Genomic DNA, 116,239 nt, shown 5'->3' on the forward strand with positions numbered 1-116,239 from the left:
GCCTTGCATCATCAATAGACTTAATAGTGGAGATGAGCAAAAGCAAATTGAACCGCTTGATAGTCTATCCTCAAAAATTTGCACAATATTGCTTATTCAACATTTAAAAGGATGCGAGGATATAATATTAGCTTTCCCTTTTCTTGTGCAGGCTGAGAGGAATGAGCTTCGTGATGAGAAGCAGAGGCTCAAGGAGGGCAAAGAGAAGTTGGAGGAGCAAGTGAAAGTAATGAGTGCTCAACCAGGCTCCCTGCCTCATCCCTCTGCAATGTTGGGTACATTTTCTGCTCAAGCTGATGCCTTTCATTGGTTGTCCCAACATGGCAATTCATGACATCTGCTGTAGTTGATACATCACAGGATCATGTATTACGCCCTCCAGTTGCTTAAAATTGAACACACCCAGGATTTTGGTTCATGTTACTTGTAAGGCAAGGGTGTTTCTTTTGTTATGTTTTTTATGTGTTTGTTTTCAACTATTTCTATGTTGGTATCTTAGGGTCAGAGATGTAAATAGGTGCAACATCTATGTATAGACAGTAGAGTGACTAGAACTTCTTGTGGATTTCTGCTCATCTTGTGTACAATTAAATAAGCAAATGCTTTGAAATTTAAGTTGTTGAACGGAAGTGGGTACATGTCTTTAACAGAATTAGTGGCAACCTTTGCTGTGGTTGAGCTTTTCGAGCGTCAGGTTATTTTCCCTAACTTCCAGTAATTTGTTTTTTGAATATCCTAAATGCCCACCCTCAACTACTCATCAGAAGCATGAGGGCATCGACATTACCTGCATCAGTAAGTAAGTAGCAAATGATTCTCAAACTTTCAAAATTTCAGTTTTACTGTTTCAGATTGTTTCAAAAATTATATCAGTCACGAAGAAGACAATACACAATTACAAACGATGCCGTTTAAACAAGTCTTTTATTATATATACAAAACACTCCGTTTCAATTAAACCCCATGAGTTGCGTTTTATTTTTTAATGACAAATTGCTTTGTAATCCGTACCTAAGAGTTGAGTTGTGTCAAATCATTTCCAGCACGAATAGCTAAAATGACTAGTGAAAAATTACAAATTTTCATTTTAACCTTTGCTTTTTCTATACTCAATCCAACAAATTCTCTGTTCTACTTTTATTTTAATTAAATATTAGAGAAATACTAGAGATACTAAGTCTTTTATTAACAGAAGATTACTAAACTGATGTGTAGCTTATTAATTGATACTCGTTACATTTCTATTGAAGATTGAATCAAAGAGATTTGAGTGGATTTGGTTGAAGGAATAATAGATGGTGATGGAGGGAGCATTATATTGGATTTGTAGGAGTGGATTTCTGAGCTTGTGTTGGTGAGTTGGATTTCGCAAGTGAAAACGACATTGAACATTGGTAATTGGAAACCTTACAAGTGCTTTTCTTTCAAGTGAATGCTCACTTGAAATGTTTTATTGTTTGGTCTGTGGAGTTGGTTTTAGTATAATGAAGGTATGGCAAATGACAGACTTATGATAAACTAGGAAGTCAACCCAATCCTTAATTTTCATTAAAAAAAAAAAAAAAAAATCAATACGAATTTTGCATTACTTTGTTTGAATTTTCTAGTGTCAAATGTAGATCGTGTTAAACGTTTTGGACGAACTATTTTCATTATTATTGCTATTGGGGCCTAAGTGGTAGCAAGTTTGTTCAAGGATGGAACTTACACTTTTAGTATTTAATTTCATTGGTAATTTTGAGTTATTGTTCAGTTTATTATTTGATTTTCTTGATGGATGCATGCTTAGGATCGAAGTAGCAATTCATGAAATGGGTTGTGGGAATCATGTCGGGATTTCTGCAATCTGTTTGGATAAGACAGCCTTAATTCTTTGAAGAGACCGAGTATGGTCAATAGTATATGCCAATGCTATTCCTTCTTCCTCATTCACTTCGGAGGGTTTTGATATTTGGAAGAGCTTCTGATTTCATATGCAGAACCCATTGAAGCACTATTAAGATTTGGAGCTAATTCTAAACTTCTTCACTCTGCAACAATGCAATAAGTTGAGAAGCTAGCCAGAATTAGATATCGTTACTTTCATCAGTACAATTGCTCAGATACACCTCCAAAATTCAACTACCCTTTTTTAGGATGACCTTGTTTTAGTGTAAATCACCATAATTTTTATTGATGTCTTGATCGAGCTGAATCCGGATAGAACTCAATTTAACTCTACCAGATTTTAGTATGATAGAAATTAATTGCTTCTTCTTTGGCTCTTCTCTGAACTTGGACGTGAATAAACAAAAAGTATTTGAATACCTTTGGATGTTACCAAGGCCTCTGCTGCTACCCATGACCAAACAGAGTAACTCAAATCAAAAGGTGAAAAGGTTACCTGTTTTTGCTTAGAAACTGTGTCAAGAAAGCCCAAAAATTCAGGATCATGGTTAACCTCTTACTTTCTCTATAAAGCTTATTTAACTTATTTGATGTGAATAAATTATATAAATTAATTTTCAAAAAAAAGATATACCTTTATTTCTACAAGTAATCATGGTAAAACTAACTTTATTCTTTTCATAATTCCTCCTTCTCCTCTTTTCATTTACAACTCCTACGTACTCTTTATAATCTGTTGATGTCTCATCTCATTCTTTGCTCTACTGCCACTCTATTACATAATTAAATGATTATTAGTTTAAGTTTTTAATATCACACAAAAAATTAAATGCATCATCATATTATTTGTTAGAGATGATATATATGCAAAAGTTGAATACGTAAAATTGTTTAATTAGTAAGGGTTTTGTCAAAATCTTATAAAAAATACTTATTTCATATAAAGATTAAACAAAACTAAATCCTGATTTAGAATAAGTTTGGTAGTTTATAATATTATGAAAATTTGTTTGGTTGATGAAATACTATCTTATTTCAACTAGGTGACCATGTCTCGTGAATCCGGTGGATATTTGAAAACTATTGGTTAAGGGTTTTTTGAGCTAAAAAGGCCCGAAACTGCCTCATCTCAAGATATGGTGAAATGTATGATGGTTTACACTAATTAGATATAGAAATTCTTATTGTGAAAGTTAAACACATATGCTCTAGCGTGTACAACTAGGACACTTTGAGAATTTCTTTAGAGAAAATAAAGCACACCCTAGACAACCATAGATTGATAGAAACCAAATGAATATTGTAAGTGGGTGGGTGAAGGCCGGCGAGGGAAATAAAAAGAAAGTAAATTGGGTGGATGAAGGAAGCATCTCCCCGACACTTGACGTTACACCAACTTTAATTTGGATTCTTATGCATCACGACGCCTACATCTTGTCTATATTCTTATAAATTGATGAGGACACCATATTTAATTTGCATTCGCACAATAATTCAAACTTTATAATACATTAATCATCTTGTATTCAAAATAGGTAGCTCTCTCCACTCCATACCATTATTACTAAATTTAAGGCTGTTAATTAAGTGAGCGAAACCCTCGCGAGCGAGCTCGGACTCGGCTCGTATAAGCTCGGTTCATGCTCAATTTGATTATTAAATGAGGCGTTTCGTGAACAGAAATACTAGCTCGAATATTAAACGAAGCAAGCTCGGCTTGACTCGGTTAAGCTCGTGAGCAGGTCGTATAAGGCTCAAATTGGCAGTTGTTCACATAACCAATTTCCTTCCCCTCACTTAATTTATTAATTAACTACCAAAAATAAAAAATGTTCATAAGATCATTTTGAACCATATTACATTACTCAATAGCATGAACCCACACATCAAATAAATTTAGAAATTCATAAAGTTTAATCTTTATAAATTGGAACTTGTTAAATATTTGTTCCCATAGATGTAGTTTAAAACAAAATGAACTATAAAGGGAAAAAAAATTATCAAAATGAAAGTCTAGATTAAATTATCATAAATTTAATCCTTTAGCGACTACTTTTGGTCGCTGTTAAAGACCATATTTCTTGTAGTCAGTAGAGATAAAAATTAATAACATATGAACACTTCAAATATGGGATAAAATTAAGGGATAATGTATCATAAATCCTTGAAAAAAGGCACGATTTGAAGTAATCCTCACTTTTTATAATTCTAACATCCGTTGCTTCACTTTGTGTTAATTCGAGAAAGATTCCTCTTTGAGTTTGTTATCCAAATTTTCTGTAGACGGTTAGTACTTAGTGCCACATCACCTTGAATTAATACTTTTTAGAAATTAAAATTTTAAAATTAAATTTTCTAGATAAAATCTTTTTTTAAAAAAAAGTCACAAAGGGGCATTCCTTTCGTTGGCCACCTCAGCAGTGGACCAGTGGTGGTGCTCCCTTGGGAGTTGGGGGTGGCTCAGCAGGCAGCACCCCCAAACGTTTCACGGTGAGAAGACTAACAAACACGTTCTGAAGGTGGAAAAAGTTGGGAAAGGGAGTGGTTTGAGTAGAAGAAATTATTTGATTTTCTGATTCCTGCTAATTTTTTTTTTTGTTGAAATATAATAGAGGTGTAAAAAATTAAATGAAAGTCGTTTGTGTAATATTGGATGATGAGGATTGAGGGCCAAAACTCATTCGTCGACCGACAAAATCCACATACTCATTTTCACACTCAACCCACAATATTTAATTAATACTACTCACCCATATATTATTATTTTAACTTAATTACCTATTATTAGTTTGATCTAAATAAATTCTTTGGGTATCTAATCTATCTAATTAAATTACTTCATTTCTTAAATCACCCAATTATCTTATCATCAAATTAATATCTCTAAAATAATGGTTTTAAAATCTATGGCGCTACATCCTACCCACCTTATTGGAATTTCATTATTGAAATTAAAGCCAATAAATTATCATCTAACTTCTAATTGAGCGACTCAGATTTTAATGTAGCGTCCAACTATTAATTCTCAAGTATAGATTTTGCTCTAATTCTCCAAAGTTAATTCGATATATATATTAAAAACCTCAATATTCAATCTCTTAATTCTAAAGTTGATCCCAAGATGAGAAATCAAAAATGTAGGAAAATCCTCTATTTTATAAGCACAAGACCTATTAATTTGTGCTTCGCATCCCAATTAAATGTTTGAGCTGGATGCACTCTACACTAGAGTTTCACCGTGAAAAGACTAATAAACGTGTTCTGAAGGTGGAAAAAGTTGGACAAGGGGGTGGTTTGAGTTGAAGAAGTTATTTAATTTTCTTATTCCTACTAATTTTCAGTTGAAATATAATAGAGGTGTAAGAAATTAAATGAAAAATCTTGTGTGTAATATTAGATGATGAGGGCCAAAACTAATGACACATGTTGACCCTTGAACGCAGTCACCATGTGATCGCATCTGGTCAATTCAATGGATATTTGAAAGGATTAAATGTCTTTTCCGTATTTGTAGTTTAGGCTAAAATCAATCCGCTATTTAGATTTCAGAAAGTGTCATAAGTAGTACTTCTAATAAACCGAAATATCCGTTCCAAATATCATCTAATTTTTTAACAGAGCTTCACATTACCGCCAGTAATAGACGCTTCTTCAGACCGTGAGGAAAATAAACCTTGCACAAAGCTCCCACATGTCGAGTATGTTTCCTACCTTTCACTTCATATAGTATCTACACTCCTCTAATAAATTGTTTTTTTTTTTTTAATAAAAAACAAAAAATCCCTATGTTTCCATATTAAATTTATATTCCACGATTGGTAACAGTAGGTAATAGACTTATGATAGACCAGGAGGCAGGAAGTCAATCCAATCCTTAATTTTCATAAAAAAAAAAAAAATTCAATACGAATTTTGCATTACTCTGTTAGGATTTTCTAGTGTCAAATGCAGATCATGTTAAACGATTTGGACGAACTATTTTCATTATTATTGCTATTGGGGCCTAATTGCTAGCTGGTTCGTTCAAGAAAGGAACTTACACTTTTAGTATTTAATTTCATTGGTAATTTTGAGTTATTGTTGAGTTTATTGTTTGATTTTTTTGATGGACGCGTGCTTAGGAAGCAGCAATTCATGAAATGGGTTATGGGAATCATGTGGGGATTCTGAACCAAATTTGGCAACTATGGACCTATGGTACTCTTGGAGTAGCATCTTAAGCATTGAGCTTGTAATGATCTTCTCAAAGATCATAAGGATCTGAAAGTTGAAGTGGTAGGATGCTTGACAGGAGGAGGATCTTGACGTTCTTGTGAAGAGGGTGCTCATGATCATCATGTTATTTTCTGTTATTTTCCATGCCAACAGTCACTCTAAATTAAGTGAATTTTTTTTTTCCCCTCTTAAAGGAAACCGTGGGGTCCGGTGGGGAAGAGGTAGAATATAAGCTGAAAGTGGAGCCCCCTCAAGAGTCGTTTGGGTATTGGAATTTCTATATGTTTTTTAAAATGTGTTTGATATGTTTGTTTGGATTAGAAGCACGAGCTTGATATTTAAATCTGGAGATGCACACATTAATAGTGAAACTGGCCACAATACAAGCAAAAGTCAAGACATGAATCATTTTAATTAAGCCATACAAACATGTAAAATAACAGATGTGAACACCCTGAAATTTTTGAAATTGCTCAAACACCCCTCTAAATTCAACAACCCCTTTTTAGGATGAGCTTGTTTTAGTGTAAATCACCTTGATTTTTATTAATACATTGATGGAGTTGGATGAGGTTATAGCTCAGTTTAACTCTACCGGATCTTAGTTTGATAGAAATTAATTGCTTCTTCTTTGGCTGTTCTCTTAACTTGGACGTGAAGAAACAAAAAAATATTTGAATATATACCTTTGGATGTTACCAAGGCCCCTGCTGCTATCCATGACCAAACAGAGTTACTCAAATCAAAAGGTGAAAAGGGTACCTGTTTTTGCTTAGAAACTGTGTCAAGCAAGCCCAAAAATCCAGGATCATGGTCAACCTCTAACTTTCTTTATAAAGAGTATTTAACTTATTTGATGTGAATAAATTATATAAATTAATTTTAAAAAAATATATATATACCTTTATTTCTACAAGTAAACATAGTAAAACTAATTTTATTCTTTTCATAATTCCTTCTTCTCCTCTTTTCCTTCACAACTCCTACTCGTTATAATCTATTGATCTCTCATCTCACTCTTTGCTCTACTACAACTCTATTACATTTTCTTTTTATACCTACTCTTAAAGTATTAATTAAATGATTATTAGTTTAAGTTTTTTATATCACACAAAAAATTAAATTCATCATCATATTATTTTGTTAGAGATGATATATAAGCAAAAGTTGAATACGTAAAATTGTTTTGTCAAAATCTTATAAAAAATACTTATTTCATATACAAATTAAAAAAAAAAAAAAAAAAAAAAAAACTAAATCTTGATTTAGAATAAGTTTGGTAGTTTATAATATTATGAAAATTTTTACTGTCTTATTTCAACGAGGTGACCAAGTCCCATGAATCCAGTGGATATTTCAAAATTATTGGTTAGAGTTTTTTTGTTAGCCAAAAAGGCTTGACACGGCCTAATCAAGATATGGGTGAGATTCATTGTGGTTTACACTAATTAGACATAAAAATTCTTATTGTGAAAGTCAAACACATATGCTCTAGCGTGTACTAGCTAGGAATGGTACAAAAATGGTTAGATGATGATAAGATTTAAGATGTAAAATATGAGAGAAACGTGCATGGCCAAGTTAGATGTGATGGACTCTTTTCAAATATAATTTCAAGTTAACGATGCAGGATGCAGCCAGTGAATATCACCCCTATGAATATCAATCACTAATCACTATAACCAACCATATATAGATTGATAGAAACCAAATGAATATTGTAAGTGGGTGGGTGAAGACCAGCAAGGGAAATAAAAAAGAAAGTAAATTGGGTGAAGAAATGAAGCAACTCCCCGACACTTGACGTTACACCAACTTTTGCTGTGGACAACGCCTACATCTTGTCTATATTCTTAGAAATTGATCAGGACACTATATATATTTAATTTGCATTCGCACAATAATTCAAACTTTATAATATAGTAATACATTAATAATCTTGTATTCAAACTCGATGGCTCTCTCCGTATATAATAATATTTTTTGTTATGATTTTTTCTTTCTGGATTTTTTATGGGCATGTTGGTTCTTTTTATGGCAATTGACCATGTCCATCCCTTCACAGCAAGCACATCTTCCTTAATTCTACGCTCCAAGTTCAACACCTCTAAACAGCCGCTTTTAGCATTCACTCAATTTACCAACAATAAATGGCCGAACCAGCTCTGTTCCACATTTATGCGAGTATCATTAGGAGTTTGGGATCTCTTGCTCTTCAAGAGATTGGACTTCTATGGAGTTTCAAAGATGAGCTTCAAAAGCTCAGAGACACCGTTTCCACTATCCAAGCTGTGCTTTTGGATGCAGAGGAGAAGCAGGCCCAGAACCTTGCGATCAAAGATTGGCTTCAAAAGCTGAAGGATGCCATGTACGACGCCGACGACTTGTTGGATGACTTCTCCACTCAACTTCTACGAAGACAAGTGATGACACGGGACAAGAAGATGGCAAAAGAGGTAAATTCATATATAAATGTGCATAATTTATATGATGATGTTCTCTGTGACTAAAGCATTCCCAGACCAAGATAAAAATATTTATCACAACACAAGCCAAAGAAAATATATATCATTTTACGTAGTTTAAAATTTCTCAACAACAATTCAAAAGAATAAATCCACAACAACAATTTGTTCTTTATAATGTTAAACCCAACTATCCAACGGTACAAAAATTCTAAAAGATCACAATATGACCGGATTCAAATGGATTGTTTACAGGTATGCATCTTCTTTTCCAAATCGAACCAGCTTGTATATGGCCTTAAAATAGGTCATAGGATCAAGGCAGTTAGGGCGAGACTGGATGAAATTGCAGATGATAAGATCAAATTTGGCTTTATTGAACGCCTTATAGTGACACATGAGTTTGAGCATAGGAAAAGAGAAGACACACACTCTTTTGTTCTTGAGGAACAAGTCATTGGGCGAGATGATGAAAAGAAGGCAATTAAAGAGTTGTTATTGGATTCCAATGTAGAAGAGAATGTTTCTGTCATTCCCATAGTTGGGATTGGTGGACTAGGTAAGACCACACTTGCTCAATATGTGTTCAATGACGAGGAAGTCAAAAGACATTTTGAGCTAAGACTCTGGGTGTGCGTCTCTGATCCATTTGATGTGAAAACTATTGTTACAAAGCTCATAGAATCTGCAACTAAAAAGAGACCTGAAAGTCTCGAGATGGATTTGTTACAAAGTCAGCTTCGAGCAGAAATTGATGGGAAGCTATATTTACTTGTTTTAGATGATGTATGGAGCGAGAATCGCGGTACATGGTTGAACTTGGAAACACTTTTATCGGGTGGCCTGAAGGGAAGCAAAGTTTTGATTACTACACGTAGCAAAAGAGTTGTAGAGATTACAGGCGCAATGTCGCCATTTCTCTTGGGAGGTCTATCTGAAAGCAATTCTTGGAATTTATTTAAGAAAATGGCATTTAAAGACGGGGAAGAGCCAAAGAATCCAAAGCTAGTAGAAATAGGAAGGGATATCGTACAAAAGTGTGCACAAGTTCCTCTTGCTATAAGGAGCATTGGGAGTCTATTATACTTCAAAAATTCTGAAGCTGATTGGTTCTACTTTAAAAACCATGAACTTTACAAAATAACTCAACAAGAACATGATATTTTTCCAATACTTAAGTTGAGTTATGATCATCTCCCCTCACACTTGAAGCAATGTTTTGCTTTTTGTTCGTTGTTTCCAAAAGATTATGAAATTGAAGTGGAGGTGTTGATTCATCTATGAGCGGCTCATGGCTTTCTTCATTCATCATATGGAAACAGACATCTTGAAGATATTGGTTGCGAGTATTTTATGGATTTGCTTTGGAGGTCATTTTTCCAAGACGTACAAAGAGATGGACTTGGTGTAAAAAAGTGCAAAATGCATGACCTTATTTATGATCTTGCACAATTAATAGCAGGTGAGGAGTACACAATTTTATATCCAGATGGAGAAAACATAGTTGGAAGAACTCGTCATGTTGCATTTCATTCTTCAAATTCATTACCGGATATTCCCGCTCTTTTGCTCAAGGCTAACAAAATGAGAACAGTTCTTCTACGAATTCCAATACTTCCAAGACTTGATGATGAGCTCAACGTGAACAATGACATACTTGAGTCGAATAAGCCAGTCTCTGATACACTTATTTCAAGTTTTAAATACTTGCGTCAGTTGCGTGCTTTGAATTTGAGTCGATCGAATATTCAAAAAGTGCCAAATTTCATTGGCAAGTTAGAGCATTTAAGATTTCTAGATTTGTCTAGGAATGAAGATATCAAACTACTCCCTGCTTCGATAACTAAATTGCAGAATTTGCAAACACTAAGACTTGATTATTGTCGTGGGCTTAAAGAACTGCCAGGAGACACTAGAAACTTAATCAGCCTTAGGCATCTTCGGCTAGATGGGTGTAAAAGCTTGACTCATATGCCTCATGGATTGGGAAAGTTGACCGCTCTCCAAACACTGTCGCTATACATTTTAGGGAAGAAAAAGAGTTCTCTCTCCAAGCCAATGGGTGGACTAGGGGATCTGGATGGTTTAAATCAGTTGAGAGGAGTGTTACGGATCAAGGGTTTAAAGCACTCGAGATCTTCTCCATCAGAAGCAAAGGCTGCCAACTTGGAGAGGAAGCAACATCTTCAATGGGTGATATTAGAGTGGGACCTAGAATCTGGTGATGAAAGTGATAAGGCAATTGCAAATGATGAACAATTGTTGCAAAACCTTCGGCCACACCTAAATTTGAAAATATAAAATATAGTTGGGTATGCAGGTGTGATGTTATGTAGTTGGGTGTCCTCACTCTCAAATTTGACTACTATTCGAATATGGGATTGTAAATGGCTTCAACATATCCCACCAATGGACCGATTCCCTTTTCTGAAGCATCTTTCTCTTCAAAACTTGAGTAAGTTGGAGTACATAAGCAATGATGGTAGTGACGTGTCCTCTTCTCCCCTCAAATTTCTCACACTATTTAATTTGCCAAAGTTGAGGGGATGGTGAAAGACGAGGGAAACAAATCATCTTCCATTATTCCCTTCATTTCCTTCCCTTTCTCATTTATTTATCAGGAATTGCCCTATGATGTCCCTAACAACACCCACCTCTTCCTCTCCCCTTTCCGATCTCTCCAAATTGAAGTATCTTTATCTTGTGGAATTAGAGGAACTTGAATATCTGCCACAAGAGTGGCTGCAAAACCTCACTTCTCTTGAGACCCTGGGGATTTGGAATTGTCGTAAAATGCGAATATCTATGTCTGCACTCTTTCAGCATCTCACCTCCCTTGAAAATCGGTCTATTCTTGGTTGCAAAGAACTTATCAGCAATGAGAATGAAGATGGCACACATGGCCTTGGACCTACAAGATTTGGTCATCTATCTATAGTAGACATTCCAAATTTGGTTTCTCTCCCAAGAGAGCTTAGCGATGTTACCACTCTGCAAGGGCTTCAAATTATGGTTTGCCCTAGTTTGGTGTCTTTACCAGAGTGGATAGGCAATTTCACTTCACTTCAGGAGCTTGGAGTCGTAAATTGTCCAAATTTAATGTCACTGCCTGAAGGTATGCACCGCCTCACCTCTTTACGTCGTTTGACAATTGCGGAGTGTCCTTGCTTGGAGGAGAGATGTGAACAAGGAATGGGAGAGGATTGGCCAAAGATTGCTCATGCCCCAAACTTTCGTAAAGGCGGCGATGGTAATCTCAAAGAATGGATAGCAAGCCGAGCTCGCCAATATCTTGAGGTTTTTAAGTCACCAATTAGACAATCATTTTTCTTCTTCTTGTTGTTCCTCTTTATTTTACTATGTCAGGCTTTTGATATATATCTTATTTGATTTCATATGCAGGAAGCATTTAAGGTTTCACGTATGGACGCTTCTTCAGACCTTGCCGACAATTAGATTTGTGCAAAGCTCTAACATTTACAGTATTTTTTCCTATCTTTCACTTCAATGGCATTTCCAGTATTGTTTTCTTCTTTTAGTTTTTCAACATTTCTTTCGTTTCCATTTGAAATTTCAATTCTACAAACGGTGGCATCATGTATTAGGTAGAAGACTTATAATTAATAGATGAGGGAAGTCAATCCCATCCCAAAATTTCACAAAAATTTAATACAAATTTGCATTACTATGTTAGGATTTTGTCAGTGTCAAATGTAGATTCTGTTGAACGAACGGATAAAATTTACATTTTTATTATTTTCATTGAAAATTTTTGGGTTATTGTTGAATTTATTATTTTGTTTTTTGATTGAAAGCAGCAATTCATGAAATGGGTTGTGGGAATCATGTGGATATTTCTAAAATCTGCTTGGATAAGACAAATTCATTTCTTCAAAGAGACTTGGTATAATTGTGTTTCCCTCTTTTTTCTTGATGGTGGAATTGTATTAGTGATACATATACTGATGTTAAAATGTCAAATGTTATTCCTTCTTCCTTATTTCACTTGCAGAAACAATTGAAGCAATTGAAGCATTTCTGATTTATGATTTTAGAGAATTTCTAATTTATCGGATTTCATATACAGAAACAATTGAAGCACTGACATACATGGATTTAAGATTTGGAGCCAACTCGAAACTTTTTCACTTTGCAGCTAAGCATTAAGTTGAGAAGTCGGGAATTTGAGATGGAAAAATTAAGAAAAATCTATATGATTCTTGGAATATCATCTTAAGGCTTGGTCTTTTAATTATCTTCTCAAAGATCATAAGATGCTGAAAGCTGAAGCAGTAGATATTAGACTTGGAGTGAATCAGGAGGCGTTTGTGAAAACGGTGCTCCATGTCAATTGCCGAAAAAAGAGACAATTCCTCTTATACGTGTTGGCCTGTAACTTTTATTTGTCTTTGCTCCTGGTCCCATGTTCCATTTCCTTTTGCCTTGGAATTGTGTCCTTTTCACTTAACTCACTCCTTCCTTGATCGAAAAAGTATCATTTCACAACAGAGGCCGAAGGGAGCTTTAAAATGAAGCTCTTCTTTTTTAACCTTTTGAAGGAAACCCTGGGAAAGAGGTGGGGAGCTGGGAGTTGCGCTCAAGAGTTGTTTGGGTATTTTCCAGGATTTCTATATGATTTTTAAAATGTGTTTGATGGCTTTGTTTGGATTAGAAGCACGATCTTGATATTTAAATCTAGGCATGCACAACTAGTGTTTGAATATTTGAGGTTAATGTAGAATATTTGGGTATCTTATGATTATGGGGTAGATTTAAGATTTATTCTTATACTCTGAATGCATGATACCTTATGTCCCTTGATGAGATAATATGTATTGAAAATCCATTTATATTTTTATGCCTTCTTCTGTTATTTGATGAACAAGAAAAATGGGAACAGCTTTGTGGTTTTGAATGGAGTATGTGATAGTTACATAATTTTGATAAAAACTGACATAAATTGCAGGTCTGTCAGCTTGAGCAGCAACTGTTTGATCATGTTTTCCCATCCTCTTCAGAGGATGTTTCAAGTTTGGCTCCATTGATTAGTCTTCTGTTTATTAATCAAATATTCTCCTCTTTTTCCATGTGGTGCCATGGTTGAGGCTTATTCAATAGAAAGTATAATTTGTAATACAGTGGGGATCAATCAAAGTTTTCATGGCTATGATCTAGTTAGCTTAACCAACTTCAATTTCATGTGCTTTTTTGTAACTTTTCAAAGTTGAACTGAAGTTTGTGACTTTGTTCTGCAGCTTGATGTGATATTGCAACCCAGATACAAGTGAAGGAAGATGGATCTAAGAGGAGGTTTGCTACTTGTGATTCAGTTGTCTTTTAGCATTATAATTTGTTCTTCATTTTTATGTTTCTCTTGTGGACCAAAGAGTTTGAATAAAGTTTAATAATTGTTTGCAAGGAATAGGTGCATTGATCTATCATCTTATTATGCATTTTTCTCTCCAATTTACAACTTACTTTATATAGAGACAGCTGATAGACCTGGATTACTGGTAGAAATCATCAAAATTATTGCTAATCCCATCATTGATGTGGAATCAATAGAGTGTGACGCAAAAGTATGCTCTCTCTCTCTCTCTCTCTCTCTCTCTCCGTGTTTAAAAATCCTATATTTAAATGCTAGTGATTGAATAAAAGAATTATGATAGACCAGGAAGTCAATCCCATCCCAAATTTTCATAGAAACTCAAAAAAAAAATTTGCATAACTTTGAGTATTCTCATAATCAAATGCATATTCAAAGAGATTCTTTTTATTATTATTGTTACTAGAGTCATTGTTGGTGGATTGATTTTACCTTTTTACTGTTCTCGTTGGAAAATTTTAGTTATTGTTGAGTTTATTATTTGGTTTTTTGATGGTCAGCAGAGACGTGCATAAAAAATCATCAATTCATGAAGTGGATGTGAGAATCATTGAGGGATTTCTACAATATTCTCGGATATGTCAGCCTCACTTGTACACAAAACAATGGAAACTATACAGAGCACTGTCATGATGAGGAAGATCGGGTGAGTAAATGGTGCAAGCATGCTGAGCCTGTGAAAGGGGACATTAAATTCAATTAACCATATTAATTTGAATTTTTAAATACTAATCTGCCTACAATTTGTTGAGCAACTTTTGTCCGCATTTAGAACTTAAAAGACATGCTCAAAAATCCCAGCTGTCCTTAAAAGCCACCAAACAAGTATTTTGCATTTGCAGGTTTCTTCCACTTGCTTGAAAGCGTTTTAATTCCAAAAGACAATGAGAATGCTTGCTTGTCTTCAAGTGAAATCGGTTGCTGTGCTCCAAGGGTATTGACTGGAATTGAAGATCATGTTAGCCAACCACTTTGTTTATGTGTCTCTTGTTAGCGCAATGCTTCAATTAGTACTGCCTTTGCATATATTTTTTGCAATTTATATTCATGGTTCTGTTATATCTAAATAGGCTTTTATAAAATCCAGTGTTGAAAATTGTGTATGTAGTGCTTGAAAATTCAGCCTATTGCGCCAGGTTGCTCAGTTTCTTTCTGTGGTGGACTATGGATAGCAAAGTAATATTGCAGTATTTGCAAATTTTAAAATGATAAAAGGTAATATTGCAGAGTGCTATATATGGCTGCCATTCTTCTTATCTTTTCTTACTAATCTCTATAATCTAAACTTAGTGATTATTTCTACCGTGGTTTTATTAGGAAAAGTGAATTCCTACCTTCTCCTTTAATCAATTTTCTCCCTAAATCTTGTAACTGATGCAATTCAGAAGGTTGCTGCTGCTTATGACTGCAAAAATGTTGAATGCGTTTTTCTCCATCAGCTGAAGCAGTTTGACAGGAACTACCACTTGAAGATGAAAGCATCTAGGTTTATTTTCAGTGAAATAAATCAGATATTTCTTCCCATGCCATTCACAGCTAGGTGTGTTGTGCCTTCACCGCTTTTTTTAGAACATCGTCTTTTGGTGAATGTGTTAATCATGAACTCTGGCAGCCATATCCTGTTCTTCATGAGAAGCCTGCCGGTAGGAAACTTGTATCTGGGTTAAATGCAGAACCCTGGCCAGATTCACACAAACGCACACAGTTGATGTTAGTTTTGCTAATTTTGCAACAATGGGTTCTTGGTTTTGCATGAGATTATGTTGCTCACATCAAATTCACAGTTTTGCTAATGCTAGATGGTTCGAATGGAGTCGCATCTCATCCTCTGCAGGAGCTGCAGCCCACAAAGACAACAGATGATCCCGAAATCAAGGCCTTGTTAGCCTTGGGCGCAAAGAACAAGAAGAAAGGTAAGCTGGAAGATGATAATTGGTAAACTAGAACTATATTAACCTCAGTTATGTAATGGAATTGTTATTTGTTGGGATTATTTGTGTGTTGCAGGTAAAAATGGTGACAAAGGTGAGGAGTCAACAGAGGCCTAGCCTATGGATGCAACAACAAATGGTGCTACTTCCTATTCCAAGATTGGGATTATTTGTGTGTTCTAGGCTGGGTCGTGCTTCTTAGTGGCCTGTCTGATGGAAGAGGATTGTTAAGGATATAAATCTTGTATTTAAAATTATTCAAATCATATGTAAAAGTCAATAAGTAAAGACTTGTACTCAATTCAAATATTAAGGAAACTCAATTCAAATATTAAGGAAAGAGGTAGCGTCTAAGGCTTTAAGGTTTGGATGTAGGTCATCGGTCAACTACCTTAATCTCTATCTCTTTCATTTCTTTTCTCAATCTCTTTGTATCAGAGTTTTTTGGCTAACACCAAGATTGATTCCAAATGGTGAAGTCCAAATTTTGGTCATAGTAGCCGTTAGGACCGTTACAATTCAACCTACAGTAGCCATTCTTCAGCCACTGGATATTCAAGATGAACAATCGGTAACAGAGCGTTCATGTTGCAGGGCATGTTAAAGATATAAATCATTTGTGATAAATGTTAATTTGTACTTTCTAAATCAAGGAATTTGGATAATATTTATTAACCATAATTTAAGGGATATGTTTGTATTTAAAATTATTCAAATCACATTGTACTCAAATCAAATATTAAGGAAAAAGGTATCCTATAAAGCTTTAGCTGTAGAGATAGTCCATAGGACAAATCACCTTAACCTCTATTTTCTGTCTCTTTCATCTCTTTCCTCAATCTCTTTAGATTAGTATTAGTTTCTATAAGGATAATAGATCATGATGTCAAGTATATTGCCTTCATGAGCAGCACTGTTTCTATGGAACCAAGGATGCTCACAAGCCACAGCTCATATTTTAGAACCTTCAATACTTGAAGGACACGCCCAAAAAGAAAAAGTAAAAAGGTAGGTTAAAGTAACAATTATGGGATCACCGATCACACTCCATCAACTGTATGTGATCCCATGCTTGATACTTTAACATTCCTTTTACTTTTTCCTTTCGGGGCTTAACCTGTCTATTGAAGCTAGGTTCTAAAGTATGAGATAAATGCAAATGGCCACACCTAGGCTATCAAATATACACCAAACACATCTTCCTAATACACCCGTACACGTCAACAGCGGCTTTGAAATGGCCGAGGCAATTCTATTCGACACTACTGTGAGTATCAGTAAGAGTTTGGGCCCTCTGGCTCTCCAAGAGGTTGGGCTGCTATGGGCATTCAAAGACGAGCTTCAAAAGCTCGGAAATATGGTTTCCACTATCCAAGCTGTGCTTTTGGATGTAGAGGAGCAGCAGTCCCAAACACTGAAATTATAATTGTGGCCGCCTTTCCATCGTGTGTGTGTGTCTATATATATATATATATATATATATATATACATGCAAAATCTCCACAATAGGGGAGTTCTAAAACTAGCACAGTGATTATATTTGAATTGGTGATTATAAATACTAGCTTAGAGTCTGCGCTAGGCACTGGGTTTTTTTTTTTTCTTTTTCTTATATAATTAAGTCAAAAAGTCTTTAAAAGATTATCGACAACAAATTTTATTTTCTTCTCTTAATTAACAAATTAGCTACCAAAAATGACAAATGTTCATAAGATCATTTTAAACCATAATTTTATTTAATAGCATAAACCTACATATCCAATAAATTTAAAAATTCATAAATTTTAGTTCTTATAAATTGAAATGTGTTAAATATTTGTTTCCATATATGTAGTTTAAAATGAAATATAAAGGAAAAAAAAAAACTCAAAATAAAAACCTAGATTAATCAATTATAGAAAATGATTGATTAATCATTATATTCCAACAAGGATACCACTTCTCAAAAACATTGTTTTTTTTAGGAGAAAGTTCAACTCCTGAAAGTTTATTATATTCCAACAATGATACCATTGACAAAAATAAAAAGTGCTCTAAAATAAATAAGCATGTTGATATATGATTACAATTATGTTTACTAATTTTGTAAACAAAAGAATGTTGGTAGTTTAATTTTTCTTTTAAAAAAGAAAGAGGTAAAAAACAATGGCGGGAATATTGGAACACCCAAAAACAAAAATGAACAACAAAAATCAATTAAACTTACAAAAGAAAATTTGTAACTTGTATTAAATAAATTAATAAAATTTGAATGAAACATAATACATAAATTAGAATAAAAATTAAGGACAAAAAAAAATGTAAACAAATGCAAAATACTAATATAATAAAAAAGAACTCCTTTTTCTATATTTTTCTCCATTCCAATGAAATCCACAAATATTTAAAAAGGTTTTGTCAAATAGATTTTTTTTTTTTTTCAACCATCCTTCACTTATATAAAAGTAAATGAAACTCATTTTAAGACAGAAAAACAAAGACAAAAAAAAATCTACGATCGGAAAATTGAGTGTGAAATATATTGGAAAAATTGAGTTTCTACGAAAAGAAACCCTCTCACTATTATTTCCTAAATTCAATGTAAACTTTACAAAAGAAAAGTAATCATTTGAATAAAAAATAATATATAAATTAGAAAAAAAAAATAAGGGTAAAAAAAAAAGAAGGAAGAACATAAGCACCAGAAATAAAGATAAAAAAAGGAAAAAAAAAATGAAAATATTAATATAATTGAAAATAACTATTCTAGCAAAAAAAAAAAAAAAACTATCATATAATTTTTCATTGAGAAACAACGATTGGAAAATTGAAAAGAACTGTTATAGGAAAAAAAATATAAAGAAAGAAAATTACAGTAGTATAATTTTTCATTGAAAAACAACGAATAAAAACTCTCATAGAATCTCTCTCTCTCTCTCTCTCTCTCTTCTTTTTCTAGAATTGATTAATATAAATAGAAAGTAAAGGAAGAAAAAAATAGAAAAAAAAAATATAAGGCACAAAAACAAAAATGGAAGAACATAAGCATGAAAATAAAGATAAAAAAAATATATAAAATGACAATACTAATATAATGAAAAATATATATAATTTTTTTCAACCATCCTTCTCAAAAAAAAAAAAAAAAAAAAATCTACGATTAAAAAATTGAGAGTGAAATATATTGCAAAAATTGAGTTTCTACGAAAAGAAACTATCTCACTATTAATATTTCCTGAATTCAATGTAAAATTTACAAAAGAAAAATAATCATTTGACTAAAAAATAATATATAAATTATAAAAAAAAATAGGGTTAAAAAACAAAAAATGGAAGAACATAAGCATCGGAAATAGAGATAAAAAAAACGAAAATATGAAAATATTAATATAATTGTAACTATTCTAGCAAAACAAAACAAAAAAACAAAGAAAAAAAAATTGTAGTATAATTTTATTTTCTTCATTAAGATATCAATTAAATGCATTCCAAATAATATAAAGAGAAAGCAAGAGAAGATAAAAGGAAAAATAGAGAGAGAGAGAGAGAGAGAGAATTTATGAACATTTTGTTTTCTTCATTAAGACAATTAAATATATTGCAAATAAAACCTATACATTTTAATTGTCTCACATTGAGATATAAACATAAAGTAATAGAAGATGAAAAGAGAGAATTTGAAAAGCTTTTGTTTCCTTCATTTAGACAATTCAATACATTACAAATAAAGGCTAATATCTAAAATACCACGTGTCGCAATTCTAGGCAAGAGAATTTGTGAACCTTTTATTTTCTTCATTAAGACAATTATGTCTCATATTGAGATATTAACATAAAGCAAGAGAAAATGAAAATAAAATCAAATAAAGAGAGAATTTGAAAACCTTTTATTTTCTTCATTTAGACAATTCAATGCATTACAAATAAAACCCCTATGTTTTAATTGTCTCACTAAAAGGCTAACATCTAAAACGCCACGTGTCGCAATTTTAGGTACTTTCTAATAGGACCAGTTGAGGACACGTGTTGCAATTCTACGCACTCTCTAAGCCAAAACTTGGCTTTCATATATATATATATATATATATAGATGGTAACAACAACAACTATAACATGACCTTCATCTTTTCCTTAATTACATAGCCAAAAAATTGTTTCAACTTTTCAGAATGGACCATACTAAATATTTGGGGGTGCTATAAGTTTGCATATTTTTTTCTGAATCAAACCAACTTGCATATCACTTTAAAATGGGTCACATGATAAAGCAAGTTAGAAACAGACTGGATGAAGTCGCAGCTGATAGGATCAAATTTGGCTTTACTGAGCGCCTCATAGGGACACAATTTTTGCGTAGGAAAAGAGAAGATACACACTCTTTTGTACGTGAGGAAGAAGTCATTGGAAGAGAGGGTGAAAAGAAGGCTATTAAAGAGCTGTTATTCCATTCCAATGTAAAAGATAATGTTTCCATCATTCCCATAGTTGGAATTGGTGGACAAGGCAAGACCACACTTGCTCAGTATGTGTACAATGACGAGGAGGTCCGAAGGCATTTTGATTTAAGAATGTGGGTGTGTCTCTGATCCTTTTGACGTGAAAACTATAATTCAAAAGATCATAGAATGTGCAACTAAAAGGAGACCCGAAAGCCTTGAGATGGATTTGTTGCAAAGTCAGCTTCGAGCGGAACTTGATCGGATTAGATATTTACTTGTTTTAGACGATGTATGGAATGAGAATCCTAATAGATGGTTCAATTTGAAAAATCTATTGGTGGGTGGCTTGAGGGGAGGCAAAGTTTTGATTACTACACATAGCAAAAAAGTTGTAGAGATTACAGGCACGGTGTCACCATATCTTTAAGAAGGTCTTTTCCAAATCGAACCAACTTGTATATGGCCTTAAAATGGGTCATAGGATCAAGGCAGTCAGGGTAAGACTGGATGAAATTGCAGATGATAAGATCAAATTTGGCTTCACTAAGCACCTTATAGTGAAACATGAGTTTGAGCATAGGAAAAGAGAAGACAAACACTCTTTTGTACATGAGGAACAAGTCATCGGGAGAGAGAGTGAAAAGATGGCTGTTAAAAGCTTGTTATTTGATTCTGATGTAGGAGAGAATGTTTCCATCATTCCCATAGTTGGGATTGGTGGAGTAGGCAAGACCACACTTGCTCAATATGTGTTTAATGACGAGGACGTCAAAAGATATTTTAAGTTAAGACTTTGGGTATGCGTCTCTGATCCTTTTGACATGAAGACCATTGTTGCAAAGCTCATAGAATCTGCAACTAAGAAGAGACCTGAAAGCCTCGAGATGGATTTGTTACAAAGATAGCTCCAAACAGAAATTGATAGGAAGCTATATTTACTTGTTTTAGATGATGTATGGAATGAGAATCGCATTACATGGTTGAACCTGGAAACATTGTTATTGGGTGGATTGAAGGGAAGCAAAGTTTTGATTACTACACGTAGCAAAAGAGTTGCAAAGATTACAATCGTAAAGTCGCTGTATCTTTTGGGAGGTCTATCTGAAAGCAATTCTTGGAATTTATTTAAGAAAATTGCATTTAAAGACGGGAAAGAGCCAAAGAATCAAAAGCTAGTAGAAATTGGAAAGGATATCGTACAATAGATTGCACAAGTTCCTCTTGCTATAAAAAGCATTGGGAGTCTATTATACTTCGAAAATTCGGAGAATGAATGGTTGTACTTTAAAAACAATGAACTTTACAAAATTAATAAAAAAGACAATGATATTTTCCCAATACTTAGGTTGAGTTATCATCATCTCCCGCCAGAGTTGAAGCAATGTTTGCCTTTTGCTCATTATTTTCAAAAGATTCTGAAATTAAAGTGGAGGTGTTGATTCAACTATGGATAGCTCAAGGCTTTATTCATTCATCAGATATAAACAAATGTCTTGAAGATGTTGGTCACGAGTATTTTATGCATTTGCTTTGTAGGTCATTTTTCCAAGACATAAAGAAAGATATATATGGGGATATTGTCGGATGCAAAATGCATGACCTTATTCATGATCTTGCGGAGTCAATAGTAAGAGCCGAGTGCATAATTTCAACTCCATATGCAAAAAATGTAGTTGAAAAAACTCGGCATGTGGTATTTGATCCTCCATGTGAATTAAGGGATATTATTCCAACTCCCTTGCTCAAGGCAGACATAATGAGAACCCTTCTTCTGCGACTTCCTATATATTATGGATATAGTCAATCAGTACTTGATGGGAATAAGGGAGTTTATGAAACACTTATTTCAAAGTTTAAATGCTTGCGTGCCTTGAATTTGAGTAACTTGAATATTCATGAAGTATCAAACTTCATTGGAAAGTTAAAGCATCTAAGATTTCTTGATCTTTCCTCAAATGAAGATATAAAACTACTCCCCACTTCTATGACTAAATTGCAGAATTTGCAAACATTAAGACTTGACTATTGTCGTGGGCTTAAAGAATTGCCCAAAGATACTAGAAACTTGTGACAAGTGCTAAAATATTCATATTTCCAGCCCTTAACTTGTATGTTTTAATCCTTTAGTTTTGGTTAATTAGGCCATTTTACTTCCTTTTTGTATTTTCTTTGTTTTATAGGCTTTTGGAAGAAAAGAAAGCGTTTATGGAAAAAATTCCAAGCTTAAAGGACAAATTGGGAAGACCTAGAAGATATGGTTAAGCTTAACCAATCATGGTTAAAGTTTAATCAAATAAAGGAAAGGATTAACTCGGAATTTTTCAATTTGAAGTCAAATCGGATTGGATGCAAAATTGGATTCTTAATACGTCTCAGTATTTTGACCATAACTTTCAGTTCAGATATCCGATTGAGGTGATTCAAGCGGCATTGGAAATCCAACTCCAAATTATACAATTCATTGTGACATATCATTTTCCCAATTCGGAGCTCCGCAAGGCCAAAATCATTCCACAAGATAGGACCGCAATTCTGGGCGAATCCTATTCCGATTTGGACTTAGGTTTTCTTTATTCTAATTGGACTTGGACTTAAATCTTAGAAATTCCTAGGATTACTAGGGCTTCTAGGACTCTCACAAGCCCGATAAATAGACCTCTAAGCCTCAAAATTGAATAGACAATTAGACGGAGACGCGTCGGGGGCGCTGTACTTTGTCAAAAATTCATGTTTTCTGGGTTTTTGCAGCTTTGAACTCCAATTCTTTTGTAAGTATTTGATTTTTAATGAAGTTAATTAGTTTCTATATGATTCCTTTTGTCATGAGAGGCTAATTCTTCAACTAAGGTTGAAGATGAAGCCTGACCATTGATTTGTTTTATGTTTTCATGTTTTGTTCGTACAATTCCGACCTTAATGTCGTATGTTCGTTTCAAATTCAATTATGTAACAAAATTGTGTTTGATTGTGCCGAAGTTTGATATTCATTGTGTTTCATCCAACAGATAAACTACATCTTTTAATTTACTTTGGATATCCATTGTCTTTTGTGCAAAGCATGGATACATTGGATCTTTTGAACTAAATTAGATATGCATTGTCATTTGTCAAATGGATGGATTCATTGAATCTTTCAATAAGAACAATAGAACATGCATAGGTTTTAATTGTTTGTCAGATGTATGAACTAGCACATGAGAATGTATGCTTTAATTTGGTGAGGTGGATTCTAAAAACCTTAGTGCCATTTTTATCTTTTAACAAACTTCGGAACTAGGTTAAAATAGGATTAGTTTAGATAAGAATTAGTTTTCACGACACAATTCCCTGTGGATCGACCTCACACTTTCACACGCTGTACTGCACACAACTCGTGCGCTTGCGAGTACAATTAAATTTGTACATCAAATTTTGGCGCCGTTGCCGGGGAATTTGTTTGTTTGTGAAAATTGATTTTTGTTTAAATTGATTTTATTTTTCTACTAGTTATTTTCTTTTTACAATTTGTTTCTTTTTTTCTTTTCCTTTTTTTTTCTTTCTTTTTTTTTTTTAATTTTTTTTTATCTTTTTTACTTGTTTCTGTTTATAGTTACTAATAAAAAATAAATAAAAATAAATAAAAAAAAAAAAGAGAAAAAGTTGTTTGTTTTTGTTGTTTCTGTTGCAGTTCTGCCGAAGGAACTAGTCCCTACCAAAGCGCTCGATCGCACATCACCTACGCTTGAGCGTATTCGAGCCTAACGCAGCAAGCATCCCGCGTGCTTGCGCTCGACGCTTTCACAGGTGCGAGCGAGCGCACACCCTGCGCCCATCTACGCTTGATTGCACATCACCTGCGCTCGAGCGCACCTTCGCAGACTGCACCAAAACGGGCCAGCACCTTGAATTTTGCCAAACTTATGTTTGGTTCGTTTTGTGAGTTTTTGTTTTGAGTTTTTATTTTTAATTTTTGGTATTTTTGTTTATTTTATTTTCAAAAAAAAAAAAAAAAAAAAAAAAAACCCAACCCAACAAAAAACAAAAAAAAATTTAGTTAATGTTTCATATGGAAATGTTTTTTGTTTAAAGAGTGAGGATAAGCATGAATTTTCCTTTAGGTAATTTTAATGATACCCCTAGTTTTAGGATACCCACTCCTACCAACTATCCTCACCATTTTCACTCATATGGACCATGTTCATACAACTCTAACCCTTATCATAGTTCAGGTAATTGCCCATCCTGGGGACAATTTTCCAATTTTTCACAAGAGCAGATGAACACCAACTTCTCTAGTCTGGGGTCTAAATCAAATTTCAATTGCTACACCCCAGACTGGAGCAACCATTCTAATTTCTCGTGGCAAGCTAATGCTACTGGAAATTATGCTCCCAAATTTGATGAACTGCACCATCCTGAATATCCGGAGTTCGACAACCAATCATCTACCCTTTCACCCTGCAATTATCCTCTACAAGATTTATCATTGGAAAACACCCTCAAAGCGTTCATACAGTCTAATGGCCAAACCTTGCAAGAGCTTAAAAATGCCACCATGGTCAACTCCCGAGCCATAAATGAAGTGGAGAATGCAGTCATGGCCAACACTCAAGCAATTGAAAACTTGGAAGGACAGCTTGGTCATTTAGTTGCTGAACTCACCAAAAGAGAGGAAGAAGAGCTTCAAAGTCAGTTGATAGCTGAAAGGCACTACATGATTGATGAGTATGATTCCAGCAATCCTTATCATGAGCATGTTCAAACCACCACCATACTTGGGAGTGAGGAAAAAGATGAGGAGATTGTTGATGAGCCAAATCTGGAGGACCCATTGGAAAAGTGCTTTGCTCAATTTGGATGTAACATAGACATTGACAAGTTACTTGAGCAAGCTGATGCCTTATTGGACTCCACTCCTAAGATGCGAACTGAAAATGGGAAAACCACTGAGATAGCATCATCTAAATCATCTTCATCAATGGCTAAACCTTTCATTATGGATAACAATGAAGAGGAAGAGAAAGAGGAGCACTTGGAGCAAGTTGAGCAATAGGAACAAATTAAGCCTCCAAGTCTGTCCAATGACAAGGAAGCGAGTACTGAAGCTCATTCCTTCATCACAACCCCTCTTGAGACACTCCATGAACCCCAAGCTCCACTTATTCAATGTCAAAGAGCCATTTTATGCCAAGACTCTCAAGGATCTTTGCAAACCAGCGAGCAAACCTAGGAACCATTGTCCCAAAAAGATCCTTCGGAGCAAGCAAGTTGGCTACATAAGATGGCGAAACATCCTTTCAGATGGATATCAAATTCTTAAGAAGAAATGATGGAAGGGATTGGTCGGACACCCAAATGATCGGGGAAAGTGTGGTCTTCTTTCTTCCTGTTTATTTTATGCACTTTATTTTGGATTTCTTTTCCTTTTTGTCATTTCATTTCTTGTCATTTCATTTTTTGTCTCCAACAGCAATTAATCTTTTGATGTTTGTTTCTATGAGGAAATATTGCTGTTAGATTTTGACAAGTGTCTGCCATTCAAGTTTGGGGGAGCATTCTCCTACGTTACACCCGACTTGCGCCGCTCACCTGGTATTGTATCTTTGGACCCATTGGAGACAATGTGTCATTTTAGTTTGGGGGTGGGGTAGACATTTCTCTGTCTTTTTCCTTGATTATTCGTGTTGTTTTGTTAAAAATAAATAAAAAATCTGCTATGTTATTGATTAAGCAAGGGTAACACCTATTCTGTGGTTTGCATGTCATTGGTCTGTTTAGCATTTTGAACACAGTATGTTAGTAGGAATTTGAGTCTTTTGACTCATTGTTGAATTAGAGAGATTTCACATGTTCGAGTTTATCACCACGAGCACACTAGCACAGAATCGGTAAGGTATAAGAATTGACTTGATTAGGGTGTATTTTGAGATAGGTTGGATGAAGTATGATGAAACCTTGGGTTGAAAATAAAAAATTTTTTTTTAAAAAAAAAATCAAATCAGTTTGAGCTTCTCATTGAGTAACCGGACCTCATGCGTCACAAAGCATTGAGTGTTCGCGTAAAAAGATGAGAAACCTAACCTGGTTGGTTGTATGGCTAGTTTGGCTTCATAGTCTAGTTGACTTGAGTAATTAAGCCCTTAGGGATGTTTCTACATCTAATGCCCTAAAACCATTTGGTTTGGGAGTCTCTGGCCCAACACTTGTTACTTGGGTTAATTAGAAAGCTTAAGGAAGCTAAGCATTGCATAACCTACACCAAAAAAAAAAACAAAAAACAAAAAAATTAAGCCTTGGTTGTTTCATCTGAGCAAATTTCTATCACTTCTAAAGTACACCCAAGTTTGAGAATAAATTGAAGCCTCCGGATTTTATGTTAGTCTCACATTGCACTTATTGGACATGTGTTGTCTCAAATTTCCATCTTTGAGTTGAATGATTTGTGCTTGTCTTGATGATGTGATTGTAGTGTTCACTATGATAAACCTGCTCATGATGTTAAAAACCATATGTTTGTGTGGAAGTCCTTGTTTATCAAATAACATAGTGCATAAATGTTTGTGGGTATCATTCCTGTTAAACCCTCACGAGACTTCACTCGTCCTCTAGGGATGCCTAGGGGTTTAATAGGCATGTTGCATACGCTAAATGCAATTGTACATCCCACGAAAGATGGATTTATCTTTTGTATTCTGTTTTTCCATTCTTGTTTTTAGTTTTGTATTGCTAAGGGACTAGCAATATGTAAGTTTGGGGGTGTGATAAGTGCTAAAATATTCATATTTTCAGCCCTTAACTTGCATGTTTTAATCATTTGGTTTTGGTTAATTAGGCCATTTTACTTCATTTTTGTATTTTCTATGTTTTCTAGGCTTTTGGAAGAAAAGAAAGCGTTTCTGGAAAAATTCCAAGCTTAAAGGGCAAATTGGGAAGACCTAGAAGATATGGTTAAGCTTAACCAATCATGGTTAAAGTTTAATCAAATAAAGGAAATGATTAATTCGGAATTTCTCAATTTGAAGTCAAATCGGATTGGATGCAAAATTGGATTCTGAATACGTCTCGGTATTTTGCCCATAACTTTTAGCTCAGATATCCGATTCTGGTGATTCAAGCAGTATTGGAAAGCCAACTCCAAATTATACAATTCATTGTGAAATAGTATTTTCCCAATTCGGAGCACCGCAAGGCCCAAATCATGCCGCAAGATAGGACTGCAATTCTAGGCGAATCCTATTCCGATTTGTACTTAGGTTTTCTTTATCCTAATTGGACTTGGACTTAAATCTCCGAAATTCCTAGGATTACTAAGGCTTATAGGACTCTCCTAAGCCCTATAAATAGACCTCTAAGCCTCACAATTGAATAGACAATTAGACAAAGACACGCCGGGGGCGCCGTCCTTTGTCAAAAATTCGTGTTTTCTGGGTTTTTGGAGCTTTGAACTCCAATTCTTTTGTAAGTATTTGATTTTTAATGAAGTTAATTAGTTTCTATATGATTCCTTTTCTCATGAGAGGCTAATTCTTCAACTAAGGTTGAATATAAAGCTTCACCATTGATTAGTTTTATGTTTTCATGTTTTGTTCGTACAATTCCAACCTTAATGTAACGAATGTTCGTTTCAAATTCAATTATGTGACAAAATTGTGTTTGATTGTGCCAAAGTTGGATATTCATTGTGTTTCATCCGACAGATACACTGCATCTTTTAATTTACTTTGGATATCCATTGTTTTTTGTGCAAAGCATGGATACATTGGATCTTTTGAACTAAATTAGATATGCATTGTCATTTGTCAAATGGATGGATTCATTGAATCTTTCAATAGGAACAATAGAACATGCATAGGTTTTAATTGTTTGTCGGATGTATGAACTAGCACATGAGAATGTATGCTTTAATTTGGTGAGGTGGATTTTGAAAACCTTAGTGCCCTTTTTATCTTTTAACTATTGCATTTTGTTTCAGTCTTTGTTTTCAATTTCAAATGTACGACAAACTTCAGAACTAGGTTAAAATAGGATTAGTTTAGATAAGAATTAGTTTTCAAGACACAATTCCCTATGGATCAACCTCGCACTTGCACACGCTGTACTGCACACGACTCGTGCGCTTGCGAGTACAATTAAATTTGTACATCATAGACACATTTTTCAGACCTTGCCGACAATCAGATTTGAGCCAACCTCTCAAATTTTCAGTATTTTTTCCTATCTTTCTTTTGCTTCAATGGTATTCCCACATGCCTAATATCTTGTTTTTTTTAAAATGTTTCTTGCATTTCCATTTGAAATTTATATTCTACAAATGGTAGCATCACATATTGGGTAAAACACTTATGATAGACCAGGAAAGTCTTTCCCATCCCAACTTTTCATAAAAACTCGATAAAAGTTTTACGAAACTCTGGGTTTTCTCATAATCAAATGCAGATTTAGACAAAAAAAAATTTTATTATTGTTACTGGAGTCTAATTGCAACTCACTCTGTTATGTGGTTTTTTTTGAGTTATTGTTGAGTTAATTATGTGGTTTTTTGATGGTCAACAAAGACATGCATTAAAAAAGCAGCAGTTCATGAAATGTGTATGAGATTCATTGGGGGGATTTATGCAATTTGCTTAGATATGTCAAGCTCACTTGTAGACAAAACAATGGACAATATACAGGGGACTTCCGTGATGAGGAAGATCGGGTGAGTAAATGTTGTAAGAATGAGAATGAGCTGAGCGTGTTAAAAGGAGATGTTCAATTAAACATATTTCTCATTTTTAAATAGTATTATTCCTACAATTTGTTGAACACCTTTTTCAGCATTTAGAACTTGAAAGACATGATCAAGAATCATAGCTGTGCATTTTGCATTCACAGGTTCTTTCACTTGCTTGAAAGCATTTTTAACCCAAAAGACAGTGAGAACTTCTGTATCGAAGCTTATATGTGATGCCCTTGAAATTGGTTGAATGCTTATTACCATGGTTGGTAGTGCAGATCATTTAGTGATGAAGACGCAAGGTGTTTCTTCTGAATATGTATATGCCAGGTTCAATATCAGTTATTACTAATCAGAATCAGGACAGCATTTACAGAAAGTTCAACCTGTTTTCTTCAAAGACGTGTCCGGATAGCATTTATAGAAAGTTCATTCTACTTGACCTATACGGACAACCAGAAGCAATGTCCAGACAGAATTTACAGAAAGTTCATTATACTTGGCATGTCCGAACATTGAGGGTTTACGCATATGTAACCCTAACCGTGTCTGGACACGTACTTATCCCTGTCCAGACACGTCTGCTTAATTGTTGTGCAAATTTCTTTTTAAACGATCCTTATGCACATTCTTATGTATGTATTCAGAGAGCGAATACTGTGAATTAAGAGAGAGATAAAGATATCAATTCGGAGCGTTTGGATCTCTTAGAGTAAAGGTGAGAAATCTCATTCTTGTTTCTATGATTAAGCACTTGAAGTCAATCGGAGTTCTAGTAAAGGAGATCATATAGAAGAATTGTGCCACATGTTCTGGAAATGGCTACTGCGGTAAAAGTCAAGTGGGTCGCTTGTCTTATGCAAGGGAGTGTCAATTGCAAAGGTTTAGTAAGTGTGAACTTCTTGTAATCCTTATTCTTTTATAGTGGAGTGATTTCCTGGGTTTGGATGCCTCGGCGAGATTTTATGTTTAGAGAGTTCTTTAAATAGTTTCCTCTTCGTAACCAAATATCTGTGTTCTTTATTAATATTCATGGTATATCTGTATTTGGTTGATTATTATCTGTTACGTCAGATCTATTTCCGCATACTATTTTATGAAACACCTATACAATCACAATAAGTGTTAATTGGAGTCAATTAGGTTTTCACAATGTTTTAGTATTTTTTTAGCCCATGTTTGCCTATATGTAAGCATTTTTTTGTGTAGGCCCCTTTAGCTTTTAGGCCATCTTGTTTTTTAGCAGTTGCTTATGAATATTTGCAGAGGATCTAACAGAAAAGTAGATTTGTTGGAGGTTTTTTTTTTTTTTTTTCTTATCTTCCTAATAAAAGAAAAGAAAGTCCAACTGGGGTTCATTTATCAATTATCATATGCCTTTTCGGTGGTCGTCCGTTCTATTTTTAACTTGTTTCCCAAATGCATCAGGTAAAATAAAAACTTGGTCACATAAATCACTCAACAACATTCCCCACGAAGTAGAAAACCATATCTTATTCAAGACCTTATGAATGGTTCAGTTTATGGTGTTAAACTTTCATTAATCTGATTCCAACTATTTAGATTGTTAGTTCTTATAGTTTATTGGCTGGATTCGTTTGATCAAAATACTTGTGCTTAACATGTTAGTTTTATATGTGCAGTGCGCAATATAGTAAAAGTAAGTGAAACCGAAGAATCATAGAGTGCTTCGTCTGAAGCCTCGGCTGCGCCACGTTCGGACGAGAAGATTGAAATTGATTTCCAGATAGCCCTGTCTGCAACTTCATCTACAAATCGTCTGGACGAGATAGCTGAACAAGAAAACCCGAGATCCTCATCTGCAATCCCGTCTGTAAGCCGTTCGGACACGCCGCCAAAAGAACTAGGATTTAACTCATTTAACCTAGTTTCGTCCGGACGAGCTTACTTACCGTCCGGATGCCCTGTGTATTTTAAAACTAATTTCAAAAGAGTTTGTATCGCACTAGAATAGGGGTCTTTAGTCTATTTACATGGATCTCTACTGATATGTACAACTACGAATTTTGCATCTAGAGTTCGGCAATTTTGTGCTAAGAGATCCTTTGGTTATAAAGCGTTAATTCACTATCTTAGAGTAAGGATCATTTGATCATCATCATTGATAAAGCAATTGAAGTCAACCGGAGTTCCGGTGAATGGTTTAGATGAGTTGAGAGGAGGCTTATGGATCAAGGGTTTAGAGCACTCGAGATCTTCTCCATTAGAAGCAACGATTGCAAACTTGGAGAGGAAGCAACAACTTCGATATCTGATATTAGAGTGGGACCCAGAATCTTGTGATGAAAGTGATAAGGCAATTGCAAACGATGAACAACTGTTGCAAAACCTTTGGCCACACCTAAATTTGGAATTATTATCTATTACTAGATACGCAGGTGTGAGATTATCTAGTTGGGTGTTCTTGCTCTCAAATTTGACTTCTATTCAAATATTGGATTGTAAATGGCTTTAACATATCCCACCATTGGACTGATTCCCTTTTTTGAAGAGTCTTTCGCTTAAAAACTTAAGTGAGGTGGAGTACATAAGCAATGATGGTAGTGACGTGTCCTCTTCTCAACTCAAAATTCTCACACTCGTTAATTTGCCAAAGTTGAGGGGATGACGAAAGACAAGGGAAACAGATCATCTTCCATTATTCCCTTCATTTCCTTCCCTTTCTCATTTATGTATCAAGAATTGCCCTATGATGTTCCTAGCAGCAGGGAGCAAAACAACACCCTCCTCTTCCTCTCCCCTTTCCGATCTCTCCAAATTGAAGTATCTTTATCTTATGGAATTAGAGCAACTTGAATATCTGCCACTAGAGTGGCTGCAAAAACCTCACTTCTCTTGAGACCCTGAAGATTTGGAATTGTTGTAAAATGCGAATATCCATGTCTCTGCTCTTTCAGCATCTTACCGCACTTCAAGATCTATGTATTGTTGGCTGTAAGGCACTTATCAGCAATGAGAATGAAGATGGCGCACATGGCCTTGGACCTACAAGATTTGGTCATCTATCTATTGTAGGCGTTCCAAATTTGGTTTCTCTCCCATGAGAGCTAATAGATGTTACCACTCTGCAAGGGCTTCAAATTGTGGATTGCCCTAGTTTGGTGTCTTTTCCAGAGTGGATAGGCGATCTCACTTCACTTCAGGAGCTTGGAGTCGTAAATTGTCCCAATTTAATATCACTGCCTGAAGGTATGTGCCGCCTCGCCTCTTTACGTCGTTTGACAATTGTGGAGTGTCCTTGGTTGGAGGAAAGATGTGAACAAGGAAGGGGAGAGGATTGGCGCCAAAGATTGCTCACGTCCTAAACTTTCGAATTGGTGGAGATGGTCATCATAAAGAATGGACAACAAACCAAAGTCACCAAATCAATCAAGTTTTTAAGTCACCAGTGAGACTGTAATTTTCTTCTTCGTTTTAATCTGTCAGGCTTTTGATAAATATCATATTTGATTACATATGCAGGACAAATTTATGGCTTTTCATAGAGACGCTTCTTCAGACCATACCAACAATTAGATTTGTGCAAAGCTCTAACATTTGCAGTATTGTTTCCTAACTTTCACTTCAATGGCATTTCCAGTATTATCTTCTTTTTCTTTTTCAAATATTTCTTACGTTTCCAATTAAAATTTAAATTCTACAAATGGTAGCATCACGTACTAGGAAAAAGACTTATAATATATCAGGAAATTAATCCCATCCCAAATTTTGAGATTTAATACAAATTTTGCATTACTGTGTTAGGATTTTCTGGGTGTTAAATGTAGATTCGGTAGAACGATTTGGTCACTCTTTTCATTATTATTGCTATTGAAGCCTAAATGCAATTAGCTCCGTTCATGGATGAAATGTACATTTTTATTATTTTCATTGGAAATTTTTGGGTTATTGTTGAATTTATTATTTGGTTTTTTGATCGAAAGCAGCAATTCATGAAATGAGTTGTGGGAATCAAGTGGAGATTTCCACGTTCTGTTTGGATATGGCAATCTCGCTTCTATAAAGAGATTGAGCTTGACTGGTAATACCCACTTATTTCGAAGAAAGTAGAGATAGACAAGAGACTTGACACACGTTTCTCTCTTTTTTCTGATTGCGGAATTGTATTAGTGACGACAGTTCTCAGAATTTGCTGCATCTTTGACTTCTTTAGGTATAGAATAGAAATTCGTATACTGATGTTAAAATGTCAATTCTATTCCTTCTTCCTTATTCATTGTTTTGATATGTTAAAATGTCAACACATACGCAGAAACAATTGAAGCACTGACATACAAGGATTTAATGTTTGGAGCCAACTCGAAAGTTATTCACTCTGCAATAAGTTGACAAGCTGGGAATTAGATCTTACAATTGCTTTGTTGATCTCTTCGAAGGCATGTCGATGTTGTGGTTGGAAAACCAAACCAGGAAACCACAATACTCCTGGAATGGCATCTTAAGGATTGGGCTTGTAATTATCTTCTCAAAGACCACAAGGTGCTGAAAGTGGATCATACATATCACTTGCTGAAAACGACTGGGTTTGATCCTTTTCATCTTGCTTTTTAAGTTCTGGCTTGTGACTTCTATTTCTCTTTGCCCCTGGTTTCCATACTTCTGTTAGGGATGGCCACACCCTTGACTCAATGGTTGTGCAAACTCCACAGAATAATAATGGAATGATAAATGCAAGAGATCAACACACAGCATTTACGTGGTTCGGCAGTGGGCCTACATCCACGGAAGTAACTCCAATCAATCCACTATAAACAACTTGTTACAGTGGTGTTTACTCAAGTTATGCAAAACTTGAGTTAATACAGGAGTAAAACAATACAGAGAGAAACAACTTCTGTTGAAACTAATATACACTCTCAGTGGTGTATTAAAACACTCTTTTCTTAACTCTCTCTCTGGAGTATAACTGAGGCTCTCTTGACTTCTCTTCTTGTGTGTGTTGTGCTTGATCTTCCTCAAGCATCAATCATCTTAGGCATAAGACCCCTTGGCTATTTATAGCCAAAGTTAGAATCATCTAGATGATGAATTTAGCCCCAAAGTTAGAACCTTCTAGATGAATGAACTTGGCCCCCAAGGTAGAACCATCTAGATGATGAAGACAAATTGAGAACCTTCTAGATGAATAGAGAATCATCTAGATACATCTTGAAGAGAACCTTCTAGATGGATGGAGAACCATCTAGAATAAATCTTTGAAGAGAACCTAGATGGATGGAGAACCATCTAGAATGGAGAACCTTCTAGATGGATGGAGAACCATCTAGAATAATCTTTGTAAAGAACTTTCTAGATGGATGGAGAACCATCTAGATAAATCTTTGTATGACTTGCTCCATTTTGTTTGATCAAAATCTTATCTTAAGTAGGGAAAAACCTTGTCGGCAGCCAACAAATCTCCCCCTCCCTACTTAGAGGAGCAAGCCACAACTAACTTCACTCACAGGAAGGTTAAACCGGATAACTGAGAACATAGCTCATGCTTCCCAGTCAGAACCACCTTAGTCAACATATCAGAGGGATTCTTTTCTGTATGGATCTTTTCAAGCTTCATTTGCTTCTTGTCTATCGCCTCACGTAGCCAATGATACCTCACATCAATATGCTTCAGTCCTTGAGCATAAATTGGAAGTACCCTTCAGATATCTTAAGATCCATTTCATAGCTTCCCAATAGTCTTTGCCCAGATTTGGGAGAAATCTACTGATAGTACCTACAGCATGTGCAATGTCTGGTCGTGTGCACACCATGGCATACATAAGACTCCCAACAACTAAGGAGTAAGGAATGACCTCCATTGCTTTCTTCTGTGCAAAGCTTTTATCTACTAACCGTGCTTTGTGCTTTGCTAGCTTTCCACTGCTATCCCTCTTCAGCTTGAACACCCACTTGTTTTTCAATGCTTTTCTGTCTTTAGGAAGCTCTACCAACTCATAGGTATCATTTTTCTGCAGAGAATTCATCTCTTCTTGCATGGCGTTTACCAGGCAGATTTTATCCTTATGAGATTGTACTTCTTGGAAACTCTCTGGCTCCCCCTCTTCAGTAAGCAGAATATATTCTGAAGTAGGATATTTGGATGACGGTCTATGCTCTCTAGTAGATCTTCTAACTTGAGATCTTGAATCTTCCTGATCATGAGGATGCTCCCTCTGCTCAGTATCTTCATCATTATCAAGCAACTCCGGCTCATCACTGGGAGTCAATTTTGGTGTAGCATCATGCAGAACTTCCTCATCTAGAGTATGCTGAGAAGGACTGGAAGATAAATCAACTATATCTTCAATCGCAGCTTTAGACTTCTCAGGTTTATCTGCATCACCATAGAATTGATCTTCATAGAAAACCACATCTAGACTTCTGACAATCTTCCTCTTGATTGGATCCCATAGCCTGAATCCAAATTCTTCATTTCCATAACCCAGAAAAATACAGGGAAGTGCCTTGTCATCAAGCTTCAACCTGTTCTCCTTTGGAACATGTGCAAAAACCTTGCACCCAAATACCTTCAGATGAGAATATGAGACATCTCTTCCACTCCATACTCTTTCCGGTATTTCGAAACCCAAAGGAACTGAAGGTGAACGGTTGATTAAATAGCAGGCCATCAGAGTGGCCTCTCCCCAAAATGACTTGTCTAATCCAGCCATTTTGAGCATGCATCTAACTCTTTCTACAATGGTGCGGTTCATCCTCTCCGCAATACCATTGTGTTGTGGGGTGCCTGGCACAGTCCTTTCATGCCTTATTCCATGCTCTGAGCAAAAGCTTCTGAATTTCTTCATAGTATATTCTCCTCCGTTGTCAGTACGGAGACACTTCAATTGCTTTCCAGTCTCTCTTTCAACCATGGCATGGAATTGTTGAAAGATATCAAAGACTTGATCTTTTGTCTTTAATAGATAGACCCACACTTTCCTTGATGCATCATCAATGAATGTGACAAAATATCTATTGCCACCCAAGGTTGGAACTTCGATAGGTCCACAAACATCTGAGTAGACCCTCTCCAGAATAGTAGATTTCTTTTGTGAAGACGTTGCAAAAGAAACTCTATGCTGCTTCCCGAATAAACAATGTTCACATGGATTAAGAGCTTTACCTTTGTCAATAGGAATGAGCGACTTCTTTGCCAAAATCTGCAGCCCTTTCTCACTCATGTGACCCAGCCTTTTGTGCCATAAATTTGGAGATGAACTATCTTCCACAGCGAACAGCTCATCACGACACACCTTCATATGTGTCTTGTATAATGAACAAGACTTGCCTTTAGCCACCACCAAAGATCCCTTGGTGAGCTTCCAAACTCCTTTGCCAAAGTAACTTTCATACCCTTCTTTATCAAGGATATTCCCAGATATGAGATTGAGACGCAGGTCGGGAATATGTCGAACATCCTTCAAAATCAATGTACACCCGACATTGGTTTGAACACGGATGTTACCAACCCCAACTATCTTCGAGTTGCTAGTGTTACCCATTCTTACCATACCAAAGTCTCCTGCTTTGTATGATGTGAAGATCTCCTTGTTAGGAGTAGCATGGTAAGAGGCAGCGGTGTCTACAACCCACTCCTCATCATTACCCGCAACATGCAAACAATCCCCAGCGCCATAAGATAGAACTACCACATCTTGCCCCGAGCAAGTGGCAGTTGTATTCTTTTCATCATCTTTCCTTTGGCTGAAGTCAGCTTGGTTTTGTTCTCGCTTCCAAGCATAGCAATTTCTCTTCATATGACCCTCCTTGCCGCAATGATAACATTTTCTTCTTTCAATGGACCTCCCTCTTGACTTTGACCTTCCTTTGGATTTATCACGACTCTTGAAACCTCTGTTTTTGCTTCTGCCACTGTTCTCTGTGACAAGAGCTTGTGCACTGTCTGTCCCAGCAGCCTGTCTTCTGGTTTCTTCATTGAACATGCTGCTTGTGACTTGCTCCATGGTCATCGTGCCATCGGGAGTTGAGTTACTCAAGGACACCACCAAGGTTTCCCAGCTATCTGGTAGAGAGCTCAAGAGCATCAAAGCTTGTAGCTCCTCATCAAGAGTCATCTTCATAGTGTTCAGTTGATTTACGATACTCTGAAAATCATTCAGATGGTCGGAAACTAAAGCACCCTCCTTAAACTTCAAGTTAACAAGTTGTCGAATCAAGAAGGCTTTCTTTACGGCTGTCTTTCGCTCATATCTTGCTGTCAGCTTCTTCCATAATTCACAAGCATTGGTTTCATCGGAAATATGATGGTATACTTTGTCATCCACCCATTGCCGAATGAGACCAACTACTTGTAAATTTAATTTCTTCCACTCTGCATCTGAAGTCTCCTTTGGCTTGGCTGTGTCACCTTCAATTGGAGCATACATATCTTTATAGTAAAGTATGTCCAACATCTTGCCTTTCCAAAGCAGCCAATTACTACCATTTAGGCTTATCATTCTGCTGCTTGTACCGTCCATTAAAATTGCACAACAATCTTCAAATGAAAGACGTCGGTGAATAGTACCGTATCACCGTCAGCCTGGCTCTGATACCACTTGTTAGGGATGGCCACACCCTTGACTCAATGGTTGTGCAAACTCCACAGAATAATAATGGAATGATAAATGCAAGAGATCAACACACAGCATTTACGTGGTTCGGCAGTGGGCCTACATCCATGGAAGTAACTCCAATCAATCCACTATAAACAACTTGTTACAGTGGTGTTTACTCAAGTTATGCAAAACTTGAGTTAATACAGGAGTAAAACAATACAGAGAGAAACAACCTCTGTTGAAACTAATATACACTCTCAGTGGTGTATTAAAACACTCTTTTCTTAACTTTCTCTCTGGAGAATAACTGAGGCTCTCTTGACTTCTCTTCTTGTGTGTGTTGTTCTTGATCTTCCTCAAGCATCAATCATCTTAGGCATAAGACCCCTTGGCTATTTATAGCCAAAGTTAGAATCATCTAGATGATGAACTTAGCCCCCAAGTTAGAACCTTCTAGATGAATGAACTTGGCCCCCAAGGTAGAACCATCTAGATGATGAAGACAAATTGAGAACCTTCTAGATGAATAGAGAATCATCTAGATACATCTTGAAGAGAACCTTCTAGATGGATGGAGAACCATCTAGAATAAATCTTTGAAGAGAACCTTCTAGATGGATGGAGAACCATCTAGAATAATCTTTGTAAAGAACTTTCTAGATGGATGGAGAACCATCTAGATAAATCTTTGTATGACTTGCTCCATTTTGTTTGATCAAAATCTTATCTTAAGTAGGGAAAAACCTTGTCGGCAGCCAACAACTTCCACTTCCTCTTGACTTGGAATTGTGCTGTTTTCACTCAACTCACTTCTTACTCAAAAAGTCTCATTTCACAACAGAGGCCAAGAAGGGAGATCTAAAGGGAAGCTTTTTTTCCTCTTAAGGGAAACCCTGGGAAAGAGGTAGAGCTGGAAGTGGTGCCCCCTCAAGAATCATTTGGGTATTTATTCAGATTTCTATTTTTTTTAAAAAAAAAAATGTGTTTGATAGCTTTGTTTGGATTAGAAGCACGATGTTGATATTTAAATCTGGACATGCACAATTAGTGATTGAATATTTGGATTTATTATCCATTTGGTTAGTGAGAAAAGCTAGGAGGGGGAAAAGAAAATATTTTATAATTAAAAAGTCTTGAAATTTCTAGCATTTGGAGCCAACAACTACAGTGAATGCTTACTTGAAATGATGAGTCAAATTTTTGCAAGTGAAAACAACATTGAACATTAGTAATTGGAAACCTTATTGTGCTTTTCTTTCTCACTCATCAGAAAAATGCCAAGCAGCAACAGTTGAGATTCATTCATCAAAGCTTGAATGCGCGCATGTGATTGGTTACATCGTAGAGATAGAAATTAATATCATAAGAACACTCCAAATATGGGAGAAAACTAATATCATAAGAAAGCGCATACCCTTTTAACCTCAGTCTCTAAATTAGTCAAATACCATCAAACCATTATTCGTTGTTGTCTTTTGTACCAAGTATGTTGATTTTATTTTATCTGATTATGCAGGAAGCAACAGGAGCTTTGAATATATTAAAACAGAGCTTTGAATACTAACATAGAGCTACTTTCAGATATGCATCTCACCTACCAATTTCATTTTCTGTAAGTTGTTGCCTTGTTGACCTCATTATATCATCTTCTCCATATATGTGAATTCTGAGCTTTTCAATTTAGCAAAAGGAAACCTATAAAATTACATGCAATTACTTTTTATCTTTATAAATAATTGGTATATACCTTGAACATTATGACAGTATGTCAACTTCTTTTTTTCTAAAATTTTCCATGATATTAACACTTGACCAAAGAGTCAAAAGACAATGCTTGTACAGTTGTACTTTCAGCATTACTCTGTACCCCTTCAATTGTTCTGTGAACACATGGCTTTAGTTGTTGCATTTCCTGGTTGATGCAACACTTTCCCTCACGTGTAAACTTAAATTTCCCCTTAAAATTGAACACACCCAGGGTTTGGTTCATGCTACTTGTGTAAGGCTATGGTGTTTCTTTTATTATGTTTTTTATGTAATTGTTTTCAACTACTTCTGTGTTGGTATCTTAGAGTCAGAGAGGTAAATAGGTGCAACATCTATGTATAGACAGTATAGTGACTACAACTTGTTTTGGATTTCTGCTCATCTTGTGTACAATAAAATCAGCAAATGCTTTGAAATTTAAGTTGCTGAACGGAAGTGGGTACATGTCTTTAACAAATGCTTTTGATCATCATCTCTGAATTAGTGGCAACCTTTGCTGTAGTTGAGCTTTTTGAGCGTCAGGTTATTAGTCAAATATAGGAGGTAGAGCTAGAGATGAAGGCAAATATATATATATATATATATATATATTTTTTTTTTTTTTCTCTATTATGGTTAAATTATGATGGCTACTATGATGCCGAAAAATGCCAATGCTATTACTTCTTCCTCATTCACTTCTGAGGGTTTTAATATTTGGAAGAACTTCTGAGTTCATGTGCAGAACCAATTGAAGCACTATTTAAGATTTGGAGACAAGTCAAAACTTCTTCACTCTGCAACAATGCATTAAGTTGAGAAGCTGGGAATTAGATATTGTTACTTTCGTCAGTACGATTGTTCATTCCACATTTGATTTCTTAGTCAAAACTACTCCAAGAATACGATGTCTTTGCTGCTTTGTTGATCTTTCCAAAGGTATATGGATATTGTGGTTGGAACACCAAATTTGGCAACTATGTTGCTCTTGGAATAGCATCTTAAGCATTGGGCTTGTAATGTCTTCTCAAAGATCGTAAGGATTTGAAAGTTGAAGTGGTAGGATGCTTGACAGAGGGAGGATCTTGAGGTTCTTGGGAAGAGGATCTTGAGGCTTCTCATTCTGTATTCTTCATCTTTCTTTCAAGTTTTGTTCTATGGTTTCCATTCCTCTCTGCCATATGCCCCCATGGTTCTACTTCCTCTTGGAACTTGGCTCGAGATTGTTCCTTTTCTACTCAACTTGCTCCCTGGTTGAAAATGTCTCAATTTGGCAACAGAGGCCCAGAGAGCTCTAAAGGGAAGCGATTTTTTCCCACTAAAGGAAACCATGGGGAAGAGCCAGAGCTTGAAGGGGTGCCCCCTCAAGAGTCGTTTGGGTAATCATCCTGATTTCTGTATTTTAAGCCCAGAAAAGTTTGGAGAAGAAAATAAAAGATTTTATAATGCAAAATGTCTTAAACACGTGCAGCATGTTGATTTAAAATAATCGACATGCTTATTACAGTATTATTATTTAAAATAATACTACTCTATATTGTTACCTTTTGTCTCACGTATGTTGATTTAATGATATCTGATTATGCATGTGAAGCGAAAGGAGCTTTGAATGCTAAAACAGAAAATGATTTTTAGATATGTGAATTCTAAACTTTTCACTTAACAAATAGAAACCTATAGTTGCATGTAATGATTTTTATTATCCTTATAAATAATTGGTCTATATCCTGGATGTTTAACTAGGGTCCTAGTTATTGCATTACGTTTTTAATTTTAAGATCCCAGAACTCTCACCCCGTTGTGAGAGGCAGGGTATTACATGTTACTTAAAAACGTATGTCCACTTGTCTGGTTCACACTCAGAAATGCTAAAGGATCTAGGTGGGACATACTTCGAGCTTATATGCTTGCAAGAATTATGGAGTTAAAACAGGTTGCAGACTGATGGATACTCAAGGTTGGGTTGAGACGGGAATGGGATTTGTGTAGGAGAGACCACAATAACTACTTTCGGGTAAGAGAGGCCACAAAACTCCAAAGAGGATGGGATGATAGCACAAAATTCACAAATAAGTTTTCTGCTTTTCATTAATCACAACTAGTTTTTATATAGGTACAATAAGATGACTCATGAATTGACAAGACTCCTAATTTTAAATGACATAATCCTAATTTGAAATGATGGAATCCTAATGACTCTAATTCAACTCTTAAACCTTAAACCTATCTAATACTAATCTTATCTCTATCATAGACTGAACCTAATCACAGATTACTAATCTTGAAAGTGAGTTATGTCATATTAAGTGTATTATCATAATTTGGGAATCAAATCACAAAGAATTGATACGCAATTGCAATGATTTGATTGTAATCACAAGACCCGACTAAGCCATTGCCAAGACTTCGCCGGCATATCGCCGAGACCTGGTTAGGACTCGGCTAAGACCCCGACATTGTCAAAGAAAAAATAATTGGTAGAACAAAAAGCAATTAAAGTAGAATCAAATTTGCAAGAAATTGTGAAAGAAAAATTTAATTATACACATGCACTCCTTTTTATTCATTCCCATCTTTTAAGAATTATCAATAAAAAGAAGCAAATTTAAAAAAATTGGTTGTTGTTTCTACCCCCCACAATTATTTCACCTACTCATGAATTATGTTAACCGATTTCAAAAAATAATGAATTAGAGAAAATTGAGGAGAGTAAGCAAATAGAGGAATTAAGTAATTACAGGGAAACTAGTAAGCCATTGGAAAAAATAAAAAATAAAAGAGTAAAGTTCACGTACCCCCTTAAACTACCACTCAATTGACAATATCTTCTCCAATTTTGATAATGTGCCTCCAAACTACTAAAACATTATCAATGTCATCCCAAAGCTAGCAAAAAGATAAAAATGTGCTTATAAATTTCTCAATAAGACAAAAATACCCCTATAAATTCAAGAAAAAAAATAAAAAATGAATTTTTAATTTTTTTAAAAATAAAAAATTTTAATTAAAAAAAAACAAATTTTTTTAAACAAAAATTTTTATTTTTTTTAAAACAGAAATTTTTTATTTAAAAAAAAAAAGTTTTTTTTAGAAGTTTTAGTATTTTTTGTTTTTATTTTACTAATTAAGGATTGTTTCATCATTGTCATTGAGGGGAATATTAACAATATTTTGATAATTTTGAAAAATATTGTCTTTGATGAGACTTGGTTTTCTTTTTATTTCCACTCAACTCTTCTGGCCCACTCCCGCATTTTTTTCAACATTTCCCATTCAACTAATAGTGATGTCCCACCTACTCACGCGGGTTCCGTTTTCCAACTAAATATCTCTACATTATCTTTAACACGGCACTCCTTGAACCATTCACACCAATTTCAGTGGCGTGGCTTAAACGTCAAGCAAAGTAGAAATGGGATTTACTTGGAAGACCCAACTGGAATTTCTGAAAATGCATGTCTGATTGAATTCAGTCTTCAAATAATACGAAATTCTACTTCACAAAGAACGAACCAATTTTAGAAAGTGTTGACTTTTTTTTGTTAGAAGATTTATAAGATACCCAGTTCACAGTCCATATTAAACACCTTTGGATCCGACACGGCCACACGGCTTTAACCGTGTTGATCTCACGTACAGCTTCTTATTTTCCAAGAAAGTGAGAAATTATAATAATAAAATGCACTCAATTGAAAGAACAATAATTTCTTTCTTGCCAAGAAAACCAAAAAAAAAAAAAAGGAAGAATTACATTTGACACGCATAGCATAGGTGTCGGTGAATAAATTTTGCAAAAACTTTAATTTGGATAATGAAAAAACATAAAGATACCTAAGTTCACCGTCCTTATAAATAGAAACCCATCGATAATCGTTGAAATACTTATACGTCAATACCAATACGGCCTGGCTGATTTGATGAGCAATGACCTACCCAATGCCTACTACTATTAGTGGGGATCTTTTAAATATTAGGTGGCGTAAACAAATTAAAATATATATATATTGCGAAAAATGGCCCAACGCAAAACCCAACAAACAAACCCCACCTTCATTTATCAACCTAATATAGCATAGATTGGAATTTCTTAACTATTGTGCTTAAATTTCAAGACATTCGGACAAAATTTTGGAGAATTCTCGTTTCATGTAAGAATTGATGAGTTTAGAGTAGGGGTGACAATTCATATTTGCACGTCAGGTTTAAATCGTAACGAAGTATGTATATAAGACTATGTAAGTTAATTTTAACCCGATCCATTTAATTAAACGGATTAGATTAATTCCTCAATCCTAACATTAACTTCTTAATTTTGTATTATATTTGTGTTGAATTCATGAGTCATGTCAATTAGAGTGTCACTTGGACATTTGATCCTTTAAAACACTTAATCATGATGTCCCTTAGACGAGAGATCCCTATTATTCTTAACATAGGAAGGTAATTAATTAGATAATAACTTGAAGATTAGTGGCTGCTTTTGGTATGCAGTAAAACTTTTTATAATATTGGTGGTCAATAACCGAAAGTGCCTAATATGTAATATATAATTCGTTGTTTAGGAGGTGAAGAAGAAATTAAGAGACGAAGCAACACGTTTTAAGAGACAAACGAACATGGCAACCCCACTCAACTCGAGCTTTACTATTATCCTTCTCTATGCTTTGCCAAATCTTATCCACCAAGGCACAAATTTCCCCTGCATTTATTGTACCAAGTCCAATTTGTCAAATGGCAAATATTGGATATTTATTCGACTGGCTTACTGTCTCATCACATAAATGCACCTATTTACGTCCAATTTACAAAAAAAAAAAAAAAGTCTATATACCCCCCTCAAACTACCACCCAATTGACAATGTTCCCTCAAACTTTAAATTGCGACAATATACCCCCCAAACTACCAAAACATTGTCAACGTACCCCTCATTGACGAAACTACCCTTAGTAAAATTTAAAAAAAAAATACTAAAATTTCTGGAAAAACCTAAAATAAAATTAAAAAAAATCTTTTTATTAGAAAAAAAAATTAAAAAATTTCGATTTTTTTTTTTTTTTTTATAAAAATTGAAAATTTTTCGTTTGTTTTTTTGTTTTTTTTTTTAAAAAAAAAAGTTTTCTTTTATAATTTTTAAATAAAAATTTCCGTTTTAAAAAAAATTAAAATATTTTCGTTTAAAAAAAATAAAATTTTCGTTTTTTAAAACATATTTAAAAAAAAAAATCTAAAAAAATAAAAATTGATTTTTTTTTTAAATAAAAATTTCGGTTTAAAAAAAAAATCGTTTAAAAATTAAAAAAATTAAAATTTTCGTTTTATTTATTTTATTTTTTTAATTTTAGGGGTATTTTTGTCATATTGATAAATATATAGGGACATTTTGATCTTTTTGCTAGCTTTGGGGGGATATTGACAATATTTTGGTAGTTTAGGGGGTACATTGTCGTAATTGAAAGTTTGGGGGGGACATTATCAATTGGGAGGTAGTTTGAGGGGGTATATGGACTTTACCAAAAAAAAAAAAAACTCAATGAATAACGAATAATGATGCACCAACGACTCCCATGATTTCCAAATCTTTTCCTGTACGTTCAACTGATATTGATATGGAATGATGGACCAATCTCTAACACGGTTTCAATGATAATGATGCAATATGGGTTGATGAAGATCCTTCCCATAAAGAATATCTTCAATCCATACCTTTCAATACCCAAAATTTTTGCCGTTAAATTTTTCGATTCCTATCTTTCGTTCTTCTACTGCCATCACTCCCACTCGAACCAAAAACTTTGATACCAGTTGTTAGGAAATTAAGCCTATTTCCCAAGACCCGTGAGATGCGAAAAATAAGAAGTATGCGGAATAACAAAGATAAGCAATCAAATCACACAGGACACCAACATTTAAGTGGTTCGGCTTAACAAGCCTACATCCACTGGAGGAGACTACCTGGGGGAAATCACTATCAAAAGATGAAGTACAAAAATAGTAGATAGAAAATCACTTAGATCCCAAAGCCCCAATACACACAAATCTCACTATTACACAAGAAAGATTATTGTCAAAATAGAATACAAAACACTGATGTACAAACTCTTCTTTTGCTAGAGCAGATGACGACTGATCTCTATTTTCTTCTCTCACTCTGCAGCACTTTTTTCTTCTAATCACTTGTTTTTGGCTCCTCCAAAAACCACCAAGAAGAAAACACAGTGACAGTCCTTGTACCTCCTTCTCTTAAATTCTCTCGGTCTTTTTATCCTCCCTTTGGTGCTCACATATATTCACGTTTGGCACACACAAATTCACCTTGTGCTTTGTTCCTTATATAAAAGCTTAACTCTCCTTTTACATGTTGGTATAGGATTCCTACTATAAGTCAAACAAGGAGTCCAAGTACACATAGGAGAAGAACTCCAAAACCCACATGTAAAGGAGCAAATCGGTTGAACCAAGAACCTCTCATACTTGAAGAAGGAGACAAACCACTGGGTCTCAACATTACTTTTAATTCAAGTCATACTTAACATGGGATTGGGATTCTAGTTATTTGTAATTTAATAAAAGTGGTTTAAATTTTCACTGTTTAGACTCATTATTTTAACCAAAATAAAATGGTGAGTGAATAGTGAGTACCATTCACTCATCTATTGATTAAACAAAATAATTTCTCTCTTTTTTTTTTAATTTTTAATTTTTTCTCTTTTCTTCTCTTCTCTGCAGGCCTTTCTCCTTTCTCTTTTTCTTTTCTCTCACCCATTTAGCATTTAGCGCCATTTCTCTCCACAAACCCACTTCCTCCTTCACAATCTGGGTGGTTTTCTCCCGAAGAAAACCAACCAAGAATATTACCGTTCGATAAAGAATATTATCGGAAAATTACAAATTTTTAAAAATATTAAATAAGACAAATATTCTTAAAATAGATCATTAGGAAAATGCAAATATTCAAAAATACAAAAGTTAGAGAAAAAATAAACAAATCTTTGAAAAATAATATTTAAATAGAATAGTAAAAATGGATTATTAAAATAGTTAGGCTGCTGTGGGTGTTCGAAAAAGGTGAGTTGTTAAAATAAAGAAAAATTTACTTTTAATTATTTTAGTGAGTAATTTTTTGTGAAGCTGCTAGGAATGCTCTAAGGTGCAATTGGATGGTTTATTATGGTGTTTACACATTGATCATAATCATGTTTCCTGCATATACGCCCTTTTATGTATCTTTTAAGCGCTCTTGATTTCTTTGAAAATGAATTTATAGCAAAAGAAATTGATGAAAAAAGGGAATGGATTTTTAGATGTTTTCGAAATTAAAAAGAAATAAAATTAGAAATGATTATTATAAATATATGAATGAAATTAAAGAGTATGTTAAATTTTTTGAATGGTTAGAGAAAGTTGAAATTTATAATAGAATAAAATTAGACAAATTGAAGTCTGATAAGAAAAAAATCATTGGTAGAACAAAAAGCAATTAAAGTAGAATCAAATTTGCAAGAAATTGTCAAAGAAAAATTTATTTAATTTCCGTAAAATAATTTTTCTTTTTAAAACTGTAAACTATTATTTGAGTTTGAGCTTCTTATTCTGAAATTAGCTAAAAGAAATGATAATCAAATAGAAAAATAAAGACAAAACGGAATAAAAAAAATAAACAAGATTTTAAATAATTCGGTTTATGATCTACTTCTACATAATAAAGCCTCATAGGCTGCATTTTGCTCTTATTTCACTTGATTAATTTACAAAGATCAATCAATATCCCTACTTACAGGAAAAATAGGATAGTTGAATACACTACAAATAAGGTAATCAAATCACAAAGAATTGATATGCAATTGCAATGATTTGATTGTAATCACAAGACCCGACTGAGCCATTGCCAAGACTTTGCCGGAATATCGCCGAGACCCGGTTAGGACTCGGCTAAGACCTCGACATTGTCAAAGAAAAAATAATTAGTAGAACAAAAAGCAATTAAAGTAGAATCAAATTTGCAAGAAATTGTGAAAGAAAAATTTAATTATACACACTCCTTTTTATTCATTCCCATCTTTTAAGAATTATCAATAAAAAGAAGCAAATTTTAAAAAAATTGGTTGCTGTTTCTACCCCCCACAATTATTTCACCTATTCATGAATTATGTTAACCGATTTCAAAAAATAATGAATTAGAGAAAATTGAGGAGAGTAAGCAAATAGAGGAATTAAGTAATTAAGTAATTACAGGGAAACTAGTAAGCCATTGGAAAAAAATAAAAAATAAAATGGTAAAGTTCACGTACCTCCTCAAACTACCACTCAATTGACAATGTTTTCTTAAACTTTGATAATGTCCCTCCAAAGTACTAAAACATTGTCAATGTCTCCCAAAGCTAGCAAAAAGATAAAAATGTGCTTATAAATTTCTCAATAAGACAAAAATACACCTATAAATTCGCTAAAAAAAAAAAAAAAAGAGTTTTTAATTTTTTTTTAAATGAAAAATTTTAATTAAAAAATAAAAAGAATTTTTTTAAAACAAATTTTTTTAAACGAATTTTTTTTTTTTTTAAACAGAAATTTTTTATTTTCAAAAATTAAGTTTTTTTTTTTAGAAATTTTAGTATTTTTTGTTTTTATTTTATTAAGGATTGTTTCATCATTGTCATTGTCGTTGAGGAGAATATTAACAATATTTTGATAATTTTAAAAAATATTTTCACAATTAAAAGTTTTTTTTCTTTTTATTTCCATTCAACTCTTCCTGCCCACTCCCGCATTTTTTCAACATTTCCCATTCAACTAATAGTGATGTCCCACCTACTCCCGCGGGTTCCATTTTCCAACTAAATATCTCTACATTATCTTCGAACATAATTGGCACTCCTTGAACTATTCACGCGGGTAATTACATTCAACTATTTTGATTCAACTGACAATTATGTCCAATTTACAAAAAAAAAAAAAAAAAAACTCAATGAATAAGGAATAATGATGCACCAACGACTCCCACGATTTCCAAATCTTTTCCTGTTCAACTGATAATGATATGGAATGGACCAACCTCTAACACGGTTTCAATGAAAAAAACGTCAAGTCAATGATGCACCTCTGAATCATCAATAATATATCCTATACACCTCTGCATCATCAATAATTTCCTCAAGATCGGTTTACCTGACTCACCACCCACAACCCACAAATGGCTGAAATAGTTCTCTACGACACTGCTGGGAGCATCATTAGGAGTTTGAGTTCTCTTGCTCTCCAAGAGATTGGAGTGTTATGGGGTTTCAAAAATGAGCTTCGAAAGCTCGGGGATACTGTTTCCACCATCCAAGCTGTGCTTTTGGACTCGGAGGAGAAGCAGGCCCATAACCATATGATCAAAGATTGGCTTCGAAAGCTCAAGGAGGCCATGTATGACGCCGACGACTTGCTGGATGACTACTCCACTCAACTTCTACGCCGACAACTGATGACACGGGATAAGAAGATGGCAAAACAGGTAAATTCTTCATTAATGTGCACATGATGTTGTCTGTCACTAAAGCATTCCCATACATACATACAAATATTTATCACAACACAAGCCAAAGCAAATATATATCAGTTTACGTAGTTTAAAATTTCTCAACAACAACAACAATTTGTTCATTATAATGTTAAACCCAACTATTGAACGGTATGGAAATTCTAATCTCAAGATAATTTCATCATAAACCCAATTATTGCTTATATATATATATATATATAAGCAATAATCACTTAAATTGACATGCATTTAGAAGTGGAAAAGAGTACAAGTTACCTCGATAGTCAATACCGTACTAAAAGTTAGGCGACAACTATTAAAACCTGAACAGTAAGGTTTAACTAAATTATCCCTATACTAGGCATGTAAATCGTAATTTAAATTCGTTCCTAAGTTACTTGACTTTTCAAACCTTCCCTCTATTATTAGAGATGTTTTTTTCTTAGAAATAAGTTAAAAGCTTAACCCTAAAGTTTCTTTTCTTTTCTTTTCTCTTTAATAAAAAATATTTTTAATGTTTATTTCTTTTTTGTACCTTGGTCCGAACATAAAGTTTTCTTTTTCCTTAAAATGTATCATATTCTAGGAGCTCATTCTATTAATATTTTCATAACTTTTGAATAAATAAACGAAAGTAGGGTTAATCTTGAAATTTCACGAAAAAAGTGGTTTAGTTTTCTTCCAAAAATCTCAAAATTGTTTTTATGGGGGCTTGGGTAAGAAATGGCCCATTTGAACCTCCTCCTAACTAGGTAAACCAGATAAGGCCCACAACTCACTAAATGGACCTAAATTAGAGCACTACACTCTGGTCACTTGGCCCATTGGCCCACAACACATATATCTAAGGTTTTTAACTTGACGAAATTTGGATCAAATACCCACCTAAACATGCCATTGACTGAAAGTTTAATTTCCAGATTTAACCCAAAGCTCTTCTTGATGCCATATATGAGTAATTACTTATTTTCTTGATATAGGCTTAACACCGCTTGAGGGTTATGTTTAGAAGGTTTTTACCACTCAAATGAGCCATTGAAAAGAGGTTTTTGGCTATAAAAGTTTCTGGTTTTTGGCTTTTGGTATTAGATCCTATGTCTATTTCATGAATGAACATCATTATAAACGTCATTTTTAAAGGACAATATTTTCTTCCAAAAAGATCAACACATCTTGTACACATAGACTTAAATTGCTTTCTGGTTATAAACTATCATCTTACAAAATTATGAATGAAACATTAAATTATGCCCATCATTAGGGATAAGACTATGCCATGGATTAGTCCATTAGGTTAAGAAATTAATTATCTCTTATAATCTCTTTTAGGGTCTTTGATCCAATTTTTATTAAGTTCACTAGGGCCAATAACATTGGTTCATATATCTAAAGCCCAAGACATTGGGCTAAAACTCATACTAACTTATATCAAATATGGGACGTTACAGTAACAATGTCTTCATGTATCATTTTGACATATATAGATGCTTTTATATTCCATTGTTTTGTTTGTTTTCTTTATCCTTACAACTGCTATAAATAGAGTCTTACAAAAAACAGTCTCATTTGTAAGAGTACTAACCATATGCAAAAAATGTACGGCTAATTAAGTTGCGACATCTTTCCAAGGAGCAAATGGCGTCTAGAAAAAGTCACATAAATTATCGGCCCCCATTATAAACCCAACTATTCAATGGTAAGGGAATTCTAAAACTATCACCGTGAACGGATTGGAATGGATGGTTGTAAATAAAACAACCAAAAAAAAAAAACTCTAACTTAAACTTACAACAATTACAAACATGACCTTCATATTTTCCTTAATTACACATATAGCCCAAAAAATGTTTAACTTTTCGCAATGGACCGTACTAAATATTTGGGAGTATTACAGGTACGCATCTTCTTTTCCAAATCGAACCAGCTTGTATATGGCTTTAAAATGGGTCATAGGATCAAGGCAGTTAGGGCAAGACTGGATGAAATTGCAATTGATAGGATCAAATTTGGCTTCAATGAGCACACCACAGCGACACAGTTTGAGCATGTGAAAAGACAAGATACACACTCATTTGTACATGGGGAAGATGTCATTGGGAGAGAGGATGATAAGGAGTCTATTAAAAAGCTGTTATTCGATCCCAATGTGAATGAGAAGAATGTTTCCATAATTCCCATAGTTGGGATTGGTGGACAAGGAAAGACCACGCTTGCGCAGTATGTGTACAACGACGAGGAGGTTCGAAGACATTTTGACCTGAGGATGTGGGCATGTGTCTCTGATCCTTTTGACGTGAAAACTATCATTGTAAAGCTTATAGAATCTGCGACTAAGGAGAGACCTAAAAGCCTTGAGATGGATCCATTGCAAAGTGAGCTTCGAGCAAAAATTGATGGGAAGCGATATTTACTTGTTTTAGACGATGTGTGGAATGAGAATCATGGTACATGGTCCAACTTGGAAAAGTTGTTAGTGGGTGGCCTAAGAGGAAGCAAAGTTTTGATTACTACACGTAGCGAAAAGATTGCAGAGATTACAGGTACAATTTCACCATATCCTTTGAGAGGTTTATCTGAAAGCAGTTCTTGGAATTTATTTAAGAAAATGGCATTTAAAAACGGGGAAGAGCCAAATAATCCAAAGCTAGTAGAAATTGGAAGGGAGATCATACAAAAGTGTGCACAAGTTCCTCTTGCTATAAGGAGCATTGGGGGTCTATTATATTTCAAAAATTCGGAAGATGATTGGTTGTACTTTAAAAACCATGATCTTTACAAAATAACTCAACAAGAAAATGATATTTTTCCAATACTTAAGTTGAGTTATGATCATCTCCCATCACACTTAAAGCAATGTTTTGCCTTTTGTTCATTGTTTCCAAAAGATTATGAAATTGAAATGAAGGTGTTGATTCAGTTATGGATAGCTCAAGGCTTTCTTCATTCATCATATGGAAATAGACATCTTGAAGATATTGGTCGTGAATATTTTATGGATTTGCTTTGGAGGTCGTTTTTCCAAGACGTACAAAGAGATATAGTTGGTGAAATAGGAAAGTGCAAAATGCATGACCTTATTCACGATCTTGCACAGTCAGGAGCAGGTGAGGAGTGCACAATTTTATATCCAGATAGAGAAAAAGTAGTTGGAAGAACTCGTCATGTGGCATTTCATTCTTCAGATTCATTACCAGATATTCCTGCTCTTTTGCCCAAGCCTAACAAAATGAGAACACTTCTTCTACGCATTCCAATACTTCCAGGACATGATGATGTATTTAACTGGAACAATTCAGTACTTGAAATGAATAAGCCAGTCTTTAATACACTTATTTCAAGTTTTAAATGCTTGCGTGCTTTGAATTTGAGTCGGTCGAATATTCAAAAAGTGCCGAATTCCATTGGAAAGTTAGAGCATTTAAGATTTCTAGATCTGTCTAGGAATGAAGATATCAAACTACTCCCTGCTTCTATAACTAAATTGCAGAATTTGCAAACACTAAGACTTGAGTTTTGTCGTGGGCTTAAAGAATTGCCAGAAGAGACTAGAAACTTAATCAGCCTTAGGCATCTTGGGCTAGATGGGTGTGATAGCTTGACTCATATGCCTCATGGACTAGGAAAATTGATTGCTCTCCAAACATTGTCGCTATACATTTTAGGGAAGAAAAAAAGTTTTCTTTCCAAGCCAAAGGGTGGGCTAGGGGAGCTAGATGGTTTAGATGAGTTGAGAGGAGACTTACGGATCAAGGGTTTAGAGCACTCCAGATATTCTCCATCAAAAGCTAAGGCTGCAAACTTGGAGAGGAAGCGACATCTTCAGCGTCTGATGTTAGAGTGGGACCCAGAACCTAGTGATGAAAGTGATAAGGCAATTGCAAATGATGAACAACTGTTGCAAAACCTTCGGCCACACCTAAATTTGAAATTATTATATATAGTTGGGTATGCAGGTGTGAGGTTATCTAGTTGGGTGTCCTCGCTCTCAAATTTGACTTGTATTCGAATATCGGATTGTAAATGGCTTCAACATATCCCACCATTGGACCGATTCCCTTTTCTCAAGCGTCTTTGTCTTAGTCACTTAAGTGAGCTGGAGTACATAAGCAATGATGGTAATGACGTGTCCTCTTCTCCCCTCAAATTTCTAGTACTTGCTAATTTGCCAAAGTTGAGGGGATGGCGAAAGACGAGGGAAACAGATCATCTTCCGTTATTCCCTTCATTTCCTTCCCTTTCTTTTTTATGTATACAAAATTGCCCTATGATGTCGCTAACAACACCCTCCTCTCCCTCTCCCCTTTTTGATCTCTCCAAATTGAAGTATCTTTATCTTATAGAATTAGAGCAACTTGAATATCTGCCACTAGAGTGGCTGCAGAACCTCACTTCTCTTGAGACCCTGGGGATTTTGGATTGTCGTAAAATGAGAATATCAATTTCTCCACTCTTTCAACATCTCACCTCACTTGAAAATCTGACTATTCTTCACTGCAAAGAACTTACCAGCAATGAGAATGAAGATGGCGCACATGGCCTTGGAGCTACAAGATTTGGTCATCTATCTATCATTGGCGTTCCAAATTTGGTTTCTCTCCCAAGAGTGCTTAGAGATGTTACCACTCTGCAAGGGCTTCAAATTATGGTTTGCCCTAGTTTGGTGTCTTTACCGGAGTGGATAGGCGATCTCCCTTCACTTCAGGAGCTTGAAGTCGTAAATTGTCCGAAGCTAATATCATTGCCCGAAGGTATGCGCCGCCTCACCTCTTTACGTCGTTTGACAATTGCGGGGTGTCCTTGCTTGGAGGAAAGATGTGAGCAAGGAACGGGAGAGGATTGGCCAAAGATTGCTCACGTCCCAAACTTTCGTAAAGGCGGCGATGGTCATGTTGAAGAATGGGTAGCAAGTCGAATTCGCCAATATCTTGAGGTTTTTAAGGCACCAATTAGACAATAATTTTTCTTCTTCTTGTTGTTCCTCTTTATTTTACTCTGTCAGGCTTTTGATATATATCTTATTTGATTTCATATGCAGGAGGCATTTAGTTTCACGTATGAACGCTTCTTGAGACAATCAGATTTCTGCAAAGCTCGAACATTTACAGTACTTTTTCCTATCTTTCACTTCAATGGCATTTCCAGTATTGTTTTCTTCCTTTAGTTTTTCAACATTTCTTTCGTTTCCATTTGAAATTTAAATTCTACAAACGGTAGCATCACGTATTGGGTAAAAGACTTATAATTAATAGATGAGGGAAGTCAATCCTATCCCAAATTTTCACAAAAATTTAATACAAATTTGCATTACTGTGTTAGGATTTTCTCAGTGTCAAATGCAGATTATGTTGAATGAACGGATAAAATTTACATTTTTATTATTTTCATTGAAAATTTTTGGGTTATTGTTGAATTTATTATTTTGTTTTTTGATTGCAAGCAGTAATTCATGAAATGGGTTGTGGGAAACATGTGGATATTTCTACAATCTGTTCGGATAAGACAAATTCATTTCTTCAAAGAGACTTGGCATAATTGAGTTTCTCTCTTTTATCTAATGGTGGAATTGTATTAGTGATACGTATACCAATGTTAAAATGTCAAATGCTATTCCTTCTTCCTTATTTCACTTGCAGAAACAATTGAAGCAATTGAAGCATTTCTGATTTATGATTTTAGAGAATTTTTTATTTATCGGATTTCATATGCAGAAACAATTGAAGCACTGACATACATGGATTTAAGATTTGGAGCCAACTCGAAACTTTTTCACTCTGCAGCTAAGCATTAAGTTGAGAAGTCGGGAATTTGAGATGGAAAAATTAAGAAAATCTATATGATTCCTGGAATATCATCTTAAGGCTTGGTCTTTTAATTATCTTCTCAAAGATCATAAGGTGTTGAAAGCTGAAGCAGTAGATATTAGCCTTGGAGTGGATGAGGAGGCATTTGTGAAAAGGGTGCTCCATGTCAATTGCCGAAAAAGAGACAATTCCTCTTATACGTGCTGGCCTGTAACTTTTATTTGTCTTTGCCCCTGGTCCCATGTTCCATTTCCTCTTGCCTTGGAATTGTGTCCTTTTCACTTAACTCACTCCTTCCTTGATCGAAAAAATATCTTTTCACAACAGAGGCCAAGAAGGGAGCTTTAAAATGAAGGTCTTCTTTTTTTCTCTTTTGAAGGAAACCCTGGGAAAGAGGTGGGGAGCTGGGAGTTGGGTTCAAGAGTTGGTTGGGTATTTTCCCGGATTTCTATATGATTTTTAAAATGTGTTTGATGGCTTTGTTTGGATTAGAAGCACGATCTTGATATTTAAATCTGGACATGCGCAACTAGTGTTTGAATATTAGGAGTTATTGTCCATTTTGTTAATGAAGAATATTTGGGTATCTTATGATTATGGGGTAGATTTAAGATTTATTCTTATACTCTGAATGCATGATACCTCATGTCCCTTGATGAGATAATATGTATTGGAAATCCATTTATATTTTTATGCCTTCCTCTGTTATTTGATGAACAAGAAAAATGGGAATAACTTTGTGATTTTGAATGGAGTATGTGATAGTTACATAATTTTGATAAAAACTTACATAAATTGCAGGTCTGTCAGCTTGAGCAGCAACTGTTTGATCATGTTTTCCCATCTTCTTCAGAGGATGTTTCAAGTTTGGCTTCATTGATTAGTCCTCTGTTTATTCATCAAATATTCTCCTCTTTTTCCATGTGGTGCCATCGTTGAGGCTTATTCAATAGAAAGTATAATTTGTAATACAGTGGGGATCAATCAGAGTTTTCATGGCTATGATCTACTTAGCTTAACCAACTTCAATTTCATGTGCTTTTTGTAACTTTACAAAGTTGAACCGAAGTTTGTGACTTTGTTCTGTAGCTTGATGTGATATTGCAACTCAGATACAAGTGAAGGAAGATGGATCTAAGAGGAGGTTTGCTACTTATGATTAAGTTGTCCTTTAGCTTATAATTTGTTCTTCATTTTTACGTTTCTCTTGTGGACCGAAGAGGAGGTCATACTTTGAATGAAGTTCGATAATTGTTTGCAAAGAATGGGTGCATTGATCTATCGTTTTATTATGCATTTTTCTCTCCAATTTACAGCTTACTTTATATAGAGACAGCTGATAGACCTGGATTACTGGTAGAAATCATCAATATTATTGCTGATTTCAACATTGATGTGGAATCAGTGGAGAGTGACACAGAAGTATGCTCTCTCTCTCTCTCTCTCTCTTGCTCTCTCTATGTGTTTAAAAATCCTATGTTTAAATGCCAGTGATCGGTATTGGATAAAAGACTTATGATAGACTAGGGAAGACCCATCCCAAATTTTCATAGAAACTCAAAATTTTTTTTGCATAACTCTTAGTATTCTCATAATCAAATGCATATTTAGAGAGATTCTTTTTATTATTATTGTTACTGGAGTCATTGTTGATGGATTGATTTTACCTTTTTACTATTTTCATTGGAACATTGAGTTATTGTTGAGTTTATTATTTGGTTTTTTGATGGTCAGCAGAGACTTGCATAAAAAATTATCAATTGATGAAGTGGATGTGAGAATCATTGGGGGATTTCTACAATATACTGGGATATGCAGCCTCACTTGTACTCAAAACAAGGGACACTATACAGAGCACTTTCATGATGAGGATGATCGGGTGAGTAAATGGTGCTAGCATGCTGAGCCTGTGAAAGTGGACATTCAATTAACCATATTATTTTGAATTTTTAAATACTGTTCTGCCTACAATTTGTTGAGCAGCTTTTATTAGCATTTATAACTTAAAAGAAATGATCAAAAATCCTAGCTGTCATTAAATGCCACCTAACAAGTATTTTGCATTTTCAGGTTTCTTCCACTTGCTTGAAAGCATTTTAATCCCAAAAGGCAGTGAGAATGCTTGCTTGTCTTCAAGTGAAATCAGTTGTTTTGCTGACTGGAATTGAAGATCATGTTAGCCATCCACTCTGTTTATGTGTCTCTTGTTAGTGCAGTGCTCGTATTGATCTCAATTGTTGTAAAATGCGAATATCCATGTCTCCCCTCTTTCAGCATCTCACCTCACTTGAAAATCTGTCTATTCTTCGCTGCAAGGAACTTATCAGCAATGAGAATGAAGATGGCGCAGGATGCCTTGGACCTACAAGATTTGGTCATCTATCCATAATAGATGTTCCAAATTGGTTTCTCTCCCAAGAGAGCTTAGAGATGTTACCACTCTCCAAGGGCTTCAAATTATGGACTATCCTAGTTTGGCATCTTTGCCAGAGTGGATAGGCGATCTCACTTCACTTTAGGAGCTTGGAATCGTAAATTGTCCGAATTTAATATCACTGCCCGAAGGTATGCACCGCCTCACCTCTTTACGTCGTTTGATAATTGCGAAGTGTCCTTGCTTGGAGGAAAGATGTGAACAAAGAATGGGAGAGGATTGGCCAAAGATTGCTCACGTTCCAAACTTTCAAAATGGGGGAGAGGTAATGGTATAGAGTGGAACGCAAGCCAAACTTGCCAAATTTATTAGGTTTTTAATTCTTCAATTAGACAGTAATTTTCTTCTTCGTTTTACTCTATGAGGCTTTTGATATATATCATATTTGATTTCATATGCAGGAACAATTGAAGGTTTTACGTATAGACGCTTCTTCGAACCTTGCCGAGAATCAGATTTGTACAAAGCTCTAACTTTTACATTTTGTTTCCTAACTTTCACTTCAATGGCATTTCCAGTATTGTTTTCTTTTCCTTTTTTAAATATTTCTTGTGTTTCCATTTGCAATTTAATTTCTACGAACGGTAGCATCATGTATTAGGTAAAAGACTTATAATAGATCACGGAAGTCAACCCCATCCCAAATTTTGACAAAAATTTAATACAAATTTTGCATTACTGTGTTAGGATTTTCTCAATGTCAAATGTAGATTTTGTTGAATGAATGGATGAAATTTACATTTCAGATGAAAAAAAATAAAATAAATAACGCAAAATCTACTGGAACTTGATTTTTCTCTCCAAACTGCGTTGAGGATCGATGTGACGCCTCTTCTGCTTTGTTGATCTCTTAAAAGGCATCTCGATATTGTGGTTGGATAACCAAACCTGGAAACTACAATACTCCTGGAATAGCATCTTCAGGATTGGGCTTGTAGTGATCAATCAAATTGTTCCATCCTCTTCATCTTGGTTTCCATGCTTCCACTTCCACTTGCCTTGATATCGTGCTGTTTTCACTCAACTCACTCCTTACTCAAAAAGTCTCATTTTACAACTGAGGCCAGGAAAGGAGGAGTCTAAAGTGAAGGCTTTTTTTTTTTTTTTTTTTTCACTCTTAAAGGAAACCCTGGGAAAGAGGGAGAGCTGGAAGTGGTGCCCCTTCAATAATCATTTGGGCATTTATCCAGATTTCTATATTTGTTTTTTAAAATGTGTTTGATAGCTTTGTTTGGATTAGAAGCATAATGTTGATTTTATTTTATCTGATTATGCAGGAAGCAACAGGAGCTTTGAATATATTAAAACAGAGCTTTGAATACTAACATAGAGATACTTTCAGATCTGCATATCACCCACTAATTTCATTTTTCTGTAAGTTGTCTTGTTTTCCTCATTATATCATCTTCTCCATATATGTGAATTCTGAACTTTTCAATTCAGCAAAAAAAAACCTATAAAATTGCATGCAATTACTTTTTATCTTTCTAAATATATAATTGGTATATATCTTGAACTTTATGATTTATGACAGTATGTCAACTTCTTTTTTCTAAAATTTTCATGATATTAATTAACACTTGACCAAAGAGTCAAAAGACAACGGTTGTACAGTTGAACTTTCAGCATTACTTTGTACCCCTTCAATTGTTCTGTTAACACATGGCCTTAGTTGTTGCATTTCCTGATTGATGTAACACTTCCCTTTCACGAGTAGACTTAAAATTTTCCTTAAATGCTGAGACTTGACACTTGGCCTTGCATCATCAATAGGCTTAATAGTGGAGATGAGCAAAAGCAAATTGAACCGCTTGATAGTCTATCCTCAAAAATTTGCACAATATTGCTTATTCAACATTTAAAAGGATGCGAAGATATAATATTAGCTTTCCTTTTTCTTGTGCAAGCTGAGAAGAATGAGCTTCGTGATGAGAAGCAGAGGCTCAAGGTGGGCAAAGAGAAGTTGGAGGAGCATGTGAAAGCAATGAGTGCTCAACCAGGCTCCTGCCTCATCCCTCTGCAATGTTGGGTACATTTTCTGCTCAAGCTGATGCCTTTCATTGGTTGTCCCAACATGGCAATTCATGGCACCTGCTGTTGTTGACACATCACAGGATCATGTATTACGCCCTTCAGTTGCTTAAAATTGAACACACCCAGGGTTTGGTTCATGCTACTTGCAAGGCAATGGTGTTTCTTTTATTATGTTTTTTATGTAATTGTTTTCAACTACTTCTGTGTTGGTATCTTAGGGTCAGAGATGTAAATAGGTGCAACATCTATGTATAGACAGCATAGTGACTAGAACTTGTTGTGGATTTCTGCTCATCTTGTGTACAATAAAATATGCAAATGCTTTGAAATTTAAGTTGTTGAAAGGAAGTGGGTACATGTCTTTAACAAATGCTTTTGATCATCATCTCCGAAGTAGTGGCAACCTTTGCTGGGGTTGAGCTTTTTGAGCGTCAGGTTATTTTCCCTTACTTCCAGTAATTTGTTTTTTGAATAGCCTAAATACCCACCTTCAACTACTCATCAGAGGCATGAGGGCATCGACATTACCTGCATTTGTAAGTGGCAAATGATTCTCAAACTTTCAAAATTTCAGTTTCACCGTTTCAAATTGTTTAAAAAATTAGGCCAGTCACGAAGAAGACAATACACAGTTGCAAGCGATGCTGTTTAAACAAGTCTTGAATTATATATACAAAACGCTCTGTTTCAATTAAACCCCATGAGTTGCGTTTTGTTTTTTAATGAAAAAATGCTTCGTAATCCGTACCTAAGAGTTGAGTTGCGTGAGAGCCTCTCTAGCAACAATAGCTAAAATGACTAGTAAAAAAGTATAAATTTTCATTTTACCCATTGCTTTTTGTATAGTCACTCTAACAAATTCTCTATTCTACTATCTATTTTAATTAAATATTAGAGAAATAATAGGTATACTAACTCTTTTACTAACAGAGGCTTATTAAATTAATGTGTAACTCATTCAATGGTAGTTGTTACATTTCTGTTGAAGATCTAGTTGAAGAGGTTCGAGTGGATTCGGTTGAAGGAATAATAGAGGATGATGCAGGACAATCCAAAGGCGAGTCAGATGGCGATGGAGGGTGCATTGTATTTGTAGGAGTGGATTCTTGCGCTTGCGTTGGTGAGTTAGATTTTGCAAGTAGGGGCGGAACTACATGCAAGCCCCATGTTTCCCCAAATTTTTTAAAAAATTCCCTTAGAATTTAAAAAGAAAAAATAGAATATGCCCCCCCAAATATTTTTATTTTGTACTTTTGCCCTCAAACTATAATTGCTAGCTCCGCCCCTATTTGCTAGTGAAAACAACATTGAACATTGCAAGTGAAACCTTACATGTTGCTTTTCTTTCAAGTGAATGCTCACTTCAAATGTTTTATTGTTTGGTCTTTGGAGTTGGTTTTAGTATAGTGAAGATATGGCGAATGACAGACGTATGATAGACCAGGAAGTCAATCCAATCCGTAATTTTGATAAAAAATAAAAAATAAAAAAAAATAAATAAATAAATAAAAAAAAATCAATATGAATTTTGCATTACCTTGTTTGAATTTTCTAGTGTCAAATGTAGATCAGATCGTGTTAAACGATTTGGACGAACTATATATTTTCATTATTATTGCTATTGGGGCCTAATTGCTAGCTGGTTCGTTCAAGGATGGAACTTATACTTATACTATTTAATTTCATTGGTAATTTTGAGTTATTGTTGAGTTTATTATTTGATTTTTTTGATGGACGCATGCTTAGGAGACAGCAATTCATGAAATGGGTTGTGGGAATCATGTGCGGATTTCTGGAATCTGTTTGGATAAGACAGCCTTAATTCTTCAAAGAGACCAAGTATGGCCGGTTAAGAAGGCAGACGCAAACAAGGGACTTGGTATATGTTTCTCTCTTTTATCTGATGTGTATACCGATAGTATATGCCAATGCTATTCCTTCTTCCTCAGTCACTTCTGAGGGTTTTCATATTTAGAAGAGCTTCTGATTTCATGTGCAGAACCAATTAAAGCACTATTTAAGATTTGGAGCCAATTCTAAATTAACTTCTTCACTCTACAACAATGCAATAAATTGAGAAGCTGGGAATTAGATATTGTTACTTTCATCAGTACAATTTTTCATTCCACATTTGATTTCTTCACAACAGTGCTTGATTTCTTAGTCCAATTAACTACTCCAAGAATACGACATCTCTGCTGCTTTGTTGATCTTTCCAAAGGTATATCGATATTGTGGTTAGAAAATCAAATTTGATGCCTTGATGGAGCTAGATGAGGCTATAGCTCAGTTTAAGTAGTCTACCGGATTTTAGTTTGATAGAAATTAATTGCGTCTTCTTTGGCTGTTCTCTTAACTTGGACGTGAAGAAACAAAAAATATTTGAATACCTTTGGATGTTACCAAGGCCTCTGCTGCTATCCATGACCAAACAGAGCTTACTCAAATCAAAAGGTAAAAAGGGTACCTGTTTTTGCTTAGAAACTGTGTCAAGCAAGCCCAAAAATCCAGGATCATGGTCAACCTCTTACTTTCTTTATAAAGAGTATTTAACTTAATTGATGTGAATAAATTATACAAATTAATTTTCAAAAAAAAATATATACCTTTATTTCTACAAGTAAACATAGTAAAACTAATTTTATTCTTTTCATAATTCCTCCTTCTCCTCTTTTCCTTCACAACTCCTACTCTTTATAATCTATTGATCTCTCATCTCACTCTTTGCTCTACTACCACTCTATTACATTTTCTTTCTATACCTACTCTTAAAGTATTAATTAAATAATTATTAGTTTAAGTTTTTTATATCACACAAAAAATTAAATGCATCATCATATTATTTGTTAGAGATGATATATAAGCAAACGTTGAATACGTAAAATTGTTTAATTAGTAAGGGTTTTGTCAAAATCTTATAAAAAATACTTATTTCATATACAAATTAAAAATAAATAAATAAATAAATCTTGATTTAGAATAAGTTTGCTAGTTTATAATATTATGAAAATTTTACTGTCATATTTCAACGAGGTGACCAAGTCCCATGAATCCAGTGGATATTTGAAAATTATTAGTTAGAGTTTTTTTTGTTTTTTTTTTTAGCAAAAAAAGCCTGACACAGCCTCATCAAGATATGGGTGAGATTCATTGTGGTTTACACTAATTAGACATAAAAATTCTTATTGTGAAAGTCGAACACATGTGCTCTAGCGTGTACTAGCTAGGAATGGTACAAAAATGGTTAGATGATGATAAGATTTAAGAAGTAAAATATGAGAGAAACGCGCATGGCCACGTTATATGTGATGGACTCTTTTCAAATATAATTTCAATTAAGTTAATGACGCAGTATGCAGCCAATGAATATCACCCCTATGAATATCAATCACTAATCACTATAGACAACCATATATAGATTGATAGAAACCAAATGAATATTGTAAGTGGGTGGGTGAAGACCAGCGAGGGAAATAAAAAAGAAAGTAAATTGGGTGAAGAAAGCAACTCCCCGACACTTGACGTTACACCAACTTTTGCTGTGGACAACGCCTAGATCTTGTTTGTATTCTTAGAAATTGATCAGGACACCATATATATTTAATTTGCATTCGCACAATAATTCAAACTTTATAATATAGTAATACAATAATAATCTTGTATTCAAACTAGATGGCTCTCTCCGTATATAATAATATTTTTGGTTATGATTTTTTCTTTCTGGATTTTTTATGGGCATGTTGGTTCTTTTTATGGCCATTGACCATGTCCATCCCTTCACAGCAAACGCATCTTCCTTAATTCTACGCTCCAAGTTCAACACCTCTAAACAGCAGCTTTTAGCATTCTCTTTGAAAATTCTAAAATGACTCCAAACAACACCTATTCAAATGTCTAGGTGATTCACAAATATTCAGCGGAATAAGATCTGACCTAACAATCAATAATCAACCAAATGCAGATATGTAATGAAAATTAAGAACACAGATATTTGGTTACGAAGAGGAAACCATTTAGAGAACTCTCTAAATGTAAAACCTCTCCGGGGCAGCCAAACCCAGGAAATCAATTCACTATATAGAAGAATAAGGAATACAAGAAGAATAACAAAACCTTTGACTCTTCCTTGCACACGACAAGTGACCTACTTGACTTCTACCTCAGTAGCCCTTTCCAGAACATCTGGCACGATTCTTCTAAAAGATTTCCTTTCACCGGAACTCCGATTGGCTTCACGTATTTTCTCTTCAACAATAATCTAGAACAAATTCTCTCTCTCTAAGCACCCTGATTTTGCTCAATAAAATACGTACGTATAACTGTAGCAAAATCGTGTAAATAGAAAATAACCCTAATAAATCACCCAGGTCCGGACCCTACAAATCTGAGGTCCGGACAGGCCTCATAAAATGAACTTTCGGCAAATGGGGTCCGGACCCGGGGAATTGCGGTCCGGACCCGGCCTGTCCAGTCTTCATCAACAACTCCGATCGATGGGCGTTTGTGGTCCGATTGAGCTGAAATTTTGCAGGGACGTTCATAACACATGAATCTACATTATGAACGGTGGAGATTGGATTCTGAGCATTCTATATCAGTGTTTGAGCCGTGAACAGTAGCATCTGCATTTTGGAACTGAATTAAGCCAACACAAGAACTAACAAACTCCCCCTTTGGCAATTCAGTGACAAAACCAAAATGTCGAGCCAATCCCATCATCTCCCCATATTTACTCCCCCTTTTTGTCACAGAATGACAAAAGGTCTTCATGTTTCCTGAAACACTTCACAAAATACATCAAGGCATATGTGAAACAAGAAGACATAAATAAAACTCATGATAAAAAAAATGACGTAGAATGCGTGATTATAAAGAAACATCAGCAAAACTCCCCCTCAATGTATGACTCAATTAACAACAGGAAACTGGAAATGCAAAGCATGTTTCTCCCCCTTTAAAAGTTAAATGAACACACATGATAACACATCAATGACTCATGTATTGCACAATGAATATCCAAAAGCTTTCCTTGATGGACTTCACATCTTTCATCCCGAGGAGGATGCAGCTGGAGAATCTTGAGCAAGTGGAGGCGCCTACTTAGCTGGAGCGTGAAGTCGAAGTTGGGCATTTGACTTCATCATAGTTGCTTTTCCAAAGTAACCTTCAGGAGCTTCCATATGTTCATTTGCAGCAATTTTTGGCAAAGTGGCGTGCAAAATCTTCGTAATGAGAGCGCCAATGGAACACAATTGCAAAACTGAGTCTTTGAGGCAATTTATCAAACACGTGAGAGGCAAAGAAAATTCATCCGTGAACAGTCCATGGCAAACTAAGGAACCCATCCCCAAATACATGATAGATGATGTATTGTGCAATAGCCATGTGAGATAGAAAGAATGACCAATAAGAATCAAACAGATAAGCAATTCGGAATCGCACAATTAAACCCAAACATTCACATATTGCAATTTGAAATCAAATCGAAAAGGAATAATGGAAGAAGCATACCTTGGATGATACCAAAGTGTTGAGCCTTTAAGAAACGAAATCACCGAGAAAGAAAGAAAAAAAAATGAAAATTTTTTTTTTTAAAAAAAAAAAAAAACACCAAAAAAAGCACAACTTGTATAGATAAGCAATAAATCATGCATGCCCGTATGAATATCTGAACAATTCAGAGTGATCAACAAGCTACACTTACACCGTAAATGTACCATATGCATGACACAACCTTGGTCTGTGAATGCAGTCAAGTAGGCAAACACAAGAACTAACACTCTTGATTTACCAATAACAAATGGCCGAACCAGCTCTGTTCCACACTGCTGCAAGTATCATTAGGAGTTTGGGATCTCTTGCTCTTCAAGAGATTGGACTTCTATGGAGTTTCAAAGATGAGCTTCAAAAGCTCGAAGACACCGTTTCCACTATCCAAGCTGTGCTTTTGGATGCAGAGGAGAAGCAGGCCCAGAACCTTGCGGTCAAAGATTGGCTTTGGAAGCTGAAGGATGCCATGTACGACGCCGACGACTTGTTGGATGACTTCTCAACTCAACTTCTACAAAGACAAGTGATGACACGGGACAAGAAGATGGCAAAAGAGGTAAATTCATATATAAGTGTGCATTTAGAAGTGGCAAAGAGTACAAGTTACCTCGATTGTCAATACTGCTCTAAAAGTTAGGTGACAACTACTAAAACCTGAACAGTAAGATTCAACTAAATTATCATGATTAAAAGTTGTTCCTAAGTTACTTGACCTTTCTAACCTCCCCTCTATTATTAAAGATGTTTTAATGTTTATTTATTTTTTGTACCTTGGTCCGAACATAAAGTTTTTTTTTTTTTTTTTCCCGTAAAATGTATCAAATTCTAGGAGCTCATTCTATTAATATTTTCATAACTTTTGAATAAATAAACGAAAGTAGGGTTAATCTTGAAATTTCACTAAAAGAGTGGTTTAGTTTTCTTCCAAAAATCTCGAAATTGTTTTTATGGGGGTTTGGGTAAGAAATGGCCCATTTGAAGCTCATCCTAACTAGGTAAACCAAATAAGGTTCACAACTCACTAAATGGACCTAAATTAGAGCACTACACTTGGTCACTTGGCCCATTGGCCCACAACACATATATGTAAGGTTCTGAACTTGATGAAATTTGGATCAAATACCCGCCTAAACATGCCATGGACTGAAGGTTTAATTTCCAGATTTAACCCAAAGCTCTTCTTGATGCCATATATGAGAAATTACTTATTTTCTTGATATAGTCTTAACACCGCTTGAGGGTTATGTTTAGAAGTTTTTTACCACTCAAATGAGCCATTGAGGTTTTTGTTTATAAAAGTTTCTGGTTTTTGGCTGTAGGTATTAGATCCTATGTCTATTTCATGAATGAACATCATTATAAACATCATTTTTAAAGGATAATATTTTCTTCCAAAAAGATCAACACATCTTGTACACATAGACTTAAATAGCTTTCTGGTTATAAACTATCATCTTACAAAATTATGAATGAAACATTAAATTATGCCCATCATTAGGGATAAGACTATGCCATGGATTAGTCCATTAGGTTAAGAAATTAATTATCTCTTATAATCTCTTTTAGGGTCTTTAATCCAATTTTTATTAAGTTCACTAGGGCCAATAACATTGGTTCATATATCTCTACAGCCCAAGACATTGGGCCAAAACTCGTACTAACTTATATCAAATATGGGATGTTACAGTAACAATGTTTTTATGTATCATTTTGACATATATAGATGCTTTTATATTCCATTCTTTTGTCCGTTTTCTTTATCCTTAGAACTACTATAAATAGAGTCTTACCTAAAACAGTCTCATTTGTAAGAGTACTAACCATATGCAAAAAATGTACGGTTAATTAAGTTGCGACATTTTTCCAAGGAGCAAATGGCGTCTAGAAAAAGTCACATAAATTATCAACACCCATTATAAACCCAACTATTCAATGGTAGGGGTCCTAGGGGAATTCTAAAACTATTACAGTGAACGGATTGGAATGGGTGGTTGTAAATAAAACAACCAAAAAAAAAAAAACCTCTGACTTAAACTTACAACAATTACAAACATGACCTTCATATTTTCCTTAGTTACACATGTAGCCCAAAAAATGTTTAACTTTTCGAAATGGACCATACTAAATATTTGGGAGTATTACAGGTACGCATCTTCTTTTCCAAATCGAACCAGCTTTTATATGGCTTTAAAATGGGTCATAGGATCAAGGCAGTTAGGGCGAGATTGGATGAAATTGCAACTGATAGGATTAAATTTGACTTCAATGAGCACACCACAGCGACACAGTTTGAGCATATGAAAAGACAAGATACACACTCATTTGTACATGGGGAAGATGTCATTGGGAGAGAGGATGATAAGGAGTCTGTTAAAAATCTGTTATTCGATCCCAATATGAATGAGAAGAATGTTTCCATAATTCCCATAGTTGGGATTGGTGGACAAGGAAGGACCACGCTTGCGCAGTATGTGTACAACGACGAGGAGGTTCAAAGACATTTTGACCTGAGTATGTGGGCATGTGTCTCTGATCCTTTTGACGTGAAAACTATCGTTGTAAAGCTCATAGAATCTGTGACTAAGGAGAGACCTAAAAGCCTTGAGATGGATCCATTGCAAAGTGAGCTTCGAGCAAAAATTGATGGGAAGCGATATTTACTTGTTTTAGACGATGTGTGGAATGAGAATCGTGGTACATGGTCCAACTTGGAAAAGTTGTTAGGGGGTGGCCTGAGAGGAAGCAAAGTTTTGATTACTACACGTAACGAAAAGGTTGCAGAGATTACAGGTACAGTTTCACCATATCCTTCGAGAGGTTTATCTAAAAACAATTCTTGGAATTTATTTAAGAAAATAGCATTTAAAGACGGGGAAGAGCCAAATAATCCAAAGCTAGTAGAAATTGGAAGGGAGATCATACAAAAGTGTGCACAAGTTCCTCTTGCTATAAGGAGCATTGGGAGTCTATTATATTGCAAAAATTCAGAAGATGATTGGTTGTACTTCAAAAACCCTGAACTTTACAAAATAACTCAACAAGAAAATGATATTTTTCCAATACTTAAGTTGAGTTATGATCATCTCTCATCACACTTGAACCAATGTTTTGCCTTTTGTTCGTTGTTTCCAAAAGATTATGAAATTGAAATGGAGGTGTTGATTCAGTTATGGATAGCTCAAGGCTTTCTTCATTCATCGTATGCAAATAGACATCTTGAAGATATTGGTCGCGAATATTTTATGGATTTGCTTTGGAGGTCGTTTTTCCAAGACGTACAAAGAGATATAGTTGGTGAAATAGAAAAGTGCAAAATGCATGACCTTATTCACGATCTTGCACAGTCAGTAGCAGGTGAGGAGTGCACAATTTTATATCCAGATAGAGAAAAAGTAGTTGGAAGAACTCGTCATGTGGCATTTCATTCTTAAGATTCATTACTGGATATTCCTGCTCTTTTGCCCAAGCCTAACAAAATGAGAACACTTCTTCTACGCATTCCAATACTTCCAGGATTTGACGATGCGTTTAACTTGAACAACGCGGTACTTCAATTGAATAAGCCAGTCTCTAATACACTTATTTCAAGTTTTAAATGCTTGTGTGCTTTGAATTTGAGTCGGTCGAGTATTCAAAAAGTGCCGAATTCCATTGGCAAGTTAGAGCATTTAAGATTTCTAGATCTGTCTAGGAATGCAGATATCAAACTACTCCCTGGTTCTATAACTAAATTGCAGAATTTGCAAACACTAATACTTTACTATTGTAGTGGGCTCAAAGAATTGCCAAAAGACACTATAAACTTAATCACCCTTAGGCATCTTGGGCTAAATGGGTGTAATAGCTTGACAGATATGCCTCATGGACTGGGAAAGTTGACCGCTCTCCAAGCACTGTCGCTATATATTTTAGGAAAGAAAAAAAGTTCTCTCTCCAAGCACAAGGGTGGGCTAGGGGATCTAGATGGTTTAGATGAGTTGAGAGGAGACTTATGGATCAAGGGTTTAGAGCAATCAAGATCTTCTCCATCAGAAGCAAGGGCTGCAAACTTGGAGAGGAAGCAACACCTTCGACATCTGATATTAGGGTGGGACCTAAAACCTAGTGATGAAAGTGATAAGGCAATTGCAAATGATGAACAACTGTTGCAAAACCTTCGGCCACACCTAAATTTAAAAATATTAGTTATAATTGGGTATGCAGGTGTGACGTTATGTAGTTGGGTGTCCTTGCTCTCAAATTTGACTTGTATTCGAATAGCAAATTGTAAGTGGCTTCAACATATCCCACCAATGGACCGATTCTCTTTTCTGAAGCGTCTTTATCTTGAAAACTTAAGTGAGCTTGAGTACATAAGCAATGATGGTAGTGACGTGTCCTCTTTTCCCCTCAAAATTCTCTCACTTATTAATTTGCCAAAGTTGAGGGGATGGCGAAAGACGAGGGAAACAGATCATCTTCCATTATTCCCTCCATTTCCTTCCCTTTCTCATTTATTTATCAGTAATTGCCCTATGATGTCCCTAACAACATCCTCCTCTTCCTCTCCCCTTTCCGATCTCTCCAAATTGAAGTATCTTTATCTTGAGGAATTAGAGGAACTTGAATATCTGCCACTAGAGTGGCTGCAAAACCTCACTTCTCTTGAGACCCTGGGTTTTTGGAATTGTTGTAAAATGAGAATATCCATGTCTCCACTCTTTCAACATCTCACCTCACTTGAAAATCTGTGTATTTGTTGCTGCAAAGAACTTATCAGCAATGAGAATGAAGATGGCACACATTGCCTTGGACCTACAACATTTGGTCATCTAGCTATCATAGGCGTTCCAAATTTGGTTTCTCTCCCAAGAGAGCTTAGAGATGTTACCACTCTGCAAGGGATTCAAATTATGGATTGCCCTAGTTTGGTGTCTTTACCGGAGTGGATAGGCGATCTCACTTCACTTCAGGAGCTTGGAGTCGTAAATTGTCCGAATTTAATGTCACTGCCCGAAGGTATGCGCCGCCTCACCTCTTTACGTCGTTTGACAATTGCGGAGTGTCCTTGCTTGGAGGAAAGATGTGAACAAGGAACGGGAGAGGATTGGCCAAAGATTGCTCATGTCCCAAACTTTCAAAATGGCGGCGATGGTTATCGTAAAGAATGGGGAGCAAGCCTAATTCGCCAAACTTTTGAGGTTTTTAAGTCACCAATTAGACAATAATTTTTTTCTTCTTATTGTTCCTCTTTATTTTACTCTGTTCGGCTTTTGATATATATCTTATTTGATTTCACATGCAGGAAGAATTAAAGGCTTTTGGTATATATCTAATGTTGTATGAATAGATGCTTCTTGAGACCTTGCCGACAATCAAATTTGTGCAAATCTCTAACATTTACAGTATTTTTTTTTCCTATCTTTCACTTCAATGGCATTTCCAGTATTGTTTTCTTCTTTTAGTTTTTAAGCCAAGCTCGCCAATATGTTCAGGTTTTTAAGTCACCAATAAGACAATAATTTTTTTCTTCTTGTTGTTCCTCTTTATTTTAATCTGTCAGAATTTTGATATATATCTTATTTGATTTTATATGCAGGAACAAAGTATGGTTATATAGACGCTTCTTCAGACCTTGCCGACAATCAGATTTGTGCAAAGCTCTAATATTTATAGTATTTTTTCCTATCTTTCACTTCAATGGCATTTCTAGTATTGTTTTCTCTTTTATTTTATTTTTTAAATATTTCTTTTGTTTCCCTTTGAAAATTAAATTCTACAAACGGTAGCATCACGTATTAAGTAGAAGACTTAAAATAGATGAGGGAAGTCAATCCCATCCCAAAATTCACAAAAATTTAATACAAATTTGCATTATCGTGTTAGGACTTTCTCAATGTCAAATGTAGATTCCGTGGAAAGAACGGATAGAATTTACATTTTTATTATTTTCATTGGAAATTTTTGGGTTATTGTTGAATTTATTATTTGGTTTTTTTTATTGAAAGCGGCAATTCATGAAATGGGTTGTGGGAATCATGTGGATATTCCTACAATCTGTTTGGATAAGGCAAACTCATTTCTTCAAAGAGACTTGATTTGACTGGTTATACCCACTTATTTCTCAGTGGAATTGTATTAGTGATACGTATACCAATGTTAAAATGTCAATGCTATTCCTTCTTCCTTATTTCTCATGCAGAAACAATTGAAGCAATTGAAGCATTTCTGATTTATGATTTTGGAGAATTTTTTATTTATTGGATTTCATATGCAGAAAATTGAAGCGCTTACATACATGGATTTAAGATTTGGAACCAATTCGAAACTTCTTCCCTCTGCAACTATGCATTAAGTTGAGAAGTCGGGAATTTGAGATGGAAAAAATAAGTAAAATTTATATGATCCCTAGAATATCATCTTAAGGTGCTGAAAGTGGAAGGAGTAGATACGAGACTTGGAGTGAATCAGGAGGTGTTTGTGAAAAGGGTGCTCCATGTCACTTGCCGAAAAAGAGATAATTCCTCTTATAAGTGCTGGCTTGTGACTTTTATTTGTCTTTGCCCCTGGTCCCATGTTCCATTTCCTCTTGCCTTGGAATTGTGTCCTTTTCACTTAACTCGCTTCTTCCTCGATCGAAAAGGTCTCATTAGAGGCCAAGAAGGGAGCTTTAAAATGAAGCTCTTCTTTTTTCTTTTTTTTTTCTTTTTTTTTTTTTCCCTTTTGAAGGAAACCCTGGGAAAGAGGTAGAGCTGGAAGTGGTGCCCCCTCAAGAGTCGTTTGGGTATTTTTCCGGATTTCTATAAGATTTTCAAAATTTGGTTGGTAGCTTTGTTTGAATTAGAAGCACGATCTTGATATTTAAATCTGGACATGCACAACTAGTGTTTGAATATTAGGAGTTCCCATATTCAAACACATTTTCAGTTACTATATTAAGAATAGACACATTTTCAGACCTTGCCGACAATCAGATTTGCACAAAGATCTCAAATTTTCAGTATTGTTTCCTATCTTTCACTTCAATGGCATTCCTGCGAGCTTAATATCTTGTTTCTTTTTTGTTTTTTAAACGTTTCTTGCATTTCCATTTGAAATTTATATTCTACGAATGGTAGCATCACATATTGAGTAAAAGATTACTGATAGACCAGGAAAGTCTTTCCCATCCTAAATTTTCATAAAAACTCAAAAAAAAAAAAAATTGCATAACTCTGGGTTTCTCAAAATCAAATGCAGATTTAGACAAATTATTTTTATTATTATTGTTGTCTAACTGCAACTCTCTCTATTCATTGAATGATTTTACCTTTTTACTAGTTTTCATTGGAAAATTTTTAGTTATTGTTGAGTTTATTATTTGGTTTTTTTATGGTCAGAGAGATATGCATAGAAAAGCATCAATTCATGAAATGGATGTTCATTGGGGGATTTATGCAATTTGCTCACATATGTCAGCCTCACTTGTACACAAAACAATGGACAATATACAGAGGACTTCCATGATGAGGAAGATTGGGTGAGTAAATGTTGTAAGCATGACAATGAGCTGAGTCTGTGAAAAGGGGACATTCAATTAACCATATTTTGAATTTTTAAATAGTATTTTGCCTACAATTTGTTTAGCAGCTTTTATCAGCATTTGGAACTTGAAAGACATGATCAAGAATCCTAGCTGTCCTTAAAAGCCATCTAACATGTATTTTGCATCCACAGGTTCTTTCACTTGCTTGACAGCATTTTTACCCCAAAAGACAGTGAAAACTTCTGTATTGAAGCTTATTTATGATGCCCTTGAAATTGATTGAATACTTCTTACATGGTTGGTAAGATCATTTAGTGACGAAGAAGCAAGGTGTTTTCTTCAGAATATGTATATGCCAAGTTCATTATGAGTTATTAATAATTTAAGCTAATGGTTGTTCGAAAAGCGTGTGATTTGCTTGTTATCTGTTTTAACTTGTAGAGCTCTCTGATGCAGCTCTTGATTCCGATTCTACACTGGTCACACTCTTTTTCTGGCCAGGTCTACATGGAATGCTTACTTTTCTTCAAGTGTAATTGGTTGCTTGACTGGAATTGAATATCATGTTAGCCAACTACTCTGTTTATGTATTTATTGTTAGTGCTGCCTTTCCATATATTCTTTGGAATTTATTTTCATGGTTTTGTTATATCGAAATAGGCTTTTCAGTGTGTTGAAGATTCAGATTTTTTTTTTTTTTTTTTTTTTTAATGTGCTAGAAATTTAAAATATTAGGCACTGATGCCTATGAAAGCCTGGATCATAGTAATCTCACTTTCAAGGCTGGATGGAATGAGATACTTGAATGTTGGAGCAACAACTGGTGAAATTTCAAATTATGAAGATTTACTTGAATGTTCTCTGCTGATTGCTCTGGCAAGTTATTTACATGCAGATTCTGCCATGATAAAGTCAGTGAAATTTAATGGATATGTAAGTTCGCCCTTGTATTGTTTGCTTGATTGTACATAGATAATATCTTTAGCATCAATATTTATTTGCAGGGAAGCTACGGCTGAAATATTGTGTATGCAGTGCTTGAAAATTCAGCCAGTTGGACCAGTTTGCTCAATTCCTTCCTGTGGTAGACTATTGATAGCAGAGTACTATTGGTTCTCTCTTTTGCCTGTTGCCTAGAACTGGCTAAGCTATTGAGTCTTGTTACTGACTTGTTTGAAATAGGCACAAGAAGAAGAAGAAGATGGCAGAAAGATGGGCCTCCCTTTTGGTATTCCAGAATGTACTGTGAAATGGGTGAAGCTATCATAAGTGTGGGTTATGTGGATCCTTTGATAGCAGCCTACTTAAGGTTGATTCCTGTTCCTACATAGTAGCAAATAACTATTTCTTAAGGAAAGATAGCATGGACGATACAAATATTTTCCTAAAGTTTCTTGATTATAAAAGTAAACTAATTCAATTGAGCAACAATTAAGTAAAATAGCATTACTCTTTAGACAGCTATTTGTGTGTAACAAGAAAAAAAAAAAGGGAAATGCAAGTATGCTTACTTTATTTTCCTTCTTGCAACGATTGGTATATGCGTGGGTGTTTGGACTGTATTGCTTTCTCTTGTATTGTGTTTTTAACGAAGATTTTAACTTCAGAAAATGAAGATGCAGGGTTATCATGCATACCATAGTAAGAGAAGGAGGATTCTATCCTGGAGCCTGGAAGGCCTGCCAAAACTGACAAGGCTGCCATTTTAAGTGATGCTATGTGAGTGGTGACCCAGTTACAAAGTGAAGCCCAGAAGCTAAATGAATCAAACGAGGATTTGAAAATGAAGATTAAAGAATTGAAGGTGGGATTTTTTCAGAGTAACAACTTTCTTTGATATGTTTGGAGGACGTACTTCATTTAGAAACTGCTACTTCATCTGCATTTCCCTTTTCTTGTGCAGGCTGAGAAGAATATGCTTCATGATGAGAAGCAGAGGCTCAAGGCGGACAAAGAGAAGTTGGATTTGAAGTATAGATGCTTCTACAGACATTTCTGACAATCAGATTTGTGCAAAGCTCTACCATTTCCAGTATTGTTTCCAATCTTTCACTTCATTGGGATCTCCAGTATTGTTTTCTTTTTTAATTTTTTCTTGCGTTTCTGTTTGAAATATAAATTCTGCAAATGGTAGCAGTACGTAAAAGACTTATAATAAATCAGGGAAGTCAATACCATCCCAAATTTTTACAAAACTTCAATATAAATTTTGAACTACTTTCTTACGATTTTCTCAATATCAAATGTAGATCATATTGCACAATTTGGGAACACTCTTTTCATTATTACTGCTGTTGGAGCCTAACTACAAGTAGTTCCATCAATGGATGAAATTTACACTTTTACTATTTTCATTGGAAATTTTTGAGTTATTGTTGAATTTATTATTTGGTTTTTTGATTGAAAGCAGCAATTCATGAAATTGGTTATGGGAATCAGGTGGAGATTTCTACAATCTGTTTGGATATGACAATCTCACTTTTTCCAAGTGACAAATTTGGACTGGTTATACCCACTTATTTCTAAGGTAGAGACAAACAAGAGACTTGGTATAACTTTCTCTCTTTTTTCTGATAGTGGAATTTATTTCAGAATTTAGAAACACCTATACCAATGTTAAAATGTCAATGAAATTTTGGAGAATTTCTGATTTTCACTCTCAAGGGTTTTGATATTTTGGAGAATGTATGATTTTCAATCATATGCTGAAACAATTAAAGCACTGACATACATGGATTTAAGATTTAAAACACACTGCAATAAGTTGGCAAGTCGGGAAATAGATCTTATATTGTCCTGTGTTCCTCTTCATCTTGCTTTTTAAGAATTGAAAGTAAATATTGATTTCACATTAATATGCAAGTTTAGTAGTTCAATTATTGCACAACTGGATTCTTTGAGGGCACTAAATGCAACATGTGTTTATTGGATTTTGTTGAGTTTAAACACATGGGTGGAAAAGAATTTACGTTTCATATTAAAAAGATTAGACAAGTATGAATGGCTAATGCAACACAATTAAACCCAATTACAATATATATATATATATATTTTTTTTTTAATTACAACCTGAAAGGAATTCCAATTGCATAATGATGTGCTCATCTACACAGCAGACTTTCCATTGAAAGATTTTTCTTGCATGCAAACTAATTGGCAGTCTTACTCAATTATTCTACCGTATGCCTCTCTCATTTTCCTTCTTGTGCTATGGCTGAGGCTTACTCAGTAGAAAGTATAATTTGTAATATATTGGGAATTAGAGTTTTCATGGCTATGATCTAGTTAGCTCAACCAACTTCAATTTCATGTGTTTTCTGCAACTTTACAGGTTTGAACTGAAGTTTGTGATTTTGTTATGCAGCTTGATGTTGATATTGCAACTCAGGTACAAGTGAAGGAAGATGGACATAAGAGGAGGTTCGCTACTTGTGATTAAGTTGTCTTTTAGCATTGTTATTTGTTGTTCATTTTTATGTTTCTCTTGTAGTTCTACCTTCGCAGGATCCAACCTGTTGGGTGGTCATATTCTGAATGAAGTTTGATACTTGTTTGCAAAGAATGGTTGCATTGATCTATCATCTTATTATGTATTTTTCTCTCCAATTTACAGCTTACTTTGTATAGAGACAGTAGATGGACTTGGATTACAAGTAGAAATCATCAAAATCATTGCTGATATCAACATTGATGTGGAATTAGCAAATCATTGACTTAGAAGTATGCTCTCGCTCAATCTCTCTCTGTGTAAATTGTACCAAATCATCCTTGAGCTATAAAAATCCCCTGTTTAGATTGTGTGCCTCAAGATTTGATTTAGGGTTCGTAGTTGCATTTTGTGAGGCTTTTGGAACAGATGCCAGTGACTCGATCCCTTCTAGCTACCTTGAAAACAACTAGTTATCAATAATGTTTAGTAAAAAAGCAAAACTAGATCAAGCTTGTTTGTCAAGTAAACCTTCTCCTATGCAATGTATTTTTAAATTTTAAAAATGAGAATATATTTCCCATTGCTGTTTTGTGACATGGTAATCTTGGCAGCACATAAGAGCATATGGTTGTGCATTTTCAGTATAATGTAGTTTCCTTGTGCATATCTTCTTTTCATATATGATATGCTGCTCTATGCTGCTCAACTTCTTAAATGAATTCTTGATAGGTACTAGGAAACTGTTGTTAACAAATGTCCTTGCTCCTTTTTGTTTTATTCACGTTAATGTACGGGGAGATCCTGTCACTAGTTTCTATCCCAATGAGCTAAGGAGTAATTAGCGTGTGATATCAGTAACAACCCACCTTAACAACTTGCTTGGATAACAGTCATGGCTAATGCCATAATCCGAATAGACCCGATGATTGTAGTGCATGTGTGGCCCATCTTTGATCAAGTTTATAACGTACTCAACCATCAACACAACTTGCCTGCAATGATTGGTGCTGAGATTATTCAAGTATCCATCTTCTGAAGCATGTGATTAAATTGTTAGAATATTTCAATAATAGTTTTATTCTTTCTCCATAGCATGTATAAATAAAATCTAACAATGAGATACCTCCAATATTCTCATGACTAAACAAATGACTATGCTAGTCTACACAATAGGAATAAATACAATACAAATTTCATGCTCATGACCGGTAAATGATTGTCTTCTCAAAATCGTGCAAATTACATTGAGCCACGTTGTTGATGTATTGTGGAGCTTGTACAAATCTCATAGGGAAAGGGTCCCAACCGTTATCTTTTAGGATATGTGAAAAAAGGCTAGGTTCTTCGAGTTCATATCTTAGTTTCGCTTTGTTATCTTGTCTAAAGTTTTTTGCCGAAATGAAAGTGAACTCATCATAAGTTTCTGGGACATGCCAAAAGAATACTTTTAGTCATTGAAGTTAAATTCCGTTAAAAAATTTGCCGAATTATGTTAGATGTCACATTAATACCAATAAAATGGCGACACGTGTCATTTTTGATAAAAAAAAATATATAAATATATTAAATTAAAAAAAATAATTGTCTCTTTTTTTTTTAAAAAAAAAAAATGGAAATTGGTGGCTGCTAGTTGGGCAGTCACTGGCAGGAGGTGGCTCGTTGCCACCTCCGGCCACCTCAGGGCACGAGCCACCCCAAGGTGGGGGTGGCCTTCGGGCGACCCCTATACCTGACTGCAGGCTATCCCTAGCCAATGGGGGTGGCCGAGCGCCACACCCACCCACCCTAGATGTGGCCGGTGGGCCACTTAGTGGTGGCTGTTATAACATTTGGGAGGTCTTCTCAAAACGTGTGGTAATTTAAAAATCCAAAATGAAGTTATTAATTTTTTTTATATATCAATAAATAAATAAATAAATAAAAGAAAACTAAAAACACCAAATAGAAGTGGCCCTTTTCATATTAGCGCAATAATATATAGTAAATGGAGTTTCAATGTCGAAGTATAATTACAAAATAAATGGTAGTTGTTTTGTTCCGCTCAGTAATTCTGGAAAGTGATGCCACAAGCATTAGATAATTTAGATTCCAACCGGCACCACCAGATTGAGGTAAGGATCATAAGAGGAATTGGATGCCACAGGGAAATGAAAATGGCCACGTTAGATGTGATGGACTTCTTTCGAATCTAATTTCAAGCAGCGCCCAAATAAATATGCATGCATGGTTGAATTTTTATGATTTGTTTGTCATTTTTTCGGAGGTCGTTGGTTCTATTTTGAATTTGAAATTTAATCATAATTTAATATTGAACACTTTTGTTATGAACTTGTCTCCCAAATACATCAGGTAAAATAAAAACTTGGTAACAGAAATCACTCAACAACATTCCTCACGAAGAATTTATCTCATTATTGTTATGTTATGCCTAAAGCATCATCATTATGAAGCTGAAACCCATATTAGGATGTGTTAGAATATGATTAAATGATTAAATTTATCTCTTCTTATCGACTTAAGTTTTTGAGATAATCAATAATTTAACATGGTATTAGAGCCAAAGGTCCTGAGTTCGAAACTTAACTTTGTTATTTACCTCACATTTCAATTAAAAATTTCATGTGTAGATTCTCGTCCATTAAAAAGAAGTTTGAGCCCACATATGAGAAAGAGTGTTAAAATATAATTAAATGATTAAATTTACTTATTCCTATCAACTTAAGCTTTTGAGAGAAATTGTGATTTAAAAGGAGGCTGACAAGAGAACTACGTTTGTGAGCCAATGAGGATGGTGATTCAGTTGAAGATCCAGTCACTTATTTGGTTAAAGGAATAATTGAGGACGATGCAGGACCATCCAAAGGAGAGTCAGATGGCGATGGAGGGAGCATTGTATCTGTGGGAGTGGATTCTGGCGCGCTTGTGTTGGTAGGAAGCAGAAGTACTTTCTGGAGTTGGAGTAGGAACCAGAGCCAGAGGTGTCACTGAAGAAGCTGGTGGTTTTGCTTAGTTGTTTCTTCCACTTATGACTTATTAGCCTGCTTGTAAACTTTCCTCTTGTATTTTCTTAAGTTTTCTGCAATTATTGTAAAGAGCTCTTAGCTCCTTTGGTTATAAATATAAGAACTACTTATTGTTTTGGTTAATGCAACCAAAACAGAGTTTCTCCAAAATCTTCTTTCAAGCACATCACGGTTTGGGGCATACTGGAAAACTGTGAATTTAATTCAAATCATAACAAGTAGAATCATGTTTATATAGAAATAAAGTGATTGTCGGTATATAAAATTGAGTCTGGTGGCTGTATCCCACCCAGCGTTTGAGCTAATCACAGAGACATGATTTGATGGGTTTTCAGTTTGAGCTAATCACAGGAATCATGTGTAGAGGGAAAAGGAGAGAACCCTTTGAGAATGAAGATAAGCTGTTTAGTTGTGTTTGGTCTTTGGAGTTGGTTCAAGTATCATGAAGATATGGCAATGACAGACCAACTAACCCTCACTCTCTCTCTCTCTCTCCGTCGTCTGCTACCATTTACCAAAAGTAACCCAACCTCAATACCCATGTCAGATTCAGAGTTTTCCAAGCTCAAATCTTTGGAAAAAAAAAAAGAAAAGAAGGAGAAATGTGTTATGTGGGTAAAGCTACAAAGATCTTCTTCATCTTCATTGTCACGGTGTTGGTGGTTCTTGGCCTTGTTCTGGGATTTGGGCTTCTCCGCCACACCCTCCAGAAGACCCACAAATGCACTGGCGAGTCTTGCCACTCTTCTTCATCTTCTCCTCCGGTGGCCTTCCCCAACCCCAGCTTTGCCCCACCAAGCCCACCTAACCCATATCCATGCGCTGACCCTAACATCTCCAACCAGCCCAGTCCATCTAACCCAAACCCAAGCCCAAGCTCACCTCCACCTGAATCTTACCCACCTCCGTCGGTTGCGCCACTGCCAATTAATCAGCCCAGTCCGGTGATCGTGACACCTGGCCCTGTTCATGGTTAGCGGCATTTTTTATTTTGTCTAGAATTTTATTATGGCATTATTTTGCATTGGATAATTCTGATTAATTTGTATTCTTTTTACGGTTAAATAATTGGCAATTCTTAGTTGAGTTTGTATAAATAGGACAATGTTTGATTGGTGGGGTGTTCCTGCTTCTGGTTTTTGCAACGGTGGATCTGGTTTTTCTGGGTTTGTAGAATCTATTTGTTGGTACAATCTTTTGGGTATCAGTGGATTTACAGAGTTATCCCTGCAATTCCATTCTATTTTTGTGCAATCAGACCTTGTCCCACTTCTCAAATTATGTTGACTAGGTTGTCTACTTTGTACAGGATTAATTGGCTGTTGCTTATGTCAGTAATTAATTACTGCTAATATCCATTAACACTATGTTTAAGCTGAACTGTCAAATTTTGGCAGAAGCAGCAATTAAATTCGTTCTACTACTTATTTCTACTTACTTATACTCTCTTTTCTCCAAATCACAATTCAAACAACCAAAACAACAACACAACCAACATTCGATCAACACAAGTTACAACCAACCTCAACTTACAACATTTAAACACTTCTACAAACCTCAAACATCCGCAACAAAAAAAATTTGTTAATAAAATTTTGTTAGTAAGCTTTTCTCCCTCGCCTTGCTTACTCTATTTTCCTCTTTCATAATAAAATTTTCCATAAAATCAATTTAAAAAGAATCGCTAAGCCCTGGGGAGATTCACACCATTCCTAGAAGCCAAATCAACTTTTAAACCAAACTTTTTTTCTAAAATGAAATTTAGAATTTAAATGTTCAAAGCGTAAATATTGTTTGTAAATAATGAATATTGATCTTTTTATTTTTCTATTCAAACGAGGAAAACGGAAAAGGAGGCGAATGAATATTGACCATTCTAACCAAGGCCTAATTAGATGGGCCTACCTGCATTGGGCTCAAGTACGGCCTAACACTATTTAGGACACAACGTGTTGTACATTTTGACAAGAGAAGGTGTAAAACGATTTAAAACATGCTTTTCACCGTGGAGAAGTGCAAGAGAGTTAAACAAATAAATTCAGAAAATTTTTCAAATTGATTGGCAAGGGTTTTTAAATTAAAAAAATACAATTATTTCTCTCTCTCTTGTCTACCACTCACGGTCTGCCACGTCAGTTTGAAATTTTTTTTTTTGTTCATTTGTTTGGCTCCCTAGCACTTCTCTTTCACCATGAGTAGTGCTAGAGAGCCAAAGAGTTGAACCCAAAAAAATTTACAAACTGACATGGCAAGAGCTCTTAAATTAAAAAAAAAATGCAATTATCTCTCTTTTGTCTACCACTCATGATATACCATGTTAGTTTGGAAATTTTTTTGGGTTCAACTCTTTGGCTCTCTAGCACTTCTCTTTCACCATATGCATACCGAAGAAAGATCTTCTCCCGCTCAAATAAACTGCAAAGTATCTAGTTAATTATACTTTAAGAGTATTTTTGTCTTTTCACTTTTTGAAGAGATAAAAATACTCTTCCAAATGTACGGATGGGCAGATTAACCGGTTACCGAATTTAACCGAACCGCTAGTTACCGTAACCGATAGTTATCTGTCGATAATCGGTTAAAAATTTTATACCGATAAGCTTATTGGTTGGTTAATAATTTGTTATCGAAATACCGATATGACCAATAAGTTTTTTTCATTTTTAATTTTTTATAATTTTATATTTATTATTTAAACCAAAACGACGTCGTTTTGGTTTTTATTTTATATTGTAGTGGATCAATATAAAATAAATAAATAAATAAAAAGCTTCAATAAGCTATTTTAGCCAAAAATATACCCCAAAATAACTAATTTTTAATAAGCTATGTTAGGCTTTAGCCCAACAAAACGTATTTGGATCTCCAAAACAATTAATTTTTGGCCCATTTAGCAACCAGTTAAAAGCCCAATAAAAAGCCCACAAAAAACCGATTTAACCGACCGGTTAACCGATTACCGATATGATCGATAATTTTCGATAGCTTCTCGGTCGGTAACCGGTAAGCCCATTAACCGGACCGATATGACCGATACCCAGCCTTATCCAAATGAACTGGAGAGGATCATAATTCTATGCATACTTGCACAACATCTTTACTTTACTGCATATAATATTTAGATAAAATTATTGAATCATCCCTGAATTTTAAACCTTTTTTTTTTTAATTTTATTTTTTTATATTTTTTTTAAGCTCGTTGAATTTGTTCCTCTTATCAAATAGTTCATTCCGTCTAATTCTGTAAAATATTTTTTAAGGAATCCAAAATTATAGGAAAGTGGCTTGCATTTATCCTCGACAAAGTTTTGGAGACACTCCCAATAGAAGGGTGACTTACGACCAACCCATATCAGAGAAGGGGTTGCTCCTAAGGGTGACATTATAAATAGGTGAATCAGAATAGCCACTTTTTTTTTTCTTTTTTCTTTTTTCTTTTCATTTTCTTTTGAAAAATAGTATAATTGTAATTTTATGTAGACTCTGAAAAGAAAATTGATGGGTTCTATACAAAATTGACAGAATGATTAATTTAATAATGAAAACAAACCCAAGGAGATAAGAGATAAAAGTAGAATAGAAAGTAATTTGATTTAGGTCAAAACGTAAGGAATGAATCAATAATTATGAAAACAAGAAAGAATGATCAAAGAGGCTCAAAGGGAAACACCCACTCAATAGAAATCAAACCAAAACCCTATCTAAAATCTAAATCCCAAGCCTTTCAAAGAATAACATTTGCTTAAACTTACCTTTGTCCTTTAGTAAGAAACTGATCAGTTCTAAACAATCTATTTTAGCAATTGCTCTCCAGTTTTGGGATGATAAACTTATAAACCTGTTATATAATTCCGTAACAAAATGATTCTTCTGTACATGAAAATATAATTTACGTAAGTAAAAAATAAAAACCAAAAGAAAAAAAGAAAAAAAAGAAGAAGAAGTTGGTTCTTGTGGCCTAACGGCGTAGCCAAAAACCCCCCAAAACGGACCAAAATAATTCGGGTCCACTTTTGGGTGCGGAAAGACGAAGAGATAGAGGGGAAATACAAAAGCTAGAAAAAAAAGGGAAAAAGAAAAGAAAAAAAAAAAAAAGTGTGGGGCTGTCGGGTCTAGTGGGGAAAAAAGGTAGGACATGTTGATGGAATGGGTGTTGTGAATTAAAGAAACAAAGAAATCCAACTTATACTTACAAAAATTACAAACATGGCCTTATAAGGCCATGTTTAATTAATATTTTCCTTAATTATACACATAACCCTAAAAAGTTTAATCTTTTGGAATGGACCATACTAAATATTTGGGGGTACTACATGTACGCAACTTCTTTTCTAAATCAAACCAACTTGTATATGGCTTTAAAATGGTATGATTCAGGCAGTGAGGGAGATACTCGATAACATTGCAACTGATAGGATCAAATTTGACTTTACTGACCGCCCTACAAGGACACAGTTTGAGCATAGGAAGAGAGAAGATACACATTCGTTTATAGCTGACGAAGAAGTTATTGGGGGAGAGGTTGAAAGGAAGACTATTAAAGAGTCGTTGTTGGATTTTAATAGGATACTGAAGGGTTCCATTATGTCCATAGTTGGGATTGGTGGACAAGGCAAAACCACGCTTGCTCAGTGTGTGTTCAATGACAAGGAGGTCCAAAGTCATTTTAATTTGAAACTTTGGGTGTGTGTCTCTGAAGTTTTTGACGTGAAAACTATTCTTCAAAAGATCATAGAATATGCAACTGAAAGGAGACCGGAAAGCAATGAGATGGATTTGTTGCAACGTTAACTTCAAGCATTAATTTATGGGAAGCGATATTTACTTGTTTTAGCCGATGTATGGAATGAGGATATTGAAAGATGGCCCAGTTTGAAAAAACTGTTGGTCGGTGGCAAACTAGGAAGCAAAGTTTTGGTTACTACACATAGCGAAAAAGTTGCAAAGATTATAAACAAAGATTCACTGTTTCTTTTGGGAGGTCTATCTGAAAGTAATTATTGGGATTTATTTAAGAAAATGGCATTTGAAGACAGAGAAGAGCCAAAGAATCCAAAGATAGTAAAAATCGGAAAGGAAATCGTACAAAAGTGTGCACAAGTTCCTCTTGCTATAAGGAGCATAGGGAGTCTCGGAGGATGATTGGTTATACTTTGAAAACAATGAACTTTACAAAATAACTCAACAAGACAATGATATTTTCCCAATACTTAAGTTGAGTCATGATCATCTCCCATTACACTTGAAGCAATGCTTTGCTTTTTGTTTGTTGTTTCCAAAACATTCTGAAATTGAAGTGCGGTTGTTGATTCAGCTATGGATAGCTCAAGGCTCTATTCTTTCATCAAATAGAAATAGTCGTCTTGAAGATGTTGGTCACGAGTATTTTATGGGTTTTCTGTGGAGGTCATTTTTCCAAGATATAGAAATAAATGAATATGGTGATATAGAAACATGCAAAATGCATGACCTTATTCATGATCTTGCACCGTCAATAACAATGAATGAGTGCATAATTTCAGATCCCTTGCTCAAGGCACACAAAATGAGAATGCTTCTTTTGCTATTTCCAACAATGTCTAGCCATAAGCCAATCTATGATACACTTACTTCAAGTTTTAAATGCTTATGCGATTTAAATTTGAGTCAATCAAATATTCAATATGTATCGTATTCCATTGGCAAGTTAAAGCATTTAAAATTTCTTGACCTTTCTTGGACTGAAGATATCAAACTACTCCTGTCTTTCTATAACTAAATTGCAAAATTTGCAAACACTAAGGCTTGACTTTTGAAGTGGGCTTAAAGAATTGCCAAAAGATACTAAAAAATTGATTAGCCTTAGTCATCTTGCACTTTATGAGTGTAGGAGCTTGACTCATATGCGGATGGATTGGGAAAGTTAACCGCTCTCCAAAAATTAATGACCATGTACAGTATAGGGAAGAAGAAGAAAAGTTATTTTCCAAAGCAAAAGGATGGGCTAGACGGTCGGATGGTTTAGATGAGTTGAGAGGAGAACTACATATCAAGCACTTGAGATCTTCTCCGTCGAAAGCCAAGGCTGCACACTTGGAGAAAAAGCGACACCTTAAAATCCTGAAATTAGAGTGCGACCCAGAAGCTTGTGACTGTAATGGTAAGGCAACTGCAAATGATGAACAGCTACTGGAACACCTTCAGCCACACCACAATTTGAAACAATTAATTGTAAATGGGTATGCAGGTGTGCGGTTTACTTTCTTGATGTTATTGCTCTCGAATTTGGTTTCTATTTTCATATACAGTTGTAAATGGTGCCGCAACATCCCACCATTGAAACAATTCCCTTCTCTCAAGATTCTTAGTCTTTTGGACTTAAGTGTGCTGGGGTACATAAGCAATGATGGTAGTGATGTGTCCTCTTCATCCCTCCAACGTATTAGGCTTGAGAAATTGCCTAAGTTGAGGGGATGGTCAAGCCATGCAGTAACAGTAAATCATGGCATTCCATTAGATTTATTTCCTTGCCTTTCTTCTTTAAGTATCATTGATTGCCCTATTACGTCACCAACATCAGTCAGAGAAACCAAGCCACGACCAGATCATGGGGAATCATCATCATCATCACTTTTCTACTCATTGTATGGAATGGATCTGTAGCCTAACGCAGCAATTATTCCCCAGGTTTTTAAGTCACCAATTTGACAGTAATTTTCTTCTTCTTGTTGTTCATCTTGTTTTACTCTGTCAAGCTTTTGATATATGATATATGATATATGATCATTTCATATGTGAAACCAACTGTTGGATGGAACAAACAAGGGTTCAAGAATAAACTCATTTTCAAACCTTGCCGACAATCAGATTTGCACAAGGCTCTCAATTATCCACTATTGTTTCCTATCTTTCGATCACTTCAATATATAGCATTCTCACGGGTCTAATATATATCTTGCTTCTTTTTTCTTTTATGTTTTTTAAATATTTCTTGTGTTTCGTCATGTCCATTTGGATTTATAATTTCAAAACGTGGGATTTAAAAATAGTGATTTTAAAAGGTGTCATTTTTTAAAATGCAATTAAGCATCAAGTAGATCATGATTTGAAAAAGCGGATTTTTTAACGTATTCAAAACCTAATATTCTTTATAAACACATTCACAGATGATACATTTTTTGTAATTAATTTTGTTTAAAATTGCTCTGATGGCCTGTGAAATTGCAGAACCAAACGGTAGTATCAAGTATTGGAAAAAGATTTATGATAGATCAGGAAAGTCTTTCACATCCCAAATTTTCTTAAAAACTCAATAAAATTTTTGTGCTACTCTGGGTTTTCTCATAATCAAATACAGATTTAGACAGATTCTTTATTATTATTGTTACTGGAGTCTAATCGCAACTCACTCTGTCCATAGATTGATTTGACCTTTTTACTGTTTTCATTGGAAAATTTTGAGTTATTGTTGAGTTTATTATTTTGTTTTTAATTGTCAGCAGTGACATATTCAATTCATGAAATGGTGTGAGATTGGTCGATTTCTGAAATATGCTCGGATATGTCAGCCTCACTTGTAGAAAAAACGATTGACAATATATAGAGGACTTCCATGATGAGGAAGATCAGGTGAGTAAATGTTGTAAGAATGACAATGAGCTGAGCCTGTGAAAAGGGAACATTCAATTAACCATATTTATTTATAATCAGTATTCTGCCTACAATTTGGTCAACACCTTTGATCAGCATTTAGAACATTGAAAGACATTATAAAGAATCCTAGGTGTCCTTAAAAGCCATCTAACATGTATTTTGCATTTGCAGGTTCTTCCACTTGCTTGAAAGCATTTTAATCCCTAAACACAGTGATAATGCTTGCTTGTCTTCAAGTGAAATTTGTTGAAGTGCTCCAATGGTAGTGACTGGAATTGAAGATCATGTTAGCCAACCACTCTGTTTATGTGTCTCTTGTTAGCGTGATGCTTTTGTTAGTGCTGCCTTTGCATATATTCTTTACAATTTATACTCATGGTTATGTTGTATCTAAATAGGCTTTTATAAAATTCAGTATTTTTAATGTGTTAGAAATTTAAAATATTAGGCACTGATGCCTGGATCATAGTGATCTCACTTTCAAGGCCGGATGGAAGGACATACTTACGATGAACCAGAAAACAAGCTTGAATCTGAACCAGACAATAAGTAACGACACTCCAAGTTAATTAAATGTAATTTTTTAAATTTTGGACTTAATATATAGGTATAGCCAATTAGCCATGCAGGGGCGCCAGGTTTTTTCTAAAAAAAATTTCAATTTTTTTTTTTGAAAATTTAGCCCGGCCAATTTTTTTTTTTTTAAAAGCCCAGCCCCTCCAAAATATAGCCCAGCCCTCCATTTTTTTTAAAAAAAAAACAAAAACCTAACCTAACTCAGCCCCTTATCATTTCTTTCTCTGTAATCTGTCAACGCCGTCAACGGGTTCTTCACTTCTTCTCTTGCTTCTATCAGCTCCACTGCTCCAGCCTCCTGAGTCCTGAGGTATGCCGTATGTGGGTTTTCTTAAAGAGTAATGATCAAGTTATGTGGGGAGGGGGGATTTGGTTCAGGCCATAAGTTATGTGGGTTTTCTTCAAGGGTCATGGCCCATGATGGGGTTTTGCTGGTTTTGGGGAAATTTTGGTTATTACTTGTTAGTATTGTTTGGTTGGTTCTGGTTATTGGGTGTTTACCGTGTTTATTATTTTGTTGTTCTTTTGGAGGGACGGATTTGGGCTTTATGGGTGGTGTTTTTTAACGAATTATGCTTAATTGTGTTATTGCCTTATTGGGTTGGTTCTGGTTCTTGGATTATGGATTTATAGTTGTTTGTTCTCATTTTGGCGGGATTGATTAGGAGTATTTGAAATCATGATAATTATATGGATGTGTATGCTGATGAACAGTTTTTGGATGCATCATGAGTATTTGTTTTATGAGTTATGAGTTATTATTTTATTGATATATTGATTAGTCTTGTTTTGACTCTTTCAGTGTCTACAATAACTACCGAATGAGCATTCTCAATCTCAGCTATGAAGATTGTTAAAACAATACTTCGTAACAAAATGGAAGATGAGTTGGTATATATTTATGAAGTCTCGTAGATATGCTTTTTGTGATACACATACCATATTATAATTTATATTTTTAATTGTATTTATAATATTATAATAAAAATATAATATATAAAGAGAACAACAAAAAAAAAGTTTATCATTATATTTTGAGAAATGCTTGACTTCATTAAAAGTTCATCTTTTAGCCATTTTAATCATAGGTGGCATGGCCCATTTTAAAATTAATAGATTTTAAACAATAAATTAATAGATTTCTGAAAAATGTGTCATGCCACCTAGGATTAAATGGCCAAAAGATGAACTTTTTAATGAAGCCAAGCATTTCTCTTATATTTTATTATTTTATTCACGCCCCTGCATGAATGAATTCCTAGATCTGCCACATATACGTACAGCCATGCATATTCTATTTCCGTTGTTGTTTGTAATTCTAGTCTATTCGGTTTCTTTATAAGCTAGTCTAGATTTATGTTTTTAAGGATGAATCTCTTACTCCCGATGGTTTTACCTATCATAGTGGGCCTCTGCTTTCATTGATTGTATTTTCAGGTGACTTCCACCATTCTGGTTTCCATTAAGTGTTTTGATCAGGTTCTAGTTGTCTATCTAGCTAGCTTGAGTTTCTCAAATGTTAAAAGTGTAGGTTTTTTTTTTTTTTTTTTTTTTTTTTTTCATCCTGTTCTTATCGTGGTAATTTACAAAAAAATAAAATAAAATAAAAAAAGTAAAATATAATACAAACGTAAATGAACACATCAAATCTGATGGAAAAGCTCTGCTGTCATCCCTATGATTAAAAGTTGAGACTATATTAATATAGTCATGTATTCAAACTCGATGGCTCGCTCCATTCTACTGTATATATATATTTTTGAACATTTCGATTACTGCCCCATAATTTACATTTCGATAACTCAAAAGATAAGATTCGTGAACTAAAATATGAGACAAACGCACATGGCTCCATCGGTTCTGATGGAAACCCTATGCAACTACCCCTTAATTTAACAGTTGGTTTACTCAGAAGATAAAGATTCGTGAACTAAAATATGAGAGAAATGCACATGGCCGCATTATCTTATTGACTTCTTTCAAATTTAATTTTCAAGTAAACAATACAAGTATGCAGCGCCCCTATGAATGAATACTAGGCCATTGTCCATGTCCATCCTCTTCACGGCTAGAAAACACATCTTCCTTAATTCTACTCGATCTCCAACATCTCTCGCTGAATCAGCAGCAGCTTTGAGCTAGCATTCACTCGATTTATGGTTTATAATACCTCAACAACATTTCGAAAGAATAAATCCACGCCAACAATTTGTTCATTATAATGTACTATATATTAAAGGTCAACATGCATGCAAAATCTCCAACGGTAGAGGAATTCTAAAACTATTACAATGATCGGATTCGAATGGGTGGTTGTAAATGAAACAACAAAACAAATCCAACTTGAACTTACAACAATTTGAAACATGACCTTCGTATATTCCTTCATTACACACATATCCCAAAAAATGTTTTGACTTTTCATAATGGACCACCATACTAAATATTTAGGGTCAGTACAGGTATCTACGCATCTTCTTTTTCAAATCGAACCAACTTGTATATAGCCTTAAAATGGGTCATAAGATTAAGGCAATTAAGGTGAGATTGGATGAAATCGGGGTTGATAGGATCAAATTTGACTTCATTGAGCACCCAACAGAGACACGGTTTGAGCATAGGAGGAGAAAATATACACACTCTTCTGTACATGAGGAAGAAGTCGCGTCATTGGGAGAGGTTAAAAAGAAGGATGTTAAAAAGTTGTTATTGGATTCCAACGTGGAAAAGAATGTTTCTATCATTCCTATAGTTGGAATTGGTGGACTAGGCAAGACCATGTTTGCTCAATATGTATTCACTGTCTAGGTCCCTCCTGTGCGGCTTCTAACAGATTGATGCTACTATGATCAATCTCAAGTAAAATAATAATAATTGGTCTCTCCAGTCTATCCAAGAGTACCCTATATTAATTGAAATATGAAAACTACCGTCTTATGAATTAGTTGTTCAAATCATTTACCATTTATTCAAAGAAAAAAAAAATCATTTTACCTTTTTGTTATTGGGGTTCAAATCAATCACCCGTCAAACAAGTTTTAACTCTACCGGATTTTTGATTGATAGAAATTAATTACTTTTTATTTGGCTGTTCTTTTAACTTGGACGTGAAGAAACAAAAAAAAAATATATATATTTGAATACCTTTGGATGTTACCAAGGCCTCTGCAACCCATGACCAAACAGAGTTACTCAAATCAAAAGGTTAAAAAGGTACCTGTTTTTGCTTAGAACCTGTAAAGTAGGCCCAAAAATACACGATCGAGGTCAACCTCGTACTTTCGTTATAAAGATTATTTAAATTAATTTTCAAAAAAAAAAAAAAAAATCTTTATTTCTACAAGTAAACATAGTAAAATTAACTTTATTCTTATCATAATTCCTTCTTCTCCTATTTTCCTTTACAACTCCTAATCTTTATAATCTATTGATCTCTCATCTCACTCTTTGCTCTACTACCACTCCATTAAATTTTCTTGATATACCTAATCTTTATAATCTATTTGATCTTAAATATTAATTAAATAATTATTAGTTTTTTTATATGTCTATGTAGTGATTTAGAATAAATGATTATTAATTAAACATTATTTTATATCACAAAAAAATTAAATGCATCATGATATTATTTGTTAGAGATGATATATAAGCAAAAGTTGAGTACGTAAAATTGTTTGATTAGTAGAGCATTCGTAGCAGCTTGATCAAACTAGTTTTTTTTTTTTTTTTTTTTTGCAATTTTGGTGAGCCAAATCACTAAAAATCATTTAAAAAAAAAAAAAAACACTCTCCAATAACCTCAGCAAAATAGTTATTTTGGTTTGCTCAATGATTAGTACTCACTATCTACTCACCAAATGGATAAAAAGTAATAAAATATTTCTCTCTCCCTCCCTATTCTTTGAAAAAAGTTAGAAAAGAATAAAGAACATTTAAATGGAATAATGAACATAGATTGTTAAAATGGTGAGCCTGCAGGAGGTCCTTTCAAAAAGTCAGTAGTTAAAATAGAGAAAAGTATACTGTTTAGTTATTTTGGTGAGTAAAATTTGACGAAGCTGCTATTTTTAATTTTTAAAAATTTGTAATATTTCCTTCATTTTCTTAGTTTTAATTTCTATTGGAAGAAGATAAGGTTTTTCATGATTGATTTTGGATTGTTAGTCACGTCAGCTTAATTCCACTCTCATATCAATTCTGGAAAGTTTTTTTTTTTGTTTTTTAATTAAAAAACAGAGATTTTTCGTCTTTATTATCATTCAGTCAGCTGTAATAATATTTAATGCAATTATATGGCATAATATATACTTTGATCTCAATGAAGAGGGAGAGAGAAGAAAAGAGAAGGGAAAGAGGCTGCTGAGAAAATGGAAAGAAAATGAAAAAAAAATGAGAGAGAAACGAAAAGCAAAAAGGGAGAGAGAGAAATTATATTTGTTTAATTAATAGGTGAGTGAATAATAATTTTTAAATTTGGTGAGTACTGTTCACTTCACTACTTTTTTTTTTGTTAAAGTAGTGAGGCTGAAAAGAGGACATATAGGTCATTTTGGTTAAATTGCCTCACCAAAATAACTAAAAAATAATTTTGGTGAGGCTGCAAGGAGTGCTCTTAAGGGTTTTGTCAAATACTTTTATAGTAATTATTTCATATACATAGTAAACAAAACTAATTCTCGATTTAGATTAAGTTTGGTACGTAGTTTATAATATTATAAAATTTCTTTGGTCAATTCAGTGGATATTTGAAAATTACTGGCAGAATTTTTATTTTTACTTTTTTAACAAAAAGGCCCAACGCAGCTTCATCAAGATGAGTGGGGGATCTATGATGGTTTTCACTTCATAGACATTCTCATTGCAGAATTTGAACCATCTAGTGTGTACTAGGACACTTTTGAGAATATTTTTGAATCCACTAAACCACACCCTAGCTAGCTAGATGATACAAAAATAGATGATAAGATCTAAGAACTAAAATATGGAGATCATTAGGCCAATTAGGCAATTGCCTATGACGCCCAATTTAATAAGGCCTTCCAACTCCAAAGGCAAAAAACATAATATAGACACCCATCCAAGAGGAGGGAAGATCTAGATTTAGATCTTTTCTTCTCCCCTTTCACGGTAGTAGTGCTCGGCGTCTTTTCTGTAGGCTCCACCGGTTTCCGTTTCTGGCAGGTTGATGTAGATCTAGTTTGTAGATCTAGATCTAGTATCTTCAGCCTTAGATCTGGTTGTCTTCTTCAGCCAAGGCGTGTCTTCCGAAGGAATGTCTATGATGCCGTGCTCCTCCGCTGCTGCTTGTGGGATTTTTGTTTTTTATTTTATGGTTCTAGTTGTTGGGCTGAGGACGTGAATAATGCTTATAGCTTTCGGGTCGAGAGAGGAATGGTTTGGGTGTGGGTATTTTGCTCATACCTGGGAAATGACTTCCTCTACCTCGAAAGGAGTCTGCGTTAGTAGATCTGTTCTATAAACTAAAGATTGGGCTGAGATAGCGAATGTTTGACATCATATATTACTTTTTCATTGTAAGATCCGTATGTTTTTGATTTTTTAACGTGTAATCTTTTAGTTTCGGCTATGATCTTGCAGAATTGTATGTTTTGTGATTATAAGAGCTTTTATGCTCTTGACACTATTAATCAAATCAGATTGATTTTCTTTGAAAAAAAAAAAAAAATGAGAGAAATTAACGCACATGGCCACGTTAGATCTGATGGACTCTTTTCAAATTTAATGAATGTAAGTCGGTGGGTGGGTGAAGGCAACGGAAATAAAAAGATACTAAATTGGGTGGGTGAAGAAAGCAACTCCCCGACACACTTGACGTTACACCAACTTTGCCTTGGATTCTTATGCATCACGACGCCTACATCTTGTCTGTATTCTTAGAAATTGATGAGACCATCATATTTAATTTGGATTCGCACAATAATTCAAACTTTATAATACATTAATACATTAATAATCTTGTATTCAAACTCGATGGCTCTCTCAATACTATTATTATTATTTTTAATTTCTTTCTTTCTTCAATATTTTTTTAATGTTTCTTTTTGTTTTTGGATTTTTTTATAGGCATGTTGGTTCTTTTTATGGCAATTGGCCATGTCCATCCGCTTCACAGCAAACACATCTTCCTTAATTCTCCAGTTCGACACCTCGATCCCACTGAATCAACAGCAGCTTTTAGCATTCACTCGACTTACGAACAACAAATGGCTGAATCGGTTCTTTTCAACATTGCTGCGGGTATGATTAAGAGTTTCGGCTTTCTTGCTCTCCAAGAGACTGGACTGCTCTCTGGTTTCACAGACGAGCTTAAAAGGTTGGGGAACACGGTTTCCACTATCCAAGCTGTGCTTTTGGATGCGGAAGAGAAGCAGGCCCAGAACCATGAGGTCAAAGATTGGCTTGAAAAGCTCAAGGATGCCATGTACGATGCCGACGACTTGCTGGATGATTACTCTGCTGAACTTTTGCGGCGACAAGTGATGACACGGGATAAGAAGGCAAAATAGGTACGGATCTTCTTTTTTTCAAATCCAACCAGCTTGCATATTTACTCTGGGTATACATGCGGATGTGAAAGCATTCGCGCAGTTATTGCCGTGAATGAATGCGGTTATGCTTTTCGCATTTTAGGTAATGGGCCTATTTTAATCTCTTGCTTGGGTTTTCTTTGGACCTCTATCAGAACCTATTTTAGATGATTTTGAAAATAATTTAGACCATTTTTTAGTGTTTTTAACTTGTTTAATTAATTTCTTTTTTTAAACCCTAATATTTTGAAAATATATTGATCTCACATTACTTTTGCCTTTTTGCCCAAGTGAATGAGTGAATTGTGAAGAGAAAAAACCAAAAACAATGTAAACATAACATATATTTGATCAAAAATGATATCGTTTTGGTGAATTTAATAAATATAATATATAAAAAATATAAAAGTATTATATATAAAGAATATGTGGATGCTTTTATTAACCGCATCTGCATCCGCATCCACATGTGCGGATAACGAATGCAGATGGTTAATATCCACATGCATGTATATCCCTAATATTTACAAAATTCAACGTCATTATTACCTATCGTTTCATAGTTTATATTAATACCTTAACAGCATTTCGAAAGAATAAATCCACAACAACAATTTGTTCATTATAATTGTAAACCCAACTATTCAATGGTAGGATAATTCTATAACTATTACAACGATCGGATTCGAATGGGTTGTTTTAAATAAATAAAATAAATAAATAAAATAAATAATCTAACTTAAACTATATAATTACAATTCCAGTCATGACCTTCATATTTTGCTTGGTTACAAACATAGCCCAAAAATTGTTTAACTATCAAAATGGAGCATACTAAATATTTGGGGTGTATTACAGGTATACCCCTTCTTTTCCAAATCGAACTAGCTTGCATATAGCCTTAAAATGGGTCATAGGATCAAGGCAATTAGGGCAAGACTAGATGAAATCACAACTGATAGGATCAAATTTGGCTTCACCGAGCGCCCTATAGGGACACAATTTGAGCATAAGAAGAGAGAAAATACACACTCTTTTGTACATGAGGAAGAAGTCATTGGAAGAGAAGGTGAAAAGAAGGCCGTTAAAGAGTTGTTATTGAATTCCAATGTGAAAGAGAATGTTTCGATCATTCCCATAGTTGGGATTGGTGGACTAGGCAAGACCACGCTTGCTCAATATGTGTACAATGACGAGGAGGTCGAAAGACATTTTGATTTGAGGTTGTGGGCATGCGTCTCTGATTCTTTTGACGTGAAAATTGTTGTTGCAAAGCTCATAGAATCTGCCACTAAGAAGAGACTTGAAAGCCATGAGATGGATTTGTTGCAAAGTCAGCTTAGAGCAGAAATTGATGGTAAGAGATATTTACTTGTTTTAGATGATGTATGGAACGAGAATCGTGATACATGGTTGAGCTTGGAAACATTTTTATTGGGTGGCTTGAGGGGAAGCAAAGTTTTTATTACACGCAGCATAAAAGTTGCAGAGATTACTGGCACATTGTCTCCGTATCTTTTGGGAGGTCTATCCGAAAGCAATTCTTGGAATTTATTTAAGAGAATGGCATTTAAAGATGGGGAAGAGCCAAAGAATCCAAAGCTAGTAGAAATAGGAAGGGAGATCGTACAAAGGTGTGTGCAAGTTCCTCTTGCTATAAGGACTATAGGGAGTCTATTATATTTCCAAAATTCAGAAGCTGATTGGTTGTATTTTAAAAACAATGAACTTTACAAAATAACTCAACAAGACAATGGTATTTTCCCAATACTTAAGTTGAGTTATGATCATCTCCCGTCAAAATTGAAGCAATGCTTTGCCTTTTGTTCATTGTATCCAAAAGATACTTACATTGAAGTGAAGTATTTGATTCAACTATGGATAGCTCAAGGCTTTATTCATTCATCTGATAGAAACAGATGTCTTGAAGATGTTGGTCGTGAGTATTTTATGGAATTGCTTTGGAGGTCGTTTTTCCAAGACATACAAAGAGGTGTTATGGGTGATATATCCAACTGCAAAATGCATGACCTTATGCATGATGTTGCGCGGTCAATAGCCGGGGATGAGTGCATAATTTCAAATCCAAATGGAGAAATAGTAGTTGAAAGAACTCATCATGTGGCATTTAATTCTTTAAATTCCTTGCCGGATATTCTAGCTCTTTTGTTGAAGGCTAACAAAATGAGAACCCTTCTTCTACGAATTCAACCATTTGCAATATTTGATGAAAGTTTGATTGCGAACATTGCAGTATTTGACTGGAATAAGCAGATTTATGATACACTTATTTCAAGTTTTAAATGCTTGCGTGCATTGAATATGAGTTGTACGAGTATTCAAAAAGTACCAAATTCCATCGGCAAGTTAAAGCATTTAAGATTTCTTGATCTTTCTTGGAATAAAGATATCAAACTACTCCCCACTTCTATAACTAAATTGCAAAATTTGCAAACATTAAGACTTGACTATTGTTGTGGGCTTAAAGAATTGCCTAAACACGCAAGCAACTTGATCAACCTTAGGCATCTTACGTTTTTTGGGTGTGAGAGCTTGACTCATATGCCGCATGGACTGGGAAAGTTGACCGCTCTCCAAAGACTAACGTTTTACAAGTTAGGGACGAAGGAAAGTTGTGTTCGAAAGCAGGAGAGTGGGCTAGGCGATCTCGATGGTTTCAATAAGTTGAGGGGACAATTAGTTATCAAGGGTTTAAAGCACTTAAAATCTTTTCCATTGGAAGCCAAGGCTGCAAACTTGGAGAGGAAGCAATACATTGACGATCTGTTCTTAAGTTGGGACCAAGAAGCTAATGATGATAGTGGTAAGGCAATTACAAATGATGAACAAGTGTTGGAAAACCTACGGCCACACCTAAATTTGAAAACGTTAACTATAGAAGGATATTCTGGTGTGAGGTTATCTAGCTAGGTGTCCTCACTCTCGAATTTGACTGATATGAGCATAGTGGGATGTAAATGGTGCCAACATATCCCACCATTGAACCGATTCCCTTTTCTCAAGCGTCTTAGTCTTTTGAACTTGAGTGCGCTGGAGTACATAAGCAATGATGGTAGTGACTTTTCCTCTTCTCCCCTAAAAAATCTCTGGCTTGATAAATTGCCTAAGTTGAAGGGATGGTCGAGGATAAGGGAAACAGTAACAGTAGCGCATGAGCCACATCATCATCTTCCATTATTCCCATCATTTCCTTGCCTTTCTATTTTGTATATTACTGATTGCCCTATGATGTCTCTAATACCAGACGTAGCACAAAAGAGCGAAACAACACCCTTCTCTTCATCCTCCTTTTCCGGTCTCTCCAAATTGAAGTCTCTTCGTCTTCAAGGATTAAAGGAACTTGAATCTCTTCCGGAAGAGTGGCTGCAAAACCTCCCTTCTCTTGAGACTTTAAAGATTTGGAGCTGTCCGAAATTGCGAATATCTATGTCTCCCCTCTTTGGACATCTCACCGCTCTGAAAACCTCTGTATTGGGGGCTGCAAGGAACTTATCAGCAATGAGAATGAAGATGGCGCACATTGCCTTGGACCTACAAGACTTGGTCATCTATCTATAGTAGATCTTCCAAACGTGGTTTCTCTCCCAAGAGAGCTTACAGATGTTACCACTCTGCAAGGGCTTCAAATTATTGATTGCCCTAGTTTGGTGTGTTTGCCGGATTGGATTGGCGACCTCACTTCTCTTCAAGAGCTTGGGATCCTCAATTGTCCCAATTTAATATCACTGCCCGAAGGTATGCGCCGCCTCACCTCTTTACGTCATTTGTGGATTGCAAAATGTCCTCGCTTGGAGGAAAGATGTGAACAAGAAACGGGAGAGGATTGGCCCAAGATTGCTCACATCCCAAACTTTCGAAATGGCGGCAATGGTAATTATTGGGAATGGAAAGAAAGCCAGGATAGCCAACTTGTTCAGGTTTTTTAAGTCACCAATTACTCTGTATTTTTTTATTTTTTTATTTTTTTTTCTTCTTGTTCATCTTAATTTTACTCAGTGAGGCTTTTAATACATATCATATTTGATTTCATATGCAGGAAGTCAGGATGGCTTTTGAAGAATAGACACTTCTTCAGACCTTGCTGAGAATCAGATTTGTGCAAGGCTCTAACATTTCCAGTATTGTTTCCTATCTTTCACTTCAACGGCATTTCCAGTATTGTTTTCTTTATTTTTTCGTTGCAATTTGAAATTTAAATTCTACAAACGGTAGCATTACGTATGAGGTAAAAGACTTATAATATACCAGGGAAGTCAATCCCCTCCCAAATTTTCACAAAGATTTAATACAAATTTTGGCATTACTATGTTAGGATTTTCTCGATGTCAAATCTAGATCCTATTGAACGTTTTGGGCACACTCTTTTCATTGTTACTGCTATTGGAGCCTAACTGCAAGTAGCTCCATCCATGGATGAAATTTACATGTTTATTATTTTCACTGGAAAAGTTTTGAGTTATTGGTGAATTTGGTATTTGGTTTTTTTGATCGAAATGAGCAATTCATGAAATGGCTTGCGGGAATCATGTGGAGACTCCTAGCTGTTTGGATATGAAAATCTCACTTATTTAAAGAAGGCAGAGACAGACAAGAGACTTGGTATAAGTTTATCTCTTTTATCTGATGGTGGAATTGTATTAGTGACAACACGTTTCAGAATTTGCTAAATCTTTTGACTTCTTTAGGCATAGAAACACTCATATATATACTACCAATGTTAAAATGTCAATTTTATTTCTTCTTCCTTATTTCACTCCAAGAATTTGATATTTTGGAGAAATTCTTATTTATCCCATTTCATATGCAGAAACAATTGAAGCGCTGACATAGTGACATACCAATTCGAATCTTCTTCACTCTGCAACTGTGCAATAAGTTGACAAGTCGGGAATTAGATCTCATTGCTTTCATCGTTACAATTGCTCATTCCACGATTGATTTCTTTACTTAAACCAACCACAATATCGATATCATCTTCTAAAAGATCGCAAGGTGCTGAAAGTTGAAGCAGTAGATGCGAGTGGAACTTGACCGAAGTTTTTTTGTGAAAAGGGTGCGCATCTTATCATTTGCTGAAAGGATTGAACTCCTCTTATATCGTCCTGTGAATTGTGATCCTCTTCATCTTACTTTATAAGTACTGGTTTGTGATTTCTATTTCTCTTTGCCCCTAGTTTCATGCTTCCACTTCCTCTTGCCTTGGAACTATGCCGTTTTCAGTTAACTCGCTCCTTACTCCAAAACTCTCATTTCACAACTGAGGCGAAGAAGGGATCTATAAAATGAAGCTGTTTTCCCTCCGAAGGAAACCCTGGGAAAGAGGTAGAGCTGAAAGTGGTGCCTCCTCAAGAATCGTTTGGGTATTTATCCTGATTTCACCATGTTTTTTAAAATGTGTTTGATAGCTTTGTTTGGATTAGAAGCATGATCTTGATATTTAAATCTCGAGATGCACACATTGATAGTGAAACTGGCCACAATTTAAGCAAAAGTGAGAGACATGAATCATTTTAAGGCATACAAACATGTAAAATAACAGACGTTAACACCCTAAAATTTTGAAATTGCTCAGACAACCTCTAAATTCAACCACACTTTATTACGATGAGCTTGTCTAGTGTAAACCACCTTAATTTTCATTGATGCTCGATCTATGGGGCTGGGTCAGACTACGACTCTGTTAGACTTGAAGGAGCATCTGCAGTTTTTACTGTCTAGGTCCTCATGTGCAGCTCCCAGCGAGTAAATACTAATATAATCACGCACAAATAAAATAGCAACAGTTAATCTCTCCCACTTACTTTTTTTTAATTAGGCAAAAAGAAGAAGAAGAAGAAGAAGAAGAAGATGAGCTTGTCTAAGTATCATGGCTTTGTGCAGGCAAAGGTATATGTAGACAGAGCACCATTATTTCAAACAACACAGCCCCTTGCAAATTTCACATTTAGCAAATCAATCATTTACCTTTTTGTTAAATCAATCAAGGCCAACCTCGTACTTTCCTTATAAAGATTATTTAACTTCTTTTCATAATTCCATCTTCTCCTCTTTTCCTTTACAACTCCTAATCTTTATAATCTATTGATCTCTCATCTCACTCTTTGCTCTACTACCACTCTATTACACATTTTTTTATTGATATACCTACTCTTAAACTATTAATTAAATGATTATTACTTTAAGTCTTTTATATCACATTTAGCAAATTAAATGCATCATCATATTATTTGTTAGAGATGATATATAAGCAAAAGTTGAATACGTAAAATTGTTAAATTAGTAAGGGTTTTGTCAAAATCTTTTAAAAAGTAATTATTTCATATACATAGTAAGCAAAACTAATTCTTGATTTAGAATAAGTATGGTAGTTTATAAAATTATGAAAATTTCTTTGGGTTGATAGTGGAATTTGTTTCAGAATTTGCTGCATCTTTGACTTCTTTAGGCATAGAATATAGAACCACCCATACCAATGTTAAAATGTCAATGCTATTCCTTCTTCCTTTTTTCACTCTTAAGAGTTTTGATATTTTGGAGAATTTCTGATTTTCAATCATATGCGGAACCAATTGAAGCACTGACATATATGGATTTAAGATTTGAAAGTTCTTCACGCTGCAACCATGCTATAAGTTGACATATATTGTCCTGTGTTCCACTTCATCTGGCTTTTCAAGTGCTGGCTTGGTTTCCATGCTTCTCTTGCTTAAAGCTTAAAGCTTTGATCGTGCTTAGCATTTGTGACTGAAACATGAATATGCTTCTCTTACGGATGTGACATTTTGTGAGTGAAACTTGACTGGACTTAGATTTCATTTTAAGAATTGAAAGTAAATATTCATTTCACATTAATATGCAAGTTTAATAGTTCAATTCTACCACAACTTGTTTGGATGATAGATGTGGCTATTGTCATAATCCCAACAGACTTGATGAGTGCAATACATGTGCGGCCCATCTTGATCAACCATCAACGTAGCTGGCCTACAATTACTAGTTCTGAGCTCACCAGTGTTCAGCTTCTAATGCATGTCATGAATTCGATGCTCATCGTGACTTGTAAATGACTCTACTTTCTCTAAATCGTGCAAATTACATTAAGCCATGCTGTTAATGTATTGTGGAGGTTGTGCAAATCTCACTGGGAGGGGTCCCAACCGTGTAGATTCAAAATTATCTTTAGGATTTGTGAAAGAGGCTAGGTTCTTCAGATTCATATAGTAGCTTCGCTTTGTTACCTTGTCCAAAGTTTTCTGCCGTAATGAAATTATGCATTTTGTACTCCATTTATTTTCCAATCTCTTTTACTATATATGTTAATATGTTATATGATTTTGTTCTATGCTCTGTTCTAGTCAATTTAGCTGAGGGGGGTTTTTTTTTTTCTTCTTCTTCTTTTTGTTTTGTTTTGTTCTTCTATGTTAAATAATAAGTGGGATTTGGATAATTGATACAAAAAAAAAATTAAACAGTAATTAGCAAAGGAAAAAAAAAAAAAAAAAAGCAATAGCCATTTATTTCTTACAAAAAAAAAAAACATTATTAGAACACTTATCATCAACGACGATTGTGTATAGTTGTCACTAATGATGTACATATAATCATCAATGACAAGACGTTGTTGCTGAAAGGATTACTATTAGCGAAAACCTTATGTCGAAACTTGGCTCTATGACTCTGATGATGGCAACAACAGCGGCGCCACCAATTAATCAGCCGAGTTCGGTGATGGCGATGCTTGGCCCTATGCATGGTTAGCTGCATTTTTCATTTTGTTTAATTTCTGATGCCACAATATTGAACCAACATTGTTGCATTAATTGGCCTTGAATTAGAAACTTGGTCACACACCCTGGTGATATTTTTATTTGAATAAGCACTTATCTACTATATTAAATATTTAATTAAAATTAAAAATTTTGAGCTTCAAAAGCTTAGGGACATGGTTTCCACTATCCAAGCTTAGAAGTAGCAGGCCAAGAATCATGCTATCAAAGATTGGCTTGGAAAGCTGAAGGATGCCAAGTACGAAGCCGACAACTTGCTGGATGACTTCTCCACTCAACTTCTACGACGACAAGTGGTGACACGGGATAAGAAGATGGCAAAAGAGGTAAATTCATATATAAATGTGCATATATATGATGATGTTGTCTGTGACTAAAGCATCCTTAGATCTGCAAACAAATATTTATCACAAAACAAGCACAACAAAATATATATATATATAGGTAAGCTGCGTTTGTTTCGGCGTAAAATAATTTTTAGAAAATATTTTTAGTTTGATAAAAAAGCTTATTTAATTTCCGTAAGATATTTTTTCTTTTTAAAACTGTAAACTATTATTTGAGTTTGAGCTTCTCATTCTGAAATTAGCTAAAAGAAATGATAATCAAATAGAAAAATAAAGACAAGACGGAATAAAAAAATAAAAAATAAACAAGATTTTAAGTAGTTCGGTTTATGACCTACGTCTACATGATAAAACCTCATAGGCTAAATTTTGCTCTTATTTTACTTGATTGATTTTTTACAAAGATCAATCAATATCCCTACTTATCGGAAAAATAGGATAGGTGAATACACTACAAATAAGGTAATCAAATCACAAAGAGTTGATACGCAATTGCTATGATTTGATTGTAATCACAAGACCCGACTGAGCCATTGCCAAAATTTCACCGGAATATCAATGAGATCCGGTTAGGACTCGGCTAATATTTTGATAATTTTGAAAAATATTGTTACAATTAAAAGTTTGGTGAGACGTGGTTTTCTTCTTATTTCCATTCAACTCTTCCGGCCCACTCCCGCATTTTTTTCAACATTTCCCATTCAACTAATAGTGATGTCCCACCTACTCACGTGGGTTCCATTTTCCAACTAAATATCTCTACATAATCTTTGAACATAATTGGCTCTCCTTGAACTATTCACGCGGGTTACATTCAACTATTTAGATTCAACTGATAATGATATGGAATGGACCAACCTCTAACACGGTTTCAACGAAAATGATGCAATCGGTTCCCATTCATGCAAAGAATGTTATAAGTCATGGTATGGGATGTTAGGACAAATGGCCGACTCAGTTCTCTTCAATATTCTCTCAAATTTTCAACATACCTCTTAAATTATGAAAAATTATCAATGATGAAAATACTTTTAATAAAAAATAAAAAAAGCATATAAAAAGTGTCTAAATTTAAAAATATAAAAGAAAGAGCATTAAAAATTTTTGTTTTCTTTTAAATTATTATTATTATTTTTTTAATTTATAGGACTATTTTAGTCTTCTTGAGAAATATCTTTTTTTTTTTTTTTTTTTTTTTTTGTGAGTACTTGATAAATCAGTTCTCTTCAATATCTTTCAAACTTTAATTAATTAGGAAAATGTACCTTTTCAATTACAAAAATTGTTAATTAATGTTTTCCTGTGATGAAATTACCCTTAATAAAATAAAACCATTATATATATATATATATATATATAACTAAAATTATAAGAAAAAAAAGTGTAGCCAAATTTTAAAATATGAAAGAAAAAACAATAAAAAGAATTTGTTTTTTTATTTTGAATTTATAAGAATATTTTTATCTTATTCAAAAATTTGTAGAGTTTTTTTTTTTCTTTGGTAGTTTAGAGAAGATATTATTTGAATTAAAAGTTTAGAAGAGAGATTGTAAATTCCGTAATAACTTAATTATAATATATCAAAATTTCTTTGTGAAATACTTTCTTATTCATGCATATTAGACCGCCACACGGCTATGAGCCACCCATTTTTGAGCTTTGGAAATTGTTTCAGCGAGATGATAAGAAGATTTATGAGCCGCACATGGCCACATCATATCTAATGTATTCCCTTCAAAGTTTGAACGTCAAGTCAACGATGCACCTCTGATCAATAATATATCCCATGCACCTCTGTGCATGGTTAGGCTGCATTTTTCATTTTGTTTAATTTCTGATAGCATTGTTTTGCATTAGATTTTTTTTTTTTTGGTTGATAGTTGGTACAATCTTTGGTGATGAGTGGGATTTACAGAGTTATCCCTGCAATTTGATTCTAGAGCTTAAGATTTAAGAAGAATGAAGTTCTGATGACTATCTTAAGAAACCTCATCTGAGACTCATAATAGTCTTTATAAACACCAATATCAAAACAACCAAAACAATTATCTCATAGCCTTGATGAACACCTATATGAGGCACCCAGCCAGGACAGTTTGAATTGGGAACGTGGATGCATGATGCTTGGGGACAGTGTAGCAGAAGTCCAGGGATTAGGATCGATCACCATCAACACTTTTATTCCTTAGTTGATTGGGTTTGGATGTTACTTCGCGAAGCAAATCTTTTTAAGCTCCATGGGTTAGAGCATCTCCAAGAAAGTAAGCAAATCTTCTATAATCCACCAGGTCTAAATCAAAAAAATGACGGAGAAAATGAGAATTCAAGACAATTTGATGTTTATAGGCTTCTTCAAAACCTGATTAATTCCAAGCCAACCTGAATTTTTGAGCCAACAGGAGCTGATATATTTAATAGGTGAGGCACCAAACATGAAATATTTAATTTAAATCGAAGGCAAATTGATGACGTTAAAATTCAAATTTAAGACCTCTAGTTCTAATACCATACAAAATTACAATTTAAAAAAAAAAAAAATTAATCAAATAACAAAAGTTAATCATTTAATGCATAATGAGCTATACGATTGTCAAGGCTGCACTCGTAAAAGGTCGTGTCATTGTCGGCGAAGACTTATCACTTGGGTTCAGATAAACTGATCAAAGGATTGAAAGGCTGAAAATTGAAATTGCTAAAACTAAAAAAATAAATTTCATCATTAAATCATTGAAATTTATAATCTGTCATCCCCCACTTTAACGTGTCCTTTACTTTTACTGTTTTTGTTTTTGTTTTTATTTTTTTTCTTTTTTATCAGTTTGGCTTGTTCATCTGCTTTACAACAAATACATTTTCCTTCTGCGCTCAAACACCTCTCACTGAATCAAAAGCTGATTCTGTATCCATTCAATTTGCCTTTGGTGCGTCTTATAGTTTAAATATTATCAAATCCAAGAAAAATATTTTTACAATAATTTGAACTCAAACAAAATGAAAGTAATTCATGCTTATGTAGAATTTTTCAATTAAAATTGAATTTCTTGGCATTTATGAGCTTGATATAGGCTTTTGTTGTCATATATATTGGCTTGTAGAACAGAAACAGAACATGCTTGATTACAAAGGCTTCGCAATTTATCATATTGAACCAACATTGTGGGCCTTGTGGCATTAATTGGCCTTGAATTAGAAACTTGGTCACACACCATGGTGATATTTTTATTTCAATAACCACTTATCCACTATAAAATGCGAATTAGTGAGGCAATAATTTGAGCTTCAAAAGCTTAGGGACACGATTTCCACTATCCAAGCTGTGCTTTTGGATGTGGAGGAGCAGCAGGCCAAGAACTATGCTATCAAAGTTAAAGGATGTCATATATGTACAAAGCCGACGACTTGCTAGATGACTTCGCCACTCAACTTCTACGTCGACAAGTGATGACACGGGATAAGAAGGCGGCAAAATGGGTAAATTCATAAATGTGGATATGATGTCTTCTGTGACTAAAGCATTCCCAAACCCTGCATACAAATATTTATCACAAAACAAGAGCCACAACAAATATATATATATATATATATATATATATAGATATCATTTTACTTACAATATATATATCATTTTAGGTAAGCTGCATTTGTTTTGGCGTAAAATAATTTTTAGAAAATATTTTTAGTTTGATGAAAAAGCTTATTTAATTTTCATAAAATAATTTTTTTAAAAAAAAAACTGTGAACTATTATTTGAGTTTGAGCTTCTCATTCTGAAATTAGCTAAAAAAAATGATAATCAAATAGAAAAATAAAGACAAGACGGAATAAAAAAAATAAACAAGATTTTAAGTAGTTTGGTTTATGACCTATATATGTCTACATGATAAAGCCCCATAGGCTACATTTTGCTCTTATTTCACTTTTTTGATCTTTTACAAAGATCAATCAATATCCCTACTTACAGGAAAAATAAGATAGGTGAATACACTACAAATAAGGTAATCAAATCACAAAGAGTTGATACGCAATTGCAATGATTTGATTGTAATCACAAGACCCGACTGAGCCATTGCCAAGACTTCACTGGAATATCACCAAGACTCGGTTAGGACTCGGCTAAGACCCCGACATTGTCAAAGAAAAAAATAATTGGTAGAACAAAAAGCAATTAAAGTAGAATCAAATTTGCAAGAAATTGTGAAAGAAAAATTTAATTATACACACTCCTTTTTATTCATTCCCATCTTTTAAGAATTATCAATAAAAAGAAGCAAATTAAAAAAATTGGTTGTTGTTTCTACCCCCACAATTATTTCACCTACTCATGAATTATGTTTACCGATTTCAAAAAATAATGAATTAGAGAAAATTGAAGAGTGTAAGCAAATAGAGGAATTAAGTAGTTAAGTAATTAAAGGGAAACTAGTAAGCCATTGGAAAAAATAAAAAATAAAAGGGTAAAGTTCACGTACCCCCTCAAACTACCACTCAATTGACAATGTATCATCAAACTTTGATAATATCCCCTCAAACTACTAAAACATTGTCAATGTCACCCCAAAACTAGCAAAAAGATAAAAATTATGCCTATAAATTTCTCAATAAAAAAAATAAACAAGATTTTAAATAATTCGGTTTATGATCTACGTCTACATAATAATGCCTCATAGGCTGCATTTTGCTCTTATTTCACTTGATTGATTTACAAAGATCAATCAATATCCCTACTTACAGGAAAAATAGGATAGTTGAATACACTACAAATAAGGTAATCAAATCACAAAGAATTGATATGCAATTGCAATCATTTGATTGTAATCACAAGACCCGACTAAGCCATTGCCAAGACTTAGCCGGAATATCGCCGAGACCCGGTTAGGACTTGGCTAAGACCTCGACATTGTCAAAGAAAAAATAATTGGTAGAACAAAAAGCAATTAAAGTAGAATCAAATTTGCAAGAAATTGTGAAAGAAAAATTTAATTATACACACTCCTTTTTATTCATTCCCATCTTTTAAGAATTATCAATAAAAAGAAGCAAATTTAAAAAAAATTGGTTGTTGTTTCTACCCCCCACAATTATTTCACCTACTCATCAATTATGTTAACCGATTTCAAAAAATAATGAATTAGAGAAAATTGAGGAGAGTAAGCAAATAGAGGAATTAAGTAATTAAGTAATTACAGGGAAACTAGTAAGCCATTGGAAAAAAATAAAAAATAAAATGGTAAAGTTCACGTACATCCTCAAACTACCACTCAATTAACAATGTTTTCTTAAACTTTGATAATGTCCCCCCAAAGTATTAAAACATTGTCAATGTCCCTCAAAGCTAGCAAAAAGATAAAAATGTGCTTATAAATTTCTCAATAAGACAAAAATACACTTATAAATTCGCAAAAAAAAAAGAAAGAGTTTTTAATTTTTTTTAAATGAAAAATTTTAATTAAAAAATAAAAAGAATTTTTTAAAACAAATTTTTTTAAACGATTTTTTTTTTTTTAAAACAGAAATTTTTTATTTTCAAAAATTAAGTTTTTTTTTTTAGAAATTTTAGTATTTTTTGTTTTTATTTTATTAAGGATTGTTTCATCATTGTCATTGAGGAGAATATTAACAATATTTTGATAATTTTAAAAAATATTTTCACAATTAAAAGTTTTTTTTCTTTTTATTTCCATTCAACTCTTCCTGCCCACTCCCGCATTTTTTCAACATTTCCCATTCAACTAATTAATAGTGAATGTCCCACCTATTGACGCGGGTTCCATTTTCCAACTAAATATCTCTACATTATCTTCGAACATAATTGGCACTCCTTGAACTATTCACGCGGGTTACATTCAACTATTTCGATTCAACTGATAATTATGTCCAATTCAAAATAAATAAATAAATAATGAAGAAGAAAAAATGTCAATGAATATGGAATAATGATGCACCAACGACTCCCACGATTTCCAAATCTTTTCCTGTTCAACTGATAATGATATGGAATGGACCAACCTCTAACACGGTTTCAATGAAAATGATGCAATCGGTTCCCATTCATGCAAAGAATGTTAAAAGTCATGGTAAGGGATGTTAGGACAAATGGCCGACTCAGTTCTCTTCAACATTCTCTCAAATTTTCAACATACCTTTTAAATTATGAAAAATTATCAATGATGAAAATACTTTTAATAAAATTAAAAAAAAAAAAAACATATAAAAGTGGCTAAATTCAAAAATATAAAAGAAAGAGCATTAAAAATTTTTGTTTTCTTTTAAATTAATTAATTTTTTTTTTTTTTAATTTATAGGACTATTTTTGTCTTCTTGAGAAATCTTTTTTTTTTTTTTTTTTTTTTTGTGAGTACTTGATAAATCAGTTCTCTTCAATATCTTTCAAACTTTAATTAATTAGGACAATGTACCTTTTGAATTACAAAAATTGTTAATTAATGTTTCCCCGTGATGAAATTGCCCTTAATAAAATAAAACCATTTTTTTTAAGAAAAAAAGTTATAAGAAAAAAAAGGGGTAGCCAAATTTTAAAATATGAAAGAAAAAAAAAATAAAAGAATTTGTTTTATTTTTTTAATTTTTTTAATTTTGAATTTATAAGAATATTTTTATCTTATTAAAAAATTTGTTGAGGTTTTTTTTTTTTTTTGGTAGTTTAGAGAAGATATTGTTTGAATTAAAAGTTTAGAAGAGACACTGTAAATTCCGTAATAACTTAATTATAATATATCAAAATTTCTTTGTTAATGAAATACATTTTTTTTTTTTTAATGAAATACTTTCTTATTCATGCATATTCACACGGCTATGAGCCACCCATTATATATTGATCATGACCTTTGGAAATTGATTCCGCGAGATGATAAGAAGATTTAAGATGTGAAATATGAGCCGCACATGCATGGCCACATCATATCTAATGGACTCCCTTTAAAGTTTGAACGTCAAGTCAATGATGCACCTCTGAATCATCAATAATATATCCTATACACCTCTGCATCATCAATAATTCCCTCAAGATCGGTTTACTTGACTCACCACCCACAACCCACAAATGGCTGAAATAGTTCTCTACGACACAGCTGGGAGCATCATTAGGAGTTTGGGTTCTCTTGCTCTCCAAGAGATTGGAGTGTTATGGGGTTTCAAAAATGAGCTTCGAAAGCTCGGGGACACCGTTTCCACCATCCAAGCTGTGCTTTTGGACTCGGAGGAGAAGCAGGCCCATAACCATGTGATCAAAGATTGGCTTGGGAAGCTCAAGGATGCCATGTACGACGCCGACGACTTGCTGGATGACTACTCCACTCAACTTTTACGTCGACAACTGATGACACGAGATAAGAAGATGGCAAAACAGGTAAATTCTTTATTAATGTGCACATGATGTTGTCTGTCACTAAAGCATTCCCAGACCTGCATACAAATATTTATCACAACATAAGCCAAAGCAAATATATATCATTTTACGTAGTTTAAAATTTCTTAACAACAACAACAATTTGTTCATTATAATGTTAAACCCAACTATTGAACGGTATGGAAATTCTAATCTCAAGATAATTTCATCATAAACCCAATTATTGCTTTGATATATATATATAAAAGCAATAATCACTTAAATTGACATGCATTTAGAAGTGGCAAAGAGTACAAATTACCTCGATAGTCAATACTGTACTAAAAGTTAGGCGACAACTATTAAAACCTGAATAGACTGAATAGTAAGGTTTAGCGAAATTATCCCTATACTAGGCACGTAAATTGTGATTAAAATTCGTTCCTAAGTTACTTGACCTTTCAAACCTTCCCTCAATTATTAGAGATGTTTTATTCTTAGAAATAAGTTAAAAACTTAACCCTAAAGTTTCTTTTCTTTTCTCTTTATTAAAAAATATTTTTAATGTTTATTTCTTTTTTGTACCTTGGTCCGAACATAAAGTTTTCTTTTTCCTTAAAATGTATCATATTCTAGGAGCTCATTCTATTAATATTTTCATAACTTTTGAATAAATAAACGAAAGTAGGGTTAATCTTGAAATTTCACTAAAAAAGTGGTTTAGTTTTCTTCCAAAATTCTCAAAATTGTTTTTATGGGGGCTTGGGTAAGAAATGGCCCATTTGAACCTCCTCCTAACTAGGTAAACCAGATAAGGCCCACAACTCACTAAATGGACCTAAATTAGAGCACTACACTCTGGTCACTTGGCCCATTGGCCCACAACACATATATCTAAGGTTTTTAACTTGACGAAATTTGGATCAAATACCCACCTAAACATGCCATGGACTGAAAGTTTAATTTCCAGATTTAACCCAAAGCTCTTCTTGATGCCATATATGAGAAATTACTTATTTTCTTGATATAGTCTTAACACCGCTTGAGGGTTATGTTTAGAAGGTTTTTACCACTCAAATGAGCCATTGAAAAGAGGTTTTTGGCTATAAAAGTTTCTGGTTTTTGGCTTTTGGTATTAGATCCTATGTCTATTTCATGAATGAACATCATTATAAACGTCATTTTTAAAGGACAATATTTTCTTCCAAAAAGATCAACACATCTTGTACACATAGACTTAAATTGCTTTCTGGTTATAAACTATCATCTTACAAAATTATGAATGAAACATTAAATTATGCCCATCATTAGGGATAAGACTATGCCATGGATTAGTCCATTAGGTTAAGAAATTAATTATCTCTTATAATCTCTTTTAGGGTCTTTGATCCAATTTTTATTAAGTTCACTAGGGCCAATAACATTGGTTCATATATCTAAAGCCCGAGACATTGGGCTAAAACTCATACTAACTTATATCAAATATGGGACGTTACAGTAACAATGTCTTCATGTATCATTTTGACATATATAGATGCTTTTATATTCCATTGTTTTGTCTGTTTTCTTTATCCTTACAACTGCTATAAATAGAGTCTTACAAAAAACAGTCTCATTTGTAAGAGTACTAACCATATGCAAAAAATGTACGGCTAATTAAGTTGCGACATCTTTCCAAGGAGCAAATGGCGTCTAGAAAAAGTCACATAAATTATCGGCCCCCATTATAAACCCAACTATTCAATGGTAAGGGAATTCTAAAACTATCACCGTGAACGGATTGGAATGGATGGTTGTAAATAAAACAACCAAAAAAAAAAAACTCTAACTTAAACTTACAACAATTACAAACATGACCTTCATATTTTCCTTAATTACACATATAGCCCAAAAAATGTTTAACTTTTCGCAATGGACCGTACTAAATATTTGGGAGTATTGCAGGTACGCATCTTCTTTTCCAAATCGAACCAGCTTGTATATGGCTTTAAAATGGGTCATAGGATCAAGGCAGTTAGGGCAAGACTGGATGAAATTGCAATTGATAGGATCAAATTTGGCTTCAATGAGCACACCACAGCGACACAGTTTGAGCATATGAAAAGACAAGATACACACTCATTTGTACATGGGGAAGATGTCATTGGGAGAGAGGATGATAAGGAGTCTATTAAAAAGCTGTTATTCGATCCCAATATGAATGAGAAGAATGTTTCCATAATTACCATAGTTGGGATTGGTGGACAAGGAAAGACCACGCTTGCGCAGTATGTGTACAACGACGAGGAGGTTCGAAGACATTTTGACCTGAGGATGTGGGCATGTGTCTCTGATCCTTTTGACATGAAAACTATCATTGTAAAGCTCATAGAATCTGCGACTAAGAAGAGACCTAAAAGCCTTGAGATGGATCCATTGCAAAGTGAGCTTCGAGCAAAAATTGATGGGAAGCAATATTTACTTGTTTTAGACGATGTGTGGAATGAGAATCGTGGTATATGGTCCGACTTGGAAAAGTTGATAGTGGGTGGCCTAAGAGGAAGCAAAGTTTTGATTACTACACGTAGCGGAAAGGTTGCAGAGATTATAGGTACAGTTTCACCATATCCTTTGAGAGGTTTATCTGAAAACAGTTCTTGGAATTTATTTAAGAAAATGGCATTTAAAGATGGGGAAGAGCCAAATAATCCAAAGCTAGTAGAAATTGGAAGAGAGATCATACAAAAGTGTGCACAAGTTCCTCTTGCTATAAGGAGCATTGGGAGTCTATTATATTTCAAAAATTCAGAAGATGATTGGTTGTACTTTAAAAACCATGAACTTTACAAAATAACTCAACAAGAAAATGATATTTTCCCAATACTTAAGTTGAGTTATGATCATCTCCCATCACACTTGAAGCAATGTTTTGCCTTTTGTTCGTTGTTTCCAAAAGATTATGAAATTGAAATGACGGTGTTGATTCAGTTATGGATAGCTCAAGGCTTTCTTCATTCATCATCTGGAAATAGACATCTTGAAGATATTGGTCGCGAATATTTTATGGATTTGCTTTGGAGGTCGATTTTCCAAGAGGTACAAAGAGATATAGTTGGTGAAATAGGAAAGTGCAAAATGCATGACCTTATTCACGATCTTGCACAGTCAGTAGCAGGTGAGGAGTGCACAATTTTATATCCAAATAGAGAAAAAGTGGTTGGAAGAACTCGTCATGTGGCATTTCATTCTTCAGATTCATTACTGGATATTCCTGCTCTTTTGCCCAAGCCTAACAAAATGAGAACACTTCTTCTACGCATTCCAATACTTCCAGGATTTGATGATGCATTTAACTCGAACAATTTGGTACTTGAGTTGAATAAGCCAATCTCTAATACACTTATTTCAAGTTTTAAATGCTTGCGTGCTTTGAATTTGAGTCAGTCAAGTATTCAAAAAGTGCCGAATTCCATTGGCAAGTTAGAGCATTTAAGATTTCTAGATCTGTCTAGGAACGAAGATATCAAACTACTCCCTGCTTCTATAACTAAATTGCAGAATTTGCAAACACTAAGACTTGAGTTTTGTCGTGGGCTTAAAGAATTGCCAGAAGAGACTAGAAACTTAATCAGCCTTAGGCATCTTGGGCTAGAAGGGTGTGATAGCTTGACTCATATGCCTCATGGACTGGGAAAATTGATTGCTCTCCAAACATTGTCGCTATACATTTTAGGGAAGAAAAAAAGTTTTCTTTCCAAGCCAAAGGGTGGGCTAGGGGAGCTGGATGGTTTAGATGAGTTGAGAGGAGACTTATGGATCAAGGGTTTAGAGCACTTGAGATATTCTCCATCAAAAGCAAAGGCTGCAAACTTGGAGAGGAAGCGGCATCTTCAATGGCTGATGTTAGAGTGGGACCCAGAACCTAGTGATGAAAGTGATAAGGCAATTGCAAATGATGAACAACTATTGCAAAACCTTTGGCCACACCTAAATTTGAAAGCATTAACTATAATTGGATATGCAGGTGTGGCGTTATCTAGTTGGGTGTCCTCGCTCACAAATTTGACTTCTATTCTAATATTGGATTGTAAATGGCTTCAACATATCCCACCATTGGACCGATTCCCTTTTCTCAAGCATCTTGTTCTTTCAAACTTAAGCGAGTTGGAGTACATAAGCAATGATGATAGTGACGTGTCTTTTTCTCCCCTCAAATATCTCGCACTTGATAATTTGCCAAAGTTGAGGGGACGACGAAAGACGAGGGAAACAGATCATCTTCCATTATTCCCTTCATTTCCTTCCCTTTCTTTTTTATGTATACGGAATTGCCCTATGATGTCTCTAACAACACCCTCCTCTTTCTCTTCCCTTTTCGATCTCTCCAAATTGAAGTATCTTTATCTTATAGGATTAGAGGAACTTGAATATCTACCACTAGAGTGGCTGCAAAACCTCACTTCTCTTCAGACCCTGGGGATTTCGGATTGTCGTAAAATGAGAATATCAATTTCTCCACTCTTTCAACATCTCACCTCACTTGAAAATCTGTATATTTTTTTTTGCAAAGAACTTCTCAGCAATGAGAATGAAGATGGCGCACATGGCCTTGGACCTACAAGATTTGGTCATCTATCTATCATTGGCGTTCCAAATTTGGTTTCTCTCCCAAGAGAGCTTAGAGATGTTACCACTCTGCAACGGCTTCAAATTATGTATTGCCCTAGTTTGGTGTCTTTACCGGAGTGGATAGGCGATCTCACTTCACTTCAGGAGCTTAAAGTTGTAAATTGTCCGAAGTTAATATCACTGCCCGAAGGTATGCGCCGCCTCACCTCTTTATGTCGTTTGACAATTGCAAAGTGTCCTTGCTTGGAGGAAAGATGTGAACAAGGAACAGGAGAGGATTGGCCAAAGATTGCTCACGTCCCAAACTTTCGTAAAGGTGGCGATGGTAATCTCAAAGAATGGATAGCAAGCCAAGTTCGCAAATGTCTTGAGGTTTTTAAGTCACCAATTAGACAATAATTTTTCTTCTTCTTGTTGTTCCTCTTTATTTTACTCTGTCAGGCTTTTGCTATATATCTTATTTGATTTCATATGCAGGAAGCATTTAGTTTCATGTATGGACGCTTCTTCAGACAATCAGATATTTGCAAAGCTCAAACATTTACAGTATTTTTTCCTATCTTTTACTTCAATGGCATTTCCAGTATTATTTTGTTCTTTTAGTTTTTCAACATTTCTTTCATTTACATTTGAAATTTAAATTCTACAAATGGTATCATCACATATTAGGTAAAAGACATATAATTAATAGATGAGGGAAGTCAATCCCATCACAAAATTTTCACAAAAATTTAATACTAATTTGCATTAGTGTGTTAGGATTTTCTTAGTGTCAAGTGTAGATTATGTTGAATGAACGGATAAAATTTACATTTTTATTATTTTCATTGAAAATTTTTGGGTTATTGTTGAATTTATTATTTTGTTTTTTGATCGAAAGCAACAATTCATGAAATGGGTTGTGGGAATCATGTGGATATTTCTACAATTTGTTTGGATAAGACAAATTCATTTCTTCAAAGAGACTTGGTATAATTGAGTTTCTCTCTCTTTTATCTAATGGTGGAATTGTATTAGTGATACGTATACCAATGTTAAAATGTCAAATGCTATTCCTTCTTCCTTATTTCACTTGCAGAAACAATTGAAGCAATTGAAACATTTCTGATTTATGATTTTAGAGAATTTCTGATTTATCGGATTTCATATGCAGTTATAATTAAAGCACTGGCATACATGGATTTAAGATTTGGAGCCAACTCGAAACTTTTTCACTCTGCAGCTAAGCATTAAGTTGAGAAGTCGGGAATTTGAGATGGAAAAATTAAGAAAAATCTATATGATTCCTGGAATATCATCTTAAGGCTTGGTCTTCTAATTATCTTCTCAAAGATCATAAGGTGCTGAAAGCTGAAGCAGTAGACATTAACCTTGGAGTGGATCAGGAGGCATTTGTGAAAAGAGTGCTCCATGTCAATTGCCAAAAAAGAGACAATTCCTCTTATATGTACTGGCCTGTAGCTTTTATTTGTCTTTGCCCCTGGTCCCATGTTCCATTTCCTCTTGCCTTGGAATTGTGTCCTTTTCACTTAACTCACTCCTTCCTTGATTGAAAAAGTATCATTTCACAACAGAGGCCAAGAAGGGAGCTTTAAAATGAAGCACTTCTTTTTTTCGCTTTTGAAGGAAACCCTGGGAAAGAGGTGGGGAGCTGGGAGTTGGGCTCAAGAGTTGTTTGGGTATTTTCCCGGATTTCTATATGATTTTTAAAATGTGTTTGATGGCTTTGTTTGGATTAGAAGCACGATCTTGATATTTAAATCTGGACATGCACAACTAGTGTTTGAATATTAGGAGTTATTATCCATTTTGTTAATGTAGAATATTTGGGTATCTTATGATTATGGGGTGGATTTAAGATTTATTCTTATACTCTGAATGCATGATACCTTATGTCCCTTGATGAGATAATATGTATTGGAAATCCATTTATATTTTTATGCCTTCCTCTATTATTTGATGAACAAGAAAACTGGGAACAACTTTGTGATTTTGAATGGAGTATGTGATAGTTACATAATTTTGATAAAAACTGACATAAATGGCAGGTCTGTCAGCTTGAGCAGCAACTGTTTGATCATGTTTTCCCATCTTCTTCAGAGGATGTTTCAAGGTTGGCTCCATTAATTAGTCCTATGTTTATTGATGAAATATTCTCCTCTTTTTCCATGTGGTGCCATGGTTGAGGCTCATTAAATAGAAAGTATAATTTGTTATTTAGTGGGGATCAATCAGAGTTTTCATGGCTATGACCTAGTAAGCTCAACCAACTTCAATTTCATGTGCTTTATTGTAACTTTACAAAGTTGAACTGAAGTTTGTGACTTTGTTCTGCAGCTTGATGTGATATTGGAACTCAGATACAAGTGAAGGAAGATGGATCTAAGAGGAGATTTGCTACTTGTGATTAAGTTGTCTTTTAGCATTATAATTTGTTCTTCATTTTTATGTTTCTCTTGTGGACCAAAGAGTTTGAATGAAGTTTAACAATTGTTTGCAAGGAACAGGTGCATTGATCTATCATCTTATTATGCATTTTTCTCTCCAATTTACAGCTTACTTTATATAGACAGTTGGTAGACCTGGATTACTGGTAGAAATCATCAAAATTATTGTTGATCTCATCATTGATGTGGAATCAACAGAGAGTGACCCAGAAGTATGCTCTCTCTCTCTCTCTCTCTCTCTCTCTCTCTCTCTCCGTGTGTTTAAAAATCCTATATTTAAATGCCAGTGATTGAATAAAAGAATTATGATAGACCAGGGAAGTCAATCCC

The 116,239-nt window shown here is 34.6% G+C and overlaps 8 protein-coding genes and 3 long non-coding RNA genes across 16 annotated transcripts in view; all 11 read left to right on the top strand.

Moving 5' to 3' along the window:
• The window catches only part of LOC132181618 (putative disease resistance protein RGA3), a 5,587-nt gene extending 5,253 nt beyond the window's left edge, over nucleotides 1-334 (top strand). Inside the window, exon 3 of the mRNA XM_059594868.1 lies at nucleotides 152-334. Coding sequence (XP_059450851.1) covers nucleotides 152-334 — 183 coding nt within the window. The remainder of the gene's footprint in view (nucleotides 1-151) is intronic.
• Nucleotides 335-8,252: 7,918 nt separating this feature from the next.
• LOC132181619 (putative disease resistance protein RGA3) lies at nucleotides 8,253-9,851 on the top strand. Its single transcript, XM_059594870.1, has 2 exons — nucleotides 8,253-8,558; nucleotides 8,823-9,851. Exons 1-2 carry the CDS (start codon nucleotides 8,253-8,255, stop codon nucleotides 9,849-9,851), a joined length of 1,335 nt encoding a protein of 444 aa, XP_059450853.1.
• Nucleotides 9,852-9,989: 138 nt separating this feature from the next.
• On the top strand, nucleotides 9,990-12,023 carry LOC132181620 (putative disease resistance protein RGA1). Its single transcript, XM_059594871.1, has 3 exons — nucleotides 9,990-10,828; nucleotides 11,189-11,864; nucleotides 11,970-12,023. Exons 1-3 carry the CDS (start codon nucleotides 9,990-9,992, stop codon nucleotides 12,021-12,023), a joined length of 1,569 nt encoding a protein of 522 aa, XP_059450854.1.
• Nucleotides 12,024-14,766: 2,743 nt separating this feature from the next.
• Nucleotides 14,767-15,871, top strand: LOC132183003 (uncharacterized). Its single transcript, XR_009440346.1, has 3 exons — nucleotides 14,767-15,168; nucleotides 15,339-15,663; nucleotides 15,738-15,871. It is a non-coding gene; the product is annotated as an uncharacterized LOC132183003 (long non-coding RNA).
• Nucleotides 15,872-48,464: 32,593 nt separating this feature from the next.
• LOC132180869 (putative disease resistance protein RGA3) lies at nucleotides 48,465-59,414 on the top strand. Of its 6 annotated transcripts, XM_059593850.1 has the most exons (11): nucleotides 48,465-48,795; nucleotides 50,717-53,752; nucleotides 53,858-53,926; nucleotides 55,425-55,579; nucleotides 55,713-55,767; nucleotides 55,940-56,045; nucleotides 56,358-56,502; nucleotides 56,694-57,322; nucleotides 57,459-57,516; nucleotides 58,335-58,431; nucleotides 58,965-59,414. In XM_059593850.1, the coding sequence occupies exons 1-4, from the start codon at nucleotides 48,490-48,492 to the stop codon at nucleotides 55,560-55,562; spliced, it is 3,549 nt and encodes a 1,182-aa protein (XP_059449833.1). In that variant the 5' UTR covers nucleotides 48,465-48,489; the 3' UTR covers nucleotides 55,563-55,579; nucleotides 55,713-55,767; nucleotides 55,940-56,045; nucleotides 56,358-56,502; nucleotides 56,694-57,322; nucleotides 57,459-57,516; nucleotides 58,335-58,431; nucleotides 58,965-59,414. The 6 variants fall into 6 exon arrangements, with proteins under 6 accessions (XP_059449833.1, XP_059449835.1, XP_059449834.1 ...); XM_059593852.1 differs by having other exon boundaries at nucleotides 55,425-56,045; nucleotides 56,694-56,798; nucleotides 56,940-57,322; XM_059593851.1 differs by having other exon boundaries at nucleotides 55,425-56,045; nucleotides 56,694-56,798; nucleotides 56,951-57,322.
• Nucleotides 59,415-64,891: 5,477 nt separating this feature from the next.
• LOC132181621 (putative disease resistance protein RGA1) lies at nucleotides 64,892-70,287 on the top strand. The gene is made up of 5 exons (XM_059594873.1): nucleotides 64,892-65,197; nucleotides 66,786-67,995; nucleotides 68,155-69,821; nucleotides 69,926-69,944; nucleotides 70,220-70,287. The coding sequence occupies exons 1-5, from the start codon at nucleotides 64,892-64,894 to the stop codon at nucleotides 70,285-70,287; spliced, it is 3,270 nt and encodes a 1,089-aa protein (XP_059450856.1).
• Nucleotides 70,288-72,873: 2,586 nt separating this feature from the next.
• LOC132180870 (uncharacterized) lies at nucleotides 72,874-74,676 on the top strand. Its single transcript, XR_009440203.1, has 5 exons — nucleotides 72,874-73,078; nucleotides 73,328-73,454; nucleotides 73,753-73,949; nucleotides 74,049-74,177; nucleotides 74,585-74,676. It is a non-coding gene; the product is annotated as an uncharacterized LOC132180870 (long non-coding RNA).
• Nucleotides 74,677-94,260: 19,584 nt separating this feature from the next.
• On the top strand, nucleotides 94,261-96,285 carry LOC132181622 (putative disease resistance protein RGA3). The gene has a single exon (XM_059594874.1). It carries the CDS (start codon nucleotides 94,261-94,263, stop codon nucleotides 96,283-96,285), a length of 2,025 nt encoding a protein of 674 aa, XP_059450857.1.
• Nucleotides 96,286-96,370: 85 nt separating this feature from the next.
• On the top strand, nucleotides 96,371-98,943 carry LOC132180418 (uncharacterized). Its single transcript, XR_009440147.1, has 4 exons — nucleotides 96,371-97,292; nucleotides 97,412-97,493; nucleotides 98,183-98,428; nucleotides 98,550-98,943. It is a non-coding gene; the product is annotated as an uncharacterized LOC132180418 (long non-coding RNA).
• Nucleotides 98,944-108,569: 9,626 nt separating this feature from the next.
• LOC132181623 (putative disease resistance protein RGA3) lies at nucleotides 108,570-112,899 on the top strand. Its single transcript, XM_059594875.1, has 4 exons — nucleotides 108,570-108,875; nucleotides 110,799-111,444; nucleotides 111,790-112,775; nucleotides 112,858-112,899. Exons 1-4 carry the CDS (start codon nucleotides 108,570-108,572, stop codon nucleotides 112,897-112,899), a joined length of 1,980 nt encoding a protein of 659 aa, XP_059450858.1.
• A 626-nt stretch (nucleotides 112,900-113,525) lies between these two features.
• On the top strand, nucleotides 113,526-115,503 carry LOC132183353 (putative disease resistance protein RGA1). Its single transcript, XM_059596782.1, has 3 exons — nucleotides 113,526-113,834; nucleotides 113,940-114,008; nucleotides 114,616-115,503. Exons 1-3 carry the CDS (start codon nucleotides 113,547-113,549, stop codon nucleotides 114,619-114,621), a joined length of 363 nt encoding a protein of 120 aa, XP_059452765.1. The 5' UTR covers nucleotides 113,526-113,546; the 3' UTR covers nucleotides 114,622-115,503.
• Nucleotides 115,504-116,239: the final 736 nt, after the last annotated feature.

This window comes from Corylus avellana, chromosome ca5, assembly GCF_901000735.1.
Source record: "Corylus avellana chromosome ca5, CavTom2PMs-1.0".
NCBI classification, from domain to species: domain Eukaryota; kingdom Viridiplantae; phylum Streptophyta; class Magnoliopsida; order Fagales; family Betulaceae; genus Corylus; species Corylus avellana.

Excerpts from the sequence above, each read along its gene's own strand:
- LOC132181619 (XM_059594870.1), top strand. The coding sequence starts at position 8,253 with ATGGCCGAACCAGCTCTGTTCCACATTTATGCGAGTATCATTAGGAGT. Across the intron at positions 8,559-8,822 it reads ACAAGAAGATGGCAAAAGAG|GTATGCATCTTCTTTTCCAA; the intron begins GTAAATTCATAT and ends GATTGTTTACAG.
- LOC132181620 (XM_059594871.1), top strand. The coding sequence starts at position 9,990 with ATGCATGACCTTATTTATGATCTTGCACAATTAATAGCAGGTGAGGAG. Across the intron at positions 10,829-11,188 it reads ATTGCAAATGATGAACAATT|GAATTGCCCTATGATGTCCC; the intron begins GTTGCAAAACCT and ends TTTATTTATCAG. Across the intron at positions 11,865-11,969 it reads GAGCTCGCCAATATCTTGAG|GAAGCATTTAAGGTTTCACG; the intron begins GTTTTTAAGTCA and ends TTTCATATGCAG.
- LOC132180869 (XM_059593847.1), top strand. The coding sequence starts at position 48,490 with ATGGCTGAAATAGTTCTCTACGACACTGCTGGGAGCATCATTAGGAGT. Across the intron at positions 53,753-53,857 it reads GAATTCGCCAATATCTTGAG|GAGGCATTTAGTTTCACGTA; the intron begins GTTTTTAAGGCA and ends TTTCATATGCAG. Across the intron at positions 53,927-55,424 it reads GCAAAGCTCGAACATTTACA|GTCTGTCAGCTTGAGCAGCA; the intron begins GTACTTTTTCCT and ends CATAAATTGCAG.
- LOC132181621 (XM_059594873.1), top strand. The coding sequence starts at position 64,892 with ATGGCCGAACCAGCTCTGTTCCACACTGCTGCAAGTATCATTAGGAGT. Across the intron at positions 65,198-66,785 it reads ACAAGAAGATGGCAAAAGAG|GTACGCATCTTCTTTTCCAA; the intron begins GTAAATTCATAT and ends GGAGTATTACAG. Across the intron at positions 67,996-68,154 it reads TCTTGCACAGTCAGTAGCAG|GATTTGACGATGCGTTTAAC; the intron begins GTGAGGAGTGCA and ends CAATACTTCCAG.
- LOC132181622 (XM_059594874.1), top strand. The coding sequence starts at position 94,261 with ATGGGTCATAGGATCAAGGCAATTAGGGCAAGACTAGATGAAATCACA.
- LOC132181623 (XM_059594875.1), top strand. The coding sequence starts at position 108,570 with ATGGCTGAAATAGTTCTCTACGACACAGCTGGGAGCATCATTAGGAGT. Across the intron at positions 108,876-110,798 it reads ATAAGAAGATGGCAAAACAG|GTACGCATCTTCTTTTCCAA; the intron begins GTAAATTCTTTA and ends GGAGTATTGCAG. Across the intron at positions 112,776-112,857 it reads CTAGTGATGAAAGTGATAAG|GTGTGGCGTTATCTAGTTGG; the intron begins GCAATTGCAAAT and ends TTGGATATGCAG.
- LOC132183353 (XM_059596782.1), top strand. The coding sequence starts at position 113,547 with ATGTATTGCCCTAGTTTGGTGTCTTTACCGGAGTGGATAGGCGATCTC. Across the intron at positions 113,835-113,939 it reads AAGTTCGCAAATGTCTTGAG|GAAGCATTTAGTTTCATGTA; the intron begins GTTTTTAAGTCA and ends TTTCATATGCAG.